Here is a 135,679-nt window from a genome sequence, read left to right as displayed (position 1 = left end):
CTCACTAGCAGCTATTCATGAATACCTCCATGGTCCAAACAGCTTTGACAGAAAGAGTGTCAGGCGATTCCAGTGAAACACATCGACAGAATCAGGAAGTTAGTGCACAATTTTTAAATGTAAACAGAGAAAACCATAACAAATAGAAGTTTCCAGCAACAACAGAAGTTCAGCAAAGTTTAGCAAAGATCGTGTTTCGATGCAAGTGTCATTAAAAGCAGAAAACACAGGAAATACGTAAGGCAAAAGTTTTATTTTCCAAAGTGTAAGTATGTCCTTAGCATAATTTAAGTAATCCATTGCCATTGCAATCCTGATCGCTACAAAGTTGAAGGTAAACTTTTTGACTGCATCTATTGCACACTTCTCCACAGCTGTATAATAAAACCCTTCTTCTGTATCAAGAGATTCTTCACTGTTATTAGCTGGTCTGTAGAAGTTCAGTTAAGTAGTTGACTTAATTATGAAAGATGCTATTTGTTTGCATGGGTCTATTTTATAATCTGTGGCATATCACTCCAAGCTTGCGATTTCTTTTTGGCCAGTTCCATCCATGATGGCTGATCGGCAGCAGCGTTACTGGCTTTCTTAAACTGGCTTATTTCCTCTTTATCCACCAGTGCTGGTGATGGAGCTACTGTGAATAAAACACACGGACATTTTACGTTTGCTTGCTGTGCAGCTATACACCCTAGCTCTTTCATTAAAAACTTCCCATGCCTTGCCCTACAGTAGAAAAACTTTACATTTCACATGGAAGCTTCTTCTGCAATGTTATTGAGGCAATAACCATTCCGTGCTCAAAAGGATACAACGTTTTTCCCATCACTAATACCTTTTGGTCCCTAAACTTACCAAAACCAACATGATGACCTGGTTTCCTTGTCATGCCCTGTGTTTAACACCCAGGCCAAACAAGAGAGATTCTTTTTATTAGCAAGAACATTCATTTGCAAATTCCTCCTTTACCCAGTCCCCAGCTCACAGGAATTGTATTACCTTCCAAACTTCTGCTTTTCTTTCAAATTTGAATTTACCAAATAGATTTGAAGTTATTGTGGAAGGACTGATGGGCAGACAGTTTGTGTCCAGCTTGCTGAGGAAACCACATTAAAATTGAATTCTATTGGAAAGAATTTTGCATGCATTTTATGTTTTACACTGGGATAGTGCATTTGGGACCCTGTCTTGTGAAATGGCCAAGCACTCTTGATTCACATTTCTTTCAACACAAGTTTTGACTACTCTGTAATCAAAGTGGGCAAAAGAATATGCCACCAAATAAAACCCCAGATGTGAGTGCTAAGAAAACAGATTGCCCCTGCTGATGTGGGGCTGGGGAAGAAATTACGATCTAGCCCCTATTCCTTTTCCAGCACACTCAAGCAGGATTTCTTCTGACAAGGTTGTGAGATGACAGCCTGCATTTTATTTCCTACCAGGAACATAATGTGAGAGTGAATTTGTTCTCAGCAGCGGCTCCTTCACTTCAGTCTTCATCTCTTTCCTCTGTTCTTCAGAAGTGGTTTTAGGTGCCAAATGTGAAGGTTTGCTCCATTGCTGCTTCACTGACCCCTAGGCATACAGAGGGATAAAATCCAAGCAATGCAGAGAGAATGAGACCAGTTTGGAAGAACACGAGCAAACGGAGTGGATGTGGTACCTGTCACAGTCCAAAGACCATGTGCGCTCATCACACATTGGTCCCAATCCTCTCACTTGAGCTGATACCTGTTCAGAAAGCTCCAGTGGCTTCACATTAGCATCCACGATACTGAACTTTACAAATTAAAACTATCCCTCTGTATCTCTTATTCATAACAGTATCTACGAGCAGGTTATTATAGTCCTCAATGCAAAACATATTCCAAGCCCTTTGCACACCTCTACTAACATACACAGGATTTGGAAACAGCCTTGTTCTCTCATGTTTTCCTTCCACCTCCCAAATTTTGTGGGCTAGGGCACTGTATTTTTGGAGGGCTGACAGTAAATAGATTTTCCATAAAAAAGAAATTGAACACATCCTCCCATGGGTTTTCTTGCCAGTATCAAAAACTACCCTGAAATGATAGTGCCTGGTGCCATGTGGGAGAAGGAGAAAGTGGGAGTAGTACAGTGGCACCGAGCCTCATGCACTGCAGTCAGGAGCATCTTGGCATGTTTCTGTTAGCGGATATAGGGAAAGAAAATGCATGGCATGAATTTAGGGAACATCACCAGCTAAAATCTGGAGTTTCCCATTCTGACACAGAAACTGTATTTTGGGATCACTTAAACCCTTGGTGTTTTAAGTGCTATGACAATGTTGAGCATTATTGCAGTTCACAATCTTGCCTACACCTTTTATTAGGTATTATTTCTTGTTAATCTAACCACTGCTATTTTTCATCATCTAGAGATCTTCTCTTATTCCAGGATATAATAGAGCTGTCTGGGTTTCTAACAGTACCATCTGAAGCAAGAAAGTAGGCCATTTGCACTGGGAATGCTACACTGGTATAGGACACACACGCTTCTGCATCAGTGCAGGGTTCTTATTGTGCAGGAGGCAATACAGGCAGCACTCGCACGCTACTGTCTCCGTGAGCTAGCCCAGTACCAGGGAAGCCTTGTTAGTATTCTGGATTAATGCAAGCGCTTTTGCCAGCACAGCTTTTTCATCTGGGAAGATCACATACTACAGGTATCACCCTCTTTTGCATGGGATCTTTGAAGAAGCAGCATCAGCCCATATTCCAAGGCACCACATGGGTGTCTGAGTTATCCACATACAGAGAACCAGAATTTATATCCTGGCGCTGTCTGCAAGTGCAAAAGTTATTTTTATCCTATTTCACTTCTCAAGGCTCTAAAAATTGTTACCTAGGAGCTTCTGGGACCGAGCTGTTCATTCAGTGTTAAATCAGTCAGGAGGTATAGGAGGTTCAATGAAATGCTGTGCTTAGAAGCATAGTTAAAGAGAATGTCTTCCCTCTGTATTGAGAGAGACCTGAGACTGTACAATTTAGCACCTCATTTTGGGTATTTTAGCGTGCAATACACACATTAGATCTGGTAAGTATGTATTGGGCACCCAAGAAATTTTACACACCTTGCATAGTTCCAGGATTTCTTGGAGATATAAAATTACATACCTGAACAATCAGAGAACTCTGAATCTGTAACACATTTCCAAGAGCAGTGTCTTTGTTACTTATGATTATACTCATTAAGTATCTGTAATCATTACAGCATGGCTGGTAATATAGCAGTAGATCCAGAGAATACTACAGGAAGGTGATACGAAAGCATAACAAATTTGTACTGTAAGTACCTCTGTTCGTTCCTTCTCTCTATTCTGTTTCTCTGTATCTGACTTAACATCCGGAGCCACAAGTTTTTCTCTGTCAAGTTCCTGCTCCTGCTGCATGCCCCTCTGCTTCTGTCTTGCTATGGAAATCCAGGCTGGCTCTGCGGGACTGTTGGGATCTCTTCCGGAGTCTCCAGCAGCCATGGGGGAAGGCATGCTTCTCTCTGTTGACAAGATTATTTAGGTACATGGTTATTTGAAAGAGAGTTGTAATTAGCTTACACTTGCTCAATACGCTGATTGGTCCCAGGATGTGTGGCCAGCCTGGGTAAATAGGAATTCTGTTTAGTTTGCTCTCCAGAGAGCAATCTTCCTGTGCTCGCTGTTTTAAGTCACCGTTCTACTGGTGAAAAACACTTTGCATCTTTGTTTGGCTACAGTTGCAGTGTCACTGCCCTCACATGAGGGAGATGCAGAAACATGAATCAAGCTTCATTAATCTACCTATTTTCCAATGTTTCCCCTTCTGCACCCTCCTCCCATCTGTTTTGTGGCCTCTTAGAGACAAACAGCAGCCAATTCAAAGCTGGACACAGCTAGACAGTGGCATGGCAAAGGGAATCCCCTCTCCGCTGCCCTCGGCTCCTGCTCTTCCCAAGCCCACGCAGCAGCCGCCAATGCCTTAGTCTGGTTCCTGCCTTCCTTCCACTCCTTTAGGAGCAGCCTCCCTTGCACAGTCCCTTGGTGCCTGCAGGTGCTGAGGGTGACTGAGCACAACGGTCTGTGATGTCTGAACGCACAGAAATACTGCTAAAACCACAGGGTTAATTCACGGTCTGTTGACGTGAGGTTTACTTTGACTTATCCCTGCTGACGCTGACTGTGCTCTCCGTTTGGGCCAGTCACTCTTATCATGCTCTACCAGAACTGAGATTTCAGCGAAACAACAACAACAAAGGACTTCCTAGAGTAAAGGGTCAAAAGTGCTATGCTGCTGTCCTCAGAACTGCTACCCAGGGATGCGCAGTACCCAGAGGTATGGGGAAGTGAAATACCCTCTATTCAAATATTCTGTGAAGGGAAATCCTGTCTATATGGCGCGCAGAACTGGATCAAAAGAAGATCCTCACCTCCTCTGTTGGCTCCAGCCCCCAGGTTCTCCACTTCTTTTTTGGCTCACACTGCACCCAAAATTCAGTTTTCCAACTAATGTGGAGCCTCTGCATGGTTTAAAAGAGGAACAAGAACAGTACTAACACTCTCAGGGCCATGCTAGAGCCATAAGGAAAGACAATTTAACCTTTCCCTGCCATTTCTTGCCACTAATGTACCCAAATTTATGGAAGGCTATTTCAGAGCAGAAGTTAAGCTCCTCATCCTGAAATCAAGCATGGTCCTGCCCCTAGGAAAGGTTTGTTGCCTAGTCAGCATCCTGGTCAGGGATCCAGGAGGAGCCAGGAAGCATTACTGCCCCAGAGTCCCTCGGGGCTCAGCTGCTGTGCTGGCGTAAAGCTGGGCCACCCAGCCACAGGACCCTGTGGAGCTGTCAGATGCATTTCTGGAGGTCTATGGTCTAATTTAGAGGAACATGGCCCCGATCAGGAAAGCAGGCAAATGTCTCTGAAGGCACGTTTGAGATGCCTCATAAAGGCATAGGAGATGAAAGGGATGATGCTCTCCCAAGAGCTGGAGTCTGCAAACTCAGGCACATTATGAAAGCCCACAAACTTTCTTTGCTCAGGGATTTTCTCAAGTCACTGTTGCACCTCACCAGAGACAGACTAGTTATTTGAGCAAGAAAATATTGTAAAGCCTATGTCAGCTAAAAACCACAAGAGAAAGCACGAGTTTTGCTTTATGGCCAAAGCAAGGTCTTTTGCCAGCTGATGCCTGCATTTCCCTTCACGTTCACCTCATGTGATCTTGCAGGGAAACCTCTGAAAGAAACAAGCCAGAAAGTCCAGCTGTGCAAATGCAGCACAGATAAAGCAGGGCCCTTGGACGCTGAACGAGCTTCCGTCCCTCCTGCATGGAAAGCTACTTCAATTCTCTGCATCCTACCTACGCCCTGTCTCTCCCTGCCAACAGCTGTTTCTCCCATAATCTTCTCCCCTTCTCTTCACTGGCTGCCCTCGCTTCATTTTGTCTAATTTTACAGGATGATAGAGAATAAGGGTGGGAGAGATCTCAAGATGTCATCTAGTCTATCCTTCAGCAGCAAGGCAAGATCAGTTACAAGATCAATTTCACATAAATTGTTTCCTGACAAATATGTCTCTAACCTGTTCTTAAAACCCTCCAAAAATAGGACAGATCTCAGAGTCTCCCTAAACAACCTATCCTATGGCTTGGCTGTTCTTTTTCTACTTGATTTTCTCCTTATTGGGTAAGTTAAAGCTTCCTTGTTCTAATCTGAATCCTTAACTTCTTCTCCTATACGCTATGGACACGAGCAGGTTACTCATGGCCTCCTTGCGGCAGCCTTTCATGCATTGGAAGACTTAGGCCACGTTTCCCCTATTTTTTTCAACTTTTCTGATTGGTGATATTCTCTAGGTCACTCTTGCTTTTGTAGGAATTGTCCTAATTTGGTCCAAATCTTCAAAACACAGTGCTCAAAACTGGCACATAGCACTTGAGATGAAATGGTGCTAGCATCAGGTGAAGTGGAAGGACCACCCCACTTCACCTGAGATGGTCTCCTGTACACATCAGTCAGTATGATGAGATTCTTGCACAATTACGTTATTCCTGTTTTATATTTAGTTTGTGAGCTCCAGATCGTGTTACCTCCCCTCTTCCATTCCCCATTTGTATCTGTGCATCGGATTATTTTTGCACACATAACAGAACTTTCCACTTGTCTGTATCGAAGATATTCTTTTCCAACTATGTTTCTACTTTCTCAGGATAACCCTGATTTCTATTCTTGTCCTCCAGTGTACCCACAGACTTTCCAGCTTGGTAATACCTGCAAACTTAATAAGCACACATTTAGTTCTGTCACCCATGTCCTTAAATATACTGAAGTGTCAGAACTAAGATGGCCATCATCTAATACAACAGTGAGTCATTAGCTGGCACACTCAATAGCTTTGCATCAATCCAATGAATAGCTTCACCAAGACCGTATTTATAGGAATGTCACGGTATTTATAGGAATGCCCTATGATACCAGTTATCATTTGATTTGACTGCTCTTGACCAAGTCACGTTGGTTGGAACTTATATCTATGTTATCTTGTAGATATTTAGAAGTAGCTCAATTATTCCTTTCAGTATTTCATATTAAGTTAAGTGGTATATAACACCCTTTCTCCCTCTTTCTCTTCTCCATCTCACCTCCCTTTTCAAGATATGCCACCTTCTGGAGCCTTCCCTTATCTTCTGCAGTTTGCCAAGATAACCACTAGCAGCTCAAGGACTGCTAACCCATCTTCTCTGAGTATCTTAGAACAAACTTCATTAGGAGCTTCATAAGTAAACCCACGCAGCTGAATTGATTTCATGTCTGCTAATGCATCTGCCATCACATTCCCTCCTTTCCTTGTAAGCCATGCCCTTGAACCCATCTGCACCCATCTGCACCTTTTTAGGCCATGAGCAATTTGGGCAGGACCTGTTAGTGCATTGCCCAGTAAAGCCAGGTGCCATGCTTCATCAGTTCCCAAAGCACTATGGTGATGCACAGATCAGCTGCCACTACTGAAGGTGATGGTGATGTCTAGTGTTCCTCAGAGGTGAGGATCCATCACTCAGTACATAAAGTAGCTTTTCACTTTAGTTACCTTCTATCCAAATTAGTCAACTCATTTTCCTAGCATTCTGTAATGAATACCCATTCAACAGTTATGTTCAATATTATAAGGATGTTTCCCCATTGAAGCCTTCCTGTGCCCTGCTGTACTCCAGTAAATCCATCCCATCAAACATAGCCTTTCCCCCTGTGTACAGGCCTCTTCCCAGCCCAGAGAAGACTGGGCTTCTTCTCTGACTGTATAGCTACAGACACACCACTACATGCATCCTTTTCCACCACCTTTTTACCTTCCTTCACTGTCTGTAATGTCTTGGTGCTCACAAACACCAGGATGTTTACCCTGAAGGCCCTTTTCAATCCACCTACCAGCTTTCCCGTGATACTGGGAACCCGGCTTCTGCCTTGATGCTGCCAGTGATGTACATCTTAGTCTCTGTGATTCAAAATCACCCTTTGTGTTTTGTCCCATTTTCCCTGTCACACCACAGGAACTTTCTGTAAACACAGCTGAACCGCACGTTGTTCCTCCTCTGCTCCCGCCACACTATCAATACTGACAAAATGAGTGCTATGTCCAGGCTCTGTTTACCGTGCTACATGTAATGGTCTCCTTGCTACCTGTGCTCCTGTTTCTCTGTCATCCTCATGGATTTAAGATTCATCTTTCTGTTACTCTGATGTGCACTGCCTAGCACAACAGGGTTCCTAGTCCTGCAGTGATATGTCTGGAGGCTGCTATTATAACAATGTTTTTCATAAGGCAGATACTCTAACGAAGGTATCAAGCACTTTTGCTCTTCAGATAATTCTCCCTGATGAGACGCCAGGCATCCTAGTCATGCCAATTAGAAGGCAGCCAAATTAGAGCCAAGTATCATCCCATAAGAGATGGTATCAGAATGCCCCTGTGATTGTAGGGAACAAAAGCTCTTTATCATAATCTTTAAAGATTTTATATGTATTTCTATGGGCCTGACTTAGGACAGCAGAGTAGTATCACCTACAGAGGATCAAGAGCTGATCTGCTTCGGAGTGGGGCTTTCTTTTTTCTTTAAGCAATTATGTTCTGCCCTTGCTCCTGTGTGAGTCTTTGCTGCAGAAAGCCAGGCAGGCAAGGCAGGGGAAATGCCTTGTCTTCAGCAAAAAATCATCAGATGCAACCCATGAAGGATTTGCTACCTCATCTGTCAGCCAGAATTACTGTAAGGGGTAGAAGAGGCATATTCACTATTCATTATCTTTCCCATTGCCCAGAGGTCCTTTATTTCCCCCACCTCCAACTAGAGAAGGTTTCTTGGCAGTAGATGTGCACCGTTGTTCCAGCCAGAAGGATGAGAGGTGATGAAGTAATCCATGAGATAGCCCGGTGAAGTGAGTTGGCAGTTTAAGGTGATCTGAGACTCTCCTATGAAGCTCTTGGTACTCTGAGGGGCACCAAGAGGCCAAACGCTTTCTCAGGAAGCGACTGTTCACAAGAGAAGTGCTGCTTGCACATCTTCTTCCTCACCTCAGTGACTGTCTGATCACCTTGAACAAGCCCTCCCTGTCTTATCTCATCCGGTTATGAGGTAGTCTGCGTGCTTTTACGGTTTACCACGTGGCAAAGCACATTGTTTAAGGAAACGGATAGCCAGAGTGGAACCAAAAGTACTCAAAAGCACAATCTAATTCCTGTTTCTGCTGCATGTCACGTGCACAGCAGCTAGCACAACCGTTCTCAGCTGGCAAATGCCGCTTTTAGGGCAATACCGTAGCATGAAATGCAAGCAGCAGCATCCTCCATCAGAAGCCGTGTGAGTTCGACAGGCCACAGCCACCACAAACGCCCCACGTTTCACTTCTCCTCCCGTGAAGCAGAGCTGAGCTTCTTGCTTCCGCGTTACACTCAGGAGATCTTCTGAATAAAACTAAAATCTGAATCATATTCTTCAGTTCTTATTACAACATGTTATTTTAAGCAATATGCTATTCAACTTGTTACTTAATAACTTCGTAAGCTAATAAAGGATATTGCTGGCAGCGACTTATCTCTCATTCACTCAGTTTTAACCTCGTGATTGCATCTCTTCCTGGTTTCCTTGGAGCTGGCTTGGCCTGAGGCTTTTTGAAAGATGAGCGAGCCCCTTCTTCCCCTTGGGATAAGTCACCGACAATGGGAAGATACCAGGTCAGAACTTGTCAAGCTGCTCTGCATATAATGTCACCACATATTAAAACTAGCATTTAATGTAGACTGCCGATGTCTTCTGCTGCCACTTGAAACAACACCCAGAGGTTGCTGAAGCCCTCCCTTCACCTCTTTCCCACAGCCCCCAAACACATATGGACAGTCACAAGACCAGCCGCTCCATCTGCATTCTTCACCATTTTCGCAGCTTCCACACTGATCACCCAAGATGAGCCCTGAAGCCAAGTGAACCATAGCCACCTGCTCAGTTCCCTCCCACAGATCAGAATCACCCGAGCTCTTCCCCGCTGGGTCTGAGAGCAGCAGGGATGGCTGCCTCAGTGGTCCCTAAGGGGGGAAATTCCCCTGCTGCAGCCCCATTAAATGCAGGTATCTGTTTCCTTCAATATCTTACTAAAGCAGCTTTTTTTTTTTCACAGACTAAAGCTCTCATAGATGAAATTTCTTCTGCCTAGATATTGTGGAAATGAATGTGTACACTTCTCATTGATAGTTGGATATTATCCGTTAATGTGTGTCAGACTGGTTGTGTGAACAATAAGATGAAGAGAAAACATTAATATTTATGTACAAAAGGAGATCTATGATTGAGATGTTATTGTGCATTGGTTTATACACACACACAGAAAGTGAAAGAGAAATACATACCTATTTTTGTCTATTGACAGACACATATACTCAGGGTACTCAAGAGTGTCTGGGGGTATGTGTGCTGCTTATATGGATAACCACAGCAAAGGCATATTTAAACATTACCCTGAGATTTAGTGATTGATTTTTTTTTTTTTTTAGAGATGGCCTCAGATATTGTACACGTTTTCTTTAAATCTAAAAACCTGTGTGCGCACAAAATATAGCAGAGGATCTTTATATCATTTGAATCTCATACTTGAACATCTTATGCCTGCAAGGACTGCAAAGAGTGGTTGCTCTTTACATACATCTGTGCAGGCGAAAGGTCAGAGGCAGAATATTAGAGCCTTTTGAAAATTGTACCTCTAACAGCAAGCAAAGCTAACTTGTGGATTCCCTGCGTATCTTAAAAGCAAACATACTCAAAACTAATCCAAACACCTTTACACAGGGAGATAACACCCCCTGTATACAATAGTGTCATTGTTTTATAACACTGCTTATGCATGCATATTTAATTCCACACAGATGTATCTTCGCTCATTTATAAAACACCAGTTATTTTAAGAAGGGCTTTACAAATGCATACGGCATTTAGTATATCCTGGCCTACATATTTCCCTTTGTTTATTAAAGCACTACTACTAATGCATTTGTGTCAGCGTACACACCCAATTCCTTAATTTCAGACAAAACTATTCTAAAATATTTGGCTAAGTGTTTCTGACATTTCTTTCTTCTCTAAGCTGCTCTGCGAGGTATTTGACTTTTGGTTGGATCTGTACCACTGATGCCAGGAGAGTCTTTTTTACACAAGAAACTGCTATGTTTGCATCAAAGTCTATTTTGCTGCTGGAAAACAGACATATTGCAAAATAGCCTGACATAACTGAAAAAGGATCTTCTTTCGGAAAAAAAAAAAAAAGACAGCTTTCTTTTCAGCTGTAGCCAGGACAACATTAAATCAATGTCTTTTTTATGCAGAGAGAAACATTTTTCTTGTCATTTCCGAGCCTGTATTTGCCAGACAATACACACCAATTTCATTCACCGTTACGTTCACCATCCCTCCCCAAGCTCCTTTTCTCTGTTAGAGCATGTCTCCCTGCTACAGCTCCTCAGTTGCTGATTTTTATATGACCTGATATGCACATTCACACAGGTATTGCTTATGATTTTGCTCTTGTAATAACTTGTTAGCATACGTTAATTGTTTCTGCCCTTTATGGGATTTATAGCAAAGTGTATCAACCCCAAACAATACAGCTTAACCTTTTAATTCTTGCAAAGACTTGTGCCTTTAGCTCCAGAAACTTAAAAATTACTCCTCCTGGGGTGACTAATTTCACACAGCCATTAAAAAGCCACCTTGCAGCCCAACAGAGGCCAAGCAATCCCTTGCTAGTTCCTCAGAAAACTCTGGAGAGCCGGAGCACTGCTATCAGCCAGGGTGGTAAGCCACCATCCCATCAGCCCTCCCATTCTTTGGTACCAGGAGTGCTGAAAAGCTAAAAATTGAACTGAATGAACTAAATTGCTTCTGCTCACCCCACAACACAGCAAACTGACTTTTTCGAGACGAGTGTACACGAGAACAGAACTGTACCCCCCTACGTCACCATTTCACAGCTTGTCTTCTTGTTCAGTGCAGGGATTTCCTAACACACAGTGGGAGGAAACTCCCTGACAGCATAAAGTGTCTCCCGACGGTGACCACAGCTCTTTGAAAGGGCTGATGAACTCGAGGACTAGGAGAAGGCTGGGTGCCAGCATTAGGGGTGGTTGCATGAAAAAAAAAGAAGTGGGTGTCCCAGCAGATCAGGAGAGCCACGCGATCCACAAAGGGCCATGCTGATCGTGCTTGTCAGATTTCTGCAGCTTGAGGTTGCAAAGACACGCTCCCGACTCACTGGGCTGCGGCAAATGTTTCAAAGAGCTTAAAATGGCATCTGGACAGGGGTGTTGTCCCGCTAAGCCCTCATTGCGTCCCATGGCTCTCCTGCACCTTGGAGAGTGGCATTGCTTCTGGGGTCACTGTGCAAATCCCCCCACCAAGGCTGGTGTGGTGCCAGGGCAATCAGAGGAGGTTCACCTGCCACTTCAGGCAGCCAGCTCAGGCTGATGTAGCAACTTAGCACAAGGAGGTGCTTGGTCAGATGTCTAAGGAGAAAGGTCTGCAGTGGGGTAGGAAGGACCTCGGGTCAGTTTGGAGCATACTGCTTTGTATTTAGAATTAAACTCTCTCTGAGTCCTGGCATGCCCACGTATCAGAACCCACTACAAAGCTACTCATAGCTGGAAATACGTGGAAAACTGTAGCAGCTTTGCTTAAGGTGATACAATAAGAACAGTGAAGCAATAGATAAGGAAGAAGACTAATTACCATCGTGGACCAATCTGAACCACCGTGTTAAACAACTCCAGGCCACACAGATTTGGTGTAATACTGTTAGGTGGAGAAGAACATGTTCAAAACAGGGCTCCTCAACCTGCAGCCCCAGGTTCAAATTCCAGGTGTGTGCATCCCAGCTGGGGGACCGGGGCATGGCTCTCACGCGCAGACCTTATTTTGCAGAGGACAGTCCTGAGTCTAGGGGCAGAAGTCTCCTCATCCCAGGGCTGAGGAGCCAGAGGAAAAGCCTGGAGTAGAAATGTGCTCCCTGGCTCTATTTTTGCCCTTCTCCCTCCTCCAGCACTCACTGTCTCCCACCCTGCTCCCGCTGCAGGCACCCTGGGACTCATCAAGAGGGATGTGAAAAATGGCTGGTGCTCCCGCTGCTTTCCCCTATCCTCTGCCAGACCAACCCTACCATGCTAGGTCTCTTCCTCACTTGATCCCGGTACGACCCTCTCCAAAATTTCAATCGATCAGAGATTTGGGCGCCACTACAAATAATCAACCACTCCTCAGGGCAGGGCAGAGGGGAAAATACCTTTAAAGCAAGCGTTGGGATTATATAAAGGGAAAGCCTCTTGCCCACGGGGTGTGGGGAGGCTCTGGACGGCTGTGGGAGCCTCGTCCAGCCATGGAGGCAATGAATCTCCTCCTTTACGGCCGCTGGGAGAACAGAAAACTGTAAACATGGCCAGAGCCCTGCAAAAAACATCTGCGATGCTGCAGCAGATGACAACCGGAATCTGCTGTCACTCAGGGCATCACCAGGTTGCCTCTGGGGCCAGGAAGAGGCTTTTGTCACCCTACAGGACAAGTGGCCTGCTGTATCCTGAGGTCTTCTTTTGGCTTGGTGTTTTCCCACTCTGAAGCTCAGAGACTGACCCTAACTGGAGAAGAGCAACCATGGAGGGGAGCTCTGCAATGGCACAAAGAAACCTTTTCATTTGCTTGGCCAGCATCTCCCCCTTACTTTCTTAACATCAAACTCGTGACCAGACAGATTCAGGGCAGGGAAGATGTTTTTCCCACATATCAGAATACCTAAAGATTTTTTTTCCCCTTTTGGCTGTTCTCTGAAGTGAAGAGCAGAGGTCTCCTCTTAGAATTGCTTGACCATACTTCACCTAACTTGTTCACTGTCGTTGTAACAGACAGTGGTGTAACTTCCAGTCTTTTCTGTTCTCTGCCTGTAGCACACAATATATTAGTCTCTGGAGGACTGATCTTTTTTTTAACTCTAACCCAATTATATAATACAGACAACAGGGTAAAATTTAACAATCTGCAGTAGACACGAACTTACAGTCTCTCCTGGCTTTAAACTCCAGGAAGCTGCAGAGTAGTTAATTTTTTGTTTTTAAACGAGGAATGAGTAATGATAAAGACAGATAAATGAATAAGCAAAGCTCACAGGAGACAATAAATAAATGCCGTGTTGAGCATGTCAGGCAGTTACTAGTATTTCTGCCTCAATGCTATGGTGAAAAAGAAGGTCTAGAGGTCTGAGTCACTCGTCCCACGCAGGGCACTGCACTTAATATGTGCTCCTGCCTTTTGAATTGCCATACAGCAGCTCTAAATGGGGACACTTAGTGGCTTGATATTTCTGTTTCACAATACTTGCTAATGCACTTTATTTTTTGAGTGTCACTTTGAACATCCTTTAAATGATGCCCTGAAATGCAAAAATCAGAGGCAAAAATATCTTATTCTGTCTGCTGCTTCTTCCCTGCTGTCCTTCTGATAATCTTTTCAGCAAGGGAGAATCAGGGAGCAACATCACTGAAGGCAAAGCCATCAGCTCATGCTCACCATTGTTGTGATCGACACGACAGGGCTGCCTCACGCTCTCTCACAGGTAAGGTCATTCCTCGTGAGTTAATGTAACTTTATAAAGTAGCGGGAGTCTTACCAGGCACTTTATAAGGATTTGACTTTTTCTCCAAGTCTCTGTCTTCATTTCTGGATTCAGCAGAGTGAATAGGTTTGTCCTGCTTCTCCTTGTTTGCAGCAGTATTTGGAATGGTTATGTTTTGCAAGGCCGGCTTTTTAGGCAACGGAGGTTTGCTACTAAGCTGTTCAGAGGACTTCGCTTTGGGTTTGATCTTTTCATATAAAGAATCACCAATATTTGTAGTGGCTGGTTTTTTGATCTGTGCCTTATCACCTTTTAGAAAGGAAGTCGATCCCTCATTTTCTAAATTAAACTCTGCACTGTATCTTTTAATCCCTTTTGATTCTGGAAACGAGTTGTCTCTATATTTCAAGGACAGTGAGGTGGATCTAAGTTTCACTTGAAAAGGTCCTTTATCTTCACAGCTTGGCTGATTCTGAGATACCACCGAAGAATCGCTTGGCACTGGAACCGCATCGACAGCTGGAGAAACGCAGCCAGCCAAAATTTCTGTAGGTTGGCCTGTGTTGTCAGAGTCGGACTCTGGCAGCAAAGCCTGCTTTTTGTTGCTACTTTTTTCCTCCTCCATATCTGATTCCTTCTGCAAGTCTTCTTTCCACTTCCCATTTCTCGAGGAGACCTTTGCTTTGGACAGGAGGAATCCAGTATTTAACAGGCTTTCCAACTCTGATCTTTCTGGGAAGTGTAGGCTTCTGGTACGTGGTCTCTCCCGTGCAGAGGAGACAGAAAACTTTCTCAAGGCATTGAGTTCACTGGCTGCTTTTTCAGCTTTCTTCCCCAAAAGTTCCTCCATGTGGGCCAGTGACTGACCGCTCTTACCAGAAGCAGCTGCCTCTTGTGCAGTCTTTGTTTTCTCTAGAGAGCAGGAAGTAGATGATCCCATCCGCATTGAGGAAGCAGGATGTGAAACATGGAATGAGTCTGTGGACTGGAAAGAACCTATGGAAAATGGCTTGCTGGACTCTGACGACACAGCAACCTCTTTCTTTGCCTCTTTATTCCAGGGCATTTCCACAGGTATCTGATCATCCTTCTGTATATTTTCTTCTGACCCTTCCAAGCAAACAATACTATTCTTACTAATTAAAATATCTTCTTTGGATAGCATTTTGTTTACTGAAAACACAGTAGGAAGCTCCGTATTTTCTTGACTTAAAATATTGACTGATACATCACTCAAATCCCCAGACAACAGAACCTGTGTTTCTGAGGAATCTTCTTGCTTTTGTACTTCTCTGTCTGGACCGGAGTAGGAAGAAGTTGCAGAGTCTTTGCCTTCTAACAGCAATGAGGACTCAGACTCCACACACGTCGTTTCCAGTGTTGGTTGGCAGCCCTCTGGTTTATTCTCTGGTAGCAGGGCTTCCTGTACGACAGCAGACTCAGAAGTGGGCTGAGTCATCGCTGGTCTCAAAGCAGGGGGAAGGTCCTCAGGCATTCTGGGCTTTGGCCAGGAAGCCACATCCTGCGCTGCAGCTGTGCTGCATGGCAGCTCTTGATTGCTGGGTTTGAAAACAGCATCTGGCAAGTCTGTCTGCAGCTCCTTTTCATCATCCTCTTCTTCTTCTTCTTCTGGGGTACAGCTCAAATCAGTCAGAGATTCAGACTGGGTCCTCTGCAAAAAAGAAATTCAGAAAGCTCCATCACCATGTACAGATTTGCTTTTTTTCTTGTTCATCATTGCATTTACAATGAAGATCTTAGAGAGGAAGGCAATACTTGCCTCCAATGCTGAGCTCACTGTTTTCTTAACCTACATACTGGATACTTTTTTATCTAAGCAGATCCTGGAATAATGTATTTAACTAATATAAAAAAAATCAGTTACACTTCCTTCTGCACAACTAGTGCTTTCATGCCTTTGTAGATGGGAAGTTCATCAAAACAATGGCCATTGGACAGTCCTTGGCACTTGATTCCCCAGAGCATACTGGATATGTTGTGTTGCTCTTGGGCAAAAAGCAGCACTTGAAAGAGAAAAATCTGTCCCTTTGTATTTTGCTACTGCATGCTAGCATTAAAAATAAAACAACCCATTCTTGCATGACTCTGAAGAGGGAAGGGTACATAGAAGGAAGAGCAAAAACCTAACAAGTTCATCCGGTTATGACACTGTATGCCAGCTGAGTATCTACTCCCATATGGCAGTCTTCTGTCTATTCCCACTGCCAGACAGCACTACAGCCTTGCCTCCTTTGTGTAAAAATCTTCTTTTTCTTTCAAGAGTTAGACTATTTGGTAAAAGTTTATACATGCATATGTAGTTATTTGTGAGGTCTTGTGATTAAGCTTCAGGTAAGGACTGGCTAAATATACAGGATTATTTGAAAGCACATTATTAAGCTGCTGAATATGCCTTTTCATATGGTGCCTGTATTAGCTCACTGATTCACTGTGGTTTGTTGGGTAAATATATATTTTGGATGTAGGCCCTAATTCTAAGAACACAAAACTTGCACTCTGAAGATACTTTTAGGGTTCTTCCAACTTCTTGTTTTGCAAGTGCAATTGCAAAGACAGAGCTGCAATGCCACCCGCATTCACAATCCATATTCACAGGAACATAAAAGCAGAAGACATCAGTTAGCCAGAAGCAAGGTGCACAGGCAGAGTCAGGCAGGACAATATTAAAAATTGTATTATTGACAGATGTGAACACTCTCCATGGAAAACCAGGAGTGCTCAGTCATCTGGCAGTTTATAGGCAGGCTGGACAAAGCAATTGTATTTCCTTAACAATGTTACAGTGGAAAAGGAGGTTTGATCAGCGAGTTAATGCTTTACATGCTTTTCTAAATAACTGGCCTCATCATTGTGTTCCGCGTAGCAGTGCTCTACCGAGCCCAAAGATCACGCACAGATTTTGGAAAATACAGAATAACAGCTAAGTAATATTTGAAGACAGAAGGAATAATATTCCTGGTGTTAAGCAAGCCAATTTAATGGCTTTAATGTATTTAAAACATTGAAATAAACCACAAACTATAAAGTGCAAATACTGTAGTAAGAGCTGGAAACTTTAGTTCTAAAAAGAGAACAGGAAGAAGAAAAATTAAGTTATACCCTTCATAAGATATGACAAAGAATCAGAAAAATGGTGTTTTAAAAGGATGGTTTACAAAATGTTTTTTTAATAGTATACACTTTTTAATAGTTTTTTTTTTAATAGTATACACCTTTTTTTTTTTTCTGTGGAGACTTATTTTAAGTCTCTGTAGTGCACATAAAGGGTTTACAAGTTTTGGGGCAGGGAGAGGGCTGAATTCAGAACAGTCCTAATGTACTGAATTTGGCTCCAATTAATAGGTCAGAACTTATTCTTTCTGTACTTTTTGAAAATATAAGTCCAATTATATTTGGAAAGTTAAAACAGCTCCTCCATCAATACTCTCTCAAAGACTCAAGATTTTACAGGATCTTTCAGACAAGGAAGAGTACACGAGTTGATCATAACACTTTCAAAAAAAATTTTAAGTAAGATATGAAGCAGTTAGCCCCAAATTCTGCATCACAAACAAGATACTAAATCGTACTGCACGGTAAATTTAAGAAGAAATTGTTACATAAACTGCTGCATCAAGAGTTAACAAGTAATCTCATAATATTTAATCTGTTCCTAGTGTCTACTCCAGATACGTAGCATCATCAAATAACAGCTGTTAAAACCCAATGAAATATCCATGCCACAATCTGACTTATAATATCTGAGTTTGAAATACACAGTCCAGTAAGAACTTCTTGGTTTTGTGTCAAAGGTGACACTGTTTATTTTCACAAGTACCTGAGAAAATCTTCTCATTTTACTGGATCTCTGGTTCCGGGGTTTTATTAAAAGCTTGTGTTTAGCAGCAGAATTATCTAGGCAGGAGGAAAGCTCAGGTGGAGCGTCAAAATTGGCTGTAGGCGAGATGGTTCTGTCATATATCTGGGGAGCTCCAGTTTTAGCACTTCCGTGCCTAGAGAACAGTTGACCGTCTGTAGAGTGAGATCTAGAAGGACCCAATGTAACCTGAAAAAAACCCCAAACCCAAATAGAGAATCAAACAAAGAAACAAAGACATGAAAAAAACAATTCTACAAATAAGTGGCCATGTTTAATGGGCATTTTAAGGTTGCCTCTTTTTCTTTTTACTATCTCTTTAAAATACATTGCATTTTCTAATGTTGCCTGTGTTAGCAATTCTGCATTTTCAGCTGCTTCAATATCATCCTATACAGTCCAGAGGGAAGGACCAAGTCACATTTAACTAGAAGATCTAAAGCACACAAATACATGGGACAGCGTGTTTTAGAAGACAGATTTATGAAGAGTAGTCAGTTACAGAACCTACAGGGCCAATTTCCTTTCTGGTTCTGTCCTCCAGGATGTGTGCCTAGGTTCCTACCCACAGTTATGCTGGGCTGGAGCACCTCTAGCTTCCTATACGTCATCAGGTCCCTTCCAATTCTACAACACCCTCCTAAAGACAAAAGAATCAAACATCAGTGGCATTGACACTGAAGTCAGCTTGTGTTTTCTTCTCATGTATTTATACCTGCAAAATAACCTGGGAGTTTACCTGAAATGTGAAATTTCATTTGTAGACTATTCTGGGGAAGGAAACAATGGACAATTCCTACTAGAGGCCAATAACCCATCCAGAAACAACTCCTGACTGCTCCAAGGGTGCAGCACTTTCATGAAGCTGAAATCCAGCTTGCCTTCACCAAAAACTACCCTAGCCCCAGGGCTGATGCAAAAAGGAGGCTGAAAAACTTATGAAAAATTACTCTAAAAAGGGTTCTTACTTTCTCTCGGATTCATTTTTTGCAAACAGGTCAAATGAGATTTCCAAACTACCTGTCATGGCATTAACATGACCTCTGAGAACTCATGACAGCACTCCCTTTGTAGGCTTGAAATTCCAGTTCATTTAATTAGCGGAGCTTTCTTCCTTTGTCATGTTTTCTTCTGTGGGCTTTCTTCTGCTTTCTTCTTTCCTTCTTCTTTCTTCTTTCTCTGGAAGTGGTATTTTACTGAGGGGGTTGGATGGGAGAAGGGGAGCGCAGGGTAGCATTCGTTTTATTTAGGGAGGGGAAAAGCGTCAGCATTTTCTGCAAGTAGAATTCTGCATTACGCACTGCAGCCAAAAGATACTCTGTAGTGTAGCAAGGGCCTGCTACAGCTTCCTCAATGGCCAGGGGAAAACTCCCATTGATTTTAGCAGAGGCTGGATCCACAGCTTCTGATCATGCTTTCTATTCAAGAAAAAAAAAGTAGCTCAGCCATGCTGAATAATGGATGCTCTCATTAATTTTCACTCTACAATATCTGCAGTCTAGTACTCAAACATGACTAATGTACAACAAATGATACGTGGCTACATTATACATTAGTACCTAACAGTGAATACATTGACATTTCAGCTCTATGATAAAGACACAGCACATGTTCTCTTTCAAGGCACGTCATTATTTGCCTGCCTTTCTTCTGGCTTCTGCTTTTCCTCGAGAACTTTGCATGTCTTCTTGTTGGCAGTGCTCAGTGTTGGCCATTATGCTGGAAAATCAAGAATCTGGTTTGTTACTTAAATTTCAGCAGCCCGAGTGAATGCCAGCTCTGAGCAGGCTGCAGAAGTTGCCTGTCCCACGAAGTCTGGCTCTGGCGAAGCCTGCTGGAAGAGGGGATGGCTGGCAGACCCCTTTCTCCAAACCTCATGCTCACATGGCTCAGTTGTCCTTCAGCTGGTCATGCTGAGTGGCACAAGGTGGGTGGCCATGAGGGAATCCCATCGCCAAAGCCCAGATGGGACAGTCGTGATCCCTTTCTCCCTCTTCGATCCAGGAAAGCTTCCAAGACACAGCAAGGTGTCACTCCTCCCAAAAACCTCCGGGTTGTGCTGTGCAAAACTCCTCAGCCCTGCAAGCTGGTATCCTCTGACTTCTAGAAGCAGACCTAATCTCTCCGAAATGCCAGGTAGGAGACCCTGTGGTTTTGGAGGAAAGCCTTCAGATGGGGCTACTTTCTGGCTGTGCTCTGAAACCGGACTGGGATGAAGAGAGCTCTGAGCTAAATGATGGGCCATGTGGAAAAAGCTGAGCAACCGTGTAGTCACCACCACCTCTCAGGAGTCAGCGAGTGAGTCAGAGAGTGATGGTAATGGAACAACAGGGACACACAAATCCTCCTTCAGCAAACGTGCATCTGGACTGGACAAATTTACAGCAAGCCTATACCAGTTTTCAAGAAACACCTTCTTCACGTGTTCTGTTGTTGGGTTTTTTTAAATATTAAAATTTCACTGCGTATAAGCAGTTTTTCAAACAGCTTCATGTGGAATCTAACAAGTGTGGCCAGAAATCTTTGCTGAGCCCTGCTGCAGCTGGCCTTGAAATACATTTTGCGTAATTACCAAGGAATAGTCAGCTCAGGACTAGCTTCTCTATGTCCTTTCTGCAATTCCCCTCCACCCCTCCTCCTATTTCTAGAAAACGCTTTTCCCTTTACCCCCTGTGTTGTTTCCACCATGACTCCAGCCACAGACAACTAAAAGGGGCTCTTCAGAGCCTTTCAAAACCGCCCTTTAATCAGACAGAACGGCTGGCTGCTGATTGAAGAAAGCCATTTATTTGCCTGTACTCAAATTCTGAAAACATCACTTCAGCAAAATTCACAGCTCGCACTGGCTCACGTGGCCAGAATCCGACTGAAGGGTGAACCTCAGACTCCTAAGCAGCAATGTCAGCCACTATCATCGGGCAAACACTTTCTATATCAGTGGGAGGTAACCTTGTACTTAAAGCAAGGGTCTGAGCAGATTTCAGAGGATCTAGATTTTGTTCACAGCTCCTCAACAAGCTTCCTCCCTTATCCTATGCACGTAACCCAAGCAGCCTTTACTGCAATTTCCCATCTTTGAAAAAAGGGATACTGTTTCAGTGTCTAAATCTGGTGGGTCATGTTTGGAGATTAAATCATGTCTGTAAAGTTCGCTAAAGGATATGACCTATTCTAGAGGGCTTAATCATTATCAACAGGAGATTACTTGGCGTCAGAATTATGCTGATAAATAATCATAACTTTATGTTAGAAGGACAGGCATTAAAAAAGCAAAGCAAACAGGCAGGCATGCAATTACATACATACAAGGTTGTTTTTTGCAGCAGACGGGCAACAAAGTAATATTTATGCCTTACATTTCTTTAAAAGACTACTATGCATAATTGCTTGGCCTTTAATACGTTTGGCAGAAGTTACCTGTTCTTCTTCTTCACTGCCTGTTCCAGCTAAACTCAAAGAGCTAAGGTGCTTGTGAGAGTCAGAGAACTGTGGGATGGAATGAGGAAGAGATTCAGTAAAAGATGACAAACGAGATGGATATACTCGCAGAAACCATCTACACAAAAGTGCACAAAGATACTGACAACATAAGTTGTTTGTCTCTATAGTCTTAAGGATTAGCAAGGACACTGCAAACACAAAGTGTAAAACATGCAGATAAAGAATGAAATAATCTATAACAAAACTATCATTTAAAAAGAAAAAAGTTTCAAATTCTTTTATCTTTCTTTTTCTGATGACAGCCTAGAAAAACATTAAAGAGAGCTCTCTTATCAGCACATTCAAGGGAGAATACAGATTTTTCAGCCTTTTTTTTTTATGCCTGGCAGCTCTCTGTAGTCCCTATAAAAACCCAGCATCCCCATGCACACACACAAACACATCCTCGCCTTCCTATTTCTGCATTTTCTGGCATGATATTTATATTTTAACAGGAACAGAGATTCTAAGTAGCTGTTTATACAGAGAGAGAGCATTTTCCCATTTTGAGTAAGGTATTTCAGGCATAAAGTAGTGATACATATAGCAAACCAAATAATTTATTCTGCCTTCCACACATAGGTAAAACAAGTCATTAAACACTGATTTTTGTCAACACCAGAACTACTCACTCTTATTGTTGTGCCTGAATTTACGTCTTCATGGAGCAAAGACATTTCTGGAGGGCTCCTGGGTAATCCATCATCTTCAGAACTGGTCCCAGCATCCTCTGTTCGTTTTGCATGAAGGCCAAATGGAGGCGGAGGTCCCAATTTCATGGTAGGCTGGAGTTTCAACTTCAGCGTGGCATAAAATACATTAGCATGTGATAGCGATGGAGGTTTCCCCAGTGTACATTTTTTAGCTCAGGTCAATGAGTTACCTTTATTTTAACTTCACAACTGAATGATCCAGAGCACAGGACATCTCACTTTAGACATTCCCTTAGGGAGCCAAACAACCTATCCATTTTTCAACTATCACTTAAATAGAACCAAGATACTGCTGTCTAATTAACAAATGCGACATTTAATGTCAGCTGCAGACAGGTATTACTTACTAATCAAATCTTCAACCACAAATATTATCCAAAAAAATCAAGCCTGGAAAGACATTCCACCTCTTGCATTTGAAAAAATTATGTTGTGTAAATTACCTGTAAAGCTCTAATCCGATCAGAAACGTTTTCTTGAGAAAACACTCTTACTGGCCTTGCAGGTTCTTGCCCAGTCTCAGGGATGAAAATGCTATCATGTGACAAAGCTCTGCTTCCCATAATGCCTTTATGTGTCCTAGAATAACATAACAAATGAGTGAAAACATACAGACTTTTTTGCTAGTCCTCTTACTCTTAACTCAGGTGGTCTCCTGAACGTGGAGTGGGAGATAGGTGTGTGCAGCACACATCGCACAGGAGATTCCAGACTTCGCTGTGAATACAATACAGTCATTCAGGCTAATCTAGGTAACACCTTTAAAAAACAAACAAAAATTTGCAAATGCTATTATCTGTCACTGTTAACAAACTGAATCATGGTTAAAGACAGTTTAACCCCAGCAATTGAGTTATATCTTATGGAAAAACTACTGCCCCTTGGCTGGAAGCCAGCAGCTGGATGGTGTGACAGTGCTGCAGGCAAGCCCAGGTGCAAAATGAAGGGAGTTCACACAAACGAGCCTATACCTGAGATGGACTAACTTCTTGCTAACGTAAGAACTAAGAACGTGTCTTGCAAATGACTGACCATTACCACAGGAAGGATAAGTACCTTTTACTATTTAAGTGTGGTGCAGCATTTGATGTTTCTCTGCCATGAAGTTCATTAAGAAAAATATTCCAGGCAATATAGTTCTCACATAGAATCATTTGCATAAATCCTTACAAGATGCTTACAGGGTCCTGTGCTCCATATCAAGATCCCTGGGATTTTCCCTTATGAGCCTGGGTGACAGATTTTTTCATGGGCACTATTTGTGGGCTGGTGAGAGGAAGCAGGAGATGCCTTGTGGGTAGCTTCTCTCATTCTGTTTCCTACTTTTGATGCATGTGGTATGTAACTTCTTTTGCAAATATTACATGTGGGGCATGAACACTTTCTTTCCTCATGGGAATGGTACAGGAGGCCCACAGACAGTTAGCTGCTAGGAGGTCTCCTGTGCTCATTTTCCTCAGCTTAGCTCATAGCCTAACTGAGCAAGGACCAGAAATGCGTGCACATGGCATGCCTTCTAGGACTCCCTTCTTTCAAATTTTTTAAATAAGACAGCTATGAAATGGCAAACCTGTGTACAGAATACAGAACTGTTTGGGTTCCTGTAACTATCAAGTTAATTGAGCAGAAACTCTAGAGAAAAAAAAGAAAAAAAAAGGAGGAGAACTGTGTATTTTTGGATCTTAGATACTGTCATAGGGACATTCAGGAACATAAACAAACATGGCAGAAAGTAACATTTTTTGTAATGGCTGCTATAAATATGTTTGATAAAACAATAGCAGGAAAAAGTTGATCTGTATTCCTGCTGCAGAAGGAAGGAAAGCCTGCTGCATCTGCTTAATGCGTTAGAGACATTACAAGAACAATTTATCTAAGTGAAAATGTGATCTCTGCAATGCATCCAAGGTCAGACAGATCTATAGCAATTTGCAAAGCAAGTGCCAGTCGGGGCTGCGATGGCTGCTCGAGCACCGACATTTTACAAAGACTGCAACAGCAGCCGGATAAGCAGTGTTGTTTCATGTGCACATTTATCCCAGCGTGCTACCTTTGCTTTCTCTTTCTAGCAGATGCATACCTCCTGGATGCATAGTGGAGGTACCCTAGATGTCTCCTCAGATTATGAGTGCTTGAGTTAATTTTCCTTCCTTTCAAGGAATTTCCTGGTCTTTGTCTGTCTAAACAAATATTAGAAACACTAATGTAACAACCCTGCAAGTAACGGCACAGGAACATGGCCAAAACAGCCAAAGATCACACCCATTCAGACATGACCTAGTTGAGTCGTGCACAAGGGAGAAAAAATCTGATCATTCACCTCTTAAAAATATGTTGTCGAACAACAACGCTATAGCCCACTGTTAGACCTGGCGCTGCCAGCCCAGAACTCCTGGAGCTTCAAGCTGAACTAATATTGCTGTTGCCAATGCCAAAAAGACAACAACAAAGAAGTTAATAACTTCTTTTGGTTGTTTGGCGCTGCCCGGTGGCCGCCTTGAATAATGTCATTTTACATAGCCGGGATGGTTTGCCTTTCCCGTCCCTGGGCACCGCAGCATCTCTCGCCTGAGGACCCGGAGGCTTGTGCTGAGAGACACAACATCTGCCAATACAAGGACTTGCTTTTTAGGCAGCCAAGGGGCTCTTCAGTCCACCTCTCCATCCAGGAACACATTCTAACTTTAGACCGGGTTTCTCATGATTACCTTTCAGTAGCAGGTAACATTGGGCAACGCCTGAATGAAGACAGGCTTTTCAGAGGCAGACGGATACACAGACTGGGATTCAGCTGGTCTAACTTCAGGCGTTAAACCACAGGTATCTACATCAGAGCTGGTCAACCCTGGTTCCCGTTTACATTCAGTGGGGAGAAATAGGGACTTGTAGAGCCTGGTTATCTGAACAACTTCAGACATCAACACAAGAATGATACAAGCTTTCTTAGTAATGTTGACTCCTCTCTGCTCATTATAAAAGGCGGCTGGTGACTATCTCAGATGCAGACATTTGTCCTTTGGTCAGATGAATCCCATGTATACAGAGGAAATGACGGCTTCACAGCCTCTAGTTCCTGCTGATTTCAGTTGCAGTCATCCCCTTACCCCTTCCTTGCTTTCAAAACCTGGCATAAATAGTTAGGCATCTAAATTTCTTTAACAGTCCTTAGGAGTCACATCTTAGGGGCATAACACAATTCTGGTAAGATATAAGCTGAGTACCTAATTCATTTTTGAAGATGGGGAATTACACTCTTTTGAAATGACAACCCAAGGCTTATTTATGATTAAATGAAAGCTTTTTCAGTTATTATTTCTTGCTGCACCCCATCCAACTCCGTTGCGATTTGTCTTGCATCAGCCATTTTAATCTGTACTTTCCTGAAAAAGGCAACTGTTTGAGAATGTAGCATTCTGAACGAGTGGAGGAGGCAATTTTGGGTTGTCTTTAATCTACAAACATTGTAGCAGTTCTGTATTTGTTTACCAGCCAGAGTCCAAAGACTTACTCAAGTTCATCTTCAGAATCATAATTAACGTGCATGTCATGAGAGGCTGTGACATCACTTGTTGACTGGAATAACTTCAGACTGCTGCTCCCAGAAGACAACGTCTCTTTCCTTTTCTTTTTACCGAAAAACTTTTTGAAGGACTTGAACTTTGATTTTTTCTTTCCTAAGTGAAGAAACATAAAGAAGATGCAACCAGCAGCATGTGCAAGTTTTTGGAACAATAATAATTCCTTTGTAATTTCCGCGTAAGTGGATTTTTTTTCCTGGAAAATACAACATAGTCTGCTCTTGCATTAATGTCTTTCAAGACTATACTGATAGCATGAAATTACTATTATCTTGGAGAATGGATTGCAATGTTTATGACACATAAGAAATAACCTATGGTGTAGAAGCTTTCCTAATAGAGTTTCTACTTGCCCCTTGAGATAATTAGACTGTGAAGAAAAACTTTGGTATGAACAGCCTGGGATACAGAGAAGAAATTACAACTAGGAAACCCACTGCCTTCGTTCAGCAAGCTAAATAGTGATGATAAAGAAAATGTTACCAAAACCAATTTAAATGTAGAAAAGGCTTATACAGGTGGAATGCGTAGTGTTGGGAGGCTAATGCTTTTAAAATGTCAGTTTTTTAATACACCCCGGAATATTTTGAATGCTAATTACGAGACTCAATGGATCACAAAGTATTGAACTAGAAATCAAGCTGTAATCTTGAAAAGTAATGCTAGTCTGCTCAGTGAGGAAAGACCTGAATTAGGATCACAGCTCAAGCTCTGTGAAGGAAACTACTTAAAATGAAAGCAGCATTTTGCACAAGACATCCAAACAACTTGTGCCTGTCCCATATAAATTGGCATGACAGCACTGCGAGGCATCCCTGTCAGCATTTCACTTATTGCTGGATCTTGTTGGGTAAAAAAGTTAACTTGGTCACAAGATGCCACAAAAATCTTATTTTAAGCCTCTGAAAATGTCAAAAATATAACAGCTCTTGGGAGACAGGAGGAGAGAAAGGGAGAATGCATTCTCTAAACAAACAGATTCACTTGTATGATAGAGCTAAGGCCACAGCACTTTTCATTCACTGAGGAAGGGAGCAATTCTACCTGAATTGTCCTCTCCATCTCCTTCAGTCTCTCGCATCTTAGGGTCCATTATCCTTGAGGTACTCATGTGACAGTCACTAAGGGAGGTAGAAAAGGTGTCAGTCATATCAACAAAGTAACAGTACTTCACTATATATGTGTATACATACATGCAGGCAAGTTACTAAAATATAAAAATATAAATTAATATATTATGCATGTTTATATATAAATACATAGACAATATATGTCTAAAAGTATGTATTATATGTATATATAAATATACATAAAATATAAAAATAGCCCATAGGATTAAGCTTATTAGGCTAAGGTATAATAAATTCCATAGAATATTTCCACTTTCATAAGACAATAGTACATTATGGTTTAGTCAACCAAATAGCCTCTCCTGACTGAAAACTGAGTTTGAGGAGATTCTCAAATGCTTCTAAAAGCATGCAACAGAGGAGGAGAGGAGGTGGGCTTCTTTGACTCTCCCTCTCTGTGCCTATTCAGGACCACAGACAAAATGTCTTTGTGGTAATTACAGCATTTGGGTAACATGTACAAGTAACATTAGTAAAGAACTGCAAGTATTTTTCCTTCTTTTATATCCAATTTGAAGTATTCTACAGATTCTAGTTTTTCTTCTTTTTTAAGCAATTTGTGAAAAGGTAACAACACTTTTTATTCCTTTGTTTGTATAGACAACAGAAAAATACAAGCAAAAATAAAACAATTGATTTTCTTCTTTTCTTCTCTCTGCTTTTTGGAAGTAAAATATCACTTTGCTTATTAAGGTTCCTGAATTAAAAAACATTTCCAAAATTGTACATGTCCCAAGCCTGAGGACAGAATATCTGTAATTTAAAATGCATTTCCAGAGCAGTAGTCTGTTTGTGCTCTCTTTTCTTTATCTGGAAAGCCATAATTTCATGGTCAACGCAGAATAAAGTCATGGATGCCATTGTCTGGATGGCGAATTAAATGCTGTCGACTAACTCTTTGAGCTGTAATGGTGACAGACGCTCACACCACAATCTGGATGGGAAGGTGCATACACCGTGGCTATTCTGATCCCCTGAAGTAACAGCAGACTTAAGTAACAAGGCTCGTAAATTCAAAGAGTTCACAAAATGGAAATGAAACATTTATTACTCAAGTCTAAAACACGACGCGTTGCCTGAAGCCTCAGCAAACGCTTGAGCCGGGCCGTGACGAATGGCTGCATGACAGCCACAGCAAAGGCACCTCTGCTGCCCAGCGGCTCTGGGGCTCCCCCGCCAGCCAGACCCGCACACTGGGTCTAAAACAACCCCTGCCACCACCCACTGGGAAACCAAAATCAGAGTTAAACACAAAGGTGAGGGCGAGCAACTTTTGGTCAAGGGCATCTGCCTTATGTAGGTAGAATTAGGAAGGAACCAGCCCTAGAAAAGAACAGACTTGGATGACACCTGTATTTTTAAAGTAAATGCCTGATGGGAAGTAACAGATAAATATGTATTGTGGGCTGTGGCACATCTAGGCAATTACTAAACAGGCTCATGGTGTCTCAGATTCATGCTGTCATGTTGCAATAGCAATGGCAGGAGTGCAAATCAATACCGTTAAAGCCTCAGCTGTTATATGCATGCCCTGTAGCATCTATAACCTATACGCATCCAGAGGTGGGATCCTACAGTCTCTATATACATTATGGATGTCATAACTTGGATCCCCAGCTGTGGCTCACTGGCACAGCTCCACTGCATCCAGCTGCACTCAGGTGAGGGTGTATGTTTTTAATCTGAACTATGCCATACTTCACCAGTTCTGAATAGCAAAGCCACCAGGGGATAAATACCCACATAATGGAAATGTTAGTTTGAAACATGCAGGCAAGTATAAACACGTTCCCTCTGGGAAAATCCAAACAGATAATATATTGTATTTCTGACAATCCAGAGATGTGTTCTTGTCCCATCCCAAACCTTAGTAGCCAATTTTCTAGAGAATAAAAAAGATTTAAAAAAAGGTTAGCTCCACCATAATGTCAGAGATTTGTGTGACTGATGTGTAACATCTAAGGTCATGAAGTTTCCACTGGGTGTGCCAAACGTTTGGGGACAGTAATACGTGACCAGGGGTGTGGCATACATCTCACTTAGGAGAAACAGGACACTGAACCCAGATGAGCTCTCTCCTTGCCAGCTGTGCATCTTGAAGCAAGGTCCTCACTCCCCTTCTGACGTCATGCAGCTGTTCTTCAGGTCTGCCGTGTTTTTGCTGCTTCCTAAGGTTATTTTAAGAATTGCTGTGTCTTTCCAAAAAGTGCCTAAGATCTGGGAAAGGCAGTCCGCCACCGCTGTGCTTTTGGGGATGTCTCTTGCAGGGGCGCAGCACGGGGTGCAGGACTGGAGCACTGGCTTGTGAGAAGGAGCCAGGTCCTTGTCCAGGTCCCACCGCTGCTGCCGGAGTCCTCCATGGACGGATCCCCAGTGTCGCCTGGGGGAAGACCTGGCTGCTTTGCTGTGGGAGAGCTGCCAAAGAGATCCAGGCGGTGTGTGGGGAGAAGGGGCGTCCAGGTAAGACGACTTTTGAGTGATGCAGAAAGCGACCCGAGGTGTGGGTCAGAGGTGCCTGGGGTGGAGGAGACACCGCGCGCAAGCACCAGCAGCCTCTGCCTCCTGCGCAGGAGCCTGGAGACTCTGATGGCCCCAGCCGGGATGTGGCTATTTTAAACAGTAAACACAGCAAATAAATCCTAGAAGTTTGGGTGAGATGAGTGATATAGTTTTCACAGTGGGGGGACCGTAAGGCTTTTATAAATATTGCTGCATCTCAACTCAGCGTGCAATTACAAGGATTGGAGAACTGTGTGGACCTTTCGCTGCCCAGAGCTTGCAGGTGGACGTACCTCAGGTTTTCAGTTCAAAAGGCAACTTTCCAGCCTGAACCTAGGGTTTGTTTGATGTGACTCTGCCAGGCCCACGCTGGCTGACGCGCAGGAGGAGGAGGCGGTGGCAGCCCTCGCCGCAGTCGCTATGTTGTGCAAACACACGCTGTGACGAGGACCACGAGGCACGGCCACCCGCCCAGTGCCAAGGGTGCAGGAGGAATTTTATGGCTGCTATTACCAAGGGGAGATTTGTTTGCGACAAGGAACAAATGGGCACCCAATTCCTTAACCTGAAGGCGGTGGGGGGGATCAGCAGGCGGCGGAGGGGACTGGAAGGAGTTGCAAAATGCTTGGCAGGCACTGCGCTGGTGGCCAGCTTTTCAGAAATACACTTGAAAGTCAACAGATGGGTTTTTAGCAAACCTTGATTTTAAGCAAATACTGAAGCTGAGACCTAGCTACTTGCTTGAGTGTTTCGCCAAGTGATGGTTTCCACTGGAGCAATATCCCAACACAGTGTGAAGAGCCTCTGGTCCCTGCTGAGCATCCGATGGCTGCCAGAGATCCCTCTGCACTGCTCTGCAAGCAGGGCGCTGCCTGGATTAGTGTCTCACCAAACCTAGCTGTAGGCAATCACATTCATTTCTACCTTAAAATTTACGATGACATTTTTACTGACATGGGGAAAAGTTGCTTTTCCTTTTAAATGCTTCCTTTGCTGAACACTGTTAGAGAAATGTTGGTTTTCACCTGCTCACCACCCACCCTGAGATAATCCTATTTTCCTTCCCAAATATATAAACTCAGAGAATGTTCTATCTATATCTCCCCTTTTTTCCTTCAGCAGAATGTATTTTAATAATATCTTTAGGCAAGTTTTCAATCTTTCAGGCTTTTTCCTCAGCGTCTGTGACAAACCCTCCGGTATTAATACATCATCGTAGGAAAGATGCGATTAAAACATCATACTTTCTTAAGAGGAGAAACAAAAAAAACAGAGGCCAAAGTTTACTCTTGGTATGACTATAACTGCTTGTCATTTCCCTGACGTAAACAGAGATATGATTGTTTGCTCTGGAGCTAACTTTTATCTTCCTCAAAGCTTTGCTTAAAATCTATGAATGCCTACAAGTTCAACAGCTGCGCAATGAAATGCTGACAAAACCCAGCAGCCTTGAATCGGTACCCACGGGCATGGGTGGTACGCAGTGTGCACTGATGCTTGGATCTGGAGCCTTGCTGCAGAGTGCGGCCGCTGAGCTTTCTCATTTCCAGTTTCCCCAAGGATTTACTGAAGACCATCACTAAATTAAATCATCCCATGATCTGAAGACTCAGCAGGATTCACATCCTAGAGGAGCAGCCTGCATCACTTCTCCTCTGTTAGCAAGGGCAAGATTTACCACACTGCTGGCAGTCATACTCTTTTCCTCTTCTTTTCTTTTTCCTTTGCATGTTATGTGTGGTTCTTTTCACAGTGGAATACTAGAGATACCTGGTTTATCAATTTATTATGAGATTTTATAAACCCAAAATGACTGATGATAAATTGATAAATATTACCCGAGCTTATAACAGTACTTTTTCCATATTGGACTTTTCCCAGCAGAGACTTTTTCCAGTTTCCTTCTTCCTTCTCATGCCCTTTCTAGAGAGCTAAGATACAAGAAATACAGCTGAGACTACGTGAGTGTAGGGAATAGATAGTAGAGAATAGAGTGTAGAGAATACAACAACACAATGGGTGTTTATTCCCCTTCCTATCCCTCCCAAATGTCAGTACATTCAAAAGCGTGTACCCAAAAAATCACAGCTGAACCAAACAACAGCAATTTACACCTTTTATTCCTGTGTTGTATAAGAATATTCTATTTCTAGTAGGCAAAGAAACACCAAGAATTAAAGTGATTTTAAAAAATCTAAATTTAGGGAAATTATTTTACATGAGAGGAAGACCTGCCCTTTTTCCTCCCCAATACCATGATATGCACTAAAATTCCTACTGGTATTACACAGCCTTGTGGATTTGGGAAAGAAAATGCAGGGATTCTGGGGATATGAAGAAAACCCAAATACTCAGAAAGACTCTCTAGCTGAGGTAGTAACCAAACACATAGTAAATACCAGAGGTTAAGACTGAGGCAGCTTTTTCTCACCCACCTCCTCTCTGAGGGCTCAGGCCTGAAATGAAGACACCATCCATGGGCCATGCAGCCCCTTCTCCTGTCACATGGACCGCAGAAAAGGGACAGCTCAAAGTTTCCAGAGGGAGCAAGCCCAGGATGCCTGCTGCGATCTCCTGCCAGCAGCAGGCACATCAGCAGAGCTTTCACACCTCTGGAGATGCTGCAGCTCTCCGGCACGTGGATAGCGAGAGCACCATCCAGACACAGCCCCAGGATGCCAACGCTTTGGCATAGCACAGGTCCAAAAGTATGTCATGATCACATGGCTCCCAAGCAACCGCAACTCTGCTGGGAAAAGTGCAATACCTCTCCTCTCTACCCCACCCTCTGCAAGAGATCTAGAAAGCACAGTGAACTGCCTCCCCCGAGCTAGCATGGCATATATGAGCCCAGGTATTAGGAATGTCCACATGAGTGAGATGCAGGTCTCTGGGAATCCAATTAGTTTGTATAAACACACCCAAAAAGCTCAAATAAAGGGACAGGAGGATTTGATAACAGCTGCAACACCATTTCCAAAGCTATAAATCTTCCTGCTCCAGACCTCTCTTTATGTCAAAGGAGTATAGATTTCACTTTTTATTCGGCCTCCAAATTTTGAACCAAACGAAGAACTGCACCTGAGTGCATGCTAACATACACGCAGCCATCCTAGGAGCTTTATCCAGAGTCCCATCACTGTGACTGAAGGGCCACCCTGCCTTTCATACCATATGTCAGCACCTATACAGGATCTGTACATATTCTAGCTGCGTCCCTATCCTTTTTGAATTATTAAAAGTAATTCACCCAGAGGAGACATATTTTCTGAGAAAATGGCACTGTTTTCCTCTACCAAATCTATATAAAATATCAAAGATACACTTCATGCCAAACCAAGAAGAAAAACACCCTGTCACTTTTTATATACAACTTTGCCTTTTGTTTTCAAAGTTGGGCAGACGACCATCCCCTTCCATTTTGCTCAAATGGTTTGAATCGGTAAACAGAAAGTATTACTTTACAAAGTCTCTGACTTCATGTGTTCCCTCCTTGTTTTAGTAATTTAGTGTGGATGCTGTTAGCACCTACTTTACACTGACTGATGTCCCTGGGGACATCATCTTCAGAATGTGGTATTTTCACAAATGGTTTGCTGTCTAAAACATGATAGTTCATTATCCATCCTCATCAGTCTCACACTGAACCTGGTATACCTTCCCCATCTTTTCTTATCTGCATTATTGGTTAATAAAAGGTTTTGTTTCTTTGTTTGTGACTAACATTTTCTTCAGCTACTGCTACCCTTGTAGCATACTCTCATGTTATTAGAAAATCTGTATATTGTGCAACCACGATGGTGTGGTGAGAGCCTGTGTGACACTTCTCATGCTCAGAGCAAGGCTGGCCGTGAGTAGCTTTGCTACCAGCTGCACGAGTCTTAGGCCGGCATCCAGGTGAGAGCACCCAACCCGAACACAAAGTCAATGCCCTCCTCTTCAAAACTCTGCCTTTGGGGATCCTCCCATCCTCTTCCCAGTTGCTGTCAAAATGAATAGAGCTAGCTGTGAGTGATTTGCCCTTTCTCTCAGAAATGACTAACAAAAGTTAGTTGCACCAACACATAATCTCTTCCAGTGCTGCTCCTTGTGCCAGAGTTTGCTATTCCTCCACCTCCAACATCAGTGGAGGTGGAGGAATAGCAAGCGGTGGCACAGAGACCAGCTATGTATAATTACTGACACAGTACTGTGTCTCTGCACCAGCCCTCTCCTTTGCAGTACTCGCATCTCTCACTCAAATCCCCTGTTGCATACTGTGTAAACATAAGGTGGTGCCCGATGTCCCTGTGATCACTGACTGACGAGACATCACGGGAGCTCAAGTAATAAAATACCTGCTGGTAGCAAAGCTAAAAGGAAGATGGGAGAAGGGAGATGATAGGGTGCAGCTCACTGCATGGGCTCCCCTTCCAAGCCTTTGTGCAAATGGGGTGAGACCTTCCATGACCAGTGTGTAGGACTTCAGGGGCTCGACAGAAAAAACAGAAGAGGCAGCAGGTGCATCTTCCCAAGCCTTTCAATGGGTTTTCTGGGTGTTCAGTTGTCTTTGCTTGCTTCTTTCACTGCTGTTAGGCAGTATGCATTTTCCTTCGCCTAAACTCCTCCCTGGTGCATCTGTCCCTGTTGTTCCAAAGAGTCTGCAGATTCTTGTGTCGGATCCTCACCAGCCCTTCCGCCGTGTCCCTGCCAACAGCACATTCCTTTCTCTATTACAAGCACAACGCATTTCCAAGGGACAGGGGGGAAAAAACCCTGCTCTACCTGTTTTTTTTTCAAGAATTGATAGACCTTCCTTCCCCACTTGTTTCTGAGAGAAATGAGAAACACTCCGTAAAAGAAACATGCCTCCCAAGCAGCTTTTGAAGAGTGAGCTTTTTGTTTTTAAAAAAGTGCATTGCAACAGAACACACAAACATAAGAGGTCAGAAGGCTCCACTGGGGTTGCCCAGCCTGATGTCCTGGGTAGCGCAGGGAATAGGCTGCCCCCCGGGAGAGTGAAGGGAACTCTGCTTCCTTGATAGAGCTCAGTAACTCAGGGGTATACACCTTGTCAAAGGTCATATTTCGTTCGTGGGAAAAGCCGTAGCTTGCATGCTTTCTTTAACCAAAAAATATCCAACAACAAAGCAAACCAAACAACCCTATAAAAGAATTAAAAGGGAGGGGGGAGCAGCTTACACTGGCAAAAGAATAAAGCAAACTCATGTGAAATGTCTTATTCCTATGGAGTAACCCCTTCCTTCTTGCTTTCAGTGCTCTACTTTTTGTGATTTAATAGAGGGGGCAGGAGATCTATTCTACCAACATGGAAAGCATTATTATTAAAAAAACTGTTAAAGTAATAAAGCCACATTGGCTCTCCTTCTTTCTCAGCATGCAAGGATAATAAAGGCATAGCTGTTTTACACAAAGTCACAAGACCTCCCCTGGCCGGCTCCCTACCAGAGATCCTCTGCTATATTTAGGAGCACAAACAGCTCGATATACTACCAGAGTTTTAGGCTTGTATCAGCCATCTTTACTCATAGAAGCACAATCTGTATTTTTAACTTGAATAATATCGAGTGTTCACGTAGAGTACTTTGGCTGATAATGTTCTGAAGAAGTTAATCTTTTTTTGTACAATAGCAGGCTAACGTCACTCAGAGTCAAGGGTCAGTAAAGTATTAAAAATTCACTGTGCCTCTCCTTGAAAAGCAATAGAAAAGAAAGTACAATGTCTTGCTTTAGTTAGAACAAAATTACATTTGATTCTACATGTCGCAATTGCAATTATTCCTGAATTCAGCACTGGGAACATTCCTCAAGCTATTTCACAAAAATAATTATACAAGGTCTTTTGGTATTCAGAATGAGTAGAAAAATCAACTTTGTTATAAGGTCTCAATGCCTTCAAATTCAAGGAAACATAACAGGCTTTCAGTGATCCTTCCTTGCTTTTTGGAACCATGACTACAATAAATTGTCTATATACATACACACGCATTCTTAATTCCTGGCAAAGAAAGAATAAGACTCACCTGGAACCACAGCAAGCCCTGAGGAATGGCGCACTGACATCGGCTGCCCCATCAGTTAGGCTAATATAAGCGCGTTCTTGTACAGTGCAGAGGTTAATGGGAGTTCAAGATGCAGAAAGTGTTTAGCACTACCCAGAATGAGATCCTTATTCAGCTTTATCTGCTATTCAGAAGAAGACTCGGTGGGCCAAGTTAACGAGACAATGAAGGCAATTGTTAACATCAGAGCTGAATGTGGCCCAGTTTTCATCCATTCTGAGCCCATCTATACTGCATGGACTACTTACTCTCAGCTGCACATGTGTGGTGTGGTCAACAGTATAATTTCAACAGTTTTATCAAGTTTCTTTAAAGTTAATGACAAATCTTTTCAAATGTCAGGTTCATCTGAACACAGAATACAGCTATATCCCGGGCCTACTTCCAAATATTTTGCCATTAGTGTGATGAAAAATACAGTCCAGTTTGGCCAAACACAAGTCACGAGGAAAGTGCAGGAAATAAAGAGACTAGGCTAGGCTTTACCGGGTTCCTCGGGAATTCCTCTGCTGGAAGGATGAAATAGTGATTGGGATCATCTATGAACCATGTGCAGAATAGTTTTAATATTGAATATTTAAAGTAGAGGAAAAAGAAAGAAAGTAGGGAATGCAAAGAGAATGTATTAAATATTCTAAGAGAAGCCTGAGCCCTTCCAGGCAGAGATATACCACCCTACCAGCTGAGACTAGCCAGAACATAAGCAGGTTGATTTCCAGAAGCTGCTCATGAAAGGTGCCATCAGGGTCCTTCAGTCCTCAGCATTCCCTCAGCTTTGCCTCTTTTCAGCCCACACCGCTCTGCTGAACTGGCTGCAGTCGTGCGCTAACCTGGAGTCACCTCGGATGCAGGGATAACAAGAAGCCATGTCTCCAGCCCAAGAACCGGTCCCCCTCCTGGGTCATCCTAGCACGAAGGAGCAGTGAGGACGCAGTGACATCTGGCCGGAGCTGCGGGACGGCAGCGGGAGGTGGTGGGGAAGGGCAGCATCTTCCCCTGCTTTCCCTCTGCAGGGCTCTGGCTGCAGATTCAGAGGCCAATTTCTTCCTCAACATCCACACGGACCGTCCAAGAAGTACAGCCACTGTCAGCGCAATCTCAATCCTTTCAAATTTCCCTGGGCAATAGCGCTCACATATTTCAGCAATAACTGCTACCTTGTAAACACATTCCGCATTCCTGTTGCGTTAAACCCCACAGGCCAAATGCAAAGCTGAATGGCCTCTTGTCTAACTGTTGTATGAGGCTCGCTCTGAAGCGGTACGTGTGGCAGGCTTTTAATCGGGAAGAACCTTATTTAGCCTCTTTTGACCCTTCCTAATTCATTCCCTCTCAGCTTTCAAATGATAGTAATTTTCTTGAGCCCAGGTGGGAGCGAGATAAGCCATGGGTTCCTTTCTCTTTCCTCCACCCAAGTAACACTCAGATCACTTCCAGAAAAAAGAGCACGAGATTTTTAATGCAAGGTCACAGCAATACATGACTACTGCAGGGGTTTCAGGTAGGTGTCCAGTTAAGTTGGACAGTCTTCCTAACCCAAATAATTTCTTACATGAACAGGCTGGAAGGTTGCTTTCTGACCACGCCACAATAAACAACATTGCTAAGTCCTTTCAACTTTGCTCGGAACCTTCCTCCACAGTCTATAAGAAAAACACAATCAGGATTTCACAAATGTAAGAGCTGTAATTTTTTGTCATTTATTCCCTCACGACATGTACTTGCAAACTTGTCATTCTTACTATCCATTCAGGTCATATTTGTTATTTTGTGTTTTAAAGAGAGGAGATATTTTCCTGTAGCTCTTCTCTCCCCATATACTTGCAGGTCTGTGCTCCAAACCACACTCTGTGCTCCAAAACAAGGATATGAGCAAATGGAAATAACTGCCGTTTGCTCAGATTCTCATTTTCCCCTTCGCTCCTTCCCTGCAGCAATAACCTCAGTGAAAATAACCACTGGCGAGTCACTCCGCACGTTTCATCTCCAGTTGCCATTTCAGACTTGTAGACATTTGGAAGTCAGTACCCTGAATGCAGCTTAATAGTTTTTACTGCTGCCTTGTCAGAAGTTCAGAGCTAAGTCTCTAGTGCGCTCTACACCACCTGCACAAGTCCACTCATTCCCTTGGACTGGGAAGTAGAAAGCATTTGCATGTGCCCATTTGTCCAGGACAAGTAACAGTGAGCACATGTGCTCCTATATTCAGAAGATTATATGCAAAAATGCTACATGCAGAACAAAATGAGGAGAGGGGACTGGGGAAAGTACAAGAAAGGACAGCACTGAAGCGCTCAAACCTTCCCTGACAGTGTTTATAACAACAGTAAGGGACATAGTCGCTGGGAGGGCTCCTACTCCTTATCTACCCTGAGCAGCAGCAGAATACGCTACTAGTCACTGTGTCATACTGATTGTGCATCCTCTCTCATCTGCAAAACAGATGGATCCAGCCCTGACAGCGCTTTCATGCTAAACTGGTGCAGGACAGGTGACAAACATCACTATACGATGCTGCTACTCCTTAGGTTTCGTTTCCTAAGGAAACACACTTACGTGACTGCACTGTCTATCCTGCTCTACTTTCCCCTGTTTCCCCACCGCCTTTGAAGTTGTTGGTCCTTTTCAGTTGAGTTCGATGGAGAGACACCTCTCAAAGTTCTGAAGCTTCTACCAGTTTTGCGAGAAGTGGTGATCCTGCAGACCCCCCGCTGCAGGAAAGCTGACAGCAGGAGGAAAGCAGTTGCTTGTTCCTCTTGCTAGCCAGCCAAGCAGCCAGCGCACCCGTAGCCCAGGCAGAGCCCTGACGAGCCTCTAGGCCAGCCATTAGAGGACATGGACAGTTCAGGCTAGGACGAAGAGTCAGGAGGAGAAGGGAGGGACTGAGAAGTGAAGTCCTGCAGAGAGCGCATGGGGGGGATGCGTACTGCAGTGGGGGAGCATTACCGGCCTGAGAAAGAAGAAGAAAAGAGAGTGGAAGAGGCAGCTGCCAGCTCTTGCGGCTCTCTGGAAGACCTGAGACTCAGACCTGTCCCTGACATCAAGACCTGTGGGACTTTCTGGAGAACATCACGGCGTCTAAAGAAACTGTACGACAAAGGTACAGCTGTTTCCGTTCATACTACTACAAAGCCTACCATGATGAATTTATGCTGAACCAGTCCATACATATACAATGCTGGGATGACAACCAGCCTACAACTTGAAAAGGGTCTCTGAAGTGGGAAAAGAATTGTTGGCACCCACATTTTTGCAGATGGGCACAAAAGTATGGAGAGATTAAATGCTTTTCCCAGTGTCCTTCAAGAAGCATCTCTCAGAGCAGGGACCAGAGTGAGTCTGTCATGCAGAAGCGGTGCTTAGCTCCAGGCCTGTCCCTTGGTCCAGCTCTGCTGGAGCCAATGGTGCAGACTGTGGTGCCCTCTCTGGTCCAGGGCCCAGCTCCCTATGGCACCCCATGGCATAGGGGAAAGCAGGAGGCAAAGGGAACTGGATCCTGCTCCCTGGATCTCCCTTGGAAGGGGTCCCATGGACCACTGGTGGGAAATACACTGCGAGAAATGTCCCCCCTTCCCACATCACCACTTACCTTCAGTCTCTTCTCACTTCTGCCACTGGGGCAGAAATTCTCCCTGTCCTCCTCTGACCTGAGGAGCACTTCCCTTGTGCAACCCCTTGCTGTTTTAAGATCCCTTTGGCAAAAGCTCTCACATGCACCTTTGCTCCTGGCTGCATCTCCCTCTAGACGATGGAGAAAAGAAGACACTTCAGATATTGATAGCTCTAAATCAGCTTACTCCGAGGAGATGCCTCTCTGCAGAGGCTAGAAGGAAGCCAGGGTTACCTAGCTGTTCATGGTTAGGTGCTCTGTATTTCTACCCCTACCGTCCTACCCCCTGTCCCAAGCAAGCCCCAAAGGCTACACAGGAACTTGAAAATGTTGTTTAAAAGGGGCAAAAAGGAAAAGACCCGTTTGGGGACTGATGCCATTTGTCCCCAGGCTCCCTTCTTTGAATACACGATGAATGTTTTACTTCAATACTTAAAGCCCGATGAGATGCAGGTTATTAATTTATGACTATGACAAGATTATTATGGTTAATTTAACATATGCAGGCACCTAACTACCTACTGTTGGGAAATATTTGTCATTAATTCAAAAACTTCCTGCCTGCAATTTGGCAGATATAGTATAAGTGAGCTGCAGAAATCCAGCATGACATAAAGAGCTCTCATCTGCCATCACCTTTACACGTGACTGTACAATACTTGAGCTCTGCCTGATTTAAATGAGCACAACAAAACGTACTGCAGCATTCATAAATTAAATGGCATTGGCATTCAGGCACCAGAAAAATCTAACTTAAGAGTATGCTCTTCCTGACATAGGAAGAGGAGCAGAGGCACACAACATCCCCATGGGGAGTGAAAGTGACACCACTGGGAGAGCGGGTAGCAGAGCAGCATTCCTAATGAAAGCTCAGAAAGCAAAGCTGTGCAAGCAAAAGCTGCTTGTGGTGGGCTTTTCTCCCACCTCCTGTGGGTCTGCCATGACCCCAACCAAGTCAGGCAGTGCAGAGCACTGAAGTGGTTTCATTCAGTGACAACCTGTCTCTCAGGCATGGCACAGCCCTCCAGGGCCATCCCACCACTCCTGGGGAGGGAAGTCCCTGCCTCAAACTGCTGTGTTTCGCTTGCTTTCCCAGGCAGGCAAAAAATCTGTGTGTACAGAGCTAGTTACAGCAATAAATCAACACTCATGTCCAAATGACCAGTCTCATGGCACATTTGAAGGGTCCCAGCACTTCTGGGCTTTTCCTGATCCCCTGGGCAGGTCCAAAGTCACAGAAGAGACGGTCGGTACCCATCCAGTCTCTTACATCTTTTAGTCATGAATTGTTTTGCCCACAAAGGCTCTTTAGCTCTGTGTTTTTGCAAGACCTATCACTATCAGATGCATCCCACCTATCAGCCCCTTCCCAGCGCAGGGGCTCCATACATTGCTGGGCCTTCTTCAGTTCTCTCATACAGTACAGTCTCCTGAGGAACAGCCTGTTTTGGTACACCTAAATCTTTGAGCTTCACATAGATGTGCCGGGATAAAACTTGGGAACATACCACCAGAGGGGACTTCCTGAACATTCAATCCCCTGTTGTAGCTGGCAAACACTCCATATAATCCTTTCACAGGCTGCTTGAAGTCTTGTTTTGAAAACTATTCAATTTTCCTCACCCCTTTGACTGAAATGCTATTCCAAAATTTCTTAACTCTAATGGTTATAAATTGCCAGACTAAATGGCCAGTCTATACATACTGCGATCCTTTTCTTGAGGCAGCTTTTCTCTCCTGCCAGGGGCATTTAAAGAAGACCACCATCTCCCCTTTCATCCTTCATCTGCAAAGCCAAACAAGCCATAGCACCTTCATGTCCTCCCAGAGGAAAGCTCGCTATTGCCCTGACCATCTTAATAACCCTTCTCTGCACCTGTCCCACTCTGAGCTCACCTCTTCCGGCAGCCAAATGCCCAGAACCAGACACTGTATCTCAGACAGCCTCTATAGCTAGATAAATCCAAGAGTGACCTCTATGTCAAGCTCCCCAGCTCCTGGCTAGGCTTGTGCAGGTTGGCAGACAGGCAGAAAGGAAAGCATTCACCTTCTACCTCTAGCCCGCTCTCTACTGCAAAGTCCAAGGACATGTCAGAGCCGTTTGCTATCAAGAAATGCCATTCTGTGCAAGCCGTATGTTCCAATAACCTCCCCAGACTTGGCTCTTTCCTACGTCCAGCCATCCAGATCACTGATGCCGGCTGCCAGTACCAGACTACAGGACCCATTCCAGCTTCTTTTCAAACCCCGAAGCGCTGGCGTACCCTCCCTTGGCTGGACTCGCAAGGGCCCAGCCATCTGTGTATCTGCAGAGTGTCTCTGGTGTAGGTGTAACAGGAAAATATTTTTACATGCAGTTGGCAAATGTACTAGCTCAAGCTTGAGGAAAATCTGACCCTCTTTGCTTAGGGGCCTCCTTCCTTTTAACATTTTTTTCAGACATTTTAAAAATATTTGTGAGTCATGGCAATGGGCAGGGAATGAGATGTCTAGCAGAGCTCCCAGCTCTGGCAGAAAAGCATTACTAAGAGGACGCTATGAGGCTTTGCAAACAGAACAAAGATCAGGGAGTGCTGGACGACTTAATCTCTCAGGTCCCACGCTTACCCTCTGAGGGTGCTGCTTTACTAAAACAGCTAGATCAAAGTGACTGAAGAGGTTTCTGCTGTTAACTGTCTCCTGGAAGTTGTTGACCTTGAGACTGGAACAATTACATGAAATGTGAAGCACCTCCTCAAAGAGATATTTCTCCTTCTCTGTCCTACATCACCTAAACACACAGTAGTGTGAAGTTACACGCTTGGGAGAGCCTTTTGTAATAAAGAACATCCTGAACTGCACGAAGATCCTGCCCTGGTATAGATTTTTTCTCTCTTCTTATGTGGACACATACACTGTGGGTCCCAGGAATGGATGTATCAGCTCTCCCATATGTATGATACAGACAAAAAGCTTGGGATACCGAATTAGACATGCACACTTTGAAAAGTGACCACTGTGTCAGGTATGCAATATGAGACTCTGGGAATTGTTTTTCTGAATAGTAACAGTGTGAAAAATATCAGTTGAAACTGCACTTACTCAGTCTCTCTGAAGAAATCAGCTCCTGAATGCCTTAGAGTCAGCACTCAAACTGCACAGCTTCATATTAGAGATAATTAAAATACATGGCTTAAAAAAAATCCAGTCTTTTACATCCCTATTCAAAATGCACCACTACAGTACTCCTGTGCATGAAAACTAGGAACATGCTTCCAGTGTACCCGTCCTAGAATGTGCAGCCAGATCTTTGGCTGATGTCACTTGGCAGGCCTCTGCTGAAGTTAACTGGAGCTGTGCCAAATCATATCACTGAAGAACCAGGAAGACCTGAAGACCTGCTTATACGCTTCTGAAAAGGGCAAGTTAAATAGCTTGTACGCACCTGGAGACATTAATTTCCACATTTTTCAAAATATGAAAACTGTATTCTCTGTGAAGAGTGGCCCTTCAGAAAACTACCACACCAGCCCTGTGCCTGCACTACATATGAATATACCCTGGTATACCTCCCACCACCTCTGCTATCTGTGAGTAGAGAAGAGAGGCTACAGCACAAGGAAAACAATTTTTTTTTTCCTAAATGTTTTTAGAACAGCACATCACTTTAATTTTTACATGTATCAAAGGGTTTCTACTTGTAATCTACCACAGGAAAACAAAAAGCAGTAACAAATCCCATTGTGTTACCAACCAGAGGCAATGATTGCCGGCCTCTGCAAACAATACATAATTAGAGGGACTTGCTGCTTTCCATTTTGTAAATGTGCTACAAGGAGCCAGCTGCAGCGAGAGCGTGGCAACCGGTAGTTCTTGATCACTTAAGGATTTTTCATTAGCCAATTCTACAATAAATTAACCAGAGAAGTTTAAAGGTTGTTTTCAGCACTTCATAAACAGACACCACAAGGAACTAGGGAAGACAGTTCATCCTCCTGCTTAAGTTTTTTCCTTACCATCCGATGAAACTTTAGTAAGTACAAAGGCAGGTCAATACTCGCACAACTGAATGTTGTGCATCTGCGTAACCAAGAAACACATTACACCTGTAGGAAAACAACCTTTAAAGCACCTCGGACATAAACTTTCTTCAGCTGCTTACCTGCGTACGTTCCTGTTTGCCAGATTCAACGTAACACAAAAGGCTACTGGTGTTTCAAAAGGGATCTGTCACCTCGCCAGACATTTAAGCAGTAGCAAAAACAGCAGAGGCGCTTTCAAGTTTGCATGGAGGATTCTGCAATATCTCGATTCGGTTTGACTTGGATAGTGCACCCTACGTCTCATCAGTTACCCAGCACCAGGCTACGCTCTGCCTTCTCGAAGCGTGAGTTATTAGCCCTGCCCTGATCCCTTCACCAAGTGATTCCTGTATCTAATGCCGAAGGAGTCGGTCAGAGGAGAAAGCACCAGTATCCCCCAGTTGCTAGGAAACAAGCAGGGAGATCCTGACCTGAATTCTTAGCAGAGGCTGATGTTGCTCAGGAAGCTTACTTGGGTCCTTCCTGGAAAGGCAGGGACGTGCTGGGAAGGCAGGGACTTGCCGAAAAGTTCCTCCTGGCTTTGCAAAGGCTACCTCGAAGCACCACCCCGGACAAAGAGACAGCAGCTGAGCTATTTGTATGACAAAAAGGCACCTGTTGTGAAAACAGGAAGTGCGCGTGCAAAAATGGAGGGTGAATTTTCTGTTCTTCATGCCAATGAAACTAGAAAGTTTTTAACCTTAAAATAAGATCTTTGTATTTCACATTTGGTCATTAGATAAAGCAGAAGAAACCATCTACCACGCACGTAGCCTCAACATCAACAAATGCAATGACAGAATTTTAAACATAAGAAAATCAAGAAATTAAGGTTATCCCAGACACGTATGCTACAAAGCATAATCTAAAACTAAACTCATAACACAGAAAACTGAAGGGAACGAAATCAGGAAAGTTAATGATGACACAAGAACTCTGCATTTTCTGACCTTTTAAATATTTTAAGTTACTGCCATGCCATTGCATTAATTACTCTATTTAGCTTGCAACCGCCTTAGCATGCATTTTCTGAAAGACGAAAAGTAAGAGCTGAACTAGACCTGAAGAGCTAAAACGCCTCTGGGTCCCTTGGATGGGGTATACCTGACCCTAGTTAGCCTGTATAGTGGAAGGAAATAATGACTCCTCAAATGCAGCATAATGTACATGTCTCACACAGACCCGATTACCTGAAAAAAAATGCCTGTTTGCTTTCTACTGACCCCAAGAAACATCCATCCTCTTGGCAAAAACGGCAAGACAGTGACGCTGCGCACACGACGCACAGCATGGCTCCTGCAGGCTGGAGGGGCCGGCGAGGCGGGGAGGGACGAGGGGTGTTGGTGCAGAAACAAGTCCTTTCATTCCAGCTGGACGTTTCCCCGTCGCATCTGGGCATGTTCTCACACGTGAGCGGCCCCCTCCTTGCTCGAGCGCATGCTGCCAGTCCCGGACAGGAATATCTGCAAGGACTCGCAGCCCAGCCAGGGCAGTAGCTCCAGTATCGTCTTTGTAGGGTACACTCTCTGCATGAGAGATTTGCAGCACGTATACCTACCACCCAACCACCACATGGGCAAAAGCTCTCTTAAAGAGGGGTCTCAGGCACAGGAGGACTGGCCTATCATGTCTAGAGAAGTCCATCTGTAACCTTAAAAGGGAATTACTCCACAACTTACGATAGCCTTTTATCTGTTAAAAACAAAGCAATGCTTTAATGGAAGGGAAATGCACCCAAGTGTCTTTGCAGAAATGCCAGATCATCTCAGCTGTGCAATGGCACACCTAATGCTTACTCCTAATGTGTGTAGTGTACCACCAAAAAGGCTCTCCTTTCGTTATAACACACAGCCAGGTTCAGCGGCCCAATACAGCTGTGTGCAACACAGGCTCAGGGTCAGGCAACAGTCTCTTAGCTATGCTTGAAATCTCTCCCTCCCCCATAAACGTCCGTATTTGCCCAGGGAATTAGTCTATGCCTGCAGCAATTATAACTGCCCAAAAGCAGATGAGTATTACGGTGCTTCAAGCACCTTTCTGAACAACAGCCAAAGCCCATCACGTTGATAGGAAAATTATAGTTCTTCTGTTCACTTCCCTTCTCTCATCTTTCAGCAGAAATAGGAAGAGCTCAGTGTTAAGTCCTATCCCAAAAGCACTTGAATTTCCAAACAAAATAGTTACGGATGTCATGACCCGGGGAGCAGCAAAACGGAATTAAACCAGGTTTTGAAGAGAGTCACAATAAAAAAATCTTTATAGATAACCAAGCGACATTTGGAGGAAACAAACTGAAAATTTAAGATGTCAAATACATACTCACCTGTTTCTAAAGAAAAGCTGATCATGTAACAGAATACTGAATGCAAGTCAGAAATCATAGCTCTGTGCAGTGCAACTGTATTTTAAGTAGTGCAGATATTCTGAAACAATTTTCTTTATGAAAGGCCATCTGAAAGATACCATCACCAGAAGGCAAAATGATGCAGAGAACCTACTCAGAGAAAGAGCTGTCTCTTAGGTAGCACTAGATTAATTTTTTTACTATAGATTCTTCTTTTGCGAACCAAGTGGAGTGGATGTCACTTCAGTGTGTTTTTTCCTACAAATTCTTCCATGGCCAAATTCTTCCACGGCCTTAATGTTCAGCAATGCAACAAGCTGACACTAAATAACAGAAATCAGAGAAAACAGAGAAAGCTTGGCAAAATGAAAGCTGCAAAAAATACACACTTTTAATAATGAGGCCCTTACTAGCGGCAAAGAGAAATTTAAAGACACGAGTATGGAAGATTTTAGAAGAAATGGAGGATTGCTGAGTCTAAAAGAGAGAGGGAGGGGGAAAGCCTTTCAGAGACAAGAATTTCAGATGTGAAAAAGGAGGAAGATGAGAAAAATACTTCTGGATTTTTCTGTAGACAGACTGAAGGGCATTTACCAGGACTGTCACATGGGTAGAAAGCCAAGGCAGATACTTGGTGAAGACGACAGTGCTTCAGGTAGGTGCCAGAATTCAGTGATCTCCTGGCCACAGATGCGCAAATAGCTCAGTCAGTGATTTGTCACTGACACTGTTGGCAAAGTTGCCAATTATTGTACGGCCATTGATTTTTTTAGGTGTTTTCAAGCACAGCCAAAATGCTGCGAAGACGCATGGAAGTTTTAAACTTCTGTGCAGAAGAGGGGGTGTGAGTGGTACGTGGAGCAGAGTGATAACAGGCCATAAAACAGCGAGAGCCGCAAAACAATAAAGCAGTTTTATATAAGAGTGAGCAAAAGGATGTAGATGGGAACAATGCTGCTGGAAATGCTGATTCAAGCGAGAGCCCAAACTGGGCGCCTTTCCTCCCTCTTAGCATTTCCTCTGGTCATGTCTTGAGCAGCAAGAACAGGCAAACAGTAAAATGGATCTGGGTGGGGTACAGAAAAGCCATTCCATAGTGTTAAAAATAACCTGAGACATCTTCCTATTGTCTAAACTGGCATAACTCCACCAGCTTCATTTTATGCCAGCTTAAGATCAGGCCAAATGCACCGAGTATGAGGAAGGCGGCAGTTCCTCTTACATGCTTCATTTTGCCTGCGGGCAGGTTTCAGTAAGGCATGTGTCTATTCCAGTGAAAGATACTTAATGAAGGATTTAATCTTCCTGATGAATACAGAAGGATGCTAAAGTGCCAAACTTGTCAAACACACCTTGCAACAAACGACATCATTGTTAAAAATTTGCTTTACTCAGCTATGTATTTGTAGGTCCATGTAAAACAGACAGTTCGAAACTGCCTGACTTCAACCACTGAAAGTCAAACGCTGCTGTCCAAGTCTCTCTGCAAAGGTATCGTTTTACAGTAATTGAGATAGTACGTAATCCAGTCACATCTCCGCATACATCAGTAATACAGTACTGAGAAGTCTCCTGGTTGTTCAGATGCAGAAGGAGCCCCGTGAAGCATTGATTCACACTGATGAATTGTAACCAAGCAACACTGCCAGCATCCCTCCAGCCCATTGTTTGTATGAGCTGGGGAAAATAGCAGCAGAACAGCACGGAAAACCTGCCAAACTCCAGCTTCCCCAGTTAAAGGACACCATCCTTCTAATGCTGGATATAGCAAATCCTTTACCAAAATTTAACAGAAATAAACTGTTACTTCCCTCTCAGTAAAAATATAATGACATATCTGAAGCCATCAATTGAATTTCTGTGTGTCCACGACTCTCTTGTAAACAATCTTTACAAAAGAAACAGTTCAGATTTACTTTACACAAAAAGTGCAGGGCAATGAATTATTCATCTGAGCAGAGGAACAGAAATACTGCCTTTTTGTTAGTCTGGCTATTAGATGCTGAGGGAAACTAAAGACAACTTTCTCAGATACAATAACTAATCAGTAACAACACAGAGGAGATGGAAAAGAAGTAGATACTTGAAATGTTTTTTCAGTAAGAGTTGGCAACCATTTTCCATGTAAGTGTCTGAAACCGACAGTTAACACACAAAATATAGCTACTACATCACCATTGACGTGAACCTTATTAACAACAGAGGCATTAAAAAATGATGTTACAATAATGATTTTTTTCCTTTTATTGCAGTTAAGTCTGAGTGGTGGGATTTTTTGTTCTGTTTAATGCCACAGGCCTGGACATCGAGACCAAAATTAATTGTAAAATGATCCACTGTTGCTCTTTATGGGAATAAGAAAATGACACAGTCTGCCAACAAAACTGTCGGTTACTAGAGAACCTGAATTTTCAAGCTGTGCCACAGTCCCCCCATTTTACCAGGAAAAAAAAAAAAAAAAGGACATGTATAAGTTAAGAATAAGATACAGAATCGACTTGTTCTTATAATGTAAAAGACAGGCTAGCAGCTGTGTGCATTTCTCAGAGTATAAAAAAACAAAGCACTGACCTGTAAAACAGAAATAGTAATAACATCTGCTAGACTTCTGGGCTCTGAAATCACATTCCCTGAGAGCAAGTTTCCAAAAGAAAGGCTGGGCACTTATGTAAGATACCATTTCCCTTTTCAATGAACTGCGCTTCTCTTTTGAAGCTCTACTTAAAAGCCTGAGTACAAAACCACATACATCTCTGTTCTCTGGGAGTAAAACTAGTATGGCAAAGTAACAAACTGCCATGGCATTGGCATAAAAACAGATTTATCCATGCCCTTCAGAATTTGGGATATATTAGCCCACCCTCTTTGCTTACTACTGGCTCTTCTTTTTAGTCCTTTGCTACAAACCAGGTTCCTATATGTGGTCTTCTCCATCCTATTGTGGGGGATCAAGCAGTCTTGTATTCACTATTCTACATGCAGTATCACCAGGATCTCACACAGGCAGAAATGCTGCAGCTGCTTAGACTCTCTCTGCTTGGCAGTTTAGGGACTTTCTTACAAGTCCTCAACACTGCCAAAGGTTTTGACACTCCACAGAACTTCTTACAGGGCCAAAGTATGCTCTCCCATGGCATGAGTTCCCAGCAACTTCCTCTCAGTTGTGAGCAGATATTTAAAGCAGAACTTGGTCTCATCTTCTTTCCCCTCATACATTTGCCAGATGGCTTTATTTAATGTCTATTCCCTGGATTGACTCTTAGATTGATTTTTTTTCCTCTGCACTTGCCATCTGCTGGTCCAAACAGCTAAGTGATACACTTGTTTTTCAATCTCACAGCATTGATTCATTCTTGCTGTCTACTTGGCATCCAAAATAGTATGGCAGGCAGACAGGCAGGTCTGGGTAAGCCTCACTCCACCAACAGGAATCTTCTCCTTGTGCCTTTGAGAGCCATGACCGCAGGAGCAAAGCTGTAAGAGGGAGCACAAAGCCAGAGTGAAAGACAAGTACCGAGAGGAACTGAACAATGTTGTCTCAATGATGGCAAGTAGTCTGTGTCGTGGCTGTCACCTGGAAGCAGGATTTGCAGCCCCAGCAGCTGGCGTTGTGTGGCCTCGTACAAAGAGAAGATATCACGTTGTGCAGCAGCTAATGGCAGAGAATTGTATGTGCACTTCCAAAAGAAGCAAATGCTGCGTGGAAAAAAACTTGACTTAGATCCTCCGAATCGTTTTCCAGGGGCTTTGGGTACCATCTTGCTCTTTTCAGTGACAACGTATGGGGACTCCAGTGAAATAACTGATGTGTTATTTATGTGTTATGTGTTATTATACATGGGTACCATGCCCATGCCCTGCTTGGTTCTGTTGGTTCTCCAAGGGAGAGGGAAAGGCAAGTGACCGCTGGTCAGCCCGGAGCTCTGGCAGCCAGGACAGGGGCCTACAAAACTGCAGCAGCAGCTGGCTGGGAAGGGTGTGAGGAAGAGGACAGAGGCAGCGCAGAGGGAGGAGGAAGGGAAAGGTGCCAGAAGGTCTTGCTATGACCCCACCTAAATGCCTAACAGCAAGGTAGTACTGAGCTGCCTGAATGTGCATGTTTCATCTCTCTTGTTACTTTAAACTCAGAATTTTTTAGAGATGATTCCATCTCTTGAATGTTTGCACAGTTCCAAGCACAATAGCTCCTTGTGCTGGCTGAGCTTTTTGAACGCTATGAGAATACAATTAAATAATAAGAGCAGTAAAAAGCTTGGTGCTATTCATACTTGAGAAGATCTTGCATGGCTCTGGACAAATCATAACCACAGCAACACTCTCAACAAACGCATTTTCTAATCCTCTCATTATTATTGTTGCTCTCTCTTAAAGGTATTTGGAAGGCAGAAAAAACCATCCCTTTCATGAAAAAATATTCATTTCATGTCATATCTGAAGGCCACAAAATAGTCTAAGTGGAAAAAAGCTTGAGAACTCCTAGTTCAATGCTTAAATTTGCATATACACTTCTCTTTTTCTGATTCTCTTGTGGTTTTGGTGGCTCAGCTGACATCCAAATAGCCTGCCTGCTCTCAGGTTTGCATCCCATGGTGAAGTAAGTGGGAACAGTGTGAGCTCTGCAGCATCTAGATCTCTTAACATTTAGATGAATGCTGGCACTACAGACCTGGTCCTAAGTTTTCCAGAGCTTCCCACCTCAGTTATGAAACTAATAAACCTATCCCAGATGTTCAGTGTCCTTCGTCTCGGCAGCTCTGATCCAATGCCCATTGAGGCCAAAAGAAAGATTCCCTAATTACCCCGTGAGTGCCAAATCAAGGACAATTATACTCCAGTGCAACTGAAGAACAAGATGTATAAATTCTTTTGCAATGCAAATTCCTTCACTACTGAACTGTACTGCACTGACCCGCCTGCTCCAGGTCTTCGTGTAATCTGATACTTCATACACCACCATTCAAGGGAGTGGTGCTGAGAAACTGATCTCTTGAAATTCCCAAGCTGCTTTATGTACTTCATGTTAGTGGCTCACAAAGAAACGACAATCAGATTTCTGGTTGTCAATATGAATGGAAGGATAAAAATTCAGTGACAAGTTATGAAATGTTACATCTGCTCAAGAAGGTGTAACAACCAGCCAAAAACAATGTGTCACAGAAATGTGTAAAACGTCACCAGATCTAGCCAGATACAGCACAAGCCGGGTCTATATTTGAAAGCTGCACTGGTACAGATGTTAGTAGGTGTACTGAATAAAGGAGAGGAAGACTGTACCACCAGTCTGCATATCCATGGTAACCGAGAGAGGATCTCCTGGGGAAAGGAGTGGTGAGATGGGGAACAAAGGAGTTTTATTCTTTTCCCCTTTGCAATAGGGCTAAACAGCTTTCACATTATATAGCAAGATTATTTAGGTTGGGGCCATGTTTAGTCCTGGATAACAAGAGCAATAAGGAAAAAGAACAATATGGGTTCATCAGCATTTTCAGTCCTCAGAGGGCTTGTCTAGCTTGCACTGTGGTCCATGTCTCTGCGTGTTCACAGCTATTCTTCCACCTAGGCTGAAGTTGATGCAAACACACCCAGTCACATCACAGCCAGCCCATTATAATATACACTATACAGTATAGTACCCAAGACATACACTGGTCGATTGGGGCATGCAAGCTAAAGAAAGAAAAAATGGTCTGCTATGCAGCTATCAGTATACAGTATTAAGGTACGAAGTACCAGTATAGCTCATTTCTCTTTGTGTATATGAGTATGTTCTGAATACATTTATGTTGATGCCATTGCATCCGCTCGAGGGAAGGTTTAACAATCTTTACTGTCTTATGCGTAAAACTCCTATTACTGTTGAAAGACAACGTCCAGAGAAAGAATGAGCTGTTGCATAAGCAATGAAATGACTGGGATCTCCATACAATACACAGTGATACCAGTCTCCTCCCACATGTGCCTACAGCATTACTCTACTGACCCAAAGGGAGCTCCCGCTCCTCTGTGTACCCCAAACAACCCTCGCAGAACTACAGTCTCTCTCCATTTCCTTCCAGTCATCATCGGGGCAAGAGGCGGTGCTGCGGCTGACACTGAGCTGAGCCCATGCGGACTGGCTGCTGGGTACCTGCCTGCCGAGCTGCCAGGCAGGAAGCCAAACAGAACAAAAGAAACAGGCACCGTCTGCCCTGTTGCTGTATGTAACCTCTGAAGCAGCCGGATGAAAAATTATTACAAATACAGCTACGTTTAATGATCTCCTTTTCTTATTCTCCTGCCCCTGCCACAAATTTCAGTCTATTCCATTTGTGAGTCTGACAGTTCTCTGCACGTGGTCTATTTCGCTGGCTCCTTCCTGGTGCAGGTTCTCCCTGGGCTTCACTAGAGAAATAGTGACATCAAAAAGAAAAGGGGAGAAAAAGAAAACAGAGGCAATAAAGCCTTAACATACTGGAAAAGCCATCTGAACATCAAAACAGGAGCAGAAAAGCTCCTTCTTCTTTTTAAATATATGGTTTGTTTCCATGCTATACTGTCTACAGGGTATTTTTTTAATAGTCTGTTCTAAAATAAGTTGGGCATGGTCTTGTTACTAAATATTGTATGATTTGATAATCATACAGCAGAGCAAATTACTTTCCTAATCTGGAATAAATTCTTAAATTCTACAGTGCCTTTGAGAAAATGGTGCTTAAGTACCTTTTATTTCTCCAATGACATATAAGACCAGGAAAAACTAATTTTCTCTCTAGTTTAGTTGGTTTTGAAAGTCTTGGAATTGACAGTTGTGTGTAAGCAATTTACACCTTCACTTTTACAGCTACATGAAATCAGCATTGATTTATGCAGCACACAACGTCTTTATTTGTTGATTAACTGCCCTTCAGGCTTTTACTGTAAGCCAGTGATATTTTATTAGAGATGAGATAACAGCGATACTTCTATTAATTTCCCTCATTATATTCAGTTGCTTGTAACTTTGGCAGGTGGTATAACTTTTAGGCCCTTTGAGTGGGGGAGCAAAAGGATGAATAGCTTGTGACTGAAGTCCACCCCCCACACAAGAGGCAGGTTACTGCTGCACAATGAACCTTGGTTCTGACACACTCAAGTTTGTGCTTTGACTCAGCAAAGTAAATAACACTCTTTTCAAACAGTCTGCACAAAGTTGTCAGGGAGTTCTGGTTTAACACATAGCATGTTATCAGACATAACACATCCAACACAGCTAATTAAAACATTTAAAAACTGAAGTGGTTTCCCCTGGTATTTGACAATCTGCTGTTCCTAAGCAAAGTGGCTGAGAGTTTAATAAGAAACGTCAGGAAAACTAGTTAAAATTTGAAGTTCATTTTTATTAAGAATCTTCTCATGTAAGTAGACCACTTGCATGTTCCTGTCACAGCTGCTCTCTCACCTACACTAGCAAATGGCTTTTGTCTCCTTACCTAACCTACTAAAGCAGATACTGTCTCCAGATCACTACATGCTATACAGACCTGTTGTGGAATATAATATTGTAATGACACCACAGCAAACTCTTGGGCTGAACTAATACCAGCCCTCAGCTTTAGTCTAAACTTGACAGCAAAGAAAACAGAGTTAGGATGATGCCGAGTGCTGTTGCAAATTCCAGCCCAATTCCATCCTGAAGAGTGGATCGAGAAAATAAAATGATGTAATCATTTACAAATATTATGACAAAAACTGTATGTTGGTCAGTTTTATTTTGCCTTATGCTTCAGAAATGGAGGTTATTAAAATAACAACTAATCAAGTAAGAAAAGCTAATAGGAAATGAGGCTTTACATTGTGGAGATACCACTGTCAAAATTTAGTGCTGTAGGAGCAGATGTGGTTGGAAAAAGAATTTTCAAGTTCATTTTGTGGAGATGGAGGCAGGAAGCCCCTGCTGAAGTCTCCCACCACCATCATCCATAGATCCAGAGTCCCCATGAGTCCAACAGGAAGGTTCATACTGAGATGTACCTATTTGCACACACGGTCTTCTGTTATAACCCAAATTATTGTTGTGATTGAGCTAAATCTTGTGGCTTTCATTCAGAATAAGACTGCAAAGCAGCTCAGCTGGTTATTAAACCAGATAGTTGAAGCAATGTGAATAAAAATTACAGAAGTAGACTTAAGGGTTACAGTCTAATTGCCAGTGAACCCATTTATTTATTTTGCTTTGACTAAGAAACTTGCTCCCTCAGGCTCATTGCAAGACTTGCAGAGAAAATTTCTGCAAAGTTTCAAGAAAACTGACCAAAAATCTTCTGTGTACACATGATGAACAATTAACAGTGCTCTCTGCTCACAGAGTCATTTGGCATCAGATTCACCGGACCAGCTTTTACTAAAAAAATCCTCTCACCATGAGAAAGGTTATGGAAACAACCTCTTTACTCTAGAGCAGATAGCACTTCCTTAAAACACTCCACCAGAGTCCAAATACAAACCCTCATATGCTTGTGCTAACAGTGCTGAATGACACAAGAGATGGTAACCAGCTGCAAGAGCATAATTTTGTCAAAACAGGAGGTCGGCTAGCATTATCCTTCCGTATACTGCAGACTCACTGCAAATGTCAGAGACGAGCCAGACCGTTTACTTGGTTTAGATATCTCTGAAATGGACCAACCTTCAGTCCCATAAAAACTTTGAACTTTGCCTGTTCAGGGGTTGAAGCCCACTTGGGGATCCTGGAATATCAGATATGCAGTATTAAATTATTACACACTCATGCTTTCAACTTGCTTCTAGGAAAAAAATGTCTCTCTTTTTCTCCTATCATCTTCCACTGTTAACTTTCAGGCTAAAAAACAATGGGAAAATTAGTAACCCAAGTTATTGTTGTGATTGAGTTAAGCACTACTGAAGCAATGGCTGTAATTCAGAGCAAGTGTAAAATGCAACAGAGTTTCTTTATCCAAGAAGATAACAAGAGCAACAGAACCATCATCTGTAGATGCATGGCAAGTCCAAAGAAGCAACTGATGTTGGGGGCCAAAGGAGATGTCCCTTAAGATTGCTATCAGAAGTGCAGATATTTGTATGGCAGAGATGTTTCTGTGGGAAAGAAAGAAAGAAAGAAAGGAAGGAGAAACTCTGTATGAAAAACAATACAGGAAAGACAGCAGAAAGTCTGAGAGAGAGCAAGAACAGTTGTTGGGAAAACTTCCCTGAAAAGGCCTAATGACAGAGAACCACCTCACTGGTGGCAGAACAAAGTAGGGAGTGATGCTCAGAGAAGCCTCCCTCCTCTTAGTTGAATTCTACTTCCTCCATGGAATCAAGGTCTGGGTTGGTTTTTTTTAATTATCAGGATTGGATCTGGCTTCATCACCGAATTAACATTAGCTAAAACTTAATAAAATTGCCTGGTTTTGACCTAAGTTTTGACAGCCTGAACTGCAGTGAATCCAGGGTCACAACCCCAATTCTGACCTTGCAGCAGTTCCTCGTTCTGTCTTGCCCAAGTATGGTTTTATTTGTATGCGCTACTCTGTGTTCTCAAATGGGTGTGCAAAAGTAGAAGCAGCAGCAGCAGCAGCTCCACTTTCAGGTGCGTTTTGCTGATTTCTTCCACAGCTGTGGCAAGAATTAATAATGGCAAACCTGTCAAAAGAAGCTAGTGACCCTGTTCTACGGCCATGAGGCCACAGACAGGAGGACAGCTACAGACCACACCAAGCAGTGGGACCCAACATTCACAGGAGCTGTGCTAGAAGGCCCCCTCTCCTGTGCTGAACTCCATCAGTCTTTCAACAGGAGCCAGTAACAATCCTCACTGTATTCTGCAGCCCAGCTTACCAGACACGTTACCTTCACACCATCATGGCACCCAACACAGCGGTCCTTCGGACACGTGTACAGGGGAAGCAGGTATCTGTGAAATTCTGTCCAGCAGATAGAAGAGCGGATTTCTTGAAGTCCCGTAGGCTTCTCAGCTGATTGCGGTATGTGCCATGGTTTCTCAAAACTAATCAGTTGTTTCAGAGAAACATGAAACTTATGAGGAGATTAATTCACAATATATGCTCGTCTACAAATATGTAACACAGATTGGAACTGACATTTAAGATGACCCACACCCTATATAAGCCTCACAAAAACTGCCTAGTTATTCACTTTTCCAGCTTGGCAAACTAAGCCTCCATACTCAGTGTCAAGCTAAAACATTTGTTAAAATAATTCTTGGCTTCATTCCACTGCAAACAAATTCATCAGGCAGATATTTCAACTCATTTTTGACTCAAGCAAGCAGAAGTAGGAAGGTACAAAAGTGGAGGTATAAAAGCCTTCATTAGCTAGAATATGATTTTTTTGTACACCTTTGTCTTCCACACACAGATAATGGAAGGTTTTGGCTATTTTTGAGGTCACTGTCTCCAATTAAGAGTAATGCATGAGCCTTAAACAAATCAGACAACCGTGGAACAATTTTAATCCCTGAATGAATAAATCCCTTGGGGGACCTGGCTGCAGAGAAATCAATGGGCAATTCTATTAAGCCTTAACAGCAAATAAGGCACAATCTGGCTTCTACAATGAACCTCAAAGCCACAAATCCTGTCATAAGAATTTATCAGATGTGTGTGATCAGTCATCAGTGTACAGAGCCCAATTATGCCCAGAATGTCTTCTGCTTACAGCAGCTGTTGGAACAGCATTGGGTTAGGGGCTATAATCTTACGGGGAAAAATAAGACAGCAATAAGCATTAACTGGGTGAAGACTCATTTGTTCCAGGAACTCCTACACTTATCAGCACCCTGCTGCCCACTGACCTTACCTCTAGCTCAGAAGTGTTAAGAGAAGTGTCAGCTGAGACTGTGAGAAGCTCAGCATTTGCTCCCCCAGCCTTTCACAGCAACACAAAAATGACCTCTCCTGCCCTACAGACTGGAAATGCTCTCTCTCAACTGTGGGACCAAACACGAATCATTCATACCATGCTACAAAAATACACCACGGGCTGGCACAGAAAATAGAAGTGTGCTTTGAAAAAAAAAATCATCAAAACAGAAAAGGCAATTTCCCCTCCCCCTCAATACAACTAAACTTTCACCTACTGACATTTCTCAGGGTAAGGACAAAATCCCTTTGCTTGGTATGGTCGGTACAGCCTAGCCCATACCTAGGAGTCTCTGCGGCATGCCTCGGGCTGCATCTGTCTTGTAAATTAAATGCTCTCAAGACCGTTCTATGGCACTGGAGCCAATGGCTTGAAACCAGACTCCTAAACTCTCACGGTCCTCGAAAGAGAGCAACTACATCCACACTGCTTGCTGAAAACCGTCACCAGCCTATCTAGTCAGGGACGTGTCCAGGGCTGTTCTAACAGCCTGAGAGGACAGGTGATCAGTGACAGCCTGATTCATGAAGGTTCCCTACACTGTTCAGTAGTACAGATGCATCTTCCCTATCCAGCTACCCAAAACTGTTCAGATCTGGGGCATGTCCAAGGTGCATGACAGATGCCTCTTGGCTCGCAGAACCAAATTTCCTTTCCTTGAAACCAAGGCACGTGAACAAGGAAAGAGGGTGAAAATAACACACATACAGCTGCTACCCAGACAAAGCTATTATACAGACACGGCACACCCGTGCTCAGAAGTTCTGCAGTACTCACTCCAAGCATCCACTGCTTAGATATGTAGTTCTTAGAGAGTCAAGTTTTCAGAGCCATTAAACGCTTAAAGATAGAGATGGGACACATCACTTCTTGCAATGAATAGGAATCATTAGCTGATAAGATGTACAGTGGGATTTTCAGGTTAGGTGCCTCAATCCTATTGCAGTTGACTGGAATTACATCCCTGAAAATGTTAAAAGCCTCTGCGTAAGACAGATGCCTCTGTTATCCCTTGGCACCCAAGTACAATGTCTCTAATGCACTTTGCTGGTTTATGAAAGACAGAAATACGGAAGTAATACTACAAGCAAGTGTTTTCCTCCTCCTGGGTAAATAAAAAATATCACCTGCATATTTCAGCTTTGAGATCTTCCTTCAAGTCTATCTTGGAGCAAATAAATGGAAGTCCCATGGAAGCTGCTGAGGTAGATTTCAACATTGCCTGGTAGTGTGGACAAAAGACAGGCAGAAATAGTGAAGTAGTTTAATTCACACTGGTTTGGCATTCTGTCAAAGGGTTTTTGTGGAAGTAATTAAAAAAGGGAACCTGAAGTCATTAGAAAGAAGAAACAATTTTCACAGTGACCCTTTACTTTTTTCCCCAGCATCCTTTCACTGATGCACGATATCCAGAACTGTGTAATCTGCACAATCAGTTTAAAGCACCAATATACAGATATCAACTCACTTTAAAAAACTAAACTAGTAAAGAAGCACAGCACTCTTCATCAGTTGGTTCAGCAGCAATTAGATAAGCTGGCTTTACAGTCTGCAGCATACTTTCCTCCTACTTTCATCTCACTTACAGAAAGATGTGAAAAAGAACTAGGCTGTAAAATAAAAAAAATCATACATAGTCTACCATAGCTCCCATTATTTTTAATCAAATAACCTTTGAAATAAGTACATACTCAAAGTGAATATTTGAGAGCAGTAAACTGGACAGTATTTTCTTATAAAGCAGGTTGGTGAGGAACAAGAAACCCATAGACCAGATACAGTCTATGACTTCACTTTGATAATTTGGGGCTGAGTGATTTTGGGGGGGATGCATCTGGACAAGAAAGAAAGTGAATCTCTGCCCTGCCAGATGGGTCTGACAGTTCTTCCTGGGCTGTGGGAAAAAAAAAATATTCTTATTTCTGCTGTAAAACAAGCACACTGGGAGAAAATGATAGCACGCACTGACACTGACACTACATTAACTGTTCCCATAAACCTTAATGGAAGTAGGAGGGACAGAAATAAAAAATGTTATCCTCCTTACTGTAACAAGGGCCATCTTTATCAAAAAGAAGTTGGATGCATTCATGCTTGGAAGCCAAATTTAAGATACCTGATAAAAAAAACAGTCTTTAGAGTCCATCTACCTTCAGTGTCCCAAAGACACTAGCCACTCAGGAAAATTCAGAACACTTCACTCAAACACACTACCTTGTCTTTCTTTAAAATCTCCCTTTCAAAATCCTGGGAGAATACTGCTGATGCTTGGATTATGTGCCAGTGTAGCAAAATCCAGCTACCACTGCTGGCCTGAATGGACCACGCAAGACACCAAGGAGGATCTCTGCTTGTCTGCATGTTCGTTCATGCTTACAAAACTGAGGACACACAGATCTAAGAGACTGATTGACGTATTTTAACTGTTTGCTTAACTGGTGATCAATCCCAACAAATTTCTCATCTGCTCTTTTTGATTCACACTCTTTTGTATTTTTGTTCATGACACGCTGTTAAAGGAACTAAGGACTGATCTCCGTTTGGCTAAAGACATTAAGTAAACTCTATTTTACTATGATGCTGCCACCTATAGTCTTTCTGAATACCACACTACCCTGCACAGTTTTGATTTTTATTTAAATTTATAAAAATTACATTGTTTATCCTTTAATAAAACCCTCAAAGCTCCCCCCCCCCGCCCCCCCAGAGAAAAGTGAAATAAAAGGTTTGGGGGGACAACCTTTTGTCATCTTTCCTCTGTGATTTCCAGCCTCAAAGACCTTCCCAGTTTTGCCTGCTCTGATGTTCTCTGATGAAGACTTTGCTGTCAGCAGGTCTGAGAAGAACAGACAGCTCCGGTGAATGCTGTTCTCTGATGAAGACTTTGCTGTCAGCAGGTCTGAGAAGAACAGACAACTCAGGTGAATGCTTATCAAACTAGCATGAGCTGTTACCTCCGAACAACAGAGAGCATGCCTGAGCACACTACGTGACCAGCCTAAGCCTACAGTGCGGCAGACAGGGATGGAAACCAAGTCTAAAATTTCTGTGAGGCCAGATGGAGAACTCTGACCAGCTACTCCATTATATATATGTCATTCGTGCTCTACACAAAGTCATGTAAATTTGGAATCTCTCCATTTTGGAGTCATACAAGCAGAGACCTAAGCCATATGGATGTTTTGCACAGCGTTCTGAGCTATGACACTGTCAATTCAGTGGTGATGCATTAAACACTATACCAACTCAGAAGGTGCGTAGCTACAGAAATTAGCAGTTCATTCTTCTTCTAGGAGTGGAAGTGGTTAGAAAGACAGACAGCATGTCTGTCCCTCCTTAACCTCTAATTTGTCCAAGTACCTATGTCTCTCTTGCAGGTTTCCACGGTCAGCTGATGCAGTGCAGCCCTTGCTTCTGCCAAAACCCCTAATACCTTGCAAAAAGCTTAGCAATACTGATTCCAGTATTAAGTAAAGAATGTCACAACTGTAAGATTTCAGGAGCTACTAATTTTGATGGCATACAGTGCCCTTTTATCTACACTTCTGAGTTTTCTTTAAGCTCCGTGTTATACTGTATCTATAGCTTCTTTCTTCAGTTCTGGAATATTTTCCATTTTAGGAACGAAAGAAATCTAATCAAGTATAGAATCAAATAAACCCCATAATTCTAAAATACAGGCAGCTGATAGCATTGTATTAGACAATGGGTTAGAAGATGAAGCTGTTCCTTTGTTATTCTATTTTTCTTTAAATAGCAGAGTTGCCAAAGCTGATGTGATAAAAGAAGAATGAGATGGAGAAACTGGGTAATCTTCCCATTTCACTTTTGGATGCAAAGGGGTAAAACTGCAACTTGCCTCCCCTGCCCAGTACCTTCATGTGCTACAGATAAAAAAACAAAGCACACTGAGTTTTTAGCTTTTCAGGGAGGCAATATTAAACAACACCATTCAAAAGAAATTGCCTTTCAAAAAAAAAAAAACCCAAACTCTTTTGCTGTTTAAAATAGCAGAGCTATTGTGTATTTTTATCCATAGAATATAATAAACCGTTTTGAAAATGTAGCTTAGCAGTGCGAGCAGAAGTACTTTTTGTAACTCTGTGTACTCTTAAGAGTGTGCCTCCCTTGTAAATTCAGACTTGCACATCATACCTAAAACTGTAAGTGTAGCCATAAAAGAAAAAGCTGTACTTCAGTACAGTCAAGATATTTTCCTTGGAGGATTCTTTTTAAAGCTACTTCTGTCTTAGCTTAGCAACGGACTTCATCAGAAAATCAGCTGGTAGAGGACACCAGCAAAAGTACATACCACCTTGTACACACGTGGGTTTCCCATACTCCTGGAGCTGACGGATGAAGTCTGCTCTGAAGCAGCTGAGAGCATAGAGAACCTCGGGCCTGAGAATACTGAGAAACAAAATATACTGGAAGAAATACCAAAGAAATCAGTGTCCTGTTTTATCTCATTCTCTTTGAACATCAACAGACAGGCTAAAAAACTGTTTGCCCTAAGTAAATACTCTTGTAATTACACATCACTAGACTCTTTCAAGGTCAGGGAGAGTCAATGGTGACAAGCTGCTAAAAAATCCCATTCTCTCTCTTATACCTGTTTTGACGCATATTTCTCCGAGTCATCGATTTAATTTTCCTCCTGAATTATTTCAAAATTTGTCAGAATTTAAGGCATCACCAATACATACAGCAAAACTTGCTCCCAAGGTACATTTCAAACATGCTCTACAAAGGCAGATACACCATCTGCTGTTTAAAGGGCTCTAAGACAGTTTTCTGTTAGTTAACTTCCTACACCTACTGGATACGCTACTACTGCCAAGAGGAATTTTGTTGGCTCCAGCCGAGGCTACACAGAATATGGGCAGCAGGAGTAGTGGGACTTGCAAGAAGTATGAACACAACAAAATGTTACCCTTGAAATAAAGGCAATGATCATTTAAGTCTCAGCTTCATTAAAAACATCGCTGCTGATTGTTTTTGCAGAAACATCTACTAATACATTTATTCTATACTCCCAGAGTGCTGTCTGTATTTTCCCAGGTGCCGACAGACCCAATTGCTTCTTTTTGAACTGCCAAGATTTTTAGTTTCACCCTGTTATAATTCTTCAAACAGATGCTGGCATTCTACACTCAGAATTCTACAATGCACAATGTTCACACTTTATAGACACCAAAAACTAAAGTACTCCAGAATTACTGTACTGATTGCATTGTTCACTTTTATATTTAATTTTAAAACCTTCCATTTTAAATATATTTCAGAGCAGCCAAAGACCCCCTTGCCTCTTACATTGCACTTTGGGAGAATCCACATCTACATGCAAAATGTTAATCTAATTTGCTACTAAATTAGAAAGATATTTCCATTAATCAGTACATGAAATCACATAAATTTAGTGAGCATACCTTAGCTTAGCCCTTTTCATGTGGAGTGATGGAGTGAGAGAGGCTGCAATACTAGACTGAGAAGGCACTGGGGAGGGACTTGCGCCAGTAGTGGCTGACTCAAAAACATAAACTGAGAGGACCCAACCTTATCAAACCCAAAGCTGAAGGATGGAGAAACATAATGTTGAGGGATTTCTGCTAACTTAGGATGAGTAGCAATCCACAGAAATGCTTCAGTACAGATAAAGCCATCTTCCTTAAGGGACAATTTTGTCCGTGAATGGATATTTCACTATAACAAAATGGGTAACTATATGGTCTCCTTCCCTGACCTTTTTGCATAGCCTCTCTTTTCTCTTTAATAATACAAAACCATAAATCTCTCAGTAAGAGAAGACTGTGCATTTAATACCTTGAACACATTACTTTTAGTGGTTTATGATTGAATTGCCATCTCTCCTGTGACTGTTAACTCTCTTTCATAGTATGCAAAAGCTGGGAAATGAAGTAGCTTTTTCTGTCTGAGTGTGTTACAATCCTGGTATGTACAGCCTTTGTTCTACTGCCCCGCAACAAAGATTTCCATGTTCAAATGGATGTCCTTCAGTATTTTGGACTGATGCAAACCAGTTCATCAGCACCTACAGTCCCAGAAAGGCACTTCTAGGCATCTGAAAACATAAATTAATTGCGCATTGCTGGATACATACTACATTTAATGAGCTGAAGCCAGTGCTTGCTGTTACGATGCAAGACCTCAGAGCACAAGAAAACTGATGCACTCCAGCTGTGCTGGGCACTGGACAAGATGTTTATGACACTAGTAAACATAGATTTAGGAGACACCTTTGCTTTCTGCATAGCAGGTGCTCTGCAGGGTCACTATCCACAATCTGTTTTGGTTATAGTGCCCCAGTCAGAGACTGGTTATGCTGGCAACGCGCATCTGAAACCAAGAGCGGAATGGCCAGATGCTCTACAAGGCGATGGCCATTTATTACACCTTCATACAAACACAGGGAGAACTTGTCTCTGTGTCATTAGACATTGATGATTTCACTTTAGTCCTGCTGAATCTGAAATGTAGCTTTGCTACTGCAGTAAATATTTTCCTGAGACATTTCCATAATTTAATCGTATTTTCAGTTCCCTGGTAAGAGTTCAGTGTCAGTCCCTGCTAAAACAGAGCTCGTTCTTTCCTCCTCTTTGGCACTCTTCTGTCACGACTATAAATACTGAATCTGCCAGCCAAGTAACTTACAGTTGTAAATGTCCTGCATGAAAGGATAGCAGAGTACCGCTACAGGCCTCATGTGAGTGGAGCCCTTTTCTCTGGAGAGCTCAGTGGCAGGCAGAAGGTACTCATACTCCTATGCACTATCTCAGAAGCAACACTGCCACAGCCACTAGTGCACTGGTTACATTATTATTTTCTTCAAAAGAAGAATCAGGCTTTATATACCCACAAGCATACTTTATGCTAAAGAAAACATTTCTAATTAAAAACTCAGTAGAAGCAAAGTTCACAAGGTCATTGTGAAATCAAAGAAACAAGACCTTCTACTGTCTGTAAACTCTGACGTCTGTACATAGACAAATTAATTACCCATCACTACAACCACAGAACGTTCCTACCTCATCACTGGTTGATGCTAAATGCACCTGCTCCCTTTCCTTTAATGATAAGCCAACTCCTATCATGAAACGGCCTTCTTTCAATGATTAAAGACCTACAAGGCAAGTGCCAGTAATGATCTCACATTTTTTCTTTCTGTAATCTAATCTTTGCCCTGTAGAAACTGCTGATGAGAGCTCACTTCCACTTAAAATTTACATAAAAACAATCCATATCATGTTGCATGGAAAAGGACTGGTGCCCCAGCATTTATTGGCACGGTGATACGAGGAATGAGAAATTACTCCGACGCAAAAATGATATACAGCCTTGTATCAGCATCAAACAGGCTTTGATGCATGGTTACTATTTTTGGAGGCTAATGATATGTGCGTGATAATGCAAATGAACTTTTTAATGATGACAAAGACATGAAAATATACAGCACTGAGAAGAGAAGATGACATCCAACTGAAGAAAGATTTATGGGATCTAATTATGGTATGTCAGATTTATAATGGAAAAATAGTAGAAGAGAAAAAACTTCTGGAAGATCTTGTGTGTGTCAACCTGGAATAACAATTTGCATTCAGGCAAAGGATGTAATATATAGTCCACTGCACACTTCTAGCTCATCTTTATATTGCATAGGCTTTGTATGCATATAAATACCAAAGACATGCGTGATTTTATGAAAATTAAATACAATTAAACTAGCTACAGAAAAAAAAGTAGGTTTTTAACTAGCGTGAAAATATGCAAATAATTTGTGCTTATATTGGTATTAAATATATGCGCTTTTTTTCAGTTAATTGTATGGCAAAACTGGCAGGATGATGTCTTCACGACTAAAATAGATCTCATTGCACTCTCAAAGCTTTTTTAATTGAAGAGATTCCCGTACAGTGACCCAAGATCTATCAGTGGCGATTAAAATTCAATACACTAAATATACTATTGACAGTAAAGTTTGTCAATAGAAGCTAATATAATGAGAAAAATTGACTGGTGATATTTCAGGTCTCATGTCCAAAAATATACGAAAGAGGGGACGAAGTCACAACGTTTAAGGATAATTTCAGGCCATAGCATCAGTTAGCACTTTGCGAGAGGTCTGGGGAATGGGAGATGGAAAGCCACAGCCTTTCAGGGCAGGAAAACACGCCCGCAAGCTGAACTCGGCCTTCCTGAGTGGTGTTGAGCCGGTGCGAGCGCAAGCCTGTTCACCTCGATCTTCTCCGCGCCTCTGATAAACCTCCACACGCCGATCGCGAAGGAGCCTTTTGTGTACATGGAGACCGGTGCCCGTGTCTTCCCACTGTGTGCCTTCAGCCCCTAATTCAGCGCCTATTTTGACGCAGATTAAGCGTCTCCCTCCACTATACTCTCAGAAGGAGAGCTCCGGACGGGAAACGGAGCCCTGACCCCCGGCCTGCGCTGTCCCGCCGGCCTTGCGGGCGGGCACCGGCCAGCCTCCGCGCCCCCGACGGCAGCGCCCCGCCGCCAGCGGCGACGAGCGCTCCACCTCGGCCCCGCGCCCGCGGCTTGGCAAGAGGGCGCCGGCGTGCGGGGCTGCCCTCGCCTCTCTGCGCCGCCCCCGGCGGGCTGGCGGCGCCCCGGCGGACTGAGCCGGGCGGCGGAATGCCGGCGGGCGGTCTGAGGCGGGGGGGGCAGTGGGGAGCCCCGCGGGGCTCTGCCCCCTCCTCGCACGTCCACGACCAAGGAAAGGGCCTGCAGCGAGGCTGCCCCCCGCAGCGTCCGTCTTTGGACACCTGCCGCCGCTTCCTGGCAGGTTTCCTCGCCCCCCGCCGCGCGGGGCCGCCGGTAACACGGTGAGCGGCAGAGCCGCCGAGGCCTCCCACCGCTCCGCGGCGGCGCGCGTGCCCGGGACTCCGCGGAGACTTACTCACGCGCTGCCGGCGGCGGGGCTCCGTGAGGGGCTCCGCGCTGCCTTCACTCACCTGGGGCCCGCGCGAGGAGCGAGGCGGCAGCCGTCCGCCGCCGGCCGCGGCGCAGCCCGGAGCACCGGCAGCCCGCAGGCGGCAGGAGAGCGGTGCCCGCGGCTGGCAGCGCCCGGGCGGCGACGGGGAGTGAGTCAGACGGCACCGGCCCATCCGAGCGCGCCGCGCCAGAGCCGCTGACCTGCAGCCACCTGCCCGCAGCCCTACCTCACTCCTCCCCGCCCGGCCCGGCCCGGCCCGGCCCGGCAGTCACCTGCGGCGCAGGACCCGCCCGCAGCCGCGGGGCCAAAGGCGAGGCAAGCCGGCAGCGCTGCCCGGGGAGCTGGCGGGCGGGGTGCGGCGCTGAGGTAAAGGGCACGGCAGCCAGAGCAGCCCAGGCCCCCGCCTCGGGCCGGCGTTGGGAAGACAGTGACCGCGGCCGGACCCCTGAAGTACGCGGGGCTGAAGAGAGGCGAGCAGACCTGCAATGGTGAAAGAGCTATTTCACCACTAGAGCTTTGGGCCTTGGCTTTTCTTTCCCTTTCGCCTGCCCTCAGTGGTTTAAGGTAGCAACTGGCCATGTCCAGGTTTTTTCTCAAGCGAGTTAACGACTGTTAGAGTTGGCGGGGTAGTTGCAGCATGTAGCTACAGTCAGTAGGTACATCTGCTAAAAGCAGATCAGACCCAAATTAAAAATCAGTCAAGATCCTTCCAGCCGTGTCAGAGCGAAAGGCTCTAGCTGAAGTTGCTTGCAGCTCTGAATAGTAGTACATGTGGATATTCAAATAGTGTATTGGAAGCTTAGGTCCCATGCAAGAGGCGAGAAAGGAAGGCTGGAGGAGCTGGCTGGAAGACTTGACAAAAGCAACATCAGTGGAATGGTTTCCCACTTCAGCATCTATCTGTTTCAATAAAATTCTCTCAAACTTGTGATTTCTAGTTTCAGCACATAGCATCTATGTCTCTACAGACAGTCTCTCTGGTGTAAAGTCAGTGAGTCTGAGGACAGCGGTTTTGCATAGAAAGCACAGGTGTTGCCTGAAAAAAAGAAATGCCACACTACGTTGTCTCACAGTCCAAGGTAAAAATGTTAGAATGAAAAATGCTGTGGAGCTCAATTGTTTCCTAGGGCAGTGGTAAGGGGAGCAGAAATTAAAATGGAAAACTGGTACAGACTCACTCAGTCTTAAAATGAGAAATCATTTCAACATTACTTCTAGAGAAGCCACTGTTGGTCAAAAAAGAAATTCAATTATAGGTTTTATTTTTGTTAAGTAGCACTGTTTTTAAAATGTCTATGCCACAGTAACAGTAGCATAGACAGTAATTCTATAAAATAAAACATGCAACAGTAATTTTATAAAATATTACCGTGCACAGGAAAGACATACCCTTCTGTAAAGCAAATCTGAGCAGCACATTGTTCACCTGCTAGGTTGCACTGCAGCTCTGACAACAAAGTAGTTTTCTGCTTTGTGTACTCTACATAATTGCTTGGGTGTAGGCTGCATTCAAGATAAAAAATGTTTGTCCTTCTCCCACCTCAGGAAATAAAATCACTGAAAATACAACGTAGATGAGAAACACAAGCTAGGAAACTTAAAAATAAGCTTGGACTTTTGCATCTGCTGAAATAAATGATTAAACTGCTTCACAGATTTTATTAAAAGTCAAATATGGGACAGCCTAGAGAAAAATCGAGTTGCAATATATTAGGGAGTCAGGTCAAAAAAATCCATTGGTTGTAGATGTTATTTCAGGCCATGTCTTATACATAATGTTTTAATTATAAGCAAACTTTGTTTCCTCAAAGTTTATTAATAAAAAATCTGATCGATGTCATGAAATGAGGATGTATGTTTTGACATAGTCAATCCAAGTCAAGTCACATGAAAATTTCATCCATTTCATCAAGCTGTTTTTCTTCTGTGTGGAAAGTGTCCAAAACGTAAAACCAACTGTGGAATACCTTTCCACGTGTCCAGGTAACTGTGTATGTTAATACCACAAAGCTATGTATGATTCATTCATCTTCATTTCACATACTCCCTCTGCTGGAAATTAAGATGAAGGTTCAGTGGATCAGAGGAAAGATCCTTAAGAGTGCAAGATACATTAAAAAAAACCCTTCTTTCCTTTATTAAAAGATCACACTTCTTTACAGACACTCCCGTCTGTATCAGTAAAACAACTTGTACTCCTTGTTGCAAGACTATTCATACTGAAATTACTAAGACGTGGGAAGAGGAGCTAATGCAAATTAACTAGTTAAATATTGCATATACACTAACTTTATATGCATTCTGTTGTATCATTTAAGATCTGCTAATATCGAAGTCGGATTAAATAAATATACAAAAGCAAGTGAGTAACAGAGCTGCTAAATTATATCTGATGCTGATAGCCATGTGGGTCTCTCATACTCCACAGCCTACACTGATACCAACTGGAGTAGTTGCTCTCAGAAGAAAGGAGCGGGATAAAGTAAAAACCTCAGCTCTAGTACTACTAAAGAGTACCCCACACCATGAGCATTCTTCCTGGTCAAAGCCTAAAACCACTTGCTTTAACACTGACAGCAGAATCTTAACTCCGATTACATGTTGCTAAAGTTCAAGCTTTATTAGTGACTGAAAGGAAAAAAAACCACTGGTTTTCTTTGAGTGGAAACAGCAGGATAAATCACACAGATACCTGGTTGCAGATGCTGCTGAAAGGTTGCTTGCATAGATTTTACAAAAAGCAGTGAAATACTTCTACCTGGCAACACACAATGAATTCTTCCTCCTTGGTGGGAATACACTGTTAGCAATGAAGATACTGTTCTGTATACACAGTAGCTCCTGTTTCTTCTAGAATGAAGAAAAAGAGACTAAGGAGGGAGGATACCAGAGGCACTGAATTCTTTCTAATACAAACCGTGTAAACCAGTTATGCTCAAGTGAAATACCTTCTACTGATTAACGGTGACAGTTTCCACTGCCATGGGTAAGCAAAATCCGTTGGAAACAACTCCATAACCAGTGGCTAGAAATTAGAAAAATATTGCTGCAGGAGAGCATGAATACTTTTTAAAATACTACAGGATTCTTTGTTATGCAAACCAGATAAGTTTAGATCATCACAGAGTATCTGAGAACAAGTTTAACATGCTCTTATTTAATATTAAACCCCAAATTGTATTTTCAGGTTTGCCTATGTAAAAATATTGTGGTAAAGGCAATTAAAAAAATGTATAAAAATCAAGTATAGTATCATTCACAGTTGCAAATAAGTGTCACAAATGGAAACAAATGATAAATAGATTTTTGGTGTATGTTTGTTTCCAACAAAAATCCTGTAATAAAGCAACAACAAAAAATGTTTTTACTCATTATTGTTGTTACCATGAGTAACCCACATTATGAGGAAATAGATACTATCACAAAATGTATAAGACATTTCAGTTTGGGCATATTCAATAGTACTTCCTGTTTTTTTAAACAATTAAGTTGTGTTACAGATTAGAGAGTTTGCAACCAGAAGTAAAGAACTGTAAATACTCTGTTTGAGCTCATTTTCTATCTGCACTTAAGGATGAAGCAAAGTTTCATACTCAGCACTGGTCTGAAGGTTTTTAGAATATATTATTGGAGAAGTACATGCAATTCTCAACCAACAAACACTGTTCAAGTCCTCTTGGGCTATTACTAGAGATATTGCCAACAAGTAGCTTTTTTGTTAAACTAAAAGGTATTATTTGCAAACTTCAGCAAATTCAATTAATTCTTTAATTTTTTTCGTTCTTTCCTTTTCAGACTTTACATTAGGTCAGATGTAGGGGGGTTGCCACTACAGTGATACTGCTCTGAATATACTCACTTGAATGATTTTTTTTTTTTAACCATCAATAATTACATAGCAAGTACTTGCTGTCAGAAGTCACTTGAAGTCTATATCCCACCACCATTGACAAAAGTTCCTTTGGCCCCATCCATGACCTGATGATCCCTTTGCAATTTGCCTGTAGAAGAACAAGGTTCTCATTTCTGTAACGTTTTCTAAACAAAGACTAACCCTAATAATAAAGGCTATTACTTTATCAGGGTACTCTACAAAAAGCAAGTTTATTACATCTTGATACTTATAATCTCATATTCCTTTAATCCTCTCTACTTAGAAGAGAAGAACTTTAAAGTCCAAATTGCTTAAGAATCTTGTGCTTTTACTTTGTAGGGGAGTACCTAGTTACTGACTTCATTATGATCTTATATGGAAAAGATATCATTATTGCAAGTGAAAAATTACATCTTAGGACATGGGTCTCTGCACAGTATATCCGCTCCCAAAAATAACTCAGTTTTATCTATTTTATGTTTATCTAATCTCTCCTCCTTATCTTCTAAATGATAGGGTATTAGTTTTATAGATTAAGATCACATTTCTCAAACTTTTTTGTGATCATCTTCTAAAAAATCAATATGGCAATATGATTGCAAAACAACAAATCACTTTCTCATCTTCTGGGATGATGAGATGATCATCTTCTCTCATCTGGGAAAAGTGTACTGTATGCCTTTTAATAACTGCATAACGTGGAAATGGTTAGTACCATTATGTCTGATCCTACAGTCTTTCTTACTTGCAAGTAGTCCCATAAACAATGGTGATTGCTAAAATGACTTCTGTGGCTTTCCCCTGAATAAAGAATGAAGAATCAGGACCTTCAAATTAAAATCAAGTCACCTGTACTGAAAAATATTGTTGCTCTTATGGAAGATAATCCTGGAATTTATGTTACAGGTATATATTTACATTTTAATTTTTTTGTTTGCTTGTTTTTTTACACAGTATTCATCAAAATACTTTTACAGGCTTTTTAAAGCTACCTGTTCCTAAAAAGCAACATAGAGTCGTAGCTACAGCTCATATCAACAGGTTTTAAAAGGCAGTTAGGAGCATTCATATGGGTTATGCTGTCTTTAATCATTACTCAAAATATGAATGTTAATGTTTAGTAGTCAGGTTATCACAAACCAAATTAGTATGAAAGAACATACGTGCAAGATGTACATTCAAACCACTACCATGACCAACATGCATTTGCTTTCAAAAATAAACTGGAGACCTTTTTTAAAATTCTTCATGAAGATAGCAAGAAGGATGAATCTATTAAAAAAATCAGTAATTTAATGAATTAAACAGGAATTACTTCTCTATTTCCAAATACAGAAGTATAGATTTCCCAGATGATTCATAGGAGAGAATTTTACATTTTCTCTTGCATTTGAAGTGTGAGATTATAGAACACGGACAAATGTTATGACAGAAAGTGCAGAAATTCTGAGCAAGTTTAAGTGCCAATAACTATCACCAAACAGTACTCACTCATATTAAAGAACTCTAAGTAGAAACTTAGTGCAATTTTAATAAAATTCTTAGAAGTGGAAGACACCTCCAGTATGTATGGAAACATACAAAAATTACATATCTTCATAGATGGATATCGAGACACTGGTATCTGCTGTCATTACTATCTTATTTATACAAATTAATAAGTCAGGTTTGGGGGGGGGACCCACGACCCAAACTCTTCCTATCTTGAGATGGCACAGCATTCTCTCAAGCATAATACTCACATAGATCAGCAAAAGTACATCCAAATCATAACACCTGAATATAGACACTTCTTCCTCCAATGAAGTTTCATATTGTTATTTTCTTTCCCTTTTTCCAGTTATATCAATAATCTTTTGAAATTATGCACACTTTTAAAACAAAAGCACATTGTCAGTACAGTTGATTGAACTTGCGGGGTTTTTTTCTGTTTACTGAGATGGGCTATCTCACACAATAACACAAGAGCTGGGAGAAGGGTGGGAAAGGAAGCTATCTAGACAGATTTCTTCCCACTGGACAACATTAAGAGTGATGAAAAACCTGTGCGAGCATTTGTGAACTAGATTTAATGAAATTTAGCATTCAGCAGGGAAAAAATTATAATTAAATGAGCATTAAACTTGAACTCTAACTCTCCAGATGGTGTGCAGAGTCTTCAAAAGCCATTGTGAATATAATATTATAAGTCCTTGAAACAAGAATTCCTAGAAAGAAAAAGAAAAGAAATCTAATTTGTTTCATGTTCAGTGAATACAGGAATACATTCTGATGTTTCCATGTGTAAAATGTTAAGGTTTTGATTCTGAAAGCACTTTGAGCAGGCTTTCCAGTCTCTTCAACAGTCAATCCAGATCATTTGAAGGATTAGATTTTATTGTACAAAAGTGCTATAAAGCATTTGAAGTGAAAGGCAAGCTTTGGGCTCCTATCACTTAAGAAAATCAGACAGAAAATGTGTTTCCCACTAGGTCTGCAAGACAAACTACAAGACACATCCTTTTCGCTTTACTGAAACAAGGAGATTGGCGCAATAAAGACAGAGAGAAACATGGAAAAATAAGAAAAAGTTACTGTCCAATTTAATTCTGATATCACATTCTCAAGAAAATAAAGAAGTGACTGTCTGCCTCATCTCCCATCACAGTCTATCTGCTAAAATAGCACCAAAACACTGTAGAGGAGGAAGGGTATTAATGGTGATTCCAGCACTGCTATATCATACTTCATGTACTGCAGAGTCAGACATTAGCTGTGGAAGAAGCCTCTCTACCAATGAGTAGTTGTTTCTACAATATCTTTTTCAATCATTGGTAAGTTATCTTCAGACAACTAAAAAATGAAATTTTACCTCCTGGAAGATTATTTCTAGTAGTATTCTGTTTTAAATCCAACAGGAACTTACACTTAGATTGTGTTTCATCAATTCCCCATATATCTATTTTAAAAGTCTTAATTCTGTGATTCTGCTGATGATTACACCCAAATATTTGCGTTACTATTTTTGCCTTTACTCTCTGTCAGGCCATACTTTACATTGGTTTTTCTTTCATTCTGATGTCAATGAATTTTTCTGAATCTTTCTAGAGTTAGCTGGGAGGGAGATGATTTAATTATCCATAAATATTTCAGACATTTCTACTATTCCGTCTTTTTCTTGATACAGACTCTAAGTTCTTGACATAAAATTTATCAAGAACTTCAGTATTCTGGACATTAGAGCACTCACCCAGACATAGGTAAATCAAATGTGTATCGCTTATATAAAGCAGACAGATCCAGATTCAGATCTTTGCTCTATTTCAGGATGACCTTATCAAACAGGCTATTTTATTCATCACTGTATTACCACACTACACAAACCTGATTAATTCTTTCCAGTTAAGCTTTTAAAACATAGCACAGACTGCCAAAGTTTCAGGTTTTATTGCACAGGGGTTTTTAATGAAAACAATCCCAAACCATTTAGTATAAATAAGTAAGTCTGGAGCAACCCTAGTTCTTCCCACTTAGCTGAGAAATTATAACAAAGAGCTGGATGAGGAAAAAAGTTATGAACTATATTAGTATCTTGATCACTCAAAAATGGAAAATAATTAAGCAGAAAAAAAATTGAGCTCACTTGCACTCAAAAGCTACATTGATTTAATTGAAAAAGATTTAGCTTAATCCAGCTGAAGATTTTAAGCAAACAAAATATTTATAACTGGCTCATATTTCATTTTTAGTCCTTAAACTCATTGATCCCCAGAAATGCGCAAAAGCAGATCATGCCACATCAGGCCAGCAAGGAGAAAAAACAAACAAAAAAACACAAACAAAAAAACCCCACAAACCCCAAAAAGCAAAGAAGAAAGGAGTTGAATTCATAATCTAGTTTGTAGAAAATTAGTCTTGATTTGGTATTTAGCCAGAGATTTACTAATTAGAAAGGAATGCTATCACCCTGAAAAGGGGGTGATACAAATAGAAAAAGTTCCATAATCGTCAGTATCAGTGTGGTGACTACTATTATTACTACTACCCTCTTTTCTTTATACGGTATCAAAAATAGAAGAAAGTGTTATGGTAATTAAAAGTAAATTAAACCGTTCCAAATGACACAATGCTTATTTCAACAAATTTAAGAGCTACGCTGTACTCAGAACTGCGTCTACTCCTCCTTAGTCTATCAGGGGAATGAAGACTCCCTGTACTTGCTATCAAGGACTGGCAATAGCTACCAAATCACAGCCTTGAACAGCTATGTTTTCCAACTAAGGGCACCAGAACCAGCTCACTGACCCGAGGAAACTTGTCTCGTATTCTTAGGACCTATGTATTTAGGGGAGTCTTTGGTAACAAAGATTAATGAAGTGCCAACTGTAATAATCTGTTACCAAAGTACTAACAAAATTCATCTTGGAAGTACATAACCATCTCAAAAGCAGAAATTATTTCCTGCAAGTCATGAATTGAGTATTTTTCCCCCTCAACGGGCAATTTTTTTTTAACGCATACTGCCATCAATCTACCAAAGAAGTGTGATGCAACAAGCATGCAGCTACCAAATATGAAACTAAGCTGAGACTGAAACTGACAGGGGAGTAGCCGCATATTGTGGAGGCTCCATTTCACTGATTGTTAAAAGGAAAGCTGGGCTTGCTCCTCCTCAGGGTTACAAGCATTTGAAGACTTTTAGAATGCATTTATGCTTCTTGTAAAAAATGCACATATATAGAGTAAATACTATTCTGAAAGACATATAGAACTATAGATGAAGAAAGGCTGGATAATCAAGAGCTTTTATGTAGGAAAGATGAAAATATTTACATCTACACCTGCACAAAATGGTGGCAAGTCAAGTAGAGATTTTCTGTAGCAATATTTCTATTACCGTTTTAAGAATTTATGACTATAGCATCCCAGGGCAAGTAGTTGCTATTAACCATATAGTTTTGATACAGCTGAATAAAACAAAATAAAAGGAGTATCATCAAAAGATTGTGGTTCTGAATCTTGTAACTTTTCTTGGAGCAATGTAATTCCATGGAATTCAGTCAATATTTCAACAAGATATATCAGAGTTCATTCTTTTATTATTCCCCCCCCATCGGTGTTTGGAACGTAAATGTTGTTGAACCACTTACCCTTCCAGGGACCAGTCCAGAGACCAACCAGGAGATTCGTGATGGGAATGTTTAAGTGATGATGTTCTTAATGTAGAGCTTAACAGATAAGAGATTGTACGATTCTGGCATCGAAGCTCCTGTACAGCATGTTCCCTAAATAAAAATTATTTTACCGTGAGACTAAGCACTTTTCAAAAATCAAAATGATCTCATAGCCATTTTCATATTTTTTTTTCTATTTAAGATAGTCAGCTTTTTGATTTTATTTTAAAAGGACATGTGGTGTTCATCATATACTTCTCTGAAAGACTCTCTCGGTATTACTCTCTTACTCAGATTTAGTTCTACATATGCAGTGTCTCTATTTTCCCTAAAAGACAGAAGCTAGCCATGGTTGCTGCAGGTTAAACTCTAAAAATTGTAAAAAACTCCATGGAGGAAGAGCCCAATTTTAAGGTTATTCACAAGTCTGCAACATAAGGACAATCACTAAAATCAGCAATGACATTAAAGTAAGAAGAGTGTTGCTTGCAGTATTCTTGTGCTGTTTTTGAGTTGGCAAGGCCAGTGGACTAGAGTCGACCTGAAGTGCCCTGAAACTGATGGATATTTAAGAGATGCTGGACTCCTGCATCTGAGTGTAGGGGGAGGAAGTATGTGGGATTGGATAATACACTGGAAAATTTTGGAGGTACATACTTATCTGGGATCCTGGTTTGAGGCTGCCAAATGTTTATGTAAGTAGAATCTAGTCTGGGTTGGATTGGGAAACCACTAGGAAGGGTGGCTACAACTACCTCTGAGTTTCAGTGCGTAACTCCAGTAAAACCTGGTCAATGTTTCATTATAAATGAATGGGTGTACTGGGAGGATAGCACTGACCCAGGCTGGAAAAAAGGACTCCAAGTTGTCCAGAACCTTGCAAATGAAGGTATAACCAGGACTGCCTCTGTGGTATTGAACTGAAACTGACCCCAGTGTGACTTAGCCATTACCACAGACCTACCTATGGAGCGAACCACTGAAGCAGATCACCAAAACCTGCAGGAGAGGGATCAGATCCAGCACCAGCTCATGGATCTGAATTTACAGGCAAGAAAAGGGCTTGCTCTAGCAGCAGGAGGCTAGTGAGACGGTAATAGTCTTCCACCTAGCTACCAACATCCCACAACCTTACACCTAGGGAGGTGTCATATGCGCTGTAAAGACTACGGAACCAGACTTAACTACATTGACTGCTAGTCTTACTAGTATTATTGCTTTTAAGGGCTTTACTATGCACATGCTGGACTGTCTTTAATGGTCAAGATGGTGCTGGCAACAGTGGGAAGTCAGAGCTGCTTGCACCTCTCACAGGTAACACCACACTGTAGAATACGACGTTTGGGTATGAATGTAGCAAAACTGTGACTAATGAGAAAAAGTAATTATGGGCAAGTTTTTTATTTGGGAGGAGACTGGGGCAGAGAAAGGGAGGTACAAGGGCAGCAAAAAAGAAGGTCAAGAAACAGAAAAGGATAAAAAGATACGCAAGTCATGCGAGTGGGGCTGTCCAGGAGTACCTGACAGTCAGTCCCTGTGCTTGCTCACCACAGCCAGAACAGGAAAATAAATCAAACCTGTTGTTTCCACATGAGTCCAAACTGCTTCTGCAGTCAGGAGGATGGGAGGGATGGGGAGGTGCTTTTCCTGACTGGTAAAGAAAAACACAGACAGATGGATTAAGCCTCCTGGTATCACTCTGTTAGTGCTCATTCAAGGCCTGACAATGTTGGCACTTCCACCTCCTAATTTCAGGCATTACTTTATTCTGCACCAAGGCAGTAAATCAATACGACTAACTAAGTCAGTGTTAGAACAAGGGTATATATCTACCCACTTCCTTAAACTAACAACAAAACCCCCCAGTCAGTACTCACATCTGCTGCTTCCATTATATACTATCATGACACTGACTTTAATGATAGTATTTTTCCTCTCCAGCTAATTTCCTGGTTTTCACTTGCCAGTACCAGAAAAATAGATTGGCTGTAATAAGCCAGCTTGGAGCTTTAATCCCTTTCCCTGCAAGAAAGAGAGATAGATACCTGCTCTTGTAAAGCATGACTTTCTGAGGAAAAACAGAAAAGATATAGAATTCTTGTAACCTTTGTGGGACATTGAAGGGACACTGTTTTGATTTTATGAAAAAGCAAAAATAAAAAGAAAAAAACTCTAGCCTTTCAAAGACAGCTAAATCTAATGTCAGCCTCAGATTTTTATATGAAAATATTTCAGTCTTTGCTATCTAAGATTTCTGCATACTGTTTTTGCAACTGACTTAGACTGCATAATAGAACCTAGATTTGTTCTTTCCAAAACAATTCAGGTCATTGTTGAAGATTGTAATTGAAGTAGAAGAGAGATTCTCTTCAAGAACGAAAACTGGCGATCTTTGCCTCAGCATAGGCTCACTCTAATATTTGTTTTGCTAACCAATTGTAAACTAAGTGTTGATATTATTGCAACTATATAAGCAACCACGTGAGTAACAAATTATCCTTAACTAGGAGAAGAGATTAAGTATGGAGGCTGAATCAGCTTTCTGCCAATGAACACTTCAAGAAGTGCCTATCAGGGAGCACCCATACACCATGAGATGGATGCACTCACATAGGGGGAGTAGAGAAACAACAGTCTGAAGAAGAGAAGAGTTTCTTTTAAAACAAAGGTACTCCTGTATTAGCATAAAGTCTGGCTCATTCCATGCAGCTGAAGAAACACAAATGATGCTACCTTTTAAACCCAAAAGTTTTGCAGTTTTTGCCATGACTTCAGGGTGAAGAAGAATCCAATTTGAAATTGAAACATACACTGAGACATTTAAGAAATCAATCTTTAAAATACCTAACCTCAGGTGTAGAGACGCCCCCTGCAAAACCCTCATCCTTACTTATGAGAGAACAGAGTATCAACAAAGTAATTTACTGATTCTCAAACCTGTGCTATAATCACATCGCCCTGTTTCTTTTAGCCATCTCTTTTACGTACCCAAAATAATGCCCGACACTGTAATATTTTATCCTTAATCATCCATGAAACAGAGAAGTACTGTTGTTTCACAGATAAGAAAACTATTTAAGACACCGAGACTATGTAGATAAACTAACTCCTGAAGCAAGCCAGGGACAGCTGTCTGGTACTGTGGCCAAATCACATGAAACAGCTTGTACGTATTGTTAAACTCTCTTCCTTGCTCCCCCCTCCCCCCCCCCAAAAAAAAAAAAAAAAGAAAAATTTACTTTGGCCATACTGCCATTTGGGAACCATCCCTAGCACCTTTTGTGCCCCACACAGTATCTGGGAGAAGGCGGGTTGGTATGGGCTAAAATCATCCCAGAGTGTGTGCTAACAGTTAACTGTATGGACAAGTATACAGTTGTGTGGATCTCTCGAGTCAATGCTCTGACCTGGTTTACTTCACTAGTACAGGCATAGCCAAAAGGTAGCCATTCTTATCACAGAACTAGTAGTCTATAAATCACTTGTCTAGCCAACCAGTCACCTAGACTCTCACTGTAGATCAAGACAAGCATCACTATAAATAAGTGAAGACAGACAAGCATCTTCAGGAAAGTGATCCATCCCATCCTAAAACGGGCAATTCTAGAGGGCAGTTTATCTCACTGTCTCATTCCATTGGCTATAAAGGGAACCTAGACAACTAATTTAGACAGTATGTTTAACAGCTACACAGACTGATAGTGACATGGATGGCCTCCAAACACACAGGAGATGTACAGCAGAGCAAAACCAAACATTGCTGTTTATCCTACTGATTAGTCTAAGTCTTATATTGCATTTCACACCAATTAGATGCAGGAAGTGCAATACAAAAACATATACTTGCCTTTCAAAGAGCTCAGTCCCCAGCTGTCTTTTGGTGATACCCAGTTCTGACTTTAGCTGAGCTGCTCTATTTCCGAGCTGAGTAAAATCTCGACTCTGCACAGAACATACACTTTATTTAGATAGCAACTATAATCCGCTAAGCATGTTACCAAATACAATTATCCAAAATTAAAAGGGCAGATATACCATGCAATTGAGTTTAAGAACAGTTTTTGCAGTAAAATGTAACACGACACAGAAAAGTCTATTAGGGTATAGCTGAGGAATCACAAGCAGGTTTTTGGCATCTTCTGCTGTTAAAGTAACCAAGATACATTGGCCATTTAAAAATGCAGCTAGCTATAAAACCATCTGTGTGTATATACACTTGGGAAGAATGAAAAAACCTGCAATATTCTCATGGTCATTTACTCACAGTTTATTTTCTGCTAAAGAAAGCTGTTCCTTGAGATACTGAATTTCAGAGTCTTTTTCTTGCTTTGCTATGTGTGACTGAAATTCTTTCTCACGACTGGACATAAGCAAAGATTCCAGGTTTTTCATAGATGCTGTTTCATTTCCCGGTTGTTTTCTCAGCAGCTCTATTTCAGAATGGGATGACTGACACTTGCTCTGCAGCTAAACAAAGATTTTAAAGTTTTGTCTGTCTATTATGGTAACCTTTTTTAAAAAAAAAGAAAAAAAGATGAAAAGAAAAAAGGAAGTCTGGGATCAATGACCAAAATTCACTCTCACTGTAAGGTGGATGATTAGTGTTATATTTGCCCTCAGTCAAAATCCAGATTTATAAATTCACCCAATGTTTATAACAGAATATAAACGCACTTGATAGAAATGGCAAAATGCTATGAAATATACGGATCAATGGATACAGACTGTAGACAGAATCACAGAATCACAGAATCACTACGGTTGGAAAAGACCTGTAAGATCAAGTCCAACCATAAAAAAAAAAAACAAAACCACACCCAAAAAACACCAACCACCCACAAACCACAAAACACACCACAACCCACACCAAAAACAACCCACCCACACCACACAGCACCATGCCCATCAAGCCACATCCCACAATGCCACATCCACACGCTCCTTGAATACCTCCAGGGAGGGTGACTCCACTACCTCCCTGGGCAGCCTGTTCCAGTGTTTCACCACCCTCTCAGTAAAGAATTTTTTCCTAATATCCAGTCTGAATCTCCCCTGGCACAACTTGAGGCCATTTCCTCTTGTCCTGTCACTAGTCACTTGGGAGAAGAGACCAACACCCACCTCTCTGCAAACCCCTTTCAGGTAACTGTAGAGAGCGATGAGGTCTCCCCTCAGCCTCCTCTTCTCCAGGCTGAACAACCCCAGTTCCCTCAGCCGCTCCTCATAAGACTTGTGTTCCATGAGGAATCATTAAAGAAGAGGAGGGAAGTTCTACATTTTGTTGAGGCAAGAAACTGCTGATTAACCATTTGCATGCAATGACACGTGCTATAACAAACCAATACCTGCATCTCCACCAGAGTGAGATGACACTTACTTTACTTTGAGAAGCATCAAGAATAAATTTTTTGGGAAAGGGAAAACAAATAAAATCCAAAATGAGATTAAGCATCTATATATCACAGGCGAACCTAAAAAAGAATAATACCCATAAAACCTAGTATGTTCCACTGGAAAGGGAACAATGGACATACCTGGGACATAACTATGCAAAAAGAAAGAAAAAAAATCCCAGAGACGGTGAGTCAGGAAAATCTGTATTGAGTCAGCTACAGAGACACAGAAAACTGTTTTAATCTTAGTGTAAGTAAGCTAGATACTATTTTTCCTTCATCTTTTCATGTATGCATTTTAGTATGTCTAACTGAGTCTAACTGGGGTACTGCAAACACTTTTATCTATATTTTACACAAAGCTAGTTTACATTAAGCACAATAATGCACACACAAAGGTCATAGTAAATCTATGAACTGAAACATCTTAACAAACACGCCACCTCTCCAGCATATTCTTCAGAATTTTCAGAGGATAGCCATTTGTGTGTTCAAACCAGGAAGATACTGACTCAGGTCGTAGGCCAACTGGGAAAAAACAACAAAAACAAAACCAAAAGAAAGAAAACCAAAATAACAAAGAAAAAAAAAAAGAAGCATTTTTCACTTTCCAAAGCAAAACTCAAATGATTTGGTTTTACCAGACTAAACTAAAAGGTATCTTCAGTCTGAACAATTTTCTACGAACTGTCAATCAAAAATCTAGATCCTTTGCCTATAAACAGTTTTGATATTCTACTTTTATATTTCGGAACAAAAGAATACTGAAAACTGTAGCAGCATAAGTTATAGGAAAATAAACAGTATTAGAAACACTGAAAGAACAATATTATTCAGCATCAGGTTTAATTTCCACTTCTGAATATACATATGCTTCAATCTAGTAATGCAGATTTCTGCACTGGAATACCGTGTAAAATAAGAGCCCTATCTGAAGGTCATACATGGCTGATGAAAGACTATTGGTTGAAAGGTATGAAAAAATTAGTGAAAATTTCCCAACTTCAGATTTTCTCCAACTCTTCCAGCTGCATTTATGCATTTTTCTCTCCTGAAACTATTGCTGCTGTCCATAGTCCTAGCAAGCCCCTTCACTGACAATCTCACAAAAGGATCCAGGAAAGCTTAGTCATGTTAGATGTCATGAAAGCTTCAGACAAACATCATATGCTGGAACTCTTCCCTATTGAAAGCATTGTAGAGGATTCCACAAGCATACAAAAGACATCATGCACATTTGGCTGGAACAAATAACCAGCTGTCAAACAGCAGCTTTACCCATGGCGTATGAAAAAGGCATAAAAGTCAGAATGCTGGAAGCCTGTAAAGAACAAGAAATTATCTTAGCTGGAGCAGAGAATGGACAGGACAGTGATAGAATAATACTGAAAATATCTGAATAATCTGAGTATGCATGAACAATTTTTCTGAGTTTATCCAAGCTGAGTTTTAAAAAATTTGCCTATCAAACGTGAATTTTGTAGTTTGTGTAAAAATCAAGGTCAACAGAAATTGATTTTCAAGGGAAATTAAGGAGAGATTATTAAAGAGATATTGATGCTTCCTAAAACAGTCAAGCATCCACCTAAAGTCCATGTCAAGTTTCTTTGCTAATAAACTACTCCAGCTATTCTGCTTACTTAGTGACTAGATGTAAAATCCAAGACATCTTTCAAGAAAACAACCAGTAATTTTAAGTCCTGACTTTTGAGTATTCATAGTAAAACCCTGCAAAGCAGTGAGCTTTTCAAATAGTATACAGTATCCACCCTCTGAGGAGTAAGACCCTGAGGAATGCCACAATAAACATTCAAAAAATTGGAACACTAATCACTAATTTCTTTGATCATTCTAGATCCCAAAGTAGATTTAGATCCCTTAAGTATAACATTAACATAAACTTTTTTTTTAATATATTTCACATACCCTTTCTACTTTCTCTGCTGTGTAAGTTAACTGCTGATTTAATCATTCTTTGACTGCATCTAGTTTAATGCAAAGTTCTTGTGTAGAGGTGAGATTTGCAAGTATAGAGACTGTCTCCCAATGTATGCTTTGAAGCTCTCCTTCCATTTTCACAAGCGACTTGCTTAAGGCAGAAATCTGAAACTTGTATGCTGCTTCTGTTGTTAAATGCTACAGTAATGCGGTATCAGATAATCAAAACTCTACTGCAAAGAAAATTTAAAACTGCTTCCAAAATCCTACAAAAATATCTCTATGTAATTGTGGTGAATTTTAGAGGCAGCAGTCATTTATTCTGGAATAAACTTCAAAGTTATTCCTTTAAATAACTCCCTTATATAAAAAGTAGAAGAGAAGAGTTCTTGCTTCTGACAGCGCAATCAGCTACTGACATTTTAAACTCTATTCCTAAAATTCTACTCCTTCTACAGAGCTAATAAGGTTCAAAATTCTGCCATGGGCCCCATTCCTTTTTCAGATTAGACCCTCTTATTTGAGCAATAAAATGTATTCTTGCATGCAGATGACCAGTGAATGCTGAGACAGTCAGTCATATTTATACTGCTGTCAGATGCAAACTCAGGCATGACTAAGAGATGACAGAAGTCACACTAAAGAGAAGTCTACAAGACAGCAGCAGCAGTTGTGACTAAAGGGGTTCAGAATTTTCTGTATTTTAAATTAACATAGCCTAGATTTTTCCCTTTTGAAAAATGCCTGTACTTTGCCCTGTGATACCTGATTTGTATTTCTGGTCACTTTTAACTACTTCATTTTCAGTAGGTGGCAGAATGAGTCTGGGAGGTTGTTGACAAAAGCAGAGGGAGAGGTGTGGCTTCCTTGAAGGACTTCTTAGGAATGAGACTAAAAGAGATGACTGTAGGTGGAGGACATCGCGTTAATTCTAGCTCTGTCTTGCCTAAAAAAAGCACAAGGAACACAGGGCAGTGCTAAGCATGTTAAGATTTTTGAATAAAAACTTCTGTGTTTTAGATATGTGCCTTACATATAACTGCTATGAACATGATATCCATCTGGAATTCTGACTCAATTTGTTGACACCATTTTTATGAAGAGGCCTGTTTATCGCGATACTTAATAGCAGGCATGGGGGAAGGAATTGGAAGGATGAAATCCCTACCCGTTGAGGCTGGCTAGACAAACTACGACCATGTACCAGTTTTATTACATTCAAAAAAATGTCAAAATCTGCCACACAATCTTCCTGTGCTGTTTTGCTGTTACGTTCTCATCCATTTCCTGAACAACGTCAGCTCAGTTCCTCCTGAGTATCTAACGTGCACAGGTAATCCTCAGTAGCCTATGCGATATTCAGGAAGCAGAGATGTTCTGCAACAAGAATGGTAACAACCCAATGTGGGAGATTTTCTGGTAAGAAATGGACATCCTGTGAACACTCCAAGCACTGAAAATCTGTACTTAACTTGTATGTAGGCCTCTGTACTCAAAGGTTATGAGCGGACAACGATATGGGCTGAAAGGTTACATTCGGGCAGCATGAATGCTGTGTGAGAAAAGGGAAGAAAGCATGATAAAGACAGAACTTCAGCCAGGATATAGGCGGGAGCCACGTTCGCATGGACAGCTAGCTTTAATCAATGGTAGAATACTTAGAGTCGCGTGTTTACTTGCTGAAAACCAATCATAATGCCGACGGCACATGTAACGCGATAACAGAGTGTATATTAACTGAGCTATCTGCGCAATAAAGTGGCATCAACCTGATCATATTGATCGTCGTGTGGTTGTCTGTGACTTCCGTGCCAACAACCCAAAACCAGAAGATAGTTTATATGTTTGTAACTTATTTTCAAAGCCATGCTGTGCATGTCCCTTTAAGTTCTTCAGATTTTCAGGTGGGAAGAGGATCCATGGGACACCTAAAGCAGTGAAGGTTGAAAAGCTGAAAGCAAGAAAAGCAGGGACAGGAACCTAACAGGTAACAAAGCTCTAGGTATGTTTCAGGTATGCTGTGGAGTTGTGTGTGACATTATGCCTTCAGTCATTCCAAACATGAGAGCATTTTATAACTTTTTTTCCTTGAAATAGGCTATTATTTTTTAAGATTTTTTTTTTCCAAGTGTGACTAGTGGAATTCTAGTCATGTTATTAAATAATCTCAAACCCCATACAGTTCATTGTAGCAAGTATGTCTAAAATATGAGAAGTGGCATTAAGCACAATTCTAAACAGCTACAGGCTTAAAAAATGGAAACTATGGAAAGAACAATTTCAACTTACTTGCTCCATCTCTGTTTCAAGGGACTCCATTTTCTCTTTCAACCTGCGATTCTCAGACTCTGCACTAATCAGTGCCTGTCTAACAGAGCTACAATCTGCTTCTGCTTGATGGGATTTTGCTTCCCAGCTTTCTCCTTGTTCACGGGCTTTGTGGCAATTCTCTAAAAGCTTGTAGTTCTCTCTTTCCTAACACATAAAACTTGTTTAATAATTTACAGTAAGCATCACAAAATAGGGATATCTATACATCTGCAAGTATGATATGGTATTGGATGTTCTCTTTCCATTGAAAACTTTGCCATTCAGCCAAAACATTAAGAGACTTCTCAGGAACCAGTGTTTTGTTCAAGATGGCTGCATTTTAATGCTCAGAAGACGTCTGTTAAAAATGGTTAAATTCACATTACAAATATGAGGTATAGAAATATATTGCAGAATTTTTTTTTTTTTTTACTATTAATCCTATATGGTAATAAAGACAAAAGAGTCCCAAGTCTCTGTATTATTAACTGTCTGAATTCTTAAGTTTAATAAACACACACACATATATATATAAAAACACAGTGAAATATACTTCCTTACTTTTGTACACCAAAAACAGCTAAGAAAATGTGTTCAAACTATTAAAAACATGTTAGTAGAATGCAAATAAGTTTCAGCTAGGAAGCAAATTCTTCTATGGAAATATGGTTAAAATTTCATTTTTAGTTAAAACAACAGCTGTTATTAAGAGGTTTAATCCATGTACTCACTTTAGACCTCAGTACACCCTTCAGTCTGACAATATCTGTGTTTGAATCCTGGGCTTTCAACTTCATATCATCAAGCTCATTCTGGTACTTTGCTAGTTTTTTATATAGTACCTATGAAGAAAGATTTGTTTCATAAGATTAAAGTGTACTGTTTGTACCTTTACAAAAAAAATAGAATTAGTGTGTATCTAGTGTCTATGGCTTTATTAGCCAGTTATTTAAAGGCTATATAAAATCTAAACCATGTATATTTCTATAAATACAATTTTGTATCTGTAAAAAATATTTACCTTCTTTAACATACAAATAATGCTAAATCTTCTTAACAGGAAGAAAAATGTCAATAAAAGAATATAGCAGTTAAGAAGACGACAGATGTTTTATTTAGCAGCTAGGTGGTCATAACAAAATAGCCTGCCCCATTTAAGGAGCAGGGCTCAGAGTCAGTTCCCTCTTTTTTACACGTTACAGTCTCTTAAAAGCCCACATCTGAAAAAGCAGAAAACAGCTAAAAATGGAATTAACTAAGTGGTTATCTCCTAATCAGGAGAAATAAAGCCACAAGTATTGGGAGAATGCACACAGTTCTGGCAACTATTGCTTGAGAAACAGAACAGTGAAGAAAAAGACCTGCAGAAAGGCTGTCTTGAACTGCCCTGTTTGGAAACCCTTCCTTACAAAATTACTATGACAACACTCAGTTGCAAGAACTGGGGCAGGGGGGGAAGTAGGCTATGGAAAACTCCTGTTCCTATTGTGAAAAAGGCTGTGAATTGCTGAGAAGGGCTTACTGGAAAAGTTCACAGAACCTAACTGAAGAAAAGGGAATACTACTTTAAATACCACCTAAGTTAATGGAAGAACCATTACATATTATAGAGGCAAGCCCATTAAAAAGTAGCTGATCCTGTGAGGCTAAGACTTTTTGTTTCTAACTGCTTCTATAAGCATCCAGGCATTGTAAAGGAAGCCATGGAGCTCGGGAGGCTTTGTTTTGCACCAGCTGACCTCATCAGTATGAACTGTGATTCTGAGAGAAGGTAGAAAATACTGATTCCCTAGAGTAACCTCTTTCAGCAATTCATGTTTCTAGTGACACTCACCAGCTACCTTTGGTGGTTAAAGCTACCAGGACCTCGACTTTTCTAGCATACTCAAAGAGGGCGCTAAAGATCAATGTGTTTGAGAGGAGAGTTATTTATCGTCTCACCTAATTTTTGCAGGGCAGAATTAGGCACCTGATCTGAACTAGTTAGCTACGCTTCCTCTATAATGAAGGGAGAGAGACAGGTAAAATGAATCACTTTAAAAACTGGGATGGGATGAATCTCCTTCTGGATGACTTTTCTTCACTTAAAAGGGAGTCTTAATAACAAAATTTTTAAACTGGGTAGCACTTCTAGAGGAAGAGAAAGCCAGGTGAGCAGAAAGAATTTTAAAGACAAAGATATCCTACGCAGTAGAATAAGTGCAGAGAAGAAAAAGCAAGTATCAGAAAACCTAAACAAAGGCAAGAGGTTGAACAAAAAGAAGAAAAACCAGAACATTACACAATGATGAACCATTACAGGTATTAAGCTTAATTTCTGGCTGCTTGGAAAACACATTGATGCATGAACATTGTGTGTACATGAGTACTTAAACTTCAGTTTAAGTACTGTAACTACTTTCATTAGTGACTACACAAAGATAAATAACACAGTAGATAATATAATGTTGTATTACAACCAAATATTTCCAGCATCTTTTATCCAAAAGCCACTTTAAAGGAACTTAAATACAATACTATTAATAGTTTTGAATCTTATTGAAGTGTGTACTGTGTTAAATTATTAGCAAGTAAATTTCATAAGCTTTTAAGTACTCTAGGCCAGTCACAGCACAGTATAAGAAATACTCATTGCCTCCTTTATAGTACTTTTCCATAGAAGCAATAACTTCCACAGCATTTTTACATGAAGATCAGAAAAAAACATTAATTAGCTGTTCCTGAAGATAAACATCCAAACCATTACATAAGAATAGCTACTCCTCTTCATAAAAGTGAGCTGAGCAATAAGGGAAAAATCAGAGTTTGAAAAATGAGCTTAAATCTAGTTTGCTGATTTACTTCAGATGAGGGCCCACCAATTCCATGCATTAGTTGAAAAATACACAATTTTCCTTCTTAGTCAAGGGTACAAATATACCTGATTTTCTTGCTCAATATTAGAAAGATGCTCTTGTAACCTGTTACTCTCCTGAGCTAATGATTCTCTGTTCTTGTTAGTCTGTGCAAGTTCTTTGTTGGTTTCTTGTAGCTGTTGATGCAAACTGGTGATATCTTTCTCGCAGATACAGAGTGCTTCAGCAGATTTTCTATGCAGGAAATAATAGATACTTGAGGTATGACAATACTGCCCAACGTAATACAAATGATAGCTTTTCCAGTGGTTAAATTTGCAAGTCATGAAACAAAGCTGTAACATTTTAATATTTAATAGAGTAAAAAAATATTTATACATTAGCACACCCTGTGATTCAATTTTTGAGTTAATGTTATAAATTAGTCAAAATTTGATAATGATCTTGACATTTCATCCTTACTTTGTGGAATGCTCCAACTCAGAAATCAGAATCTTGAAATCTGAAATTATTTTCTCCTTGAAAAGAAATATAAAATTAAAATAAACCTCTCACCACTCCTCAGTATAAATAGAAAAAAAATTAAATAAGATTATTTATATTCTCCTTTTATTCAGATAGCTGATTAATTTAACTAGTCAATGCAAAATGCATTGTGGTTTTCCATGTTTCCTCATGTACTGTTTAGAGCTGAAAATTCTGATAATCTAATTTGGCAAAAAAAAGAACAAATATTATTATCTTCTCCAGAATATAACAATTTTAATTACATTTTTTAATCCTTTGTGATTCTAAAGGAAGCATTTAGATCACACTCCCAAAACTAAATAATGTCTTCTGCCTATTAGATATGTTATCACAGCTTTACTACAATGAATAAACTACCAGAGTCTGGTAGTTTGTAATTGATAAAACAAGAAATCCATCACAAAGTATATCACTTTACTCCCTTGTCTTTGGATACAGATATTAAAAGAAGCATAGATAGGCTAAGGAAATGTCTTCCACTGGAGACACAAGCGAGATGAGAGACAGCCACCTCTTCTCTAAAATGGACAGCATTTTACAATTTACAGTTTTAAAAATGCAAAGTCAGTGCTAATGGCAAGATAATTTTAGCCTGTTCTGCAATATCTCTTCTTTAATATTTTGTTGAAAATTAATGCAAATTCTTGAGTTAACAATCACAACAGTTAAAAAATACCTTATTTAGTTTATCGTAAATCAATATCCAGGTGACTTAAGCTGGAGTGAAAAATAATATTTCAGAAATAAGAACTAAGCGGCTTCATCATACAGTTTGAAATCACATTGTGCAATATACCTTAAGGTGAAAAGAATATAATTCAGATGCTTCTACAATGACAAGAAAGGCAGTATTATTTGGCACCTTGCATCTTTAACATCAGTGGACCCCAAGGTAGAATTTAGGCTAAACTTTATGATAAATGAAATATTTTATTGGCTAATTTACTCTTCTCCACTTTAGGGAAGTACTTAAAAGTCTCCTCTCTTGATAAGTATAAACACTACAAAACATCAAACATAAGATGCTCCACATTGCTCAAACCTACTGCTGTTAAAGTCAACATGAATTTTATTGTTGTCTTGAAGCTGGAGCAGAACTAGGTCAGCACTGAGCGCTGTTGCAGATACCAATATATGACAGATGTGATGACCCAAGAGATCCTTTCCCTATTTACCTTTTGTGACTATGTGACTATTTACATGTTAGAACATACTTTAATTGCCAGGCTTTCCTCAAAAGTAGAAATCTTCTCTCTTCCTTCTTCCACACAGTCTTGCAAAGATGCCTTCTCTTTATCAAGTTGTGCAATTGTTTCTTTCAAAGCACAGATCTCCTTTTGTTGTACAAGACTTTGTCTTGAAAAGTTATCTGGACACAATCAGAAAGGTGTCCTTTTTATTAATTCCACCCGTTTGAAATAAAAATTCTTTTGATACACTTCTAAAGCATAAAAGAACATGGCAAAAGCTCCCCTTCAAGAAAACACTGAAGCATGTACCTTTTCAAAACATATAAATAATCTGACTGATATTTATAGAACTGCATTCTTCCTTAGATCAAGGTCTTAAATTACTTGGCTCAAAACAAATCTATCTTTAAACAGCAAATGTTTAGATCATTAAAAATAACTTTCTCGGGTATTATAACAATAAAGGCTAAAACAGAATTACAATAGACAGAAGCAATATGTAGACTACAGCATGCAATGACTGATGAAGAAAAAGAGATTGATATCCTGATATTATGCAGTTTTTTATGAAATAATTTTTTTATTTAAATTAACTTTATGTAAGAGTAATACAATTATAAGATTCAACACCACTTAAAAATTGCAAAGATAATAACGAAAAAAGCAATCTACTCATTACAAAATCAAATCCTAAAACATATCTCTCCCTATCTTCATTCAGCTAGTAAGTTGTTACACACTACATTTACCTTTAAATGGTCAGAGAATCAGTCCTTATATGATCTACATACATTGTATTCACAGAGGAGAAACACAGAAACCCTTCTTACAGGGAACCTTACATCTCATAGAACCCATGCAGGCTGCAAATTACTCTTTAAATATCAGTGTAATTTGGCTTATTAAATGATACTTATTAACCACTTCCAGGAGATAAAACATCCAAAGTAAAATGATCTGTAGCTCAGTCTTTCAGGGACATCATAGCATATATTCACATTCTGTTTTTCCCATAGAATCGTTCCCTATTTCAAAACACAAGATGAAAGGCGCTCAAATTTCCACCTCGTGTTTTTGGATGCATGGCTCTGGAACCTGCTAAGACAGTGTTCAAACCTGGGTCTAAAGAATATTCTGATGGAGCAGCTAATCCTGAAAACCATTTCCAGGCACATTAAGGACAAGAAAATCATCAGTAGTAGTCATCATGGCTTCACCCAAGGGAAGTCATGCTTGACCAATTTGACAAACTTTTATGATGAAATGACTGGCCTGGTAGATGAGGGGAGAGCAGTGGATGTTGTCTACCTTGAGTTCAGTAAGGCCTCTGACACTCCCATAAGATATTCATAGATGAGCTGTTGACATGTGAGCTGGATGAGCAGACAGTGAGGTGGATTGCAAAGTGAATGGCCAGGCCCAGAGGGTGATGATCAGTGGCACAAAGTCTAGTCAGAGGCCGGTAACTAGTGGTGTGCCCCTGGGGCTAATACCACGTCCAAGCCTGTTTTACATCTTCATTGATGATCTGGATGATGGGGCAGAGTGTTCCGCCAGGAGTTTTCCTGATGACACAAAACTGGGAGGAGTGGCTGATACACCAGAGGGTCGTGCTGCCATCCAGAGGGACCTTGACAGGCTGGAGAAATGGGCTGACAGGAACCTCATGAAGTTCAATAAAGAGAAGTGCAAAGTCCTGCACCTGGGGACAAACAACCCCATGCACCAGTACATACTGGGGACCACCCAGCTGGAAAGCAGCTTGGCAGGAAAGCTGGGGGTCCTGGTGAATGGCATGCTGAACATGAGCCACCAATGTGCCCTTGCTGCATTAGGGGAAGTATTGCCAGCTGGTCAAGGGAGGTTTCCCTCTACTTGGCTCTGATGAGACACATCTGGAGTGCTGGGTCTAGTTCTGGTCTCCCCAGTACAAAAGAGACATGGACATACTGGACAAGGTCCAACGAAGGGCCATGAAGATGACTGAGGGACTGGAGTATCTCTTCTATGAGGAAAAGCTAAGAAAGCTGGGACTGTTCAGCCTGGAGAAGAGAAGGCTCAAGGGGGGAATCTTATAAATGTACATAAATACCTGAAGGGAGAGTGCAAAGAGGACAGAGCCAGGCTCTTTTCAGTGGTTCCCACTGACAGGACAAGAGGCAGTGGGCACAAACGTAGATCCAGGAGGTTCCCTCTGAACATCAAGAAACACTTTTTTTACTATGAGGGTGACTGAGCACTGGAAAGGGTTGCCCAGGGAAGTTACGGAGTCTCCTTCCTTGGAGATATTCAAAAGACATCTAGACACAGTCCTGGGCAACCGGCTCTAGGTGGCCCTGCTTGAGGAGGGAGGTTGGACAAGATGACCTTCAGAAGTGCCTTCTAACCTCAACCATTCTGTGATTCTACGCAAGGGTGTGTTATCAGCATTTTACAGAGAAGCAATGGAGGCACAAAGATCAATTGAAAATGCTATCTGATTATTTCGGATGCCCAAACTGTGACCTAAATTTCCAGGATAGAAAATATTAAGTGTTCAAAAAAAGCAACCATGGATGGCTGCCACAGCTGTGAGTGCTCAACATTTCTCAAAATTAATAACAGTTAGGTCGTGCAGAGAGGGAATTAGGAAGGCAAAAGCCCAGCTAGAGCTCAATCTGGCCACAGTCATAAGGGATAACAAAAAATGTTTTTACAAATACATTAACAAGAAAAAGAGAGCCAAGGAGAATCTCCATCCTTACTGGATGCGGGAGGGAACATTGTCACCAAAGATGAGGAAAAGGCTGAGGTACTTAATGCCTTCTTTGCCTCAGTTTTTAACAGCCACACCAGGTATCCTCAGGGTATTCAGCTCCCTGAGCTGGAAGACAAGGATGGAGAGCAAAATAAACTCCCCATAATCCAGGAGGAAGAAGTTAACAACCTGCTATACCACCTGGACACTTACAAGTCTATGGGGCCTGATGGCATCCACCCAAGGGTACTGAGGGAGCTGGTGGAGGAGCTTGCCAAGCCACTCGCCATCATTTATCAACAGTCCTGGTTAACAGGGGAGGTCCCGGACGACTGGAGGCTTGCCAACGTGACGCCCATCTACAAGAAGGGCCGGAAAGAGGATTCGCGGAATTACAGGCCTGTCAGCCTGACCTCGGTGCTGGGGAAGATGATGGACAGGTTCATCTTGAGGGTGCTCACAGGACACGTGCAGGACAACCAAGGGATCAGGCCCAGCCAGCACGGGTTCATGAAAGGCAGGTCCTGCTTGACCAACCTGATCTCCTTCTATGACCAGGTGACCCACCCTGTGGATGAGGGAAAGGCTGTGGATGTTGTCGACCTGGACTTTAGTAAAGCCTTTGACACTATCTGCCACAGTATTCTCCTGGAGAAGCTGGCGGCTCGTGGCTTAGACAGGTGCAGTCTTTGCTGGGTAAAAAAACTGGCTGGACAGCCGAGCCCAGAGAGTTGTGGTGAACGGAGTTAAATCCAGTTGGCGGCCGGTCACAAGCAGAGTCCCCCAGGGCTCAGTTTTGGGGCCGGTCTTGTTTAATATCTTTATCGATGATCTGGATGAGAGGATAGAATGCACCCTCAGCAAGTTTGCAGATGACACCAAGTTGGGAGGGAGTGTTGAACTGCTCGAGGGTAGGAAGGCTCTGCAGAGGGATCTGGACAGGCTGGATCGATGGGCCGTGGCCAATTGTATGCGGTTCAACAAGGCCAAGTGCCGGGTCCTGCACTTGGGTCACAACAACCCCATGCAACGCTACAGGCTTGGGGACGAGTGGCTGGAAAGCTGCCCTGCAGAAAAGGACCTGGGGGTGTGGATTGACAGGCGGCTGAAGATGAGCCAGCAGTGTGCCCAGGTGGCCAAGAAGGCCAACAGCATCCTGGCCTGTATCAGAAATAGTGTGGCCAGCAGGACCAGGGAAGTGATCGTGCCCCTGTACTCGGCGCTGGTGAGGCCGCACCTCGAATCCTGTGTTCAGTTTTGGGCCCCTCACTACAAGAAAGACATTGAGGTGCTGGAGCGTGTCCAGAGAAGGGCGACGAAGCTGGTGAGGGGTCTGGAGCACAAGTCTGATGAGGAGCGGCTGAGGGAACTGGGGTTGTTTAGCCCGGAGAAGAGGAGACTCAGGGGAGACCTTATCGCCCTCTACAACTACCTGAAAGGGGTTTGCAGAGAGGTGGGTGCTGGTCTCTTCTTCCAAGTGACAGGAAAAGAGGAAATGGCCTCACGTTGCACCAGGGGAGGTTTATGTTGGATATTGGGAAAAATTCCTTCACTGAAAGGGTTGTCAGACATCGGAACGGGCTGCCCAGGGAGGTGGTGGAGTCACCATCCCTGGAGGTGGACTTAGCAGTGTTAGGTTAACAGCTGTAGTTGATGATCTTAAAGGTCTTCTCCAACCTAAAAGATTCTATGATTCTAAAAATTTTAAAGAAAAAATGTAACTTCTTTCTGTTTTGCAAGTGATTTACAAGGTATTCAAAACAGTTATATGCAATTTTGTAAAAACAATTATTAAGATTCTCAAAAGCAAAATCATTACAGGATACTTGCAAAACAGAAACAGATTCCCACCCATCTAGAGACAGAGAACTACAAATGAAAACAGGTAATGTTTATCCATTCTATAACTTGTCTGTTATCAGTGAAAACAAAGCAAGTGAAATTCACTTGTACAAGTATTAATTTCATGTGGAAATGACCTGATTTCATAGCCACATATACATTAAGGATACATGTTTAACTCTCAGATTTTAGTGTTTTCACCATGTGTTCCAGCTTCTTTATCTTGTTCTGCTGGTGTTGAATTTGAATCTACCACAAAAAAATTGTGAGCAAGAGATGCATTCATTGTTTATAATAATTAGTGCAAAATCAGCATTTTAGCTCAACTGTTCTAGTCCAAAGGAGCATTGTGTACATGTTTTCTAGTTTGACTAGGCTAAAAACATACTATTTAGTAACAATAAACTTAATCTAGAAGGGAATCAGTTAAAAGTTTTATCTTCAGATGCAGTCCAGGATTAGGAAAAACAGTAACAGCTGAGTTACTCTCAGGTGAGTCAATGAAAAAGGAAGCATGGGATACCTTTTCCCAGAACTGTCTTACTGAGAAACTTTTGAAAACAGGGACAGTTTGACTATACCTATGCGCTAAAGAAATAAGTATGTAGTTACACTAATCGCAAACAAAGAATATGCTTTCTCCCATCTGACCACTACTACTAAATCACATAACTGCATCTGCATAGAATGCAATTTTCTATTATCCTGTGAAATCAAAACAGATTTCACTGAAATTACATTCTTTCCAACTGCAAGCGTGATTTTAATCCTTGAACCATTCTACACTTGAAAAATACCACAGGGGCCAGAACCTGCTCCTCCTTCATCCCAGCAAATATACTTCAAAGCAGAGATGAAAGCTAGAAATTCAGCCCAAAAGGTAAAAAACCCCCACAAAACAGGTCCCCATAATATTAGCAAACAACATTAAAATATCACTGCACAATATTAATTCTAATAAGTAGATACCTTTGCTTCCTCCAGCTCCTTATCAGCAGTATTGAATAGCAATGCTTTTTCCAGCTGCTCAGATAGTTTGCCAATTACAGCAAGTTGTTTACACAGACGACCGTTTTTACAGGTGAATCTATCCACTTGACTTTCCACCACTTGCTTCTTATCAAGCAGTTGTGTGACATGCTGCCTTAGCTCATAGGTTATCTTCTTCAGATCTTCAGTCTATGAGGACAAGGAGGAAGAGAGTATTTTACTTTATCTTCAAGGATTTGCAGGGAGTATTTCATAATAAGAAGTAATTTATGCTTAACAAAAAAAAAATCAGTACGCATTATTCACAAATTAAGAATATGCACACTACTAGCACCATTTTGAACAGATTCATTTTGAAGGGTTCTGGACAATAGAGACTCTGATCCTTAATGTTTATGCTAAAAACTAGCTCAAGCTGGGCTGACACTACAGTTATTCTCCCACAGTACTATGAGAGGAAATGTCTCTCCAGGACTGGTCTTAAGCTTCCAACAGTTACTCACTACGATTCTGTTAGACCTTAGGAATGCCCTTCAATCATCCTCTTTGAGTGGGGCCCATATCCTTCACACATACTTCACAAAGGCCAGCAGAAATGTAGCAGATCAATTACTAATATTAATCTTATATTGATGAATTCATAATTTCCCTGAAACAATGTTGTCTTTTTAGAAAAATATTATATGGCCTTTTTGTAAGAAACCAGAAGCTGCCAACTATTTTGACACTATCAACTTATTGTAACATCTCAGCCTGAAGAAGCATTACTGTCTCATACAGCTTTTCAATTTTCTGAGTTCTCAGATTTCTAAAATCCCAGCCTAATCAAGATATGGATACAGTGTGATGCAGAAACTCCATTGCTTGCACAGGCTGATCCTGTAATGCACGAGTAATCAGTATCGATGAATACTGAATTCTGTGAGGTTCACTTGATTCTAATAGTCAGAGAGTTTTCTTCAGGTACTACTAGCAGTGCACAAAAATACATTTTGAATTATTTAGGAAGACCTGAAAAATACTTTGTGACTAGTAGCTTTCGGAGTGGGCTCTGTCCTGTGACATTCTGTAGTAGTTAATTTTGCCACTTCTTCTGTTCAATGGGTATACAAATGTATTAGGAGAGTCAGTGAAAAATTAATGAATTCATTTTCATTGTCATTTTATTTTTATGTTTTCATCAAGCCTGATCCAGCTAATGCTACTGAATTAATAACAAAGCACAGTTATAAACCTGAAAACATGATAATTATGGATTGGTTGGATGGAAAAGTAGGTTTTTTAAAAAAAAAAAAAACCTACACCACAGAAAGCATCCACAAAGGGCAGTAGAGACAGCATCTGTACATCTGTGTTTTGGGATTCCCCCACTTTTATTAAGTTACAAAATTTGGGGAGAATACAGCTCTGCTATTACTGAAGGAAGTTCAAAATGATGCCTGCTTTACATGGTAGGAAGAGGAGTGCTAATGAAGGCCAGGGAGACTAAATCCTACTCTGCATCTGAGTATACAAACAATACTTAAAATGACGAAATTGAAGTCTGAGTCCATCTACAGTCTCAAGCCTTAAGTAACTGACTACACCAAAAGTGGTTTTGTTGCTCCATACAGCCAACCTGTATCATATCTTAGAGGTCCTTTCCAACCTAAATGATTCTATGAGTCTATGATTTTCCCCCCTCATCTTCTTTTGGATAACCAAGAAAGTTATGGCAAGCACTCAGAGATTCCATATTTAGACTACAAAATTAAGGGTTCTTAATGGAAAATACCATTTTAGCAATTTACTCTGCTTTATACAGATGGGAATTATAATTTTAGCGCCTTCACTATTTACAATTGTGCTCACAATGCTATATGATGAAAGTGGTCTGTAAGCAGACAAAATTACCGATCACTTAAGGCTTTATAGACCAAAAAACCAATACCACACTATCAAAAAATACTCATAGCCATAAAAAAAAAAATCATAAAGTAAAAACAACCTTCGCTCCTGTCATGTGATTGCATTCTGTTCTATCTCATGACAGCTTGTTCCAGCAATATAAACTGGGGAGGAGAATGCTATCATTTAACTTCCTAGGCACAAAAGGATGCAGAAAAGCATCTTTTTGTATTTCAGCTATATCAAAATATGATGATAATAAGAATAATGATAATAAGACATGGACATAACTTATGAATTCTCTCTATCTGTCAGCATCCTCTCAAATATAGAGCAAGGCCAGAAACATTTGTAAGCGTTCAAATTCTGTTCAATTCAGCTGAACATAGGGATATGGAGCTAGTTATCATCAACTCACAGTACTGCGGCTTACATTTCCTTACAAATCCACAAACGCTTTGAAATATAAGAAGGAAGAAAAAGATGGAGTGTTGTCTGGCAGCTTTCTCAGAATAACTATGATAAAGTAGGGTCGCTGGCACGAGCCCCTCAGCGAAAGACGAATGAGCCACAGCGAGGCAAGGCAAGTGGCAAGCACAGCAGTGCCTCACAGCGCTATTCAACACCTGACAGTCTGCTCCTGTGGGAAGTAACCCACAGGTCTAACAACAGAATATGAATATTCAGTTACCTGCCAGCAGGAAGTTATCACCACCAGCATGACCACAACAGTTTCTCTCCATGCACAGATTCAAGAGTTTCAAGGAAATTTAGGGAAGGTGGTTCATGGAGTTATCTCCCTACCACGTTCAACTTCACCTGAGTCAAATCTCTGCCACCAGCTATCAGTCTGACCATCAGCCTCAAGGTGTTTTTAAGCACCAATATAAGCAATAGCTTTGTTTAGGAGTAAGCTGACTTAATTTTCGGTATCTACAAAGGGGCATTTCTAGAAGGTGATTCCCATGATCTATTTTAGGCATTCATCCAAAAATTAATCATGCCCTAGGAGTACCTCTGACAATAAACACAGCCTAAACATCTCTATTACAGTCATCATCACTGTTGACACGTCAAAATAGATGAGGTGAATCCCATCCTAATGTTCGGTTCTCTCCGAAAGAGGCCCTCACAACTTTCTCCAGTTATATGCATTGCCCTAGTCTTTCCAGAGAGGGAAGAGAACAGATCAGAGTAATTTGCAAGCTGTCAGTACCTTCAGTACCTCACTGAGCATTAAGGACTCAAATTTACAGATAGAACACATAGTATTTGCTCACTCACAATACTACTTTTACTCAACTTGCGAAAGAGAACTTTTTGAAAGACGTGATAATATTTATATTTCCTAAAATAACCATTACTTATGCTTACCATAAAGTGGTAAGATTTAACTACCGCTGTTGACGCATTTCACCACCACCCCTCTGAACTGCGATAATGCAAGCCCCTTGCAACTGGGATAAACTTCGCACTAAGACCACTCTAAGCTTCCCGCAGTGCTGAAGACACTTGCAGCAGGCCTCGCAGCAAGACCAGAAGAATTCAGAGTTAGCAAACTTTTCGGACTGATTAAGTCTCCAAAACTGCTTTCGAGTTCCAGGCATTTCAGCGACTAACTTAAGATGCTCCTTTCCTCCTCGCCCTCCACACTGTACACAGCACCAGTACCTGAAACGCCCGCACACGCTGCGCCGCCGCCCTGCGCGCCCCTCGCCCCCGGCCGCTCGGCGCACAGCCGCGCCGCCCCGACCCCCCGGGCTGACAGGGCAGCCGAGCGGGGCGCCGAGGCGAGTGCCGCCGGCCTCTACCTTAGGGCGACTCTCCGCTCTCCCCTCCCGGCGCCCTGGGGAGCGCCGGGCGCTCACGGCGGCTGCTCGGGCCCGGTGAGGCGCCCGCGGCTGCCGCTGCCCGCCCCGCGCACTCACCCGCCGCCGGGCCCGCCGTCCGCCCCGGCCTGAGGGGCAGCTCTCCGCGCGCGCCCTTCGCCCCCGCCCCTCCGGCCAGCGGGGGGGCGCCACGCCCCAACGGCTGCCTCCCGCCGCGTTCCCGTGGCGCCGGGCAACGGCCGGCGGGCTGCCGCGCGCTCCCCACCGCCCTTCGCAGCCTGCCGAGCGGGGCTGGGGGAGGCAGGACTCGGCGGCGGACGGCGGGAGGGGAAGGCCGTGCGCTGCCGTTTGCCTGTCCGGGGCGCGCCGCCACGTCTCTGAAGGCTATCTCCTCAGCGCTGGGGACAGCCCGCGGGCCTCGGCGCCAGCAGGCAGCATCTCCTCGCCTCCCCGCGGCCGCGGTGGGGCGAAGCTCTCCACAGCGGGAGCACGGCTAAGGCGGGAGGTGGTTCCTCCTCTTCCAGGTGGCTGAGTGAAAGCCTTGGCTAGTCTGCGTGGCTGTGAAGAGCCGTAGAAACCCCGACTCCAGCTCTCCCCCTGAAGAAAAAGCTATCCGTAACCATGACATTCGCACAACGTTGCCCTTCCCCCGAGGCCGTCCCGTTTCCTTGGGCTGGGAGTCCTGCAGGACAGAAGGCACGCAGCTGCGGTGGACGTACCAACTTCTGGCACAGTACCAGCACAAGAGCTTACCTAAGTAGCTCTGTGTAGCAAGCGTGCAGTCTTCTGCACTTTTATTCTCTCTAATCTTGCTTTCAAAGATGATCATAATACCTATTGTCCTTACAGGCGTGTACGACTGAAATGCCAAAGGCAAAACCAAATGAGAAGTTTGAAATAAGCCTAAAAAATCATTAAAAAACCTGAATCAGAGGCCAAAAACTTAAGAACATATGCACTGTAAAATCTTGTACAAAATTACTAGTAAAACTCTTTTCCCATTAATTCTGATAGAAATATTTATGAGCACTGTCTTCATAGAAATGTTAATTATTTCTCTCCCTACTTTTTTCATCTTGGGATGTTTTTGAGTAACTCTTATCTATCAAAATTAAACTTTCAGATATCAGGCTTATGACTTATGGCATAGTTCCTCAATAAACATTACTAGAGTCAAGGAAAGGTGCTCCTATTTCTTTTTGGTTTTAAATACAAACGAATATTGAGTGACTGGTTGCTGCTATATCTTTTTAAATGGCTTTTTTGGTGGTGGGGAGCTAAGCCAAGCCTCTCCTCGAGTGACATAATGTTCTCTCCAGACCTTGACAGGTAAAAAGATGAATTCCTCAAATAATAGTTCAATTCTTCATAGTCATTTGGGGATGGAGACAGGAGGTGGCTGAATATCACAGGTTGGCATACTCTGAAACGTGCAATAATACCACCAATAATATTCCACCAACAAAACCATGCGAGAGAAATTATTTATTATGTTTTATTATCCCCCAAAATAGGAATTCTTATTTACAGCACCTCTAGCTGCACATCTCTTCTTGGAATAGCACAGGCAGGGATGAGAAGACTGTCGCCTTTGAAGAAAGTGATGTGAAAAGGGTAAGGAGGCCATGTGAATCCCGCAGCTCCCACTGCCTGCTCATGTCTGGCACGGATATAAACAGTCTTTGAAAGAGGCTGCTTTAGGTAGGCCCAAAGTCAAGCTGAGAAACCAGAGAAAATGTACTCTTCTCCCCTGTTAGACATTACCACAGATTTTATATTCTGGTTAACAGTGCTGGGTGAATGACAAGTTTTTTTGGCAAGCTGTCACTATTAAGCTCTCATGGATAGAGCTCACCTTTTTGGAGATGAGGAGTGAGTAGTACCTCTGAAATATGATCCCCACCTGTCGTGGTTTAAGCCCAGCCAGACTAATCACCATACAGCTACTCACTCACTCCCCTTCCTCAGCTGGACAGGAGAGAGAAAATATGAGGAAAAGGCTCGTAGGTCGAGATAAGGACATAGGGAGATCACTCACCAATTACCATCATGGGCAAAACAGACTTGACTTGGGGAAAGTAATTTAATTTATTACCAATCAAAATCAGAGTAGGATAACGAGAAGTAAACCCAAATCTTAAAAAACCAACACCTTCCCCCCACCCCTCCCTTCTTCCCGGGCTCAACTTCACTCCTGATTTTTCTACCTCTTCTCCCCGAGTGGTGCAGGGGGACAGGGAATGGGGGTTGCAGTCAGTTCATCACACGTCGTTTCTGCCGCTCCTCCCTCCTCACACTCTTCCCCTGCTCCAGCGTGGGGTCCCTCCCACAGGAGACAGTTCTCCACGAACTTCTCCAACGTGGGTCCTTCCCACGGGCTGCAGTTCTTCACGAACTGCTCCAGCATGGGTCCTGTCCATGGGTGCAGTCTTTCAGGAACAGACTGCTCCAGCATGGGTCACCCGCGGGATTGCAAGTCCTGCCAGCAAACCTGCTCCAGCGTGGGCTCCTCTCTCCACGGCTCCACAGGTCCTGCCAGGAGCCTGCTCCAGCATGGGCTTCCCTTGGGGTCACAGCCTCCTTCAGGCATCCACCTGCTCCAGTGTGGGGTCCTCCACAGGCTGCAGGTGGATATCTGCTCCACCGTGGACCTCCATGGGCTGGAGGAACACAGCCTGCCTCACCGTGGTCTTCACCAGGGGCTGCAGGGGAATCTCTGCTCCGGCGCCTGGAGCACCTCCTCCCCCTCCTTCTTCACTGACCTTGGTGTCTGCAGAGTTGTTTCTCTCACATATTCTCACTCCTCTCTTCTCCGGCTGCCACTTCCCGGTTTTTCCCCCCCTTCTTAAATATGTTATCGCAGAGGCGCTACCACTGTTGCTGATTAGCTCAGCCTTAGCCAGTGGCAGATCTGTCTTGGAGCCGGCTGGCATTGGCTCTATCAGACAGAGGGGAAGTTTCTAGCAGCTTCTCACAGAAGCCACCCCTGTAGCACCCCCTGCTACCAAAGCGCTGCCACGCAAACCCAATGCACCACCCAAAGACAGAGAAAAAATTGGAAGATTTTAACTTCCAGAAAAAGAGCAGGAAAAGCAAGATTTTTTTTCTTTTCCTCTTCCCATCCTGGATTTCTTGTAAGTCTTACTTTCTGATTTTGGTATGGTGGAAATCATCAGAAAAGACTCTGCATTATCATGTTTATCTCCAAAAGAGATGTGAAAAGAACATTTCAGGTTTTCATAGCTTTACCAAAATTATTCTTCATGAAAATTTGTTTTAGGAGTGAAATTGTATGTTTTTAATTGGTTTTGTTCTGGTACGTCTATGGTTTTCTCTAAGTGACATATGGCGAGTTCTCTCTTATATGTTAATGCCGGTTGATGTTGTGCAGCGCAGTTGCTTTGCTTTTTGTGTACCAAACAAAGCTTTGTTGATCAAAGAAAGAATAAAAATCATACACAGGATTGTTTTCAAAAGCAAAAATAATCATTGCTATATTTTGCAGATACATGATTTATACGATAATAGTTGAGACACAAGAAATTTTTGAAGTCCAATCCAGAAAGGTTGTTATTTAGGTCCACAGAGAAGATGGCATGAGTACAGCTTTGCACTACTTCTCTTCTATTAACCTCACCCTCCAAATCTCACAGTTTTCTATATAATGCAGTTCTCATTAGACCAAGTGAAGAGATAAATAAATCATGGTGTGTATTTATAAATTCATACTTTTTGCTTACTGTCAGAATATTTCTAATAATCTTGCTTGGTCTGTCTTCAACAATAGCCACTTTTCAGGAAAGGTATTTGTTGTTCTGTGTGTATTTTATCCTTCAGCATATCAGAAACAGACCCATGACATTTTTACCTGTCCACCTGGTGATCTGCACACTTTACATGTTTTTAGCAAATTCTGGTTCTAATTAAGGGAACAGAGAGTTGCCTTGGTTAGGCCCACAGTTTTCAACTAGAAAAACACGGAGCATAACAGCTCACAGCATGTTTTTAGTGACACCCCGTGGCAAAATGACACATTGCAAATTTCCAAGAGAAAAGTGCCAAAATGGAAACAAACGGTCCCACATTTTGTTTGTTTTTCAGTAATACCAGAAGTCCCACAAGATGCATTTCACTTCCTCTGTTAAAGTGGAAGGTTAAAGTGCCCAGGTTCACTTTTGCATTTCACCAACTACCTCAAAAGTTGATTTTTCCAATATTTAGAACACTAAATCAGCACATTTTTATGGACAATCAAAGTCCACATGCTTTTTACCCTATGCATTACAGAATAGTTCACCCCAGTGAAAAGTTATCACCAGTCTAATTTAGCAACAAGTTATGCCCATTTCAAACTGCTTAAAGTAATTCCCAACTTTTTTTCTTTTTTTACTGTGACGATACAGCCTGCCAAGTGCTGGGGCACACATCACATCAGGCTCCTTTTAGAGCCTGTTTCTCCCACTAATCACCACCAGCACACATGTGGTGATGGTTTCTTACTTTTTGCTCGCCCTACTACACCCACACATTTCTTTTAAGAGTTTGGTAAGGAACTGTCAGGCTTTTAATGATCCAGTTCTTCAGCAGGAAACAACCCCAAGCTCACATCTTTAATCTCGCAAGTCTTTCACCCTTATCCACCTTCTTTTCTCCTTCACCTTTCAGGGAATATAGCTGTTCTAGTACTGTTTCTTCAATTAGAAGATAAAGACAATTCAGGCCACATCATAAACAGTTTTCTTGGCGTTTCTTCCTAAGCCACCTATTCCTAGAACGAGAAAGAAGAAAAATTACTTACCTGTAACTGTTCAAGAGGAATAACCTATGTGAATTCTCACAACCCGCTGTACCAACCTTTTTCTCTACAATTCCTTCATGTCTTGGGACTCCAATATTAAGGTGGAATGGAAGATAAAAGCATGCAATGTATCCTTTATGAATACACCTATACCAGCAAGAGATATACAGCACATATTTGCCCTTACAGATACTACCGTGGATAAAAACTTCAACTACCAGCATTGAACATTGCCCCACAATGTCAGCTTAAATACAGGCAATAGCTCTTGAAAAAGAGTTATAGCTAAGGTCCAGTAGACTTTAAGAATGCCTTCAGATTTGCATTGATTTAAGCCAATCTGCTGCATGCAATACATCTTTAATTACCTAGCCTTTGATCACTTCCAGCTTATTAATGAATTATGCATTTCTGTATCTTCATGAATACCATGGATAGTCTCTATGTACTTCACAAGCCTCTGTGCATTTGAGTTAACTTGTCCAGTCTCCCTTTGAACTCATTAAAGCTTCTAACATCCAGAACATCCTGTAGCGAGGAATTGCACAGCTAGGTCTTGCATGAAGAATCATCCGTTTTATCCGTTGTGCCTCTTACCGGCACGATCCGGTGCCTCACAGTTACCGTGTTGGCAGAGGCAGTAAATATCAACACCGACCTACTTTCTTTAATACCACTTACCATTTTACAGTCTCTTACTACAGGAGGTTTGTTGCTTGTTTTTTTTTTTACCAGGCTGAAGAGTCTTAACTTCCTCAGCTGCACGTTGCACAGCAGCTGACCATTCTCGCTTCTTCTCCGCTTCCCCCAGCCGTACCGCATCCTGGCTGCGGTGTGAGAAGCGGTACCCGCGCGCGCCGCTCACCGTGGTGCCACCCGCTCCCCTCAGCTCTCACCCGAGCAGCAAAAACCCGCCCACAGCCCTCCACCGTCAGTGGGGCGCTGCATTTCCTGCCTCCCCCGCCGGCTTCACCCCGGCCGGCAGGGTCACGTACCGCGGGACAGCCCCGCCCCGGGCGCCCGCCCCCAGCACCTCTAACCTCGGGAACCGGAAGGCGTTCCGGAGCGCGCTGAGGGGTACGCACGCGCAGGGGCGCCGCCTCGCCCCTCCCCGCCGTGAGTAGCGACATACGTCCCGCGCGCGCAGGGTCGGCCGTTGCGGGGGCGGGGGGAAGGAAGGCAGAGCGGGCGATGGCGGGCAGGGGGTCGGGCCTGCTGCCATACGGTGAGGGGTGGCCGCCGAAGAGAGCCGCGGTGGCTGAGGGAGCACCTGCGGCAAGAGCGAAATGGCGCCCAGGACGGTAGTGGATGGTACCGGCGCCGGTAACTGCGCGGGGTTTGCCTCGCCTTTCAGTGGGGCGGTGCGGGCTCCATGGCAGCGAGCCCTGCGCCTGGCTGGCTCGTCTCTGACCCAACAAGTGCGTGAACTTGTTGCGCCTGTTTTTTTCTTATCAGATCAGTGAAAGAAAGCTAATAAAACTGGACTGCTAAAATTAAGTTTAGCAAAATACACTAAGTAAAACTGTATTAGCAAGACGGTGTTGAGTGAGGGGAAATCACAGTTTAATTCCATTTCTTCCTTTGGTCTTTTAGGCGCCAAGGACTGCGAGGAGAAGCTACTCTGACAGTCCCAGCTTTTATGTTAAGCACGCATCAGGGTTTGAACGGCATCATTCGCTTCAAGAGAAGAAACATGCCTTGTAACTCACATCAGTTCAGGAGCATTGCTACTTTGGGAAGAGCATGACTGCATCACGACCACCACTAGCATTTCATTCCTGTCACAACAGCAGGTTGTGCACTTGCCACATTCAGCTTTACCAGATCAAGTATTCCTTCCATCTACTGTCCATTTATTAAAAACATGGTACTCCAGTCATCATTAAAGAACTGCCTTCAGCTATCCTGCATCTTCAGGATTCCAAAAGCTGGCTTCAGAACTGCAACTAGTGGAGGCCTCATTATCCAGTCTATTTCTAATGATGTTTACCAAAATCTAGCTGTGGAAGACTGGATCCACGACCACATGAATTTAGAGAACCAACAGGTCCTTTTCCTTTGGAGAAATTCCCCTGCTGTGGTAATAGGGAGACATCAGAATCCCTGGCAGGAATGCAACCTCAGGCTAATGAGGCAAAAAAATATAAAACTAGCCAGGAGAAGAAGTGGAGGAGGGACAGTTTACCATGACTTAGGCAATATCAATTTGACTTTCTTTACAACCAGGAAAAAATATGAACGAATGGAAAACTTGAAACTAGTTGTGAAGGCACTGAAAGCCTTGTGCCCCCAGTTAGATGTACATGTCACTGACAGATACGACATCTTGCTAGATAGGCAATACAAAATCTCAGGTACTGCTGCAAAGCTGGGAAGGACAACTGCTTATCACCACTGTACCTTACTCTGTAATGCAGATAAGTTTGTTTTATCTTCTGTGCTAAAAAGTCCTTATAAAGGGCTAAAAAGCAATGCCACTCCTAGTGTGCCTGCCTCAGTGAAAAATCTCTTTGAAGAGGATCCTAGTTTAACTTGTGAGATGCTCCTGGATGCCATTGCTGAAGAATATGCAACACAACACCAAACAGATCATCATATCACCTTACTAAATCCAGCTGATGAGACTGTGCTTCCTGGAATTAATAATAAAACTAAAGAACTACAAACCTGGGAATGGGTATATGGAAAGACACCGAAGTTCAGCATTAGCACTTGTTTTAACATGGTCTATAAAGATTCTGTTCTTGATGTTAAAGTAGATATGGATGTAAAGCATGGAAGGATTGAAGTCTGTAACATTGATCTGCCGGAGCAGTGGCTGCCACCGGCACTGTGCAGTGAACTGGTGAAGAGCCTTACTGGCAGTAAGTTTTGCCCAAATGAAACCACTACACTAGCAACAACATTACTGAGAGTGTGTCCACAAGATGATGAGTTGCACAGCAGGTGGAATCTCCTATGTGAGAATATGATAATGTTAATGTGACTTGCATTTTGAAAACATAAGTTAAACTTCTGCTGCTTTTTTTAATTTACTGAAAACAAAATTAAAACAATTTCTACAAGCTGAATTTTTATCTTATTAGTTATTAAAATGTTTAATCTTCTGCTTTTGCTTAATATTACCTACTAGCAATTAGATTTCACGCTGCCTGCACCTGAGGTTCCCAAACTGCAGGATGTAAGCTACTGCAACAGGCTGCAGCCCTGTATCGCTCCATGCTGACAGACATCATCGCTGCTTAAACCAGGGAAAATGGTGGTGGCATCCCACGCTGGCTCTGTAGCAGAGAAGGTATAAATGGCTGACAGAGATGGGATGGTGTAGATGGAAAGCTGCCACTGTGCTGCTGCACTGGATCCCCTAGCTTGCATCCCACTCCTTGCAGATAGTCGCTCAAAGGCCATGTCTCAGCCCCTGAGCTGTGTGGAGAGGGATGTCCCCCTGGTTTCTGGTTGAAAAGTCCTTTTTTGCAGAGTGCTGGTGACCCTCTGCCTCCACTGTACAAGCATGGTAGTAAGCTAAGCTCGCTGCTGTGTAGTGAGTGAATCAGTCCAGCAGTTCCATCCTGGATCAGGGCTTTTGTCCATGCATGAGCAAAAGCGGGGAAGGATTAAGAAGTTCAGTGGGGGGGTTTATGTGATGAGGGCAGGAGAGGCTAACTGGGACGGAGGCCACGTATGCCTCATTTGTACCTGCACTGCCTGGCACAAAGCTGGGAGTCACTGCGGCCATAGGTACTGGTATCAGCTAAAAGTGGGAATATTTCTACGTTAGGAAATACACTTGCAAATACAGATCTAGGAGAAGCAGGTTCCTTATCTTACCACCTAAGAGAAAATTTGCTACTGAAAGGCAATAGTGAACTGAAAATGACAGTTTTGATGTTAAATAAAAATAATGGCTCAATATAAAGTAACATTATGAAAGGCTCAAGATATATTTCACTGTTGTTGCCAAATAAGCAGAATGCAATTTTGATCAGGTCAGAACAGAAGCAGAACAGCTGTAGCTGTAGGAGAGAACCCAGCGCAGCAGTGACAGACTCCGCTGATGGGAACTCTGCCCAAATGAGGCAGTTACAGAGTTCATACACCTTTATGTTGTGCAACTCTTTCTTCACCAAGCTGCCCTTGAATAGTAGGGTTAGTCACATTTTAAGTGGGAGGTTTATCAAGCAAAAAAGCCATAAATTCACCCTGTCGAGGTATGACCACATCAAGGTAAATTCCATTCAAGGCACAATATATGGCACAACCCAATTCACATAAGAGTCTTTTCCCAGAAGGGTAACTGGGGTGGTAGGATTTAAAGGGAAAGCATGGTATCCTGAAATAGGGCAGGTAGCTACAAAGGGCTTGTTACTGGATGACACATGAGTTGTCCTGAAATACCTGAATGCTACTTCTGAAGATAAGGGAGCTGTAGGAAGATCAGAGGCACATAAAAGTGGATTGAGAAATACCAGTATCAATTAGGCAAACAATCTTGCTGTTAGTAGGTCAAGATAAATTAAGGACCAGTCTGGCCTAAAGAAAGTAAAGGAGAAATGAGGTTTATGTCCTTGGGGCTGTCCTAATCACATTTCTGAGGCTGTGGCATGAAGGAAAAGTTGGGTAGAAAGTCAGGGTGACTGAATCCTACTGGACTTAAAAAGACTTACAGTTGGGTCTGTAAGGACATTCTGACTTCCAGTGTCCTTGTTGTCCATACAGACAACCCTCAGCTGAAGCTCCACTGGTGATTACAAAAGGTCCCTTACCTTTGTGAGCAGCACCAAGGGGGTTTTGGCAGGGATCAGCCTGCGGTCCTCCCAGGCAAAGCAGGACATGTGACTCCAAGTCACAGCACCAAATTCTGTCGTGGAATAACTGGAATACAATTTTGATCAGGTCAGAACAGCAGCAGTTTAATGCTATAGGAGAGAACACAGAGCAGCAGAGACAGCCTCTGCTGATACGAACTCTGCCCAAGTGAGGCAGTTAGGGAGTTTATATACTACTAGGTTATACAATTCATTCTTCACCAAGCTGTCAGATAAGCAGGATGTAGTAAGTAACAGCAGCAACCAAAATTCTTCAAATAAGGAGGCTCCAGACAGATTAGGATGCCCTAGGCAGTATATCCTTTTATGAATACTTCCACAGAATCACAGAATCACTAAGGTTGGAAAAGACCTGTAAGATCATCAAGTCCAACCATAAAAAAAAAAAAACCACACACACACAAAAAAATACCAAAACCACCCACAAACCACAAAATACACCACAACCCACACCAAAACAACCCACCCACACCACACAGCACCATGCTCATCAAGCCACATCCCACAATGCCACATCCACACGCTCCTTGAATACCTCCAGAGAGGGTGACTCTACCACCTCCCTGGGCAGCCTGTTCCAATGTTTCACCACTCTCTCAGTAAAGAACTTTTTCCTAATATCCAACCTGAACCTCCCCTGGCACAACTTGAGGCCATTTCCTCTTGTCCTGTCACTAGTCACTTGGGAGAAGAGACCAACACCCACCTCTCTGCAAACCCCTTTCAGGTAGTTGTAGAGAGCGATGAGGTCTCCCCTCAGCCTCCTCTTCTCCAGACTGAACAACCCCAGTTCCCTCAGCCGCTCCTCATCAGACTTGTGTTCCAGACCCCTCACCAGCTTCGTCGCCCTTCTCTGGACACACTCCAGCACCTCAATGTCTTCCTTGTAGTGAGGGGCCCAAAACTGAACACAGTACTCGAGGTGCGGCCTCACCAGCGCCGAGTACAGGGGCACGATCACCTCCCTACTCCTGCTGGCCACACTATTTCTGATACAGGCCAGGATGCTGTTGGCCTTCTTGGCCACCTGGGCACACTGCTGGCTCATATTCAGCCGGCTGTCAATCAACACCCCCAGGTCCTTTTCTGCAGGGCAGCTTTCCAGCCACTCGTCCCCAAGCCTGTAGCGTTGCATGGGGTTGTTGTGGCCAAAGTGTAGAACCCGGCACTTGGCCTTATTGAACCTCATCCAGTTGGCCACGGCCCATCGATCCAGCCTGTCCAGATCCCTCTGCAGACCCTCCCTACCCTCAAGCAGATCAACACTCCCTCCTTTGTTAAATCATGCTGACCAGGTGAGACCCTTAGCTGCAAATATTTCTTAACAAGAGAGGTCTGCAAGGGCCAATGAAGTGTTACTATGTTACTTCCACACCCTGACCTTTAAAAGATGGCTGGTTGACAAGTGCTCAGGGGGAGGAAATTACATGGCAGAAGCAACCTACCTTTAACTAAGGAGAGCAGTCAATAGGGGTGAATCCAGCCCTTGGCTAGGAGGACTGGTAGTCACACTGCAGGACTGAATGGCACTCAGCTGACTCCAGCGGGGAAGGTGGCTTAAGCTCATCTCCACAGGTGATGCCAGGAGGGACAGTCCCAGCTGCATAATCCAGGTGATGACCTGACTACCTAAGTGCGAGTAGCAGCACAGAAGAACATGGCTTGGAGTCAGTAAAATGATTGCGGAACTGTACTCTTAGATTTCTCTGATAATTTTTTTTTTCCCATTCATTGATGCTCATTCCCCTTCACACATGGTGTTCCTACTGAGTGGTATCTCTCTATCCAGAGATAAAGGGCAGTGCACCACCAACCGGTATGTCGCTAAAAGATTACTTGTACAGGTACTGCATATCCATGGGAGCTACAAGGAAATCTGCAGCCTTAGCTAGTGAATGATAGTCTAATTAGAAAACAGAGAAAAAGTTCTCTCAATGGACAGGCAAGAGAGGGAAGACCATGCTTGCCTCTTGTGGTAGTTGTAGAGGACCATATCATAGGGGCTTACTACTAGAACAGAGAGGCATATTATATTACAAGATGCAGAAAGCATAAAGGTTTTTATTTTGATTTCCAATTAAGTACAAAAATCTAAAGTTGATCTAAAATATTTAAGGTGACTTTTTATTTTGCCCCTGTATCTTTGAAATTACTGGACTAGGATAAAAGATACAAAGCTTCACATTTGGGAAGCTTACTGTATTTACAGTGAACCTTCTCCCAAACATGGCTGATCTATAAGGCATTACCCAGCTTCCTTGAATTACCCTACATAGTGCAAAGAAGAATTCAAACAGATGACTAAAACTACAAATAGTAAAAAATAACCTTTATTCCCATTAAAAATAGGCATATATTATATACAACTGAATAAAACTGATGACAGTGTCCAGAAACCTAGTATCACAGCAGCAAGCCAGGGAGCTTCTATGAAATGTCGGGGGAACCGACTGGTAGTCTACAGCTTCTGTGGCACGTACGTTATTCTTTTTGCTGATGTAACACTGAAAAGCTGAGACATAATTATGCAAAAGGATAAAGAAGGCAGACCACTGGCAAATTGTGATGCAGAGAAAAAGGCAAAGACCAGCTCTGTTTCTTCTTGATAGCTGTGGAATAGATTTGTTCCATTAGAGGCAAGAGTAAAAGAATAGCAGCATTAGATGACAGAAGGTGAAAGAAGAATAAAGCAAATTAAAAAAAAAAAAAGATAATGGAACACACCAGCCATCAGGAAAAAGAAACGTAGGAGAGAGAAAAAGTACTAGCAATGAACATGCTACTAGAATATAGAAGCATATTGTATTACAAGATGCAGAAAGCATAAGGCACCTGTCAGTCCTGAGGCTGAAAAGATTTTGATGGGACCTGCGGAAGAGGCCACTGCCTGTTCTTCATGTCAGAATATACGACTTCGCCAGATTCTTGCTGACAATGACCAAGAACTCTTGTATAAGAAGAAAAAGAAGCAGCACCTCAAATGATACCTTCCGGTTTCCAAAGGATGAAGGAAAGACAAGAAAATACTTTGCCTTTTTTCCAGTTAGCATATTCCTTAGAATCATTATTAACAAGAAAGGTTCAGAATATCCAACTTCTTGAAGAATTTAAAAATCAAGTATTATTTTTGTAGGGGACTGTCTTAGTAGCAGGGAAATAGCTTACTACAGTTGAGACTGGCAGGACTAGCTGGAAGGACATTAAACTTGCAAGTCAGGGAAAGACTGAGGATCATACAACCTTTCCACACCTAATGCAAAGGATGGAAATCAGGTATATGACCATACATCACGGAATAAAAGAACATATAGGAGTGACAGGGAAAAGAATACAGCTGTTTGCATCCTTTCCAGCCCAAAATCCATCATGCAGAGACACGTTAGGGCGACCCTAAAATGTCTGTATACTGAACATTACAATGTTTGTATGCAAGGAGCTTGGAAAAAGGAATGTTAGATTTGGGGTTACCAGTAAAGTCTGTGAAATCAGGTGTTACGGGATTGACCAAAACACAGCAAAACAGTAGTCATGACTAGAATACAGGAATTAAAGGAAATAAATATGGCTGCTTATAAAAGAGGACATGTGGCAGCCCAGCTTCAAATGTTTGTCATCAATTAAAGATATAAAAAACAAAATTTGCTCAAGACAAAATTAATAGTAAAAATAGAAATTACAGTAAAGAGGCCTTTGAGAGACAGTATTGAGGGTCTGTGATGAAATCAAATCAAATTTAGACGTGGACTGCATTAATTAAGATTATGGGAGAAGTACACTGGAGGAATTGTACGGCTGTGTTTTCTCAGACTGAAAAGTCTCAAATATTCTTAAACCTATAGATTATAAAAGCTGTGCTGGACTAAATACTTAGAAGAGTTGCTTGTGAGGGTGAACAGCTAGACTCAAGCGGCATCTTCTAGTCTTAATTTTTTATGCTTATAAAAACACTCATTAAAAGCAGTCATATTTGATCACATTTTCCTTGTATGTTTAGTATGAAAGACATCCACTGTTGTTTCGTGACAAGGTCGCAAGTCAAAGTCACAGTATCCAATGCTGAAACGACTCTGCAAAAATTAACAGAATTGACATGGTGAACACAGAATGAGCTCTTCTGCAGTATAAGTTAATTAAAGAGGTCAAAGCATTCTTACCTGTGGTTTCTTAAAATAATCAAGACCTCTTCCAATCTTAATCATCCATCCATTGTTGAATCTGTTTTAAAAATTCACAAATTTGAATACTATGAGTATGTTGAATAAAAAAAATATTTATATCCACATGACACACAAGCTCCTTGTTTCAATCACAATTATTTCCTAGTGTAGCCGATACCTGTATGAACCATGGAAGACACTGTTTTGTAAAAAGAGACATCTACTATTATGTTCACAGTTAGAACACGTGAAACTATGGCGGGATGATTTTATCCAGTAAGGGCCACTGCCTTCCACTTAACCACAGCTGTAGTTAGAAATCACTTCAAAAGTTCGGGTTAAGTAGTTTGACTTCAAATAACTGGCATTCACTGATTTTTTATATCACCCACCTGATTTCTCTATCATGTATTGAAGATGAAAATGCAATATTCAGTGTTACTCCATAGTTCCTCAATGATTTTTGTATTTCTTCCAAGCCACTTATCTGCTGACTCCTCCCATTACCCTGTTAGAAGTAAAAATAACATGGTGTTGTTTTGGTTTTTTTTAACCATATATTCTACTTCTGGTCACCTCTTCCTAAACTCACCAACAAAACCTTTTTAGTAATAACTTAAACCAAAAGAAAGTAACTTGGATGAAGGCAGATTTGCAGTTTAAAAGACAGGATAAAAAGCAGACAGATTACAGGTACACTTGCTAAGGGATGTGGAGGAGGAGCTCACTCTCAGGCCTTTGAAACTAGATATGAATTACTATTTGAGCCAAAATAAATGCAGTGATAGTTTGAGAGGTTTTAGCTCATCAAAAGCTCTAAAATTACAACTATATACAGCTGTTGGAAGAGGAAAAAAAACGTGTCAATAGATGCTTTGGTTTTGATGACATTTTCCACAACAAAACTTTCACAAAAATATCTTTTCCATTTAAGATTCTGCTTACCAAGAATGTGTTAGTTATCAGAAAACTCTGAACTTATAAAGTTACTTATGTTCAACTATCACATTTTTATTTTTCTCTTGATCTGCGTTTTCTGCTGAAGGCATCAGAACCTCAGTCTAACAAGTACTGGTAAGTAAGAACAAATCCATATTTAAAAATAAGTATTTTATATATATATATATTTGCATGTGGTATCACCTGAGAATGCGGAAATAGAAACCAAAATCTAGACACTTACTTCATCAGAGGAAGTGAGGAGGTGGATTGCTTTCACTTTGCATGGCCCCTTAACTAGCATCTCGCAGAATCGTAGGAAGTTATACAACTGTAAAAGTTGTGTTTAATTTAGTAACCTGGAATTTTTTTAGTAGTTACATCTGTATCAGTTACATCGAATATCTACTTGCCTGATGAACATGCCTAATGTACGGGTCGTCCACCCAAACTTCAGAAACAATGTCAGTAAGGTACTCCTGGAAAAGCTTTTCGTAGCTGAAACCTGTTGCATTTTCCTCTATCCTGATTTGCTTATGGTATTTGCCATCTGAAAAGAAGTCTCTTTTTCAGTAAAGATCATGACAGAATTCCTGTGTTAACCACCTCGCCCATAAAATGTTCACGTTCACAGGTATTTAAATGCGAACGGGTACATCACAGCTCCATACCTTGTTTCTCCTTTTCAATGTGTTTTTTAATGTCTTCAGCTCTGGTCATGTACTCGGATATTTTCTGCCGGTAACGGTGCTTTTTTGCCTCATCTTTCGTGGCTGTGAATCAAAAGCACCCAGGCCAGTTCTCCTCCAGGCGGGGGACGCGCGGGGAGCTGAGCCCTGCCTGGCTCCCGGCCCCCCGGGGAGAGACCGACAGCTTTCCTCGCCCTCCCCGTGAGGCGACGGGGGATCGGGGCCGGCCCTCGGCGGCAAACACGGCTCGGGTCTCCGCAAAACCACCCCCGGCTGGCGGCCTCCGACAGAGGCGGGAGTGTTTAACAACTAACCGCCCCAACGGTTGCGGTAAACGGCTGCCAAACCGCCCCTCGCCCGGCCGCCGCCACCCCGCCCGGTACCTTTCACCACCTGCAGTAGGAGGTCGATGCCCTCCTGGTAGCACACCAGCGACTCCTGGAACCGAGAAGCCAGGTCCAGCTCCACCGCCCGCTTCACCGTCTCCGCCCCGGCCCGCTCCAGCGCGGCGGTGCCATCACCCCCCGCCCGTGACATGGGCGCCGCGTCGGGGACGGGCACCGGCACAGGACGACCACTTCTCCGGCAGCGCGGCGGGGGGCACTACGCATGCGCGCCGCCTCACCCGCCGCCGGGGCACTAGAAGCCGAAGCGAGGAAGAGGAGGGAAACGGGCTGTGCCTCACCGTTATCCTTCCGCCGGTGCGGAACTGAAGTGCCGTGGCGCTGGTACCTAGCCGGAAGGCTGCGCACCGAGATGGCGGCCGTGGCGGGCCGAGCGGGCTTGGGGCACAGAGCCGCTTGGAAGGTGGGGGGGGGGTGGCGGCTGGGGGCCTCCCCCGTGAAGCGGCGGGGAACGGCCTTGCTGGCGCCCCGCGGTCGCTGCTGAGAGGGGGGAGGAGAGAGGGAGGCGGTTACGGGTGGCGCGAGGGGCCGAGCTTTCGGCTGCTGAGAGGTTCGCCCTCTTCGGGGCGCCACCGCCGCGGGCCCCGGTCGGTGCCTCCCCTGAGAGGAAAGCGCGGCCGTTGGAAAGGCCGAGGAGCCTGTGGGCGCTCGGTGTCAGCACAGTCTGCTCTTCAGCCACCGAGAGATGTAATAAACGCGGGATATGTGCTCACCCGGTCTGAGTTTGAGTGGCTGTGTAATCTGTTTGCAAATGTGAAGAGCTATAAGGAAAGTCCCGACAAGTTATGTCCTGCTCTCTTTGCAGGTGCTGGGGAAGAGGATGGAGGGGATGGTGACTGCAGTGTGGGTTCGTTGTCTCTTTACCAGGTCGAGAATTCCAGACTCGGTATGTGCTTCAAGTAGTTGAGAAACTGAAAAATAGGTATTAGCCTGCTTAATTCTGTGCTTTCTGTGGTATGACAGATTTCTAGAGACTCTGAGATGAGCGGGTTCTTGGTGCACTGGGTGAAGAACTGGCTGAAGGGCAGGGCTGAAAGGGTTGTAGGGAATGGGGCTACATCTGGCTGGTGACTGGTCACCAGCAGTGTTCCTCAGCGTTCAATTCTAGAGCCAGTTCTGTTCAATACTTTTATCAATGATCTGGATGCAGGAGTTGGATGCACCATTAGCGAGTTTGCTGACGATACCAAACTGGGAGGTGCTGTTGACTCTCTCGAGGGACAAGAGGCCTTGCAGAGGGATCTAGATAGATTGGAGCATTGGGCAATCATCAATGGCATGAAATTTAACAAGAACAAATGCCACATTCTGCACCTAGGATGGAGTAATGCCAGCCACAAGGCTAAACTGGGAGAGGAGTGGCTGGAGAGCAGGCCTGCACAAAGGGATCTGGGGGTGCTGGTCAACAGCAGGCTCAATAGGAGTCAGCAGTGCGCCCTGGCAGCCAAGAGGGCAAACCGCGTCCTGGGGTGCATCAAACTCAGTATAAGCAGCCAGTCAAAAGAGGTGGTTATCCCACTGTATTCAGTGGTGGTGTGGCCTCACCTTGAGTACTGTGTGCAGTTCGGGACCCCACAATTTAAGAAGGATGTGAAGGTCCTTGAATGCATCCAGAGGAGGGCAACAAAGCTGGTGAAAGGGCTGGAAGGAATGTCCTATGAGGAGCAGATAAGGACTCTGGGTTTGTCTAGTTTGGAGAAAAGGAGGCTGAGGGGTGACCTCATTGCTCTCTAGAGCTTCCTGAGGAGGGGAAGTGGAGAGGGAGGTGCTGATCTCTTCTCCCTGGTATCCAGCGATAGGACGTGTGGGAATGGTTCAAAGCCGCACCAGGGGAGGTTTAGCCCTGGCATTAGGAAGCATTTCTTTACCGAGAGGGTGGTCAGACACTGAACAGGCTTCCTAGAGAAGTGGTCGGTGCCCCAAGCCTGTCAGTGTTTAAGAGGCATTTGGAGAATGCCCTTAATAACGTGCTTTAACTTTTGGTCAGCCCTGAATTGGTCAGGCAGTTGGACTAGATGATCATTATAGGTCCCTTCCAACTGAAATACTCTATTCAATAAATAACTAAAACCAAAGAGATGGGAAGTTTGACTTACACTGTACATGTTTACATTTATATTTTTAACTTATCTTTTTGCAAGATACTGTCTAGTGTCAGTTGACCCTTTTCCTTAAAGTCATTCTTGAAGCCTGTGGAAAAACTTACCATTCAGAGGCTAAGCAGAGGTTCTTCAATGAGATGCATGTGAATTTAGGTGCTGTGCTGGTATAGTGTTTTCCATGTATTTCTATGCAGTTGTATGGCCAAACTCAAGAGTGCAAACCATTGTAAAAATATATTTGACTTAATGTTATAAAAGCGGAATTTGAGGTGACTTGTTGGTGCTGTGACCTTCTGAAAAGAAAGGTAGTTAAACATGTAAAAATTCTTATGAAGGTTAAAGTATGTTTTAGAGAGTTATTTTGTTAACTATAATAATAATAATTCAGATATTTAGGAAAAAACCCTCTTTTTTTTTTTTAACTTCTTATTTTAGGTATTTCAGCCACGGCCTGGAGATCATGAAAAGTATGGAGGTGACCCTGAGCAGCCCCACAAAATCCACGTTGTTACTAGAATAAAAAGTGTAGTTGGTCGCCCGTACTGGGAAAAGAAGATAATACGTGATCTTGGACTGGATAAAGTATGATTGTTGGTTTTTATACTTATTGTTTACATCAGAAATGTAGAAACCTAGGGTAGAACTAAGGTGGTGGGTTTTTTTAAGGACCTCAATTTTGCAGTCACAAAACTCAGATTGCTTTACAGCTGCTATAAATGTAATTGAGAAATCGATGATGTGTTTAAGAGCTGAGAGGATCATTGGTGGCAAATGCCCATTTAGTGGGAATTCAGAATATCACTGTATGGTATTGCTATGCATGCCTGAGAAGAACCTTACCTTGAGAATTCTGCTAAAATAATAAAAATAGATTTGCAAATTCATTGAATACAGTTTTCTCCGTGGGTCATAGTATTCAGATACTGCAGGTAGGCAAATAAGACTCATTTATTAATGAAAAGGCTTTCAAAACCAAAAAGGATGATAAATTTTCAAACAGGCTCTTAAGGGTTTGTGTCAAAGATGTGTTTATCCAAATTTTTAGGCCAACTGCACATTGTGCAAAAATTTGTCTAGTCAGTGTTAGATTACAGAGAAACAATGTTTGCTTGATCAATTTAAGATCTAACTGAAGCAAGCAGCCTTAGCACTAAACTACTGTATTTACATTTAGAGTATTCTTAACAGTTGGAAGAAATTTGAATATATTGATAATGTAATTTGTCATTTTACTGGAATCAAGAGTATGATCAGGTTTTGATTTTGTATTTTTATGTATGTTCTTGACGCATAACTTATTTTTTTAAATCTTATATTTGCAAATATGGTTTATATTTTTATTGATAGTGTGAAAAGTTCAGTGAACAGAAATTTGGGGTTTGGCAATGCATTTGTAAAACCTATTCTGTCCTTTATATAGGCACATCAGCCAAGACTACACAAAAATATCCCTTCTGTGAATTCCAGACTGAAAGTTGTTAAACATCTGATAAGGTTTGTTAACTATTTGTTTAGTTTGGAACACTTAATGTAACTCTCTCCTAGTCATAGGACTTCACTAAGCAAACTCTTTTGCCTATAGAATACAGCCGCTGAAACTACCTTATGGATTGCCAACAGAAGAGGAAATGTCGGACACCTTTCTTACAAGTAAGGGAGAGCTTGTCATTAAACGGCATCTGAAACCCGTGGATCAGAAAGAAATTAAGTCATAAGGTGTGCTGATTGGATTTGTATTTTATAAAATAAATAATTTAGCTCTCGAGTTCAGAGTTTGTGTATGAAATATAAGCTTAATTCTTTCCCTGTCTGGTACGAGTGGCAGAGGTGACACTGCCTAAAGAAGGATTACACATGTACAAATATAAAATTCAGTGTTGGTAATGTTTCCCTGAAATACTAAATGAGTGATAGGCTTTCTGTCCTTGTGTTTTAATTTCGTGGCTAGATTACTGCAGTTTATGGCTAGCTATTAGAGAACTTTATTATTAAAGTCAGATAAGCAGAGAAGTAAGAAGAATAGATCTAACTAATGATGGTGAGGACATGTCCCAGCTAACAGTAAAGGTTTACAATGGTGGTGCATTACTTCACCTTTACTGCACAAAGGAAGGAACCAGAATTGAAAAACCTATTTACCAGTTACACGAGAATTGACTGGCTATCCACTAAGAGTGTCATTTGATTGAGGCAGGTGTTTGGGTGACTTACCTTGGTCATCCAGATCTCACACTTGGTCACTAGCAAACATTCTGTCATCTGGCCTCCTCTGTAACTTAAAAAGTACCTGAACTCCCCATTTGGGAGTAACAGGAGGAGTGATTCACATCTTGGTAGGTTGTATAACTTGTCTTTCAGAAAACATGCTATCTCACTTCATGCGTATTTCTTGATCCTAAATATTTAATAGTAATGGCCTAAGAGCTACAGCTTGTGTGAAAGTTCATGCTTTTCCTGTTGTAAAATTGCAAACTTTAGAAATCTGGAGACCCTGAAGCATACCTCTTTGACACAAGTTAGTAATTATGGGCTGCAAGCTTATAAAATAACACCTTTTACTGAAGGATCTTGAATAGTACCGTGTGCATATTTTTATTTACAGTTTTAAGAATTGTGGCCAAAGTTAGGAAGCTGCTGCTGTATCAAATGATAAAGTAGTTTTCATTCCAGCGAGCATAAATCCCATAGTTTAACAAACTGTGAGCCTCTCCCATACTAGACACACTGTGGAGGAGTTAATCTTAATGACTGTATGTTGTGAAAAGACCAGAGTGATACGGTCGCTAAAATTGAATGTTTATCCTTTCTGCATGCTTGCAGAGAAGAGTAAACACCAGTAACAGTTCAAAGGAATAGACGTATCAGTAGAGGGACATAAAAGCTGGAGACGCTGTGTGCAGAAGAAGTAGGCTATGGTAGTGGCATTGAAGAGTGTAATGGTTCCTATGGGCAGGCTGAAGGCAGAAACGTGAAATTGAGCTGGAAAACCTCAGTTTCTCAACAAGCTACAGGCTGTAGTTGGGCAGACACAGAAAATACTGGTGTCAGTCTGAAGTATATAGAATAGCAAGGAAAAAATATAGCAGGTAAATGAATGTTGTTTTTCTTCCCTCCTTCCTTCCAGCATCTGCTTAGCATCTTGTGCTGCAGTGTGGTATAACTGCAGTCTCTGTGTGGTGTTGACCACGTTCCCACAGGGAGGTACTTCATAAAGCTGAAATTTCAGCCCTTTTGAAGGGCATGTGTAGTGCATGCAAGCTACAAGACATGCTCACAAGAGATGGCACAAGTACTAGGGCCCAGAAAATTATGCAAATGGCTCTTGTTGCTGAGGGATAGCAAATATAAGTCTTGTACCAGGCTTGGTCGCCCAGAGCATCAAAGCCAGGATTGCTCAGCACATTCAGGATTTGTGTCCATGGCACTGCAGCCTGGTCAATCTCCAACAGAGGGAGTGCTGCCAGTTCTGTCATACGCAGTATGTGTATGAATATGGATCTTCTATTCATTGCACTATACAGATGCTACAACCTTCAAAAGTACTGCAATGTAAACTGGAAAGAATGTGTTAATGGACAAGCTTGCTTTGTACTGTGCACAGCTTAAAAAGCGTGTGATAAACTACCTAAGTTAGAGTGGAACTTATAACTGCTTCTCAAGTACAGAAAAGGGAAAATGCTTTAGATGTTACCTGTTATTTCTGGGTGAGATTTAGCTATGAGAGACGTTACAGCTGTCTTTAATTGACAAGCTGGTAGTTTTCATGAAAAAGGAAATTGTAGACTTAAGATGATAGCAAAATTCTGGTTGGAAGGTACCTCGCAGGCCTCTAGTCCAACCTTCTGCTCAACTCAAGGGCCAGCGTAGAGGTCAGACCAAGTTGCTCAGGACTTTGTCCAGTCAGGTCTTGAAAATCTCTGAGGACAGGGGCAGCTCAGCCTTTCTGGGCAGGCTGTTCTGCTGGGGGAAAAAGGTTATATGCAGAAAGCAATCTTGTATCCAGTCTGAACTTCTCTTCTTTCAGCTTATGCCTGTTGTCACTTCTCTTCCCACCTTGCAGTTCCGTGAGGAGCCAGCTTGGCTCTAGCTGTTCAGTTATCCCTCACAGGTAGGTACTGTGGTGCTCCTGTTAGGTCTACTTGAAGCTGTTCCTTCTCAGGGGGCAAGTGCTCCAGCCCCAACCACTGTGGTGGCTCTCCACTGACTTTGCTCTACCTAATTGGTCTTTCCTGTGCCAGGGGGCCCAAAACTGGATGCTACTCTAAATGTGGTCTAACAAATGGTTAGCAGAGGCATGTAATCCCTTCCCTTGGTCAAGCTGTGCTTCTGTTCATACAGCCCAGGGTATCCTTAGCTGCCTTTGCTGCTTGGGCACACAGCTGGCTCACATTGAGCTTGCTTCTTGGGTAGGAACCATTTGCCATGTCTACCTGCTGAGGTATTTAAAGTATAGTCAAACAAATCTTTGGTTCAATATGTGGTAGCAATGTGGAAATGTACTGTTTTAAGAATAAATTTCTATTTCTGTGCTATTGCACTGTTGCAGGTTCACTTACTGTTTCAGATTTGGTAATTAATACTGTAATGTGACTAGGTCAATACAATTCTAATAATAGCATCAGGATATTTTAATCACAGGTGCAAATACTAGCTATAAAAATGCACCGTATTTAAAACAAAGAGACAACCCCCCCCCCCCTCCCGCTTTTTGTTATTTCTCCTTAGCCCCTAGTGATACACTTGAGGGCATTTTTTTAACCACTTTAAACCCCTTACTTTTTCTGCCGTTGTGTCTTGAAATGGCTGAATGAACCCAACAACTCTGAAGCTAAGGCTCCCCAGAAGCTTTACTGTATGATTGATTAAAAGGATCAGTTTATTGTGCATGAACTTGCATCAGATTTTATAAACTACATGCCATTTTAAAAACATGATGTAATGTGCATATTCTTACTCCAGACCCTGCATTGAAGCTAATATGTAGCTTCAATAGAAGTATTCATTACAGCAGCTTGAGTTTTGCAGATTGTTTGCAACTGTAAAGGCTAAAATGAAGTAGTATCAAGGGCAAAAAGAAGTTAAGGATAGCTTAGTATTTTCCCTCCTGTCACAAGAAACAGCCACTTTGGGGTCACATCACCAAAGTTAAGAGCAATTATTCTGAAAAGATACGATACGCTGCGATACACTCTTCTGGTAGTTAAACATATACAATTTTTATTGCAAATACTCGGTTCCAAAATTGCAAATTGTTAACAACCAATTTTGTACTGCTGTTAGACATGTGTATTGACAGATAAAATCTGAGGCAGATAAAATCTTGTTAAGCAGTGTTACAGCTGTCTTGCAGCATTAATCTGCTGCTTGAGAAACTGCAAGGACAGATGAAAACTCTGCTTGAATATTCTCATGAAGTGAGATAAAAAATCAATGGCAAAAGATAGGTTATAGTTTGGATTATTAGCAGTGTTGTCTTTTAAAGTTATTTTTTTTTAGTCTAGCAGAAAAAAAATCATTGAAAGCTTGCACTTGTTTCTGGCTTCATTGCCCTCCCCCATTCCTAACGTTTCTGGGGGAGAAATCCAGGATTTTTTTAATTAGAAGACAAGTATGCAATCAGTGACTTAAATCTAATAATTACTCAGATATCTCAGTATCCGTTTCTCTTATAAAACTTGGCTCTTGCAACCACATCATTGGCGTAGTCATTGTGTGTTGTGCCAATATCCATTCTGTCGTAGCTCCGGACGTTGTTAGCTCCCGCATTATAGGCTGAGATCCCACCTGAAATGAGAGTGAAAGAAACACATAAACAGAGGTGATACTTCATCAGTAAGTAAGCAAACAAACAAAAATCACAACTGAAATGCATTGCTTTAGTTTGTAGCTCTCTTTTCACCAGTATTGTTGGCCATAGTATTACCATTTCCATCTATTTTTGTCACTGAGGTGTTGTTCCTTTTGTGTTTTGACTTTGTGAAGAAACCCTAATTTCCTCCTTTGCATCCAGACTTGGTGATCATTGTCCCCTTGCTGCATTTTGCTAATGTTAACATCTTCAGTTCTATGACTGTTTGCTTTTGTGCATATTCCTTCATGCCTACCTGTATTAATAACCTCGGACATATTTGTATTGTAGTTGAAATAAAGGGACCCAACCATAATGACTGCTTCAGCTGTAATCAGTGCTTAAGAATATAACCATGTTTCCTCCAGAAAGGACCATACATATTCCAAATTAATGTGTTCCTTCTTCAGTTGCCAGGGTAGTAGCTCTTTGTAGGTGTGTATAGAAACACAAAACAAATGAAACTGAGAGAGGAGGGGAAAAACCCACCCTTACTCCTTGCAACTGAAAAATGTAATGATATTTGCAAAGTTTTCCAAAAGCCTGCTAGAAAGCTAACCAAATTTTACACCTCTATTCCTTTCAGTGAGTATTAAGGAATATTATTTCACACCTCAATAAAATGAACAGAGGGAGTGGGATGTGTTTAGTTTTCTAAAGTGCTCGGTTTTACAGCGTTATTGCACTTGACTTTTATATGTGTGAATTGTTTTAAAGCTGACAAAGCTCTACCTTTGAGCTGCTGTTCCTTTGTCCAATTTGGGAATTTCTTCTGGATTTCCTTTATCATCCCGCATAAAATCTCTGTGCCTTGTGCTAAGTGCTCTTCACTGTCCCATGACCCAACAATCTTATGGTACCGTTTGTCAACCTGAAAGTCAGATGGCAATATTAGCACACCAGAAACTCCACTATTTATCCACAGCTCTTCATTGCTTACAGGCTGCTTGTATTCATTTTGATCTTTAATGTCATGATTTACCTCTTTTGTAATTGTATAGAGAGGAAGCAAGCTCAGCTCAAGGCACAGGTGAAGCCAGCAGATGCATGAATAGCAGACAATGGGGGCACTGAAGAGGAATGCCTGCCCCACTTCCTTGTCTGTCAGAGCCTTAAAAACCCAACACAGCTGCTGCTGTAAAGGTGACAGGGTGCAGAAAGCAGGCTTACTGCTGCTTAAGCTTTTCCAGCTGCAAGGTGACTGCTTCTCTCCTCCCCAGCTGCATCAAGGGTGGGAAAACCCCCGTTTCCTCTAGGGATCTCCCCTGCATCTCTGTCCCCGTCCTCCTCTTCTCCTTCTCTTCTTCTCCTTCTTCACCTCTTATCCATGGGGTAGTAAAGCGCAAGTCTGAGGGGGCTGGAGCTGTTACAAAAGTGGATCCCAATGTGTGCAGCAAATGTTTGGGGATTGTATGGATAAACATACAATTTGGCAAACAACTGAGGCGTGAATGTAAGCATGAATAATGAAGCAAAATCCCCCACTAGCCAGGCCCCTGTGGTGCATGTAGGGTAATTAACCTGACTGTATGTAGCTGCAGCCTATAGGTCTCCGTGCTTAGTTTAAAAAAAATGCCTTTTGAAACAAGACTTATTATCTAAAGTATGAAATAGGAACAATTAATTTCTTCATTCCCAAGAGAGCGCTGAGAAGCAAGCAGCGGTTTCATGGTGCAGAAGCAGTCTGCTCATGCCCTGACACTCACTGGGGTCCTTCCCCAGTGCCAGGAGCTGACAGCTGGGTCAGTGTCAGCTTTATTCTGGCCAGAGAGTTGGCTGAAAAGGTTTAGGGGGTTGCCTTTCAACAGGGCCCCTGGTGCTCTTCTGAATTTCTGCTTCAAAAGAAGGATGAGGTTTGTGTTTTTAAGAATGTTGACCATACCTGCATTAAACCAAATCCATTTCCATGGTCACCCCAGCCATTTTTCAGCACTGTCCCAGCGTGCGACTCTCGAGAGATAATACCAGCAATCACAGCTGGATCAACACACTTGCTGTTGCCAACTTTTGTAATCTTGGCTTGGTATTTCTCCATGTTCTTCAAATCTTTTTCTGCAATCTTCTCTGAGGCAGGAACTCCTACAACAGAACATGCATGACTTTTCCTTTCGTTTTTAAAATCAGAAACAAGTTGTTCTAACAGTCATTATGACTGAGCTGAAATTTTGAAACCTTCTGAATCTATTTAGAGAGAAGCAATGATTGAATTGGCCAATTTTGCTGAAGGGTAAGTAAGTGCCCTAGAAATCAATACACAGATGATATAAAAGACATTTTTTCAAATACAGAGCACAGTTCTCTAGCATGCAGACTAAAAGGCAGGTCTTCTTGTTTTAAATCTAAGCCTTTGGAAATACTCAGAAACTTAGGTCACGAGGGGAACCCTCTTGAGGGATAGAGAAAAGCAGGCTCGATGGCAGGGGTTGGATGCACCCAGCAGACCTTGCATTTTCTCTGTGATGGTCTTGAATATCATCTCAAAGGCAACTCTATTCCCAACATAACCTTATGTGTCCAAGTAGGATCTTGGTTGGTTGTGGAAAAATCTGCTCACATGGCACTGACTGACAGCCAGAGACTGGGATCTGTAATAGGCATGAGCTTGTGCGTGGATGTAAGGGGAGATAAACAACTGAATAGTGCCTACCTGCATAGCTCAGACCTTCCGGTTTCGCAGTTGCCTCCGAAGCTCCAGTTGTATCAACTTTCAGTATATTCCCATAACGCTCCAAACAGCCTAAGAGCAGTATTTACAACCAAACATCAGGCCAGTGCAGTGCGTGATGTGTGCCGCTAAAATGTTTTCAGCTCCATGACTGAAACCCATGGCATCATTTCGATACTAGTGCAGGCATTTGTGCTAGCAGATGTGGTCATGCTATCGTATGCTCTGGAAAGGATTACCTCTCGGTCATGCTAGCGTAAAGCCACAGTGTGGCTTGTGAGGTGAACTAGCTTGTGCACATTTCATCTCCTCAAATTTTAGCTTGCCTAAAACTTGGCTGTCTAGTCGAAGCTTGTGACTTGGGCTGCCCGCATAGCCAATGGAGAAAGGCACCTCCAAAAGGCGGTTTTTCTATTCCAAAAAAAAAAAAAAAATCTGTAAGAGTCAAAAGAAATCCTATACTACTTACTGGCTCCAGCTTGCTTTTCCATAGCTACTGTCAACAGGAAAAAACGAAGAGAAACATCCTTCAGTTACATCCATTAAAATTTATTTGACTTGCAGTGTCTTTGACCTGCAATTTTTCTGCATTTATCTGTTGCCTAAACATGCCACTGCAGAAGGGAAAACATGCAAACAGCAGCTGAGAAGCAACGCTAACCCAAGCCCAGCAGTTAATAGAAAACAGACTTTGGTCCAGCAGATTATTTACAAGAATATTAGACAAACATCACAGACCTGACATGTTTGCTGCAGGATGTCTCCCCACTTCTCGCTGCACTTCCTAGAGACAAATGGGCTTTTTATCTGCTAGTAGCGTTTTGGAGCAGCTGACTCAGTGCACTTCCCACACACTGCTAGTATTACAGGAAACAGGAACACCTAACTACTTGTTGTGTGTACACCCAAACACAACAGGGTTTCGGCTCAATAGCACGAACACAATTACGATTTTAAAAATGAAATACCTTGTAACTTAATTTAAAACCCCATTGCTAACAGTTTAGAACTAGGAGGAGCCTCATCTGAAAACAACTGCCCCCCTTCAGTTGTTGGAAGCAATAACATGCTGACAATGGGAAAACGAGAACCTGAGCTTGCGGATGTAATAAAGTTTTTGGAGGCAAAGACCCAGCAACAATAACACGACACAGAGCTGCAACCACTGAGAATTTGGAGATGCAGAGACTATGCTAGGCCCCTGTTACCCCTTTTGTACAGTGACAACAAAGGTGAAGGCATAAACCCACATTAGCAGGCGGCGTGGATGAAAGCCACTGTAGCTGTTCAGCTGTAAGGAAAAAAGCCACTGGATGGCAGACCTCCCAGTCACTGCTAATCCATCCAGACACGCATCTCCCCCGTGGTAAATTTTGTGAGGGGGAAATGCTGTTTCGCTCTTTCATCAGCTCTTTCACATTTTAAGCTGGGGAATTCATCCTGTGTTGTAACATTGAAAGATTCAATTCTGTAAATTTTTCCCTTATGGTTGATGCCTCACATCGAGAACCTGCTGCAAAAAGTCACAGCAGCCCGTGCACGGAGCTCTTCATGTTCAGTGTTACGAATGAGTTTAAAGAAGGTTGAAACACAGGGAAGTACCTCTGGCCGGAAGGAAAATAAAACAGATATGGCTCATACAGGAGTTACATAAAAAGATATTGAAAATTCAAAACACCATTGAAGATGATTCACAAACCAGTAATCTCCAAATGGCCTGTGCTTCCTTATTGCTGGGGAGAATTGTAAAGGATGTACTAGTTCACTGCTTCTACATCACAGTAATTGAGGCAGGCAGGTAGATCTCCTGTGTTTTCTGGAGCCCTCTCCGGAAACTGTTGTTTCATCATATATACATGCGTGGAGTCTCGCATGACATGGGAAGTGTTTTCCTCAACAAACCTGTATTCAGACTACTTGGGGAGAATGTCACATCCACACAATGGTTAATAACAACAGCCCTGTCTGTCATCTGTGTGACGTCGAGCAGGCTGCAGCTTGCAGACTCCAGCAAGAGCTCGGGAGCTGCTGCAGGCTCAGGTCTCCAGGGATGGAGAATGAGTTACGGCTTTTGCCAGTGCTCTTTGCAGCATCTCTCGCTTGTCCCATCGCTCGCTTGTCACTCAGGAGGCAGTATGTAAGCCGCACTGCATGGCAATCTCTCCTGCTATGTCAGGGGTACTGGTGGTGGCTTTGGGCAGGCTCAAAAGTGCCCCAAATTGTGGTTTATCTTCTGGATTCCCCTTGTACTTGCTGTTAGTTGCGGCAATCAGCAACCTCCAGTTCAGATCCATCTCATCCTAGTTTTCCTTCATCTCTCAGAAACGCTACAAAAAGCCTGTCAGTGTGTAGTTCTGCCATGAAACTTGGTCTCTTTGTGTTGACCTCACCGTGGAGCGCTGTGAGCCAGCGCTGTGGGCTGCAGGTCACCCTACTGCACTGCAGTGCGGGGGGCCAGTGCTTCTTCCCTCCCCTGAAACCTCTGCTGAGTTCAGTCCGTTTTGCCTGTGCAACTGCACTGAAGGCAGGGGCATAATCTGAAGGTAATGGGAATGTACACATACATGACCGAAGGAGAAATTTGACTTATTGGTCATCTGTCAGGAGGGGAAAAGCCTGAAACAAAGAGTAGGAAGAGGGGGAAGAGACCGAGTTGGTTAAATCTGGTTTCCATAAGTGAGAGATATATCAAGACAGAAACTTACTTATAAACTGAAAATGTTTAGTGCAAACTCTGAGATAATAGCTGTAGAGGCAGGTCCTGGCATTTTTCAGAAACAGATTATACATTAGTTGAAAGGGATTCAGAGAGTTGTTTCTCAGTGTGTGAGTGAGCGTTGGCTCATCCACAAAAGAGGGTACAGCAAAGGGCTACGAAGATGATTAGGGGACTGGAACATCTTTCTTATGAGGAAAGGCTGAGGGACTTGGGCCTTTTTATTCTGGAGAAGAGAAAACTGAGGGGGGATCTTATTTATGTTTATAAATACTGAAGGGGTGGGTGCCAGGAGGCTGGGGCCAGTCTTTTTTCAGTGGTGCCCAGGGACAGGACAAGAAGTAACGGGTACAAACTTGGTCACAGGAAGTTCCATCTAAACGTGAGGAGGAACTTCTTTACTCTGAGGGTGGCAGAGCACTGGAACAGGCTGCCCAGAGAGGTTGTGGAGTCTCCTTCTCTGGAGGTATTCAAAACTCGCCTGGACGCATTCCTGTGCGATCTGCTCTGGGTGAACCTGCTCTGGCGGGGGGGTTGGACTAGATGATCTCCAGAGGTCCCTTCCAACCCCTATCATTCTGTGATTCTGTGTGATTCATTTGAAGAATACCTGTGTTAAGCGCCTGAGAGGGCAGGTGAAATCACACAGCTTGGGACAGGGTGGCTTGGAAATGTTTTCTGTTAAAAGCAAAGCAATGACTAGCATGCTCTTTTTTAACATCATGCTGCAGAGATGAATGAAATTTAGTTTATTTTTAATTAGTGTTTAACTATTTTATATTTAACTGCTTTTTAACTGTATTTATATGGTTTTTAACTGTAGAGCATGACTTGACTTGTTTCTACTGGATTTACTTCTGCTTGTGTTGTCCTTAGGTGCGTCTTGTCCGGCTTTGCAGCATTTTTGATGGCCAGAGAAACAGTGAAATAGTGACCCTTCCTGAGTCAAAAGGTGGAAGTTGAGGAACCCTGCTGGGAAGTGTTTAAACAATGCTTGAAGGCAGTTGTGATTTACTTTTGTGTGTTACTTTTAGCTCTATCGTCAGTAACTAGCAGCAAGGACCTCTTGCCCTAAAAAAAAAAAAAAGTCTCTTTTACATTCTGGTAAGCCAGTAGTTGAGAGTTTGGCGTACATTTAATAGAAGTTCTCTCTGTAAAGGAGAGAGACCCAAGGAGGTCAAACAGGACCTGTCTGATACAAAACAATGTTCAAGACAGCTTAAGGCAAATAAAGAATGTGCTTTTAGGCCCCTTCCTGCATTTCATAAAGAATCACACAAGCCAAATTGTCATAAAAATTTTGAGTGGATTATCCTTCACATGTTTTACTGCTGCAGACTTGTTTTAAAAGCACCCATGGCTTCTTGGTGTTGGAGTTGGGATTAAATTGGCTTGGATTAAGTGGAACTTCTCTTCTTTTTCACATGTAATTTTTAGGTAGTGTAGTCCCATGAGTAAACTATACCAATCGTGACACATGATTCTCAACTACTGCTCCAGTAATTTTTTTTCTTTTCTGTAATAAAGGTTCAGAGTTAAGAAATTAACTTAGGACACCAGCATAGCAAAGCTCAGTTTTATAGTTCAGCATTTAAGCAATCAAAAAGACGTTAAACCTGATAGTGCAGATCCAACAGAGTACTGAAAGAAGGAAAACAGTGGTTGTGGCTGTTAGAGGGAAGAAGTTGCACCACGCATTTCAAAACTCTGCTGGTTTTATTTATCAGTTTGGTTTCAAAAGTCCCCAGTAGTTTTTGCAGAAGTTCTACTTGTCCCCTCAGCAGACGTAAAGTCCCATGCTGGAGAATGCGAACAGGACTGAGACATGAAGTTTACGCAAATTGCGCAAATTTCAGTGTCTTTTGTAATAAGTTCATTTTTGCAAGCCTTGGGTCTTGCAAAGCTGACCTGAGACTTTAAATAAATTCTCAAGTATCTTGGAAGTCTTGTTCATGACCTCACCTAAGTACAGTAAAGGCCATTCTTGTTATAAGATAAATACTAAAGAGCAATACTTAAATGTATTAATTTGTATGAAAGTACAGCAGTGTATGAGCAGTACAAAATGTATTCATTGCTGATTAAAAATGAAAGCAAAAAATGGGAAACTACATGTATTTTTGCATTAGTATGTGTATACCTGCTCTACTCTGTCCACATAGACTTGGCAAAGCTGTTTACTCCTTTCCCTTTCCTGGCCGTCTATTACGTAGTTGCAGACACATATACCTGTCTTTAGCATGTCTAAGCCATCTTTCTTGTCTCAGCCATCCCGGTTCTGCAGTCTCTTCAGGTCACATTTTCTTCACTTCTGATCATGGTTGCTGCTGCGGTTTTGAGGTTCTCTAGTTGGTCCCCATCTTCGCTGAGCTGTAGCTACCCGAACCAAACGTCCTTAGCTGAGGCCTTTCTGGTGGTGATTAGCATGAAGACTTCACGTGTCTTGCAGAGGGATACGCTATGTTGTGCCTCCTAGTGCGGCAGTTGCCTTCGTACCACAGCAGGACACTTCCACCCTCCCCACTTCCGTCTCCCACCCCACTGCCTTGCTCTGGCCCTGGGCTACGGACGCTGGCAGTGTCGGTCCCCAGGCCAGAGGGCAGGAGATGGTGGATGTTGGAGACTAAATCCCCTCTGTAGTTGTGGGAGGCAAATCCTGGCGTGCAGAGCGCAGCCCACCTCAGTGGCGTGGAGGGAGAGAACATGAAGTTGCCATGCGTCCACATGGAGGGATGTCTGCAGCAAGTGTCTGCTGTGAGGTTTGCAGCCATCTCCACATGTATGTAAGGAGGACCTTGTGAAGATCTATGTTAAGCCAATTATATCTTTCCTAAGGCAAGTTACAAGGCTTTGGAGTTTTTCTTCTGAATAAAAACCGACATGTATTTATTATACGACTACCAGAAAACCCTGCGACATCAACTGCCAGGAGGTAGAAAATACTGAGGTGCTCATGTTTAACTGTATTTAAATGCACAGCAGCCCTTACCTCACTTGACATTGACTGTATGGGCTTGGTGGGAGTTAGTATGGAGCTTGGCAGTGCTAAGACCTTGCCTTCAGATGTACTGCTGAGCAATTTGGTACAAGGTAAGAAAAGAGACAGTAGCTTTAAAACGTGTATGTTTAAGTAATTTCATAGCAGCTCTAGCTGAAGTGTCAGCAAGGTGCCTTCCACCTAATGAAGCTCATGGGTCAGTGAGCCCCAGGACAGGGACATCCCTCCATGCTGGTCCTGGGAACTAGTGGCATGAGGCATCTGCAGAAGCAATTGATCAGAGTCAATCTGCAGGAGTAACGGGTAGTTCTCAGAGTTGAATAGTGGTCAGCATTTGTTACCTCTGGGTGATTTGTGTAGGCTGCATTTAAAAAAATCAAGTGAATCACCTGGGTTTCCAAGGGTATGCTGTCAGACAGCCACTTCTCCAGGGTGGCAATGAGGCAGACACCTCCCAGCCTACCTTTCCATGCAAACTGCTCACAGCACTACATGGGCTGCGGTGACGGCAAGCAGGCTCTTTCCAAGTCGAGGTGACTTGCTAGGGCAAGTCCGTAGCTACAAGACAGGTTCAGGAGCCAGCCAGGAAGGAAAGTCAGCAGGGCAAAATTGGGATTAGCAGGTTACAAAGCCAGGCGCAGGCTGACTTCCAGTGCAGCTCAGGTGAGGACCAAGGGCAAGGTCGTGAGCTTAAATGCAGCTCCTGAGCCAGCAGGCAGAAGGTGCGTATCAGAGCCGACCTTCAATGCAGGCAACCAGACCCCTGGGAGAGAGGGGGAAGAAGCTGCAGAGCCTGTCAGTGCAGTCAGGGCCCAAACAGCATGGTCACCCCAAAGCTGACTCTTCTCCAGGCTGAACCGACCCAACTCCCTCAGCCTCTCCTTGTGTGTTCTTGTGCTCCAGCCCCTGACCAGCTTGGTGGCCTCTGCTGGACTCACTCCAGCGGGTCAGTGTCCCTCTTGTATCGGGGAGCCCCAGACTGGATACAGTGCTCCAGGTACGGTCTCACAAGCATGAAAGAGAGGGAAATGATTGCTCCCCTCCCTGCTGGCTAGGATTTTGCTAATGCAGCTCAGGGTGCTCTTAGCTACATCTCTGCGAGGGCCCATGGTGCCCACCAGGACCCCCAGGTGCCTTTTTGCACAGCTTGCTTTCTAGACAGTTGGCCCCAGCCCGCACCGGCACATGGAGTTGTTCTGTCCCAGGTGCAGGTCTTTGCCTTTGTCTTAATTGATCATCATGGGGTTGCCATCAGCCCATTTCTCTGGCCTCTCCAGGACCTCACATTTGGCATCATCTATGAATTCTCTGGGAGCGCTGTCTGTCCCTAGTCCGAATTGCTGCTGAAGACATGAAGCAGTACTGGCTACAGGATCCATCCCTGGGGGATACCACTCGCAACTGGCCACCAGCTGGACCCTGTGACATTGACCACCACGCTTTGAGCCTGGCAAGTTTCTAGCCAATTTTCTATCCACCCACCCAGTCTGTGTCTCACCAGTCTGGCTATGAGGATACTACAGCAGGCTGGGACAAAGACCTTGCCAGGTCAAGGTATACCATATCCGCTCCTCTCCCCTTTTCCATGAAGCTGGTCATCTCATCGCTGGAGGCAAACAAGTTGGCTGGGCACTATTTACCCTGTTTAAATCCATGCTGGATATTTGCAGCATGGTCTCTGATTGCTCCTGGGAGGATATGTATCATAACTCTGTGCACTGTTAATGGCTTCGGATTGCATTTTCCTATCCATTTAAGATGCTTGCAGCCAGTGATTTTTCTAATTATTTTGTCATACAGTTATTCCCAGTCCCAGAAGGTGTGCTCATCATGGAAGAATAAAGGAAGTTCCCTCAGCATGGAAGCGGATGCTGGTGGGAAAGACACAGCTTGCACTGCCAGGCCAAACCCAACTCTTCCTTCGGTCCTGGAAAATGAGTGTCACTCAGTCCTGCCAGGCATCTACCCCTCTCCTTTTGTTGCCTTTCCACCCCCCCTTCCACCCCCAAAATAGTTCAGTTCCAGGTCTAGAAGGAATAGGAGCACCAAAACATGCCGAACTCAAAGACTGCTGTTTTCCTGAGTGACACTCCTCTACAAGCAGCAGAGCAGGCAAAGAATTTTATGAAGCACAAATGTGTATTTCATCCTGTTCCCTTCTCAGTTTGTCTATCTGCCTAAAATTAACATCCTACTTATCCAAACTTTGCTAACACACATGACAATATGAGTACATTGGAGTCCTGCTTTGTTTGCTAATAACACTTTTATTCAGTTTCTGTTTGCTTATTTCTGTATGACTGAAAACATCCATTTCTATTCTATGTATTTTTACGAAAAATTAGCATTCAGAAAAAAATTACTACTCCACAGCATAATGTAAATATCAAGCAGCTTTGAAAAAATAAATCACTAATCTAATACCCAAGGAAGTATTTTGCCTTTTGATTTCTTAAGAGAATAACAGATTTTGGCAGAAATGTCTTTTAAGATCTGGAAGGCAGCAAATTATCAATAGCAAACAAAGACAGCCCTCATAACTCAGAGAAATGCGTAGATAGCAGAAAAAAATATTAAGATTTTGGTAATATTCCCTTTGTAAAATCCAAACCATATTGTTTGTAAAGAAACTACATGACTGGTGTCTTACTGAATATTTTTTAAAAAATTCAGGGCTATAGTCTCCAAATTCTTATTCATGTAAATCATTCCTGTACATTTGCATCTCTATGGGCTTGCAGGGCACAGCAAGGATGTCATGCAGGTGATGGTAAGGAAGCTACTTGGTAGAGATTCCAGAGTCTAGTATCCGTGTTTCATGTAATACTGGGCTCGTGCAACCACGTCGTTGGAGTAGTCATCGTGGGTGGTGCCGATGTCCATTCTGTCATAGCTTTGGACGTTCTTAGCACCAGCGTTGTAAGCAGAAATGCCACCTGCAATGAAACACCAAAAGAACTCGTATGGACTTAAAAAAATAGGGAAAATTTCAGCCTGATGTGTTCTGCTTTTACTGCTTTTGAAAGCTTTCACTTATCGGGACTTTGGAAGGGGAGTAGGTGGCATTATTGGAGCTTCTCTGACTTAAATGGGGCTCTGCAAACAGCTTACAGTTATTCCTGAATCCCCCAAAGCATCAGAAAGATACCAGAGGTTTTGTGTTCACAGATATTTGCAGCTTGATGAACTTGTACCATTTACCTGGCCCAGCACAAGCCCTTCATTTACACTGAGCTTGTTCAGAATAGAATAGAATAAAACAGAATAGAATGGGATCATATCATATCATATCATATCATATCATATCATATCAATCATATCCAACATCCTTGTAACTTCTCATTCATCCTTGAAAATTGCTGCTCATAAAAGAGAGTTAAAACACACTCATACACTGTGTTATCTTTGTCTCACAGCTGCATGTTGAAAAGCAGCGGTGTCTGAGGTGGCTGTGAAACGAGCCTGCCGTGGCACCCCAGCAGTCCAAGGGGGTTGTGGGGTGCAGCGTGCTTTGAAGCAGGCGGCTTTTCCACGTTGTGCAGCACAGTTTTGCAATTCCCTGAGAGCAAACACCTCGTCTCCTTTGTCAACAGAGATATGGAGTGAACTGCTGGCCCCATTCAAGTAAACCAAGGAACTATTTGTTAACCTGAGTGGCTGTAGGAGACTTCTTATGGTCAGATAAGGAAAGCTCAGCTCTTATATAGACTAGATTTCAGGTGTATAAATATTTGCCACATGGTGGTGGAAATTAAGCAAGGCTGCCATACTAAGGAAAGGCAGGAACAACACAGAATTGACAAAGCTTGTCTTTTGCTGGTGAAATAAAAGAGGGGTGAAAAGCTAAGCAACAGACTGGTAGAAAAGTGGTTTTTGAGGAACACGGGAACTAATTCAGTGTGTTCTCGTCCTAAAATTTTCTTCTCTTCTGGACAAAACCTGTGGCCTGTACCTTACCTTTCAGCTGTTGGTCCTTTGTCCAGCGTGGGAACTTCCTCTGTATTGTCTTTATCATTGAGATAAGTATGTTTGTGCCCTGGATAAGATGGGTTTCACTGTTCCAATGTCCCACAGGCCTATGTGAGTTTTTGTCAACCTAGAAATATCAAAACAACACAAAGAAGTCATTTCCCTGCTCTAACGGTTTATATGTTTAGGGGGCTTACCTTTATTTATATGCTATTTGTTTATCAGATATTAGTGGTATATTAGCAAATACCTGCATTAAACCAAATCCATTTCCATTGTCACCCCAGCCATTCTTCAGTACTTTGCCGGCATGAGATTCCCGGGAGATGATGCCAGCGATCAGGGCTGGTTCGATGCACAGTTTTTCGCCAACTTTCTTAATGAGTGTTTTATATTGATTCATAGCTTTTAGGTCCCGTTCAGCGATCTTTTCTGAAGCACTAACTCCTGTAATTAAAATCAAAAGTAAAGATACTTGCTTAATAACTTTTAAAACTCAGAATTGTCTCTCACCTCTCTCCTTCTAATACAGACAGAATTACATCAAAATTTTGTTTGCCTTGCCTCTGGGAGGAGGTAGATGATCGCCTACAGGGATATTATGCAGGCTCAGCAGCTAGTGTGCGTTCAGCCTTTTGGAAGTGTGAAGGATTTGGGATTATTGTGCCACAGAGAAATGGAGCCGTCTGGCAGAAGAGGGATACTCACCGCAGTAGTGTAAACCCTCTGGCTTTGCAGTTCTGCACGAAGCCCCAGGGGTTCGAATTCTGTTTACACTGCCATAGCAACTTGTGCGGCCCTGGGAGGCACCTGCAGAGGCGACATGGAAAGGCTCAGGCGGTAAAAACCTTTTGTGACTGCAAGTAAAACCCAAGGGGAGGCTGCACCCTGGAGAGAATGGGTTGCGGGGCGCAGGAGCCACGTGGGGCTGCCTCTGTCGCTGCTTGTGATGGAGAGGAGGTAAGGTCCTGCCCTGCGCCCTGCGCCCACCCGTCCCTCAGCGGCCACCCCTCCTTTTGCCAGACTCAGGAGGGGACCCAAGCACTCTCTCCTCCAACAGGGTTTAATGGCAACCGAGATTCTGGGGAGGGAGCTGAGGAGGGACACCGGACTTACCCAGGAGGGCAGCGAGGCCCAGCAGCACGAGCATCGGGTGCATGGGGTGGTTCTTCCTGAGCACGCAGAACAGCCTGGAAATCAACCAGTCAGCATTGGCACGCATGAAGACACGAATATACCTCACTCCTTGCCGAATAAACAAAAAGAAACTTTCTGAGCTGATGGGATATTTCTCTCGGTTGGGTAGGCAAAGCGATACGCAAATGGAGTTGCGTCTCTTTATAAGAGACCCCAACAGCCGCTCTCCTGCTCTGGCACGAACCAGGCTGCAACTGTTCACAAGAGACCTGTGGCTTCTCACTTCTGCTGGTGTTTCAAACTGCGTCTTTTACAACATCTTGGTAACTTCCTCCAAGTCTCAAACCCCAATATTTAATTCAGAAAAAATAAAATTAGTAATGTTCAGTGCCCTGTGCTGCTGCGCTCCCACCATGAACATCCTTATTCCCTGCCCATATTCTGAATAGAAACCGCCTTCGCCACGCCTGGACGGCTTTGCCTGAATCTCCTGAGACTTTGTTTATACTCAGAAATCGTCACTTTCAAGATGCAAGCTCTCTAAATCATTGTGGCTATCTACTTCAAGGTGAGTTGTACTCTGGGAGCACCCCTTTC

General features: G+C 42.5%; 7 protein-coding genes and 1 long non-coding RNA gene across 10 annotated transcripts; 2 read left to right on the top strand and 6 right to left on the bottom strand.

Annotated features, from left to right (window-relative positions):
* Positions 1–491: 491 nt before the first annotated feature.
* Positions 492–26,885, bottom strand: CRACDL (CRACD like). Its single transcript, XM_009818373.2, has 10 exons — positions 26,819–26,885; positions 25,705–25,870; positions 22,640–22,775; positions 22,116–22,280; positions 21,421–21,489; positions 17,965–18,192; positions 14,181–15,798; positions 3,317–3,516; positions 1,440–1,575; positions 492–637 (listed from the first exon to the last, which is right to left on the bottom strand). Exons 1-10 carry the CDS (start codon positions 26,883–26,885, stop codon positions 492–494), a joined length of 2,931 nt encoding a protein of 976 aa, XP_009816675.2.
* A 46,218-nt stretch (positions 26,886–73,103) lies between these two features.
* On the bottom strand, positions 73,104–98,663 carry TSGA10 (testis specific 10). Its single transcript, XM_059815341.1, is given in 14 exon segments — positions 73,104–73,128; positions 74,312–74,446; positions 78,183–78,293; positions 78,600–78,802; positions 81,655–81,864; positions 83,956–84,141; positions 84,708–84,818; positions 86,897–87,065; positions 87,294–87,349; positions 88,574–88,728; positions 93,308–93,377; positions 94,098–94,307; positions 97,934–98,112; positions 98,588–98,663. Coding segments are annotated over 14 exon segments (1,896 nt in total).
* A 2,635-nt stretch (positions 98,664–101,298) lies between these two features.
* On the bottom strand, positions 101,299–103,586 carry LOC132317682 (uncharacterized). The gene is made up of 2 exons (XR_009484155.1): positions 103,314–103,586; positions 101,299–102,602 (listed from the first exon to the last, which is right to left on the bottom strand). It is a non-coding gene; the product is annotated as an uncharacterized LOC132317682 (long non-coding RNA).
* A 143-nt stretch (positions 103,587–103,729) lies between these two features.
* Positions 103,730–105,679, top strand: LIPT1 (lipoyltransferase 1). 2 transcript variants are annotated; one of them, XM_059823515.1, is made up of 2 exons: positions 103,730–103,748; positions 104,226–105,679. In XM_059823515.1, exon 2 carries the CDS (start codon positions 104,497–104,499, stop codon positions 105,616–105,618), a length of 1,122 nt encoding a protein of 373 aa, XP_059679498.1. In that variant the 5' UTR covers positions 103,730–103,748; positions 104,226–104,496; the 3' UTR covers positions 105,619–105,679. The 2 variants fall into 2 exon arrangements, with proteins under 2 accessions (XP_059679498.1, XP_059679506.1); XM_059823523.1 differs by lacking the exon at positions 103,730–103,748 and adding an exon at positions 104,039–104,050.
* Positions 105,680–109,792: 4,113 nt separating this feature from the next.
* Positions 109,793–113,984, bottom strand: MITD1 (microtubule interacting and trafficking domain containing 1). 2 transcript variants are annotated; one of them, XM_059816776.1, is made up of 7 exons: positions 113,929–113,984; positions 113,226–113,327; positions 112,968–113,104; positions 112,799–112,885; positions 112,008–112,123; positions 111,613–111,673; positions 109,793–111,525 (listed from the first exon to the last, which is right to left on the bottom strand). In XM_059816776.1, exons 2-7 carry the CDS (start codon positions 113,272–113,274, stop codon positions 111,430–111,432), a joined length of 546 nt encoding a protein of 181 aa, XP_059672759.1. In that variant the 5' UTR covers positions 113,275–113,327; positions 113,929–113,984; the 3' UTR covers positions 109,793–111,429. The 2 variants fall into 2 exon arrangements, with proteins under 2 accessions (XP_059672759.1, XP_059672752.1); XM_059816769.1 differs by lacking the exon at positions 113,929–113,984 and adding an exon at positions 113,627–113,780.
* Positions 113,985–113,986: 2 nt separating this feature from the next.
* Positions 113,987–117,514, top strand: MRPL30 (mitochondrial ribosomal protein L30). Its single transcript, XM_059816788.1, has 5 exons — positions 113,987–114,050; positions 114,453–114,533; positions 116,185–116,331; positions 117,170–117,243; positions 117,332–117,514. The coding sequence occupies exons 1-5, from the start codon at positions 114,000–114,002 to the stop codon at positions 117,462–117,464; spliced, it is 486 nt and encodes a 161-aa protein (XP_059672771.1). The 5' UTR covers positions 113,987–113,999; the 3' UTR covers positions 117,465–117,514.
* A 3,424-nt stretch (positions 117,515–120,938) lies between these two features.
* Positions 120,939–124,335, bottom strand: LOC104251925 (lysozyme g; the record flags this gene model as incomplete). The annotated part of the gene is made up of 4 exons (XM_009822332.2): positions 120,939–121,533; positions 122,330–122,468; positions 123,480–123,676; positions 124,245–124,335. Coding segments are annotated over 4 exons (561 nt in total), but the record flags the coding sequence as incomplete, so codon positions are not given.
* An 8,443-nt stretch (positions 124,336–132,778) lies between these two features.
* LOC104251275 (lysozyme g) lies at positions 132,779–135,119 on the bottom strand. Its single transcript, XM_009822329.2, has 5 exons — positions 135,062–135,119; positions 134,654–134,755; positions 134,196–134,392; positions 133,934–134,072; positions 132,779–132,912 (listed from the first exon to the last, which is right to left on the bottom strand). The coding sequence occupies exons 1-5, from the start codon at positions 135,102–135,104 to the stop codon at positions 132,779–132,781; spliced, it is 615 nt and encodes a 204-aa protein (XP_009820631.1). The 5' UTR covers positions 135,105–135,119.
* Between the last annotated feature and the right edge of the window lie 560 nt (positions 135,120–135,679).

The sequence above is a fragment of the Gavia stellata genome, chromosome 1, assembly GCF_030936135.1.
Source record: "Gavia stellata isolate bGavSte3 chromosome 1, bGavSte3.hap2, whole genome shotgun sequence".
Taxonomy (NCBI): Eukaryota; Metazoa; Chordata; class Aves; order Gaviiformes; family Gaviidae; genus Gavia; species Gavia stellata.
This window is presented reverse-complemented; position numbering and strand designations above follow the sequence as displayed.

Bases quoted from the DNA above. Each gene is read 5' to 3' on its own strand.
- CRACDL (XM_009818373.2), bottom strand. From the start codon at position 26,885: ATGAGTACCTCAAGGATAATGGACCCTAAGATGCGAGAGACTGAAGGA. The intron at 18,193-21,420 runs GTAACTTCTGCC...GGTTTTTTTCAG, and splicing joins GCAGTGAAGAAGAAGAACAG to GTTACATTGGGTCCTTCTAG. The intron at 1,576-3,316 runs GTACTTACAGTA...CTGTATGCCTAG, and splicing joins GAGAGAAGGAACGAACAGAG to GGGTCAGTGAAGCAGCAATG.
- LIPT1 (XM_059823515.1), top strand. From the start codon at position 104,497: ATGGTACTCCAGTCATCATTAAAGAACTGCCTTCAGCTATCCTGCATC.
- MITD1 (XM_059816769.1), bottom strand. From the start codon at position 113,780: ATGTCACGGGCGGGGGGTGATGGCACCGCCGCGCTGGAGCGGGCCGGG. The intron at 112,124-112,798 runs GTAAGTGTCTAG...TACTTCTAACAG, and splicing joins TCCTCACTTCCTCTGATGAA to GGTAATGGGAGGAGTCAGCA. The intron at 111,526-111,612 runs GTAAGAATGCTT...TAATTTTTGCAG, and splicing joins ATTATTTTAAGAAACCACAG to AGTCGTTTCAGCATTGGATA.
- MRPL30 (XM_059816788.1), top strand. From the start codon at position 114,000: ATGGCGGCCGTGGCGGGCCGAGCGGGCTTGGGGCACAGAGCCGCTTGG. The intron at 114,051-114,452 runs GTGGGGGGGGGG...CTCTCTTTGCAG, and splicing joins GGCACAGAGCCGCTTGGAAG to GTGCTGGGGAAGAGGATGGA. The intron at 116,332-117,169 runs GTATGATTGTTG...TCCTTTATATAG, and splicing joins GTGATCTTGGACTGGATAAA to GCACATCAGCCAAGACTACA.
- LOC104251275 (XM_009822329.2), bottom strand. From the start codon at position 135,104: ATGCACCCGATGCTCGTGCTGCTGGGCCTCGCTGCCCTCCTGG. The intron at 134,756-135,061 runs GTAAGTCCGGTG...TCGCCTCTGCAG, and splicing joins GGGCCTCGCTGCCCTCCTGG to GTGCCTCCCAGGGCCGCACA. The intron at 134,073-134,195 runs GTATTTGCTAAT...TGATATTTCTAG, and splicing joins ATGGATTTGGTTTAATGCAG to GTTGACAAAAACTCACATAG.